The sequence below is a fragment of the Panicum hallii genome, chromosome 9, assembly GCF_002211085.1.
Source record: "Panicum hallii strain FIL2 chromosome 9, PHallii_v3.1, whole genome shotgun sequence".
NCBI classification, from domain to species: Eukaryota; Viridiplantae; Streptophyta; class Magnoliopsida; order Poales; family Poaceae; genus Panicum; species Panicum hallii.
In genome coordinates this window covers 67,679,362-67,814,003 of record NC_038050.1, presented here as the reverse complement: position 1 = coordinate 67,814,003, position 134,642 = coordinate 67,679,362, and the positions used below count along the sequence as shown (strand labels likewise).

At 48.7% G+C, this 134,642-nt stretch overlaps 19 protein-coding genes, 1 long non-coding RNA gene and 1 other non-coding gene across 24 annotated transcripts; 11 read left to right on the top strand and 10 right to left on the bottom strand.

The window, feature by feature from the left end:
* Positions 1 to 21,736: 21,736 nt before the first annotated feature.
* On the bottom strand, positions 21,737 to 24,649 carry LOC112874118. The gene is made up of 3 exons (XM_025937293.1): positions 23,350 to 24,649; positions 22,469 to 23,193; positions 21,737 to 22,370 (listed from the first exon to the last, which is right to left on the bottom strand). Exons 1-3 carry the CDS (start codon positions 23,662 to 23,664, stop codon positions 21,941 to 21,943), a joined length of 1,470 nt encoding a protein of 489 aa, XP_025793078.1. The 5' UTR covers positions 23,665 to 24,649; the 3' UTR covers positions 21,737 to 21,940.
* A 223-nt stretch (positions 24,650 to 24,872) lies between these two features.
* Positions 24,873 to 29,154, bottom strand: LOC112874117 (alpha,alpha-trehalose-phosphate synthase [UDP-forming] 6-like). Its single transcript, XM_025937291.1, has 3 exons — positions 26,093 to 29,154; positions 25,543 to 25,816; positions 24,873 to 25,433 (listed from the first exon to the last, which is right to left on the bottom strand). The coding sequence occupies exons 1-3, from the start codon at positions 28,081 to 28,083 to the stop codon at positions 25,101 to 25,103; spliced, it is 2,598 nt and encodes an 865-aa protein (XP_025793076.1). The 5' UTR covers positions 28,084 to 29,154; the 3' UTR covers positions 24,873 to 25,100.
* Positions 29,155 to 36,241: 7,087 nt separating this feature from the next.
* LOC112875790 (heat stress transcription factor A-9-like) lies at positions 36,242 to 40,319 on the top strand. Of its 2 annotated transcripts, none has more exons than XR_003225215.1 (4): positions 36,242 to 36,802; positions 37,884 to 38,821; positions 39,392 to 39,450; positions 40,000 to 40,319. XR_003225215.1 is itself a non-coding variant. In XM_025939762.1 (4 exons), the coding sequence occupies exons 1-3, from the start codon at positions 36,479 to 36,481 to the stop codon at positions 39,412 to 39,414; spliced, it is 1,269 nt and encodes a 422-aa protein (XP_025795547.1). In that variant the 5' UTR covers positions 36,244 to 36,478; the 3' UTR covers positions 39,415 to 39,450; positions 40,000 to 40,319. The 2 variants fall into 2 exon arrangements, 1 of the variants encoding a protein (XP_025795547.1); XM_025939762.1 differs by having other exon boundaries at positions 36,244 to 36,802; positions 37,884 to 38,805.
* Positions 40,320 to 40,543: 224 nt separating this feature from the next.
* TRNAG-CCC lies at positions 40,544 to 40,614 on the top strand. Its single transcript has one exon. It is a non-coding gene; the product is annotated as a tRNA-Gly (tRNA).
* A 2,055-nt stretch (positions 40,615 to 42,669) lies between these two features.
* Positions 42,670 to 43,931, bottom strand: LOC112873073 (mitogen-activated protein kinase kinase 9-like). Its single transcript, XM_025936102.1, has one exon. It carries the CDS (start codon positions 43,929 to 43,931, stop codon positions 42,921 to 42,923), a length of 1,011 nt encoding a protein of 336 aa, XP_025791887.1. The 3' UTR covers positions 42,670 to 42,920.
* A 4,666-nt stretch (positions 43,932 to 48,597) lies between these two features.
* Positions 48,598 to 53,623, bottom strand: LOC112876155 (cyclin-SDS-like). The gene is made up of 7 exons (XM_025940204.1): positions 52,328 to 53,623; positions 52,029 to 52,199; positions 50,870 to 51,036; positions 49,926 to 50,054; positions 49,664 to 49,844; positions 49,413 to 49,457; positions 48,598 to 49,267 (listed from the first exon to the last, which is right to left on the bottom strand). The coding sequence occupies exons 1-7, from the start codon at positions 52,976 to 52,978 to the stop codon at positions 49,232 to 49,234; spliced, it is 1,380 nt and encodes a 459-aa protein (XP_025795989.1). The 5' UTR covers positions 52,979 to 53,623; the 3' UTR covers positions 48,598 to 49,231.
* A 199-nt stretch (positions 53,624 to 53,822) lies between these two features.
* LOC112875800 (pentatricopeptide repeat-containing protein At5g47360) lies at positions 53,823 to 55,828 on the bottom strand. Its single transcript, XM_025939775.1, has one exon. The coding sequence runs from the start codon at positions 55,772 to 55,774 to the stop codon at positions 54,353 to 54,355; it is 1,422 nt and encodes a 473-aa protein (XP_025795560.1). The 5' UTR covers positions 55,775 to 55,828; the 3' UTR covers positions 53,823 to 54,352.
* A 3,538-nt stretch (positions 55,829 to 59,366) lies between these two features.
* LOC112875573 (peroxisomal nicotinamide adenine dinucleotide carrier-like) lies at positions 59,367 to 65,413 on the bottom strand. Of its 2 annotated transcripts, none has more exons than XM_025939455.1 (12): positions 65,070 to 65,409; positions 64,878 to 64,967; positions 64,684 to 64,776; positions 64,527 to 64,601; positions 64,283 to 64,413; positions 63,937 to 63,991; positions 62,765 to 62,920; positions 62,256 to 62,324; positions 62,055 to 62,162; positions 60,985 to 61,053; positions 60,774 to 60,828; positions 59,367 to 59,829 (listed from the first exon to the last, which is right to left on the bottom strand). In XM_025939455.1, exons 2-12 carry the CDS (start codon positions 64,956 to 64,958, stop codon positions 59,633 to 59,635), a joined length of 1,089 nt encoding a protein of 362 aa, XP_025795240.1. In that variant the 5' UTR covers positions 64,959 to 64,967; positions 65,070 to 65,409; the 3' UTR covers positions 59,367 to 59,632. The 2 variants fall into 2 exon arrangements, with proteins under 2 accessions (XP_025795240.1, XP_025795241.1); XM_025939456.1 differs by having other exon boundaries at positions 59,628 to 59,829; positions 60,774 to 60,823; positions 65,070 to 65,413.
* Positions 65,414 to 66,349: 936 nt separating this feature from the next.
* LOC112874847 (nuclear pore complex protein NUP133) lies at positions 66,350 to 74,122 on the top strand. Its single transcript, XM_025938406.1, has 8 exons — positions 66,350 to 66,669; positions 66,863 to 66,987; positions 67,085 to 68,860; positions 69,133 to 69,848; positions 70,523 to 70,681; positions 71,750 to 72,068; positions 72,547 to 72,614; positions 73,267 to 74,122. The coding sequence occupies exons 1-8, from the start codon at positions 66,491 to 66,493 to the stop codon at positions 73,804 to 73,806; spliced, it is 3,882 nt and encodes a 1,293-aa protein (XP_025794191.1). The 5' UTR covers positions 66,350 to 66,490; the 3' UTR covers positions 73,807 to 74,122.
* A 361-nt stretch (positions 74,123 to 74,483) lies between these two features.
* Positions 74,484 to 80,909, top strand: LOC112876340 (conserved oligomeric Golgi complex subunit 6). The gene is made up of 11 exons (XM_025940429.1): positions 74,484 to 74,854; positions 74,937 to 74,989; positions 75,467 to 75,614; positions 75,766 to 75,873; positions 76,272 to 76,339; positions 76,859 to 76,982; positions 77,060 to 77,206; positions 77,336 to 77,596; positions 77,675 to 77,959; positions 79,262 to 79,405; positions 80,091 to 80,909. Exons 1-11 carry the CDS (start codon positions 74,639 to 74,641, stop codon positions 80,595 to 80,597), a joined length of 2,061 nt encoding a protein of 686 aa, XP_025796214.1. The 5' UTR covers positions 74,484 to 74,638; the 3' UTR covers positions 80,598 to 80,909.
* A 1,646-nt stretch (positions 80,910 to 82,555) lies between these two features.
* Positions 82,556 to 87,546, top strand: LOC112876529 (wall-associated receptor kinase-like 14). The gene is made up of 3 exons (XM_025940658.1): positions 82,556 to 83,548; positions 84,271 to 84,351; positions 86,084 to 87,546. Exons 1-3 carry the CDS (start codon positions 82,780 to 82,782, stop codon positions 87,370 to 87,372), a joined length of 2,139 nt encoding a protein of 712 aa, XP_025796443.1. The 5' UTR covers positions 82,556 to 82,779; the 3' UTR covers positions 87,373 to 87,546.
* Positions 87,547 to 89,523: 1,977 nt separating this feature from the next.
* Positions 89,524 to 91,328, top strand: LOC112876533 (allene oxide synthase 2-like). The gene has a single exon (XM_025940663.1). The coding sequence runs from the start codon at positions 89,677 to 89,679 to the stop codon at positions 91,123 to 91,125; it is 1,449 nt and encodes a 482-aa protein (XP_025796448.1). The 5' UTR covers positions 89,524 to 89,676; the 3' UTR covers positions 91,126 to 91,328.
* Positions 91,329 to 95,386: 4,058 nt separating this feature from the next.
* Positions 95,387 to 96,744, bottom strand: LOC112876541 (non-symbiotic hemoglobin). The gene is made up of 4 exons (XM_025940670.1): positions 96,373 to 96,744; positions 96,149 to 96,263; positions 95,922 to 96,038; positions 95,387 to 95,761 (listed from the first exon to the last, which is right to left on the bottom strand). Exons 1-4 carry the CDS (start codon positions 96,492 to 96,494, stop codon positions 95,621 to 95,623), a joined length of 495 nt encoding a protein of 164 aa, XP_025796455.1. The 5' UTR covers positions 96,495 to 96,744; the 3' UTR covers positions 95,387 to 95,620.
* Positions 96,745 to 96,942: 198 nt separating this feature from the next.
* Positions 96,943 to 101,131, bottom strand: LOC112876530. Of its 2 annotated transcripts, none has more exons than XM_025940660.1 (12): positions 100,974 to 101,131; positions 100,760 to 100,889; positions 100,500 to 100,572; positions 100,266 to 100,349; positions 99,821 to 99,937; positions 99,230 to 99,646; positions 98,691 to 99,097; positions 98,488 to 98,587; positions 98,346 to 98,402; positions 98,173 to 98,259; positions 97,966 to 98,094; positions 96,943 to 97,839 (listed from the first exon to the last, which is right to left on the bottom strand). In XM_025940660.1, the coding sequence occupies exons 2-12, from the start codon at positions 100,780 to 100,782 to the stop codon at positions 97,429 to 97,431; spliced, it is 1,905 nt and encodes a 634-aa protein (XP_025796445.1). In that variant the 5' UTR covers positions 100,783 to 100,889; positions 100,974 to 101,131; the 3' UTR covers positions 96,943 to 97,428. The 2 variants fall into 2 exon arrangements, with proteins under 2 accessions (XP_025796445.1, XP_025796444.1); XM_025940659.1 differs by having other exon boundaries at positions 100,970 to 101,129.
* On the top strand, positions 101,097 to 101,738 carry LOC112876543. Its single transcript, XR_003225335.1, has 2 exons — positions 101,097 to 101,222; positions 101,470 to 101,738. It is a non-coding gene; the product is annotated as an uncharacterized LOC112876543 (long non-coding RNA).
* Positions 101,739 to 104,245: 2,507 nt separating this feature from the next.
* LOC112876531 (probable E3 ubiquitin-protein ligase ARI2) lies at positions 104,246 to 108,968 on the bottom strand. The gene is made up of 7 exons (XM_025940661.1): positions 108,497 to 108,968; positions 108,357 to 108,389; positions 107,972 to 108,248; positions 106,808 to 107,288; positions 105,170 to 105,718; positions 104,926 to 105,098; positions 104,246 to 104,744 (listed from the first exon to the last, which is right to left on the bottom strand). Exons 1-7 carry the CDS (start codon positions 108,668 to 108,670, stop codon positions 104,593 to 104,595), a joined length of 1,839 nt encoding a protein of 612 aa, XP_025796446.1. The 5' UTR covers positions 108,671 to 108,968; the 3' UTR covers positions 104,246 to 104,592.
* Positions 108,969 to 112,959: 3,991 nt separating this feature from the next.
* Positions 112,960 to 113,603, top strand: LOC112876542. Its single transcript, XM_025940671.1, has 2 exons — positions 112,960 to 113,107; positions 113,201 to 113,603. The coding sequence occupies exons 1-2, from the start codon at positions 113,038 to 113,040 to the stop codon at positions 113,587 to 113,589; spliced, it is 459 nt and encodes a 152-aa protein (XP_025796456.1). The 5' UTR covers positions 112,960 to 113,037; the 3' UTR covers positions 113,590 to 113,603.
* Positions 113,604 to 115,270: 1,667 nt separating this feature from the next.
* On the top strand, positions 115,271 to 117,320 carry LOC112876532 (serine/threonine receptor-like kinase NFP). The gene is made up of 2 exons (XM_025940662.1): positions 115,271 to 115,577; positions 115,923 to 117,320. Exons 1-2 carry the CDS (start codon positions 115,271 to 115,273, stop codon positions 117,170 to 117,172), a joined length of 1,557 nt encoding a protein of 518 aa, XP_025796447.1. The 3' UTR covers positions 117,173 to 117,320.
* A 1,648-nt stretch (positions 117,321 to 118,968) lies between these two features.
* Positions 118,969 to 120,114, top strand: LOC112876540 (pathogenesis-related protein 5-like). The gene is made up of 2 exons (XM_025940669.1): positions 118,969 to 119,101; positions 119,179 to 120,114. The coding sequence occupies exons 1-2, from the start codon at positions 119,062 to 119,064 to the stop codon at positions 119,937 to 119,939; spliced, it is 801 nt and encodes a 266-aa protein (XP_025796454.1). The 5' UTR covers positions 118,969 to 119,061; the 3' UTR covers positions 119,940 to 120,114.
* A 348-nt stretch (positions 120,115 to 120,462) lies between these two features.
* LOC112876539 (calcium uniporter protein 2, mitochondrial-like) lies at positions 120,463 to 121,955 on the bottom strand. Its single transcript, XM_025940668.1, has 2 exons — positions 121,320 to 121,955; positions 120,463 to 121,217 (listed from the first exon to the last, which is right to left on the bottom strand). The coding sequence occupies exons 1-2, from the start codon at positions 121,863 to 121,865 to the stop codon at positions 120,717 to 120,719; spliced, it is 1,047 nt and encodes a 348-aa protein (XP_025796453.1). The 5' UTR covers positions 121,866 to 121,955; the 3' UTR covers positions 120,463 to 120,716.
* Positions 121,956 to 127,800: 5,845 nt separating this feature from the next.
* On the top strand, positions 127,801 to 131,001 carry LOC112876538 (heptahelical transmembrane protein ADIPOR3). Its single transcript, XM_025940666.1, has 3 exons — positions 127,801 to 128,419; positions 129,247 to 129,571; positions 130,110 to 131,001. Exons 1-3 carry the CDS (start codon positions 128,175 to 128,177, stop codon positions 130,761 to 130,763), a joined length of 1,224 nt encoding a protein of 407 aa, XP_025796451.1. The 5' UTR covers positions 127,801 to 128,174; the 3' UTR covers positions 130,764 to 131,001.
* The last annotated feature ends 3,641 nt before the right edge of the window (positions 131,002 to 134,642 follow it).

Here is a 134,642-nt window from a genome sequence, read left to right as displayed (position 1 = left end):
GGGACGGAGGACGGAGGAAGAAGATGGGCCGGGGCACAGCTGCGATTGGATGATTGGATGAGTTTCAATCGCAGCTGCGAGGAATAGACGCCCTTGGCGGCGCTGTCGACTTTGACTGCACACGGTGGTTGGTGGCGCCTCAGCCTGCAACCTCGTGGAGGGGGTGAGGGGCCTCGGGGCCCTCCTAGTCTTTTTTTTCTTTTCAAAAGGAGCGGCCCTGCCGTCCTGGTGTGGGAACGGGTGGGAGGGAGAATAAGATTTCAAGGATAGTTTGGTCTTTCTTTTAATTCTCTTTCTCCTTTCATTATAAAATAAATATTATAATATATGTAGTGTCTAATAAAAATAAATATTATAATATATGTAGTGTCTTGTAACAAAAATATAAATTTGAAGAGTGTCCATTAGCAAAGATAGAATTGAGTAATATCCATCAGCAAATATCAACATTAAAGAGTGTCCAGTGGTAAAATCACCCATCGAGCAAACGCTCTTCTCTGTGAATTATATGGTCCACTGGTGCAGGATGATGCTCATGCTAGCTCCGGTGATCGACTCGTGCCGTGCGGTCCTAAAAGACTTGTGTGACGAGCCTTCCTACGAAGACTTGCAGATGGCGATGGTGAGGGGCTTCAACAACGTTGGCTGGCGATCGCGGTCCTCAAAGATATTTGTGACAAGCCCCTTTCAATCTTCAGCTCCGGTGGATGACAAGTAATTGAACGAAAAAGACGGTCGTAAAAGTTACTACCAGTTTTAAGATGTAGATTGTTTTTTTCGTATATTCATATTATTTGCTATACATCTAAATATAATAAATTTTTAGATATATAGTAAAATCTATAAATCTAGAAAAACTAAAATAATCTATATTTTGAAATGGATGAAATAGTTGTGTAATTTTATTTCTTAGAAGTCGTTTTAGGACCATTTGTCCTATTTATACTTAAATAACTCAAAGAGGAAAAACTAGAATCACCCATAACTTCGGACCGCCATTGGATAGGCTTTACAGTGACCTTGTCTAATCCAATGCCAAAATCTGATGCCCATTGCTTGAGAACAAACGCCCAGGGCTCTAGCATGCTGAAAATGTGAAGTCTTGGTGCAGTTGTTCCAGTCTGAATTTTATTCGACCAAAAGCTGCCACTTTGCTAGTCCGATGCCAAGATGTGTTCTTGACTGTTGCAAAGTAAAAGTGAAAGAGAAAATGAAATGAGTGAAAAGTATAGTTTGCATTAAGGGGACTATTGTTTATATACAAGCCCAAAGGGCATGGGCGGAAGGGACATGCCCTTTCGGGATGGCCTCTTCATAATTACTAACTGCCTAGTGATGTAATTAATCATTAACTTATAGAGATTGATCACTAATTCTAATTCTTCATAACACTCTCTCTTAATCAATTTGCTCTTGTGATCTTGGAAACAATAGAATAACTCCTCAAAAAATTCCGTGGGAAAATAAGAAGATGTATAGATATGTCATAGGAAAGACTCCTTTAAAATTCTTTTGGGAAAATAGGAGAAAAATGTTGATACGATATATATGATTGCTTGATAGCATATTATCTCATTAAAAATCTATGTATGAGAAAATCTTGATAGGAAAAACTCATTAGGAAAATAGTATAATTTTATAATAAGAAGATTATAAACATGTTATATCAAGAGTTTACTCCCCTTGATATTTGCAAATCTTCGAGTCGTCTCATACCAATTCCGAAAATATATTTCTAGAATAATACTGTCTGTAAGGACTTTGTGAATAAATCTGCAAGATTATCACATGACTTAATTTGCAAGATTTCTATCTCTCCATTTTTCGGTAGCTCACGAGGATAGAATAATTTAGGATAACCTGCATTCATTTGTATGATGCAAGCAGAATTATCTTCATAGATAACTGTTGGTTTCATGATTGAACTAATATCACATGACTGTTATATGTGATTAATCATTCTGCGAAGCAATACACATTCACATGAACCTTCATATAATGCAATTATTTCAGAATGATTAGTGAATGTGGCTACTATTTGTTTGGATGATTTCCACGATATAATCGTTCCAACACGTAAAAATACAAAGCCTGTCTAAGATATGGTATTATGGGGATCAGATAGATAGACATCATATGTATATCCAATTATAGCTTTATCTTGATCAAACTGGTAGAATAAACCAAGATCTTGTGTACCTTGGAGATATCTAAAGATATTCTTAATTCGTGTTCAATGATATTTTTTGGAGCTGCTTAATTCGTGTCCAATGATGTTTTATTGGAGCTACGCTATGTCTAGCTAGTAAGTTTTTACTGCAAATGCAATATCAGGCCTGGTGCAATTTGCGATATACATTAGCGCTCCAATGGCACTAAGATATGGAACTTCTGGTCCCAATAATTCTTCATCTTCATCCTTAGGTCTGAATTGATTCTTATTCATATCAAGAGATCGAACGACTATGGGTGTCTTTGATGGATATGATTTATCTATGTTAAATTTTTGAAGAATTTTCTGCATATATATAGACTGATGTACTAATATCACTCATTGATGGGAGATGTTCAAGCTGAAAGCCTAAGCAAAATTTGGTTTTACCCAAATCTTTCATTTTAAATTCCGTCTTTAGATGGTTGCGTGCTTTATCTATATCTCGTGTATTTCCAATGATATTGAGATCATCCACGTACATGTATATCATACAAAATCTATTTAAAGATTTCTTGATGAATATGCATGGGCAATCATCATTATTGGAAAAATCTTTCTACAGAAGGAATTCCTTTAGTCGGTTGTACCATATTATTCTTGCCGATTACTTCAAACCGTATAATGACTTTTGAAGCTTTACACAATACATGTTGCAAGAACGATTCTTGTTCGGAATATCAAGCCCTTCAGGAACTTTTGTATAAATATCCGAATCTAGTGAACCATAAAGATATGCTATCACTGTATCCATAAAATGCATGGATAGACCTTTCTGAGCTGCCACTGCCAATGATATTAAGAATCGGAATGTTACACCACTTATTACTACACTTATAACTGGGGAATATGTTTCATCGAAATCGATGCGGGTCTCTGCATGAATCCTTATGCTACAAGCCTCGCTTTATATCTCACCACCTTATTATTTTCATTCCTTTTACGGACGAAAACACATTTTGATCCCACAGAAAAAATATTACCAGGAGCAGGTGTAACCGACGAGAATACCTCTCATTTTTTGAGCGAGTGCAATTCTGCCTTGATTGCTTCCTTCCATTTGATCCAGTCCGAATGCTTGATGCACTCCGAGCGCTTGATGCACTCTGCCATGATCTTAGGTTCTGGATCAAGTTGAAAGTCATTTGCAATCTTAGAGGAGAAATTAATATCGCCAATTGTAGTTTTTCTATTGGATGATTCTTCGGAATCAATATAATTAGTGAAAATTTTATTTATCCTTTGTGACTCTTCTATATTTCCCAAAGTATTAGAGTCAAAATTTTCTGATATCCTAACACTTATATTTGTGTGCACATTTGTGCTAGGTATATGGTGTATCTGTTGAACATCCATATTGTTTGGATTTTCAGTATCCAATTGGTGTCTATCAACATGATGTTGAATTGCATTTACCGTTTTGGAAGTATCCTTCTTATTTCCGCGGATGCTGTTTTGGAATTTTATTCTTTGTTACCATACTTCTCCCCCTCTTATTTTGATTTGGGAGATTTGGAGTAGGAATCTCTACTCTTTTTGGCACATTAACAACAGGATTGTGTGATTTTGTGACACCTTTATGGTTAGTAAATGCTTCTGGCAGATTATTTGCAATGTTTTGCAAATTGATGATCTTTTGAACTTTATGTCCAGATTCCATAGTACGTGGATCATAGGAGTGAATATCTAAGGCATTTCAATTTATTTTCTGGTGAAGCGTCCCCCCATCAGGGAAGACTTAAAAGTGTTGATTTATCAGTCCCAGGAGGCTGATAACACTTTTATTACATCAGATGGTACATCACCGTACAACTCTACGCGGTAATGGGCAGTGAAGCGCCACTATCGCGAGGATCACAACCAGAACCCACACAACTACACTAGCTACGAAAAGAGAATCATCAGAGTCTTGCGCCATGCGGAATCCAACGGTGGCCTCAACCACAGGCAAGACTGGGTGCAGGACGAAACCCTACTCGTTGTCTTCGGGAACGTAGTCTGGGTCTTCCACTGTAAAAGTAAGAATGGGGTGAGTACAGACGTACTCAGCAAGTCCAATCACACCCACGGAGGGGCATAACAGAAGTCAATGCATAGGACAATCCAAGGATAAGGTTATGGTTCATTTGCGGAAAACTCTGTTGTATGCAGGGGTTGTTTTAAAAGCATTTTTAAAACGAGTTTTCTTGTACCAAGGAGCACACAGTGTTGATCCACACAGGATCCAAGTTTTTAAACTGCTACCGGACTCCCCGTCCGCCGTAGCACACGGCACATCTGCCGGACACTTTCCAAACAACCCACACCAGCCCATCCATTCCCAGAGAGAAACACTAGTTATGTGACCACACCGTAACTTGCCCAATACCGTGGGCACGGCTATTCGAATAGATTTTAACTCTGCAGAGGTGTGCAACTTTACCCACAGGTGGGGTACCACAGCACGAACACCTTAGTGCCGGTGCAGATCCCAACAGAGCCATTACCCACCTTAGCTAGACCTGACTAGCCACCACGGGATCCATCAAGGGGTCATTCGACCTATCTCCGAGGTTTAACCGGGGCATAAGTCACACAGAGCTTATCCCTTCTCCTTGATCACCCGTTGCTCTCAGCTCTCCTGATGACTCTCAGGCTAACTAGTGGGATTTATGCTAAGCCGTTGCCCATACAACGGTCAAGTGGTTCGCACGACAAAAAGCTAGGTGAGATGTCACATCAACTCGGTCCTTAGGGGTGACAAGATGGATATCTCCCTTCCTCGCTCAACCACACAGGTACGAGCACACCAACGGCAATTCACACAGAAATGCCATCCATCCCGTCTAACTCACTTTTCAAAACCACATTTTATCCCTTCCCACACACACGTACTTTCTTTATAAATCAGGCGATCAAAGTATGGCTATTTCAAACAAGGGTGGCTATCCTACCAGGTTTCCAGCATGCAAAACCATGCAATTTTATAAAACAGGCCATTGGGTTGTGTTTATAAAAACTAGGACAAAATATGCATCAAAGGGCGGAATTGAACTTGCCATCGTCAAACCCTTGCGGGAGGTCCTGATCGAAGCACTGTCCCTCGGGTTCGGGGTCGCAGTACGGGTCCTCGGTTGCTTGGTTGCAGTCGGGAACTTCTTCGTTCACTCCGTGTCCTACGACGCAAACAAACAGACATACAATCAAGCGTAAGAACTAAAAGTTTTTATCATTGGGCTTGAATCGGAAATAATTTAGTTACGGAGTTAGGGGTGATATCTTTGGGTGGTTTCTTAATGGCATGGCTAAAACTATACTAGAAAGGGCGTGGTAAAGTTTCGGGTCGATCGGAGGTCGTTTCGCACATAAAATGACGAGCCAAAGATGGTTTCAGTGGTTAAACGGGGGTTCGAGGGCTTGTTCGTAAATATCCGGAAAGAGTGTGGACCTATTTGTAAATCTTAGAAATACCCTAAGCATGCTAAAAGGTGTCAAATATGTTTAGGTTTATGTTCCGAAGGGTTTGATTTGAATTAACGGAAAGGGTAGGGCTATTTTTGCAAAAAGGGATAGATAAAGGGGTTTCTTTGGAGAGAAATAGAGAAGGGGAGGGGCTTTGGGTAAAACCGCCCCTTTCTTCCTCCTCTTGCCAGTAGAGAACAGAGGAGGGGGGGTACGGCGCCGGCCAATCCTCGGCGGCCGAGGCCCGGGCGGCTCGGGGTGGAGGGGGAAAAGAGGGAGGGGGGCGCAGGGAACCAGTTCCCGGCCTCACCTCGGGCCGGGGCAGCGCGTGGAAGCGGGGCAGCGGAGGCCGGCGATGGTGGCCGCGGGGGCTCGGCGGGGTGGTGCTGGGCGTGGAGGAGCGAGGGGCTGGGTGGTGGTGCAGGTCGTGGGGGGGGGGGGTGAGCCGCGCGGGGAGGCCAATTTATAGAGGGGAAAGGCAATGGGGCGGCGGAACCGTGCGGCGGCCGGTCACCGGCTCGGCGGGCGGCGCGGTACGCCTTAATGGTGGCCGTGTCGTGTCATGTGTGTCGCCGAGCGGCGGTGCGGCGAGGTCGAGGCGACGTGACGCGGGCACGTGGGGCGGCGCGCGCGCGGCGGGGCGGGGCAGCGACGGGCGGCGCGGCACGCGCGGCACAGAGCGCGCGGGGGCGTGGCGTGGCGCAGCGGGCGACGCGGCGTTGCGGGGCCGGGCGTGCGCGAGCGGCGGCCGACACGGCGCGGCGCGCGGCCACGCGGTGCGCGTGCGCGCGCGTCGCGGCGCGGCCGAGGCAGGGGCTCGCGTGCGGCGCGGCGGGGCTCGCGTGCGGCCAGGGCGAGCGTGCAGGAGTGTTCGTGCGCGTGTGCGCGGCACGGGCGCGGTTGGCCAGGAGCAAGCGCGCGCGCGTGCGGAGGCCGAGCAGGGGGCGGCGCGGGCTGAGCAGTGCTCGGGCAGGGGAGAGGAGAAGGGGAAGAAGGGGGAAGGGAAAAGAAGAAAGGAATGAAGAAAGAAAAGGAAGAGAGGGAAAAGGGGAAGAAAAGAAAAGAAATAGAGGGAGAGAAAAGGAGAAAGAGAAAGGAGAGAGAGAGAGAGAAAAAGGGAGGGCCGCGTCGGCGCCGGTCGCGGCGGCGACCGCGGCCGGTCGGCCACGCGCGCGGGATTCGCGCGCTGCGCGAGTTAGGACTTGCGCCGGCGCTGATTGCGGAAAGCGGTCGCGCGCGGGCGTTGTGCGGCACAGGGCGGGGGACGTAACGCGCACGTGTGGCAGAGGGGGTCAGGGTATTACGGTGAGTCCGCTCTTAGTTGGAACACCCTATCGCGTAGTTTAGACTCGAGATTTTCAGGGCGTTACAAACCTACCCCACTTAAGTGAATCTCGTCCTCGAGATTCGGCTGGCTTCTAAACAGATGGGGGAATTCTTTCTTTAGGGCCTGCTCGCGCTCCCAGGTTGCTTCCTCTACTCCGTGTCGGCTCCATTGAACCCTGCATATCCGTACTTCGGAATTTCTTGTCCTCTTAGTGACAGTGTCTAGAATCTTGACCGGCACTTCTTGGTATCGCAAATCCGGCTGCAGGTCTATTGTTTCCGCCGGCACGTGTTCTCCCTCGGGTACCCTCAAACATTTTCGTAATTGCGAAACATGGAACACTGGGTGTATATCTGACATTTCTTCCGGTAATTCCAGTTGGTATGCCACGGCTCCTATTCTCTTCAGAACTCGATACGGTCCAATGTACCGAGGGGCCAATTTTCCCTGTACCTAAAATCTCCGCGTTCCTCGGATAGGCGAGACCTTGAGATAAACAAAATCCCCTGGGTCAAATCTTATTTCTCGCCTTTTCTTGTCTGCGTAGCTCTTTTGTCGCGACTGGGCTGCTTTCAATTTCTCGCGGATTTCCGCTACTTTTTCTTCTGCTTCTTTTATGAGTGCGGGTCCTACTAAGGCACGTTCTCCAACTTCTAACCACGTTAGGGGAGTCTTGCACTTTCTTCCATAGAGGGCCTCGAATGACGACATGCCCAAGCTGGCTTGGTAGCTATTGTTGTACGAGAACTCTGCATAAGGTAGGCTCTGCTCCCAATCATTCCCATAGGTCAGGACACATGCTCTCAGCATATCTTCCATGACTTGGTTTACCCTTTCGGTTTGACCATCCGTCTGTGGGTGGTATGCGGAGCTAAAATCCAACTTAGTGCCCATGGCTTTATGTAGGCTTTTCCAAAACCTAGAGGTGAATTGGGTTCCTCTGTCTGAGACAATTCTGCTAGGCACTCCATGTAACTTTACTATGTTTTCCTCATAAAGTTTTGCCAGCTTTTCTCCACCGTAAGTGGTTCGTACGGGTATAAAGTGAGCCGACTTAGTGAGTCGATCCACTATTACCCATATGGAATCGTGTCCCTTCTGTGTTCTGGGTAGGCCTACTACGAAGTCCATTCCTATTTCATCCCATTTCCAGACCGGGATAGGCAAGGGTTGCAATAATCCTGCCGGCTTTTGATGTTCGGCCTTGATCCTTTGGCAGGTATCACAATGTGCCACAAATCGTGCAATATCCGCTTTCATTCCATTCCACCAATATTTTTGCCTTATGTCCATATACATTTTGGTGGATCCTGGGTGGATGGAGTAGGCCGAGTTATGGGCTTCGTCCATGATCAATTGCCGGAAATCTCCATTCTAGGGTACACAAATTCTATCCTCGTACCATAATGTCCCCTTATCGTCTACTCGGAAGCCCGGCGCTTTGTTTTCTCTAGTTTGCTTACGGACCTTCATTAACTCCTGATCCGAGCTTTGGGCTTCTCTAATCTTATCCTCTAATGTCGATTGGACGTTTAGCACCTGGCTGGAACCTCGAGGAACGATGTGCACATTTAATCGTGCTATTTCCTCGCATAGGTGGTCATCCTTGGGTCCATAGGTTTTTCGGCTTAAGGCATCGGCTACTACGTTTGCTTTCCCGGGGTGATAATGAATTTCCAAGTCATAGTCCTTGACCAACTCCAACCATCTTCTTTGCCTTAAGTTTAAATCCGACTGGGTGAAGATATATTTCAGACTCTTGTGGTCGGTATAAACCTCACACTTATTTTCAATCAGGTAATGTCTCCAGATCTTAAGGGCATGCACTACGGCTGCCAATTCCAAGTCATGGGTCGGATAGTTCTGCTCATGAGTCCTGAGTTGGCGGGAAGCATATGCAACGACTTTCCCGTCCTGCATCAGAACACACCCTAATCCTTGTCGGGATGCGTCACAATAAATGACAAAATTCCGATGAATGTCCGGTAGGGTCAGCACTGGAGCGGTTGTCAGCCTTTGTTTCAACTCTTGAAAACTTCTTTCACAACTTTCTGTCCAGGCGAACTTCTTCTCCTTCTTAAGAAGTTCCGTCATGGGTCGGGCTATCTTGGAGAATCCCTCAATAAATCTCCGATAGTACCCAGCTAATCCCAGAAAGCTTCTGATTTCACTAACGTTAGTCGGTCGCTGCCAGTTGGAGACTGCTTCGACCTTTTCTGGGTCCACTGCTACACCTTCCGCGGTTAAAATGTGACCAAGGAAAGCTACTCTCTTCAGCCAAAATTCACACTTGCTGAACTTGGCATATAACCTATGTGCCCTCAGCTTTTCCAATACTACCCGCAGATGTTGCTCATGTTCCTGAATACTCTTGGAGTAGATAAGTATGTCGTCGATAAAGACTACGACAAACTTATCCAGCTCGTCCATAAATACTTTGTTCATGAGGTTCATAAAATAGGCAGGGGCATTGGTTAGTCCAAAGGACATTACGGTGAACTCAAACTGCCCATAGCGGGTGACAAAAGCTGTCTTAGGGATATCACTTTCCCTAATCTTGAGTTGAAAATACCCTGACCTTAGATCGATCTTGGAAAAGTACTTGGCTCCTTTTAGCTGATCGAAGAGGTCATCAATCCTGGGGAGGGGGTACTTATTCTTAATGGTAACTTCATTCAGTGCCCGGTAGTCTACACACATACTCATACTCCCATCTTTCTTTTTGACAAACAGAACCGGGGCTCCCCATGGCGACGAGCTTGGTCTAATAAAGCCAATTCGTTGCAGTTCTTCTAGTTGCTTCTTTAATTCTGTCAATTCCGAGGCTGCCATCCTATAGGGTCTCTTGGCTATGGGGGAGGTTCCAGGAATAAGGTCGATGATGAATTCTATATCCCTGCCTGGTGGCATACCGGGAAGTTCTTCGGGAAAAACATCTGGGTATTCGTTTACTACCGGGACTCTTTCTAAAGGCTTGGCTTCCATGCTAAACATCATTGGGTCAAACTTACTATCCCGGGTATGGCAGATCACTTGTATTCCTTCGGGGTTTGTTAGGTGCACCACTTTATCAGTGCAGCCTATGAGACCATTGTGTCGGCTTAACCAATCCATCCCAAGAATTACGTCTATTCCCCCAGACTTAAGTACTACCAAATCTGCTAGAAATTCTACCCCACTTAAATTGATCCTTACCCGTGGACAACCTATTTGACAATTTATGTCGCCTCCAGGCGTCCGGGTTAATAGGGGTGTAGCTAGTAGTATTGTAGGTATTTTGTGTTTTTCCACGAAGCTTGAGGATATGAACGAGTGCGATGCCCTAGAATCAAATAGTACTGTTGCCAGAGCTGAGTTGACTAGGTACTCACCGAGCACTACGCCCTGAGCTTCTTGAGCCTCCTGCGCATCGATGTGATTGACGCGGGCTCGTCCAAACGACTGCTGGGGCTGCTTCGTCTGCTGACTGTTGTCATTGTTGCGGACGGGCACACGGTTGGCACCAGTCAGGGCTGGTCTGGGTCCATTTACTGTGTTGGAGAAGGCTGACGTGGCCGGCTTATTCTTGGCATAAGGGCAGTTGGCAATGTAATGCCCTATCTCGCGGCAGTTGAAACAGGCCCTAACATTGTTGTTGTCAGGGGCGGCCTGGCTTGCATTGCTCTGCGGGGCCCTCGTGGTATTCTGACTCCTAGGCGGGGCCTGTGATCCTGTCACTTGGGACTGAGTCCTATACTGCATTGGGGCCTGAGATCTTGGTGCAGTGTAGTTGGTGTTCCTCGGCTTTTGGAAGCGGTCCTGTTGGCGGGCCTTACTTTCCAGGAATTTGCGTTTATTATCCTTTCTATCTTCAGCTTTGGCCCTTTCTGTGAGGATAGCCTTGTTCATCAGGGTGTTGAAGTCCGGATAGATCTGGGGAGTAAGCAAGGTCCGGAGTTCTGGGCTTAACCCCTTCTTGAACATGTCTTGCTTCTTATCGTCGTCATTCACTTCTTCCGGCGCGTACCGGGCCAATTCTATGAACCGGTGGGTATACTCTTCCACCGACATGCTTCCTTGCTGTAGTGCGCGGAATTCATCCGCCTTGCGCTTCATAGTGGCCGAAGGGATGTGGTAGCGGCGGAACTCCCTTACAAATTCTCCCCAGGTGATGGTAGAGGCATCTTCGGCTGCGGCACAATAGTTTTTCCACCAGGATAACGCTGTTCCGGTGAGCTGGTGGGCTGCCAGAAGGACTTTATCCCGGTCCTGGCATTCAAATGGTTCGAGCTTGCTCTGAATTACTCGCAACCAGTCGTCAGCATCCAACGGGTTGCATGATCCGGCGAAGGTAGGTGGCTTGGTCCTTAGAAAGGCCGTCAGCTTGTCGTTCATATTCTGTCCTCGCGGCTGCCGGTTAATGAGGGCATTCGCCAGTGTCTCCAGTATGAGGGTCTGGTTATGGATGATCTGCGCTAGGTCTCCGAGGGGTGGGGGTGGTGGTAGTTGTTCTCCTTCTTGACTTCCCCCTCGGTTCTGGCTTACTTCTTGCTCTCCTTGGGGAAGATCTTGTTCAACGGGCTGTGCTCCGACACTAGCGGCTACGGGGTTCCGGCCACGGGAGGCCCTCGCGACGTTCCGGGGGGTCACCTGTTGATTGGGTAAATCGGGGTTACGTTTATGTGATGTTTAAGTTGTTTAATTCGTATATATATATATATGGCAGAATCTACCTCCTGCCGGTACTCATATAGATAATCAGCACACAACATCAAGTACAAACAACGTTATTACTACAAGGGGGGTACAGCTTGGGGTGAGGCTAGGTCTCGTACTACTCGTCCGGGATCACGTACAACTTAACAAAAGCGGCTGGGGACACATCACTAGGGTGGCGTCGGTCGTTTTACTCGCGGGGCAGGCCTTCTTCTCGGGCGGGAGGTGTGAGTGATCCCTGCTCACCATCCTCTGGGTTCCTATCCGTCAAGGGTCGCGCTGCAGCATCCGCTTCGATAGCGGCAGCGGAACTTTCAGGGTTTCCGGGTGGGGCTTGTGTGTTTCCAAAAAGGGGTCCCCATCCTATGATAGGCGTCCCGAGTAAAACATGATCCTCCCCAATTGCCGGGACTGGTGTCCCACTTCGGGTCCAATCTTGCATGCGCCGGTCTCGGGCTTGCCTGAGGCTTTCTTGGGCGACTGCCTCGTTACTGACCGCGGCCGCGGCTCTTGCCTCGGCGTGGGCGGCTCGGATCTGCTGTAATCTCACTGCGAGCTCCACTTGCTCGGCTCGATGGGTCTGCTCCCTCAGAAGGTTGGCTTGCTCATCAAAGAGTTGGTCCAGGGCGGCTAGGTAAGTAGCCACTTGGTACAGGGGTCCTTCTTCGTGGCGACGTCGTTCCAGGTTTCTCATGCGTGCTTCCCAGACTGGGGTCCTGATGGCCGGCGGGAAGAACTTCGCTGGTGTGGGGGCGAGGTGTTCATCAAAAATCCGGCACAAATAACGGAGTGCTTTTCTGATGGCCAGGGGGTAGGTATCTTGGTGTCTAAATCCTATGGCGGTCGCTCGCCAAGGCTGGATGTCGGGGTAGCGGTTGCTCCTGGCGATGACCAGGATCACCCTGCAGCGGAGGGTACCATGGTGCTCGTACTCTCGGCTGTAGTACCTTGGACGTTCTGCAACGCCAAGGTTCTCCAGGGTGTTGATTAAGAGGCTGGGAAATCCAGGTGCAGCTTGGCAATCGCCCTGGGTCCATCCTTCCTCAGCCATCTGAAACAGAAACAGGGTAAACAACCTGGTACAGGTGTAAAAGGGAGTAGATGATATTTATTATTACAACAAGGGTGGTACAGCTTTCATGGGTACGTGGACATTAGGGTAGGGTTCTAGCTCGGGGTGCTAATCCTATCATGGGGATTCTTCCTCGGCCCTGATAGAGCGCTTCTTTATTGGAAGGAACCGATCCATCTCATTTTCGGTCTGAGTACCCTTATCCCAATGGGTTTCCATGGGTTCTTCTTCTTCTTCCTCTATCCACCCACCTATTCCATTGCGGTTCTCGTATTCTTGTATCTGGACTTGGAGGGCGGCCACTGAATACTCGGCGTTCGCAGCTCTTGTTCGTTGCTCCTCCAGCTCCTGGGTTATCTTTTCAATCCCATGGATTAGCTGCTTCAGTTGTGCCGCCTGCTCACGGTAGAGTGCATCCAAGCCAGTAAGGTAGATGGACAGGTGGGAGACCGTATCTTCTAGGTCTTCTTCTTCTCGTCCAAGTCCCCTCATTCGGGCAATCCAAGTGCGCCCTCGTCCCTCAGTGGGTGGGAAAAACCCCATAGGAGTCCGCTGAAGGTGGTGCTTGTAGAGCACACGCAGTCGTCGCAGGGCTTTACGAGCGGCCTTTCGATAGGTGTCGGGGAAGCGGAAGCCAGTGGTGGAGATGAACCAAGGGTCCACATCAGGGTAGCGGGTGCTTTTCTCCACAAAAACCATTGTGTCGCACCGAAGGGTGCCTCCGGCGATGTACTCACGGTAGGCATACTCCGGTGGTTCCATAACCCCGACGCGTTCCAGGCTGAGCAATAGCAACTTGGGGAGGCCGGGCTCTGCGTGGCAGATTCCGCTAACCCATCCATTGCCAGCCATCTGGAACAAGGCAAAGACCAGGGGTGAGTGTTTGCAGAAAATTCCTAAATCGGGACAAATTCTAGGACCTGAAAAGGGGTTTCGCTCCTAGGGTCGCGTCCTACGGCCAGTCTACGGCTCTGATACCACCTGAAGCGTCCCCCCATCAGGGAAGACTTAAAAGTGTTGATTTATCAGTCCCATGAGGCTGATAACACTTTTATTACATCAGATGGTACATCACCGTACAACTCTACGCGGTAATGGGCAGTGAAGCGCCACTATCGCGAGGATCACAACCAGAACCCACACAACTACACTAGCTACGAAAAGAGAATCATCAGAGTCTTGCGCCATGCGGAATCCAACGGTGGCCTCAACCACAGGCAAGACTGGGTGCAGGACGAAACCCTACTCGTTGTCTTCGGGAACGTAGTCTGGGTCTTCCACTGTAAAAGTAAGAATGGGGTGAGTACAGACGTACTCAGCAAGTCCAATCACACCCACGGAGGGGTATAACAGAAGTCAATGCACAGGACAATCCAAGGATAAGGTTATGGTTCATTTGCGGAAAACTCTGTTGTATGCAGGGGTTGTTTTAAAAGCATTTTTAAAACGAGTTTTCTTGTACCAAGGAGCACACGGTGTTGATCCACACAGGATCCAAGTTTTTAAACTGCTACCGGACTCCCCGTCCGCCGTAGCACACGGCACATCTGCCGGACACTTTCCAAACAACCCACACCAGCCCATCCATTCCCAGAGAGAAACACTAGTTATGTGACCACACCGTAACTTGCCCAATACCGTGGGCACGGCTATTCGAATAGATTTTAACTCTGCAGAGGTGTGCAACTTTACCCACAGGTGGGGTACCACAGCACGAACACCTTAGTGCCGGTGCAGATCCCAACAAAGCCATTACCCACCTTAGCTAGACCTGACTAGCCACCACGGGATCCATCAAGGGGTCATTCGACCTATCTCCGAGGTTTAACCGGGGCATAAGTCACACAGAGCTTATCCCTTCTCCTTGATCACCCGTTGCTCTCAGCTCTCCTGATGACTCTCAGGCTAACTAGTGGGATTTATGCTAAGCCGTTGCCCATACAACGGTCAAGTGGTTCGCACGACAAAAAGCTAGGTGAGATGTCACATCAACTCGGTCCTTAGGGGTGACAAGATGGATATCTCCCTTCCTCGCTCAACCACACAGGTACGAGCACACCAACGGCAATTCACACAGAAATGCCATCCATCCCGTCTAACTCACTTTTCAAAACCACATTTTATCCCTTCCCACACACACGTACTTTCTTTATAAATCAGGCGATCAAAGTATGGCTATTTCAAACAAGGGTGGCTATCCTACCAGGTTTCCAGCACGCAAAACCATGCAATTTTATAAAACAGGCCATTGGGTTGTGTTTATAAAAACTAGGACAAAATATGCATCAAAGGGCGGAATTGAACTTGCCATCGTCAAACCCTTGCGGGAGGTCCTGATCGAAGCACTGTCCCTCGGGTTCGGGGTCGCAGTACGGGTCCTCGGTTGCTTGGTTGCAGTCGGGAACTTCTTCGTTCACTCCGTGTCCTACGACGCAAACAAACAGACATACAATCAAGCGTAAGAACTAAAAGTTTTTATCATTGGGCTTGAATCGGAAATAATTTAGTTACGGAGTTAGGGGTGATATCTTTGGGTGGTTTCTTAATGGCATGGCTAAAACTACACTAGAAAGGGCGTGGTAAAGTTTCGGGTCGATCGGAGGTCGTTTCGCACATAAAATGATGAGCCAAAGATGGTTTCAGTGGTTAAACGGGGGTTCGAGGGCTTGTTCGTAAATATCCGGAAAGAGTGTGGACCTATTTGTAAATCCTAGAAATACCCTAAGCATGCTAAAAGGTGTCGAATATGTTTAGGTTTATGTTCCGAAGGGTTTGATTTGAATTAACGGAAAGGGTAGGGCTATTTTTGCAAAAAGGGATAGATAAAGGGGTTTCTTTGGAGAGAAATAGAGAAGGGGAGGGGCTTTGGGTAAAACCGCCCCTTTCTTCCTCCTCTTGCCAGTAGAGAACAGAGGAGGGGGGGTACGGCGCCGGCCAATCCTCGGCGGCCGAGGCCCGGGCGGCTCGGGGTGGAGGGGGAAAAGAGGGAGGGGGGCGCAGGGAACCAGTTCCCGGCCTCACCTCGGGCCGGGGCAGCGCGTGGAAGCGGGGCGGCGGAGGCCGGCGATGGTGGCCGCGGGGGCTCGGCGGGGTGGTGCTGGGCGTGGAGGAGCGAGGGGCTAGGTGGTGGTGCAGGTTGTGGGGGGGGTGAGCCGCGCGGGGAGGCCAATTTATAGAGGGGAAAGGCAATGGGGCGGCGGAACCGTGCGGCGGCCGGTCACCGGCTCGGCGGGCGGCGCGGTACGCCTTAATGGCGGCCGTGTCGTGTCATGTGTGTCGCCGAGCGGCGGTGCGGCGAGGTCGAGGCGACGTGACGCGGGCACGTGGGGCGGCGCGCGCGCGGCGGGGCGGGGCAGCGACGGGCGGCGCGGCACGGGCGGCACAGAGCGCGCGGGGGCATGGCGTGGCGCAGCGGGCGACGCGGCGTTGCGGGGCCGGGCGTGCGCGAGCGGCGGCCGACACGGCGCGGCGCGCGGCCACGCGGTGCGCGTGCGCGCGCGTCGCGGCGCGGCCGAGGCAGGGGCTCGCGTGCGGCGCGGCGGGGCTCGCGTGCGGCCAGGGCGAGCGTGCAGGAGTGTTCGTGCGCGTGTGCGCGGCACGGGCGCGGTTGGCCAGGAGCAAGCGCGCGCGCGTGCGGAGGCCGAGCAGGGGGCGGCGCGGGCTGAGCAGTGCTCGGGCAGGGGAGAGGAGAAGGGGAAGAAGGGAGAAGGGAAAAGAAGAAAGGAATGAAGAAAGAAAAGGAAGAGAGGGAAAAGGGGAAGAAAAGAAAAGAAATAGAGGGAGAGAAAAGGAGAAAGAGAAAGGAGAGAGAGAGAGAAAAAAAGAGGGGCGCGTCGGCGCCGGTCGCGGCGGCGACCGCGGCCGGTCGGCCACGCGCGCGCGGGATTCGCGCGCTGTGCGAGTTAGGACTTGCGCCGGCGCTGATTGCGGAAAGCGGTCGCGCGCGGGCGTTGTGCGGCACAGGGCGGGGGACGTAACGCGCACGTGTGGCAGAGGGGGTCAGGGTATTACGGTGAGTCCGCTCTTAGTTGGAACACCCTATCGCGTAGTTTAGACTCGAGATTTTCAGGGCGTTACATCTGGCATTCTTTATGGTACATATTATCTCCCCCTAATACCGGGAAAATTGTCCTCATCTAAAATGCAATCAGCGTGACGGGTAGTGAATAAGTCCCCTGTAAGAGGCTCGAGGTATTTTATGATTGACGGTGATTTATATCCCATATATATCCCTAATTTTCTATGGGGTCACTACAGTGGTGAAATCGGTATGTATACAGCGCAACCGAATTTTTGCCGATGGGAAATACTTAGTTGATTCCCACGTACTAACTACAGCGGGGAAGGATATGCAGTATATCTTATTTGAATCAAGTCTGTGGCGTGTAAGACTGCATAACCCCAACAAGATGTTGGTAATTGCAATTCTGTAGTAATGATCTTGCGATTAATTTTACTCTGTTGATAAGAGATTCGGCTAATCCATTTTGTGTATGTACATACATACAGAATGTTCCACATTAATGCCTAGAGCCATGCAATAATCATTGAAGGCTTTCGAGGAAAACTCGGCGGCATTATCTATCCTGATGGATTTTATTGGATTTTCCGGATAATATGCTCTTAATTTGATAATTTGAGCAATGAACGTTGCGAAAGCATGATTTCTTGGGGATAATAAACACGCATGGGATCATCTTGTTGATGCATCAATAAGTACCATGAAGTATCTAAATGGTCCAGTTAATAGATGAATGGGACTATAAATATCGCCTTGAATGCGTTTAAGAAATGTTAGTGGTTCAGCCTTTATTTTAAGATAAGGGGGTCTTAAGATTAACTTCCCCGTGCCACATGCGGTGCATATGAAATCTGAATGTTTGAAAAATTTTAAAGTATTCATGTGATGAACAAGTTAATTGCTGGTAATTTTTCACATCATCCCAATTCCAGGATGACCTAGGCGATCATGCCAATCTTGAAGACATCAAGATTTTGAAAAATTATCTTACATGGAACATGTTGTACGGATTTGATGTATGTGAAATACAATCCAGTTGATAGTGAAGGAATTTTCTCAAGCAGTTGCTTGGCATATCCGTCAATTTTGGTGATGACTAGATATTCATCTTTGTTGTCATTATGAGTTTCGATATGAAAATCATTACGACGGATATCTTTAGAACTCAATAGAATACGAGTTGAATCGCTCGATTACTAATTGAGTACCCATAGCGAGAATTATTATGGCTCGACCTAAACCAACAATCACGGCATCGCGTCCTGCGATAGTCATGATATTTCGTTTGCTCTTAGTGAGAGTTTGGAAATATTTTATTTCCCTAAGTATAGTGTCGGTAGTAGCACTATCCACTAAACAAAATTCTTCCTCCATTTGGATTGTCCCCGTAGGATAATCTATAATGATTGAGTTAAAATATATTAAGATTAAATTAAGAGATTATATAATACATACTTTATTTATTAAGTATCATATGTCTTACAATACTTTGTGATAAAAAAATATTTATATTACAACATAATATTTACATGAATAAGGTTAGATAATCAAGTTTTGGGGATGATGGAGACCAGTTGTTGTCTCCAAATGTATCGTTGGATTGGAATTCCACAAGCATATCGTCAATACTGAATAAGTCATCTATCTGCGGAGGGATCTTTTCATCATTATTTTCCATAGGAGTGTCCTTGGAGTAACTGGCGTCAGTAGGTTGAGTAGTGAAGTGCGCTTCATACTTGTCCCATTGAACTTGTTTGCCAACAGAGTTCTGGTAGAGTTCAACCAAATGTTTGGTAGTGTGGGACTTCTTAGTGATGTGGTTGTGACAATCACACCTTCGACAAACTTGAGAGTTTTTATGGTGAAAATTTTTCTTTAAAGTGACTTTGCCTTTGTAAGAATTCTTGTTTTTTTGATAATGATGCTTGATTTTGTTGTTCCATTTTTTCTTGAAGTTCTTTTTGAATTTCTTGCCACCAAACTTTTTTTGAGTGTTCCGACTATTGTAGTGAACTTCAGGCAGAGGTGATACGCCCATGGGACGCATTTGATGATTCTTTGTTAAGAGTTCATCATATTTTTCTGCCTGAAGTAGATCATATATCAAGTCAGAATATTTGGCACAGTTATGGTGGCGCTATTGCTGTTGCAATAAACTATTTGCAGGAAGAAATATAGACAACATCTTTTCAATCTTTTCTGCATCATTAACCGGTTGATCATAAAAATAAAGCTTCGAACAAATCTTGTGAACGACAGAGTTATATTATTTGAGTGCAACCCAAAATGTTATAGGATTCTCTTCCATCATATATTCATTCTTGAGATCTGGGTGAAGATGGTGTCTTAAAAAGTATAATGTGGTATATTTGGCTTCATCTGAAATATGGGCTCGTGGATTTGGCTCTTCAATTGTATTAGTGAAGCCTTTTGGTGTTAGCATAATTTTTACATCCATAGCCCAAGTCAGATAGTTGTTACCATCTGCTGCAAGTTCAGCGAAATTTTTGTTGACTAAATGAGCCATTTTCCTACATGAGAGGTCATGTATAGGATTAGTTTATTGTGGTAAATTGAATTATATATGTGTGTAAATATATGCAAAATAATGAAGATGAATCTTGCAACATAATTTAAGGTATATTAAATTGAATAGTGTAACTATTGTATTTTTATTCCCGCGAGAATTAATGACTTGATAGTCATATTTTTTAAAAAAAGTTTCATTGTATAGAATATTTTGGATATACACTTTGTAGGTAATCATCATAAGATGTAGACCTCTCAGTAATGGGCAAGTTACTTGTGCCTAAAGGCATGATCTTAGAGCAAATAAATTCATAAAGAATTTATTGCAGCCGATATCAAGATCTCCATCACCTTGTGTTTCTTTTCCAAACATTCAAATTTATAAACCTTAATTTTGATTTTGCATATTACTACATGATGTAGAATATAAATCAAGTACCATATTTGTAAAAATACAAATAAATAAATGGCACATGAAAAAGATTATTCTTGAATAACATAACCAATGTGAGATCTGCGGATCACATAATGTACAATTACTACGATAATCATAGCATCCATATTACACTGGTGCTAACTTCCAAACCTGATGGTCTAGATAGTTATTTACAATATTTATGCAAATCCAGAATAGTTTGAGGACTAAAACAAAACAATCTAGGACCTCAACTATAAATATGCAGAACTTGATAGTTTAAGCATGTAAATAGATAGAATTATGTGGGTCTTATTGCAAGATTGCAATGGGGTTGGGGGCCCTGTGCCGCCGGCTCTTGTGGTCCAGCTCGGCCTGCTGGCAACCTGGCTTGGCCTGCAGGCGAGACGGCCTGCCGGCGGTGGCACGGCTCAGCCTTGGCTCACATTGGCGGGTCCAGCCTGTAGGCCGTAGTGGCCCAACTCAGCCCAGGCTGGCCTAGCAGCCCTGCCCGTATAAAAAGGGGAAGTGGGAGCGATTAGGGTTGCCGCCGCCGCCCCACGCCTAAAGCCGCCGCCGCCTTCAGGCCTTGGTGCCGCCGATGACGACATGTTGGCGTTGGGGATGACCCCGATGCCGAAGGATGTACATCCCGGTTGGCGAAGGTGGAAGATTAGAGGGTGACGAGGAGGCTCCTCGGGTGGAGTGGGCGTCGGAAGACGCGGTGCCGCTGGTGGCGTCGCCGTTCTGGTACGCTCGGAGGAGCCATTGGTGGTGCTGCTCGAGGCCGCTGCGGCGAGCGGCGAGGGGCCAGGCCCATGGCCTTGGTTCAGTGATGGAGCAGGGGCCTCTCGTCGATGGCGAGGGCTCAGATGGCGGGGCTTCCAGCACCTCTGTCCATTGGCGAAGCGTCATCCTCGACCACCGTAGAAACGGCAGCCATGGTGGTGACGGCATCCTGCAGGACGCCGGCCATGGATGGCGAAGAAACGGCCTCCTCTGTTACCGGAGTGAAAACGACGACGACCAATGTAGGCAGCGAGTGGAAGAACTAGGAAACCATCCTCCAGTGAGTGATAATATATTATAGAGTAAAAGTGAAAAACAGAATGAATAGAGTGAAAAGTGTAGTTTTTAGTGAGGGGGATCATTGTTTATATATAAGTCCAAGGAGCACGGGCCGAAGGGACGTATCCTTGGGGATGGCCTCTTCGTAATTAGTAACTGTAATTAATTATTAACTAATTAATTAATTACAGAAATTGATGACTAATTCTAATTTGTTCTGACCACTCACTTCACTCTCACCTCTCCGAGCTGATGTTTGCATGCGGCATGTATATGGATTCAGGTTGCTTTTAACATTTTATTTTTGCTGGCAGCTTGAACTCGTACGCCTGGAGGTGAATCTTCCTGCTATTAGTAGTAGGTTGTATTTTTCTCTTCTTTATCTTCCTTTCTATATTGATCTATATCCATTCACTGCAGAGGCATTATCTTATGCCAACGCGTGTTCCTCGAGGAAGGCGCCATCAGTGCTAGTAGATGTTGACACAAACTTGCAGTGACGTATGCTGATATAATTAATGATGAACTGGAACTTCTGACTATTTAATAGAATTCGTTGGACTGGAGCACTTGAAAAGATATATTATCATGTTGTAACGAAAATAATTGTAATGGAAATAAGGAGCATGGCATTCCGTAGTCTTTTGTCGTCACGAGTCTGTTTTGTGTTCTCTTCTATTTGTTGTTAATTTGTTCAGCATATTTTTGTGGACTTTTAACAATGCAATAATGGATGGTTGGGTGCAAGACTTATGGAGAGCCCGGAATAAAAAAGATTTTCCTTGATATCGAAAGTTATTTTGTATTCTGTCTACTCTCAATTTCCAGAACAGAATTGTTATTCTAGAGTTGTTTTCACTCTTCTGTCCAGCCAGTCTTTGCCAGTATATTTTAATCAGTATTCAGCAGGTATCAATACATGTCCCAGCCATGTTTCATCATTGAACAGATACTCGGATACCAAACCTCAACCAATTGCGTTAGATTCAGACGTTGCTGCAGATGAAATACCCTTTTTACATTCTTTACAAGTTACAAGTATACATGTATGATGTTGTGGAGTAGAACACCTCCCCTGTATCTATCTACAATATTGTATGTCTCCCACGAAGATACTCCCTGAAACCTGAAGCTGAAGTGATTCGACGTGGAGGCATGCATTACTCTGCAGGATTTACTACTCTGCTCCCGTGTAGTAGTAGCGCCTGGTTCAAGCCGTCTGCCGGAGTAGCGTTTGCAACTACACTTGCTTCACAGTCCCAGTCCTTGTCCTCCTCTGCCGCCTGCAGAGCGGCGACCTGCGCGCGCTGCCTGTCCGCGGGATAAGTCCAGTACAGCGCGGAGTACGTGAGGCAGCAGACGGCGATCGGCACGGCGACCTCCGCGAGCACTGCCTTGCCCAGCGCGGCGGCGTTCTCCCTGTCGACGTCCACGCTCGTGCCGGACGCGGCCGGCTGGTACCCGAAGACGCGCTCCGCCAGGATGCCCACGAGCGGCGGCGCGAACGACGCGAACACCGACTCGAGGCACCTGTCGATCGCGTACACCGTCGTCCTCGCCGTCTCCGGCACGATCTCCGCGAAAATTGGACTGCAAGCAAAGAGAAGGACGGCGGGCGGGGGTGAGCGAGTTGCCAGATGGAGCAACGGCAACTTTTCGCAGGGTCCACGGTGGTGTCATCAGCTCACTAGTTTGTGGTGACGGGGCACCAGGGCATGGCGAAGCCCAAGACGAAGAACGCGGCGGCGTACGCAGCCCCCGCCGCGGGGTCGTCGGGGAGCGCGAGCAGCAGGACGGCCGCGAGCGGGACGGTCGACGCGGTGCACACCTGTGCCAGCGCGATTCTCCCCGTGTTGGGGAACCGCCGCGCCAGCGGGTCCCCGACGAATCCCGCGAACAGCGCGCCGAGCGCGTTGGCGAGGCTGTTCAGGGTAGTGATCGCACTGGTCTGCCAGTGCGTGAACCCCACGAGCTCCAGCCACATGGCGGCGAAGCTGAGCGCCGACCACGGGACGGTCCCGGCCACGCCCTGCGCCACGATGATCTGGAACGTCGGCACCCGCACCACGTCCTTGGCTTCTCCGACGAGTCGGGACAGCGTGGCCGCGGCGGTCGCCTTCGTCCTGCTGGGGCGGGGGTCCGCGCCGAGGAGCCATGTCAGGGAGGCGAGCGAGGCGCTGACGAGGGCGAGGGCGTAGAACGCCAGCCGCCAGCCTGGGACGCCGAAGAAGCTCGTGGCCGCGAGCAGCACGCCGAGGGAGTTCCCCGTGACATGGCCCATGCTCTGTGCCATCACCATCCACCCGAACGCCGAGCCACGCGTGGCGTCGTCGCTGTAGTCGGCCACGAGGGAGTAGATCGCCGGCACCACGAGCGCCAGCCCAACGCCATTGAAGCCCCTGGCCAACGCCATCTGCAACAGAGCTCTTCATTACAGCCTTCAGGTAGGTAACGCCGCGCCCTAGCCTCTAGCAGGAACAGCAGAACCCAACGGGGAAAAAATGTTTCGGAGGCCCACTTGTCAGTGGGTGGGGGAACGGCGCAAAAATAACACGTGGCGGCCACTGACCTGGAGAAATGTGCCCGAGGCGCCGACGAGCAGCGTGGCCACGGCCCATAGGAATGCGCCCGCGGCGACGACGCGCGCGCGGTCGTGGCGCGCCGCGGCGCACGTCGCGAGCGGGTAGCACACGGCCTGCACGAGCGCGCGGCACAGCGTGAGGGATCCCAGCGCGGTGGGCGAGGCCCCCAGCGCCGCGCCCACCTCCCTGTACACCGCCGGCAGCAGCGCCTCGTCCGCGCGCTCCAGCAGCGCCGCCACGGTCACCAGCGCCAGCGTCCACTGCCGCCGCCGGCGCCGGCGCTGCGCCGCGCTGATCCCCATTTCCTCCGCAAACACTCTGCGTGCCGACGTGCGCAACGATTTGAAAGGGAAGGCAATTGAGGGTTTAGTTTATAGCACTAGATGGCACCGTTTTTCTTCGTTGCTCGTACGTGCAAGCATTGACCTCAAGATTTCTTGCGATTAACAATGCTTGCAAGGAAGCGATTGGCGAATATATAATGTATTCGCGCCTGATAGCTACGCCGGCTAGACTCAAGTTTCACGACTGAAAGCTTCGGGTTTGACTGTCAGTGGAGTCCTGGAGAGGTTGCGACATAACCTTGTAGGCAATCTAGGGACCATGTCCAAGATTGAACTTCTCTGAGTGATAGCCAATGCCCGGTGCTGAAGATTGCTGAAATGTTAGTGAAACCTTTGTTATTTCGCCCCCAAAAGATAGGGATTGGATCTGTTAATGAGATAATCAGCTGCTGAGCTCTTACCAGTACTGCTTGTTTGTTTCTAGGTTCACCGAACTCCGGACGTGAGGCCAACTTGTCGCGTCTACTCCCTCCGTTCCAAATTATTGATCATTTATCTAGATACATATTAATTATTATGCACCTATAAATACCAAAACGATCTATAATTTAGAATGGAGGGAGTAGCAATTAGCAACTTCAGATTCATATATCTTTTCATGCACCGACCAAAATCCTAATCTGTTTGTTTCAGGATAGATGTAATTACAAGAGTACATGTGAAGTAAATTTGTCAGATGTGCTCTTCAGAGAAATGGAACCAAACATCTGTATGCCCCTTAATTTCTACCCTTTTAGGTAGCAAAATTGGTGCCATTTACAGAAAGAAGTATTTATGGTTGTCGCATTTAACCATATTTTCTCCTTTTTTGAGATGGAGGTGGATTTGACAATATTTTCTCCTTCCAGAGAAATTGGGATTGGATTTGTTTATCAGGTAGCCAGGTGCTGAGGCGCGTCTTTGTATATTCTCGCGTCACAGCGCTCCAAGATCTGGCTTCAACTTGTATCTTCTTTTAGTTATTATACCGAACTTTGGTAACACTATTGCTTAGACCGGCTCAATCCTAAGTAACTGACATCACATGACATGAGTAGAAACTACTTAAGGACTGACAGGCAATCAGGTGGCTATTTATACCAAGATGTCATACAGACAGACGAGCAAAGTTATGATCTTCAGAGGAATGGAACTTCAGATCCGCCTACTGGTTTACACTGATCTGGTTATCTGGCAGCACCACAAGCAGGCCTTCAAGGCATCCATAGAAACAAGTACTAGGATCATCCGGCAAGTAACTACATCATCACAGTGCATTATCCTGAAAACCATACCTCATTTACACATCTAACTACTCGGCGAAAGCTCCAGCCTCCAAGTGGGCCAACGCAAATTGTACGCCCTGCACCTGCAATCCCAACTGCTGCAGGGCGCTAATCGCTACTACTAATCTGCTACTCCCACACGTCCGGAGAAGAGTCGTCGTCTTCATCCCGGTGGTTGGCCAGGGCCAGCTCCTCGGAGACGTAGGAGAGCCCCTGCATCAGCCTCACCACCTCCGCCGCGTCGTCGAGGTAGTACTTGGCCTTGCTGGGCTTGCGGCCGACGGTGCACGCGAACACCTCCGCCTTGGACGCCAGTGAGTCCCCGCAGGCCGCCGTGGCGATCAGCTGGAACATGTCCTCGTCGGACTTGTCGTCGCCGATGCACAGCACGAAGTCCGGGCACTGGCCCCGCTCCTGCATCGACGCCAGCATGCGCCGCGCCACCAGGCCCTTGCTCACGCCCTGCGAGAAGGAAATGATTTCCCCTTGTGAGTTTAATCTCGCATGCCTCGATTATTTATTTGCGCCAAGAACATGTCGATGAGATGAAGAACGAGGGTGAAGGCGTCACCTGCGGTTTCACTTCGACAGAGTGAGAGGTGGTCTTCACTGACACGGGCTCGTTCGCGAGCACGCTCTCGAGGTGGTCGACGAGCTCCTTGGCCTGGCACGAGCCGAAGTCAGGGTCCGCGTCCTCGTAGTTCCAGACGAGGATCGTCTCCCTGTCCTCGATGGTTGAACCGTCCGTCGTCTCCCTGTAGAGGCACATCACCGGCTCTGCGATCTGCTTCCAGCTGCAATCGGCAGCAGCGATGCAGGTCTGCCACTCCGCGTCCCTCTTAGACCTTTATTCAGTAAATTAAAGTTTCCGAGAGTAAGAGATCATTGAACTGGACAGTTCCTAGAATCTCAGCAACAAATAGACCAGGTAGCCAAATTCGTTGCATCCTATGTTCTATTCCAATGCTACTATGTGTTTGTGTCCAACTAAGCAGCATTCTGAAACATTTCTTCACAATACTGACGCAACGTTCAGCTCGGTATAGTGAACTAGAACATAGTCTATGATGTCTATGGAGAAGGTGAAAGAATGATCTTCACGAACAGGAAGCAGCACATACCTCAGGAAATAGCCATGCTCTGCCGCTATGCCAAGGTTCTCACAAGGGAACCACTCGTGGAGAGTGCGCCGGTCATAGCCACTGCAAAGGTACACCTCATTGTTCTTGTCCCGGCACAAGCTGTTCAGTATCCTCACCGACTCCGCGGACGGGCTCTTGTTAATCGCCTGTGGCATCAGCGTGCCATCGTAGTCCAGCAGAATCGCGCGCGTCTTCGCCCTCCGGTACGCCATAAGGATGCTCTCCAAGGAAAGCTTCTTGAAGCTCAGGTCGAGCGAGACCACTCTGAACCGCAGGCCGAAGCCAATGCCCCAGCACCGCCGCTTGTCGTGATCCTTGCAGGTCCTCTCGAGGTCCTGCAGGAAGCTGTTGGCCCAGTACCCCACGTCGTGGGTGCTCACGTAGCGGAAGTGCTTGTCGTGGCGCAACCTCTTCTCGCTCTCAGGCAGCACAAGGGCGCTCTCCATGGCGTCGGCCACGGCCTCGATGTTCCACGGGTTCACCCTGACCGCGCCACTCAGGGACGGTGAGCACCCGATGAACTCGGACACCACCAGCATACTCTTCTTCTCCTCTGGCTTCCCCTGCCGCAGCATCCTGTCCAGCGTCTCGTTGCCTTGCCGGGAGACGATGTACTCATAGGGGATCAAGTTCATGCCGTCCCGGACCGCGGTCACCAGGCACACCTCGGCAATGACATAGTACGCCACGCGCTCGTAGAACTGCAACGGCTCATCGATCAGAACAACGGGCTCATACCCGGGTTCACCATACACCTCGTTGATGCGCCGCATCATGCCGTACGTCTCGGCCTGCACCTCCGCGACGTCCTTGCCCCGCCCTCGGGCCGGGTTGGCGACCTGCACCAGCACCAGCTTCCCCCGCCACTCGGGGTGTTGCCGCAGCAGCTCCTCCATGGCGAGCAACTTAAGGCTGATCCCCTTGAAGATGTCCATGTCGTCGACACCCAGCATGACCACCCTGCCCTTCCCCATGTACTTCTCCATCAGCTCAGCCACCTTGGCCTCGGTCTCCGGCAACCCGAGCACCGTCTTGAGCTGCTCCATGTGCACCCCCACCGGCAGGATCTTGATGCTCACCGTCCGGCCGTAGTACTCCAGGCAAATGTGCCCCCTCTTGGACTCGTACGAGAGGCCGAGCATGCGGCCGCAGCAGGAGAGGAAGTGGCGCGCGTAGTCGAAGGTGTGGAAGCCGATGAGGTCGGAGTTGAGCAGGGCGCGCAGCAGCTCCTCGCGCACGGGCAGCGTCTTGTAGATCTCCGACGAGGGGAACGGCGAGTGCAGGAAGAAGCCGAGCTTGATACGGTTGAAGCGCTTGCGGAGGAAGGTGGGGAGCACCATGAGGTGGTAGTCGTGCACCCACACGAAGTCGTCGTCCGGGTTGATCACCTCAAGCACCTTGTCCGCGAAGATCTTGTTGGCGGAGACGTAGGCCTGCCACAGCGAGCGGTCGAAGCGGCCGCCGAGGTCGGGGGACAGCGGCAGCATGTAGTGGAAGAGCGGCCACAGGTGCTGCTTGCAGAAGCCGTGGTAGTAGCGCTCGGCGATGTCGGGCGGCAGGAAGGCCGGCACGCAGTTGTGGGTGTCGAGGAGCGCCTGCGCCACGGCGTCCTGGTCGGCCTGCGGGATGTCGTCGCGGAGGCAGCCGATGTAGATGAACTCCATCGAGGGGGGCGACGTGTGGTGGAGGTGGCGGAGGAGGGAGTCCTCGTCCCAGTCAAAGGTCCAGGGCTCCTCCGGCGACGCCGGGCGGTGGGACCGGATGGGGAGCTGGTTGGCCACCACGATGGTGCGCGGGCGCGGCGCGGGGGACGGTGTGGACGGCGACGCCGGGGAGTCGTCGATGAGCCCCGAGTTGGTGACCACGCGCGGGAGCCGCCGCCGGAGAGCGCCGAGCGCGGCCGGCGCCGGCGCCTGGTCCGCCGCGCCGGTGGCCAGGTCGAGGAGGTTGGAGTAGGAGCGGGACACCATGGCCGGCCGCCTGGTTCTTGCAAGGATCCGAGCGGTTGCCTGGATCAAATGTTTGGGCTTCTTGCTACAAGAAGCACCGTCCTTGAAGCCCAATCCAAGATTGGTGCCGGATCGACGCAAGGAAACTAGCAAAGAGCAGAGCTTTGGCACGCTGTTCCTTGCAGGATAGCAACAAGCTTGCAGAGCTTGCGGGAGAAGTGGCGCACACGGGATTCAACAAGCAGACACCTGTATCACTATGCTCACCCTACGACTACGAGTGATGGGAGCGAGGGCAGCCACAGATTCAATTGGGATTCAATTGGGAAGAGAGAGGGGGGGAATTGTGTGCTTTCAATACAAGGGAGAACCTTTTCTCCTGCTGCAAACTGACGTTGTTGTTCTCGCCTGGGTGCAGCAGTGGTGGAAAAAGGTCGGCTCAGAGACTGGCTGGCTATTTGCAGTAAAAATCCGACCGCTTTGAAGCGAGAAATGGGGGGTTTTCAGCAAGCAAGCAACTCAACTAGAGTAAAGGAAGCTGATAAATATCAGACGGGGAAAGTGCAGGAAAAAGTTCAGAGAAAGAGAAACCCGGAAGAATCTCCAAGCCGCAACCAGCAGGCTCGCTCCTCAACCCCTACGCGATCAAGAGCTGCTCATCTTGCATGAGGAGGAAGTGGAGGGGAGGGGAACAGAGCTTTATAGCAGCAGTTCCTACACAAGATCTTCCGAGCTCACCTCATGGAGATCCATGCCCTCGGATTAATCAATCAGAAAGACGACGGGGACAAACGAGTCGCATAGGACGCCATGACGGGGCGGTGCGGAGTGACAGGGACTGCAATGATCTCCCTGCCCTTGTGGGAGACGGATCGAAGACGAGCGAGAGGAAAGTACAAGAAACGGGAGCGGAAAAGAATGAGTTTCTTCGGGGATCGGCAGGAGGTTGTTTGGTTTTGGTGGCCTTGCGCTTGGATCTTCGGGCGGATCCCAGGGAGAAGAGCACAGGCGCCTCACAGGTGTACGGCCGCTGGAAGTAAATTGAGGAGGAAATTCACCGGGCGAGTCGGGCGGACAGGGTTCGGTGTGCGTTCCCGTCGTGTGATTATTGGTTTTATATCAGGCGACAGCGAAAGAGCCTGACGGTGTACACGATTGGACAGGTGAAATGAATAAGAAAGCCTGTTTAGTTCGGCAGGCGTAAAAGAAAATTTTTTTTTGCAAAACAATCTTACCAATTTGAAGTACTAAATAAAGTCTATTTATAAAATTTTTTGCATGGATGTGTTGTAAATCGCGAGACGAATCTAATGATGCTAATCAATCCATAATTAAGCAATAATTAGCGGGTGGTTAATGTAGCATCACTGTTGCAAATCGTGGATTAAGTAGTCTCATTAGATTCGTCTCGCGATTTACAGCCCATCCATGCAAAAAATTTTGTAAATAGACTTCATTTAGTACTTCAAATTAGTAAGATTCCTTTAAAAATTTTGCGTTTACGGCTTTTTTGCGTTTACGGGGTGGAAACTAAACAGAGCCTGAGTTTGTGTCTGTCTGAATGAATTTCGTGCTCTTGATTGCAGTGGAGTTTCTCATCCAGAGCTCCAGACCAACCGCTCTCTACGGCCCTACCTACAGCGTTCGCACTTCAGACTTGCCGACGCACGGATGTTTTTTTTTTACTGGAATAGCTTCATTCCTTTAAACCGTGGACACAGCACAATCGCTTACCACCAGAACCTCAACGCCTATCGGCGGAGAGTCCCAGTACGGGTTAGTACGGATAAAGATAGTTCATGCTTGGCAAAGCTCTAGTTCAATTTTTATTAGGCTATCTCCAACCGTCATTCTCTGTATCCTTTTCTATATCCTTCATTTATAGAATTCTCTACAAAATTCTCTCCTCTATATCTCATTTCTCTCCAACAACGTTCTCTAAATCTCGTTCTCTATACATTAAACCCTATATTAGAAAAGTATTTTGTTCCAAATTTTTATACGTACGTATTTATCATACCTCAAATGCTATGGACATATTTTATTTTTATTTAATTCAGTGTTTAAAACGTAAAGAAAAAATAGAGAAGAGGAGAGAGAATCTCTATATATAGAGGAAACCTGTAGCGTTCTCTATTTTAGAGGACCATTTAAAGAACGCTGCTGGAGCAATAGAGAACGAAATCTTATCTATATATAGGGTACAGAACGGTTTAGAGGCCACCGTTGGGCCTTAGACTACCAATTTGCCGTGTGAGAATTTTTTTTCTTTGTTCTAATAAGGAGCAAGGGCAAGGATGTGCCAAAGCTATGGTTCGAATGCATTTTAGACTGCTCGTAATGGATGCCTCTGTTTCGTCTGTAGGCAGGCCTGTGTTCTAGCGCGAGCATCTCTGCGTATTTTGTGAGACAAAAATACTTTATGTGCGTGCTGCCTAGTTTTGGTCCTTTATCTCTCTTTTTTCATAGGTTTTGGTCCTTTGTCTAGCTTGGCACGTTTGCAGAAAGTCACTGGTCCTCCCAAAACCATACCTCTCAGTTCTCACCAAGCAAGAAGCACTAGCTCGGATCATGGGCAAACATCTCTTTTGGCATCCTAACCACATCTCAATCTTATTTCAAGTCAAAAAAAGAAGATGCCCCTCGCATTTGGTTGGAGGCAAGAACCAGGGCGAAGCTCGCGAATGTTTAATCCGAGTGGACTTTTCCCCCTCCGCAGATGCGCGATGACCATTCTACCCCTCAGCTTTTTACCAAGGCAGCAGACGACGCGAGGTGCCCGCGGGTACAGTAAAATCGCGTGTGGGCAACCGGCAACGGGCGGGGCAACGGCGAGCCAGCCGAGCCGGGGAACCCGCGTGGCGAGAACGGAGTTCCCGACAGCGACCCAGGCTGTCCGCCGGCGACGTGGCGCGGCGCGGTACGTCGGAGGCGGCAGCGGCCGGGGGCAGCGGGCTAATGGGGGCCTGACAAGTGGATGTCAGCTTGTGACCCCGTGTCTCTTCCTGAGATGCGCGATGGGTCAGTGTGAAATTCAGTGGGAGGCAGCGGAGGGAATCTGACTGGGCTCCCACTTTCTGCCACAGATGCTGGTTGCCGGATCTATGCCGTGGGCAGATGGAGATGGAGATGGAAAATCATCAGAATATGTTTTATTGTTTTACCTAGTGTAAGAGTAAATAAATAAAGGCCTGATCTGATACAGAATCCCTCACTGCTACAGCTGCTAGAGTAGCAAAGCAACACCACCGAGCAGAGGATTGCAACGCAGGATGACGACATCATGTCGTGCGGCGAGCGGGGTCAACCGGGTAACAGACCGAAGAGATCAGATTAGGTTTCAGCTCGGGGTACGAATAACTTTGCTGCCGGTGCCTTTCTCGGGCTCAGTACCCCTACTGTCGCTCCATGTGGGGGGCTACCGCTACGGCACCGTCGCTTGTGCGCTCTCGTACCCGTGCCGCTCCGGCCACGGGCCACCGCTGTTTCTGCCCCCTCTCTCCGCACCCATCCGCTGGAGACCGATCTATCCTCTGGGGTTCATGCACCGGCGACGGCGCCTGGCGAGGCGACGCCGGCCAAGTCTGCGCGCCTCCTGACGCCAAATGGAGGAAGCTTTGCCCCCGTCCACCGTTTGAACTCTGGTGATGCGGCCTGCGGGCGGATGAGGCAGAGGACCACCAGCGGGCAGCGGCCGTGCCACACTGCCACCGGGCGCTGGCGGCAGCGCGATCAGGGGAGGGCGGCGCCCCAGCGGCGGTCCCGCCGGTCCTGGATCCAACGCTCAGGGAATCAGGATAAGATGTGCCTACCCTGTCTTGGCGTCCGGCTGCCGGTGCTCCGGTTAAGGATCGCTGCACCTGCATGATACTAGTACATGGTTTGGGGCATCGTTTCCGTTTCTAGATCGGATAGATTGCTTTCGGGACCCGGACCAGCCATGAACGCAATTAAACCCTGTTGCTACGTTTCTCTCCCACACAAGCTCAATGCACTGCACGCGTGGCGTCACATCAGCGGCTGCGACGGCATTGTCGTGTTAAAGCAATGGACAGGGCGACGGAGGCCAGTGCCTCGCCATCCATCGTTCACCAGCGGCTCCGTTTGGGTCCATCAGACTGTAGTCTGCAGCGAAGGCAAGTAATCCAGCAGATGAAGGGCACCCAAGCACAGTCAGTGCCTTGATCCAAGTAATAAATTAGTAAAGATATTTTCCCCCCGGGGCACAGGGGCGCGTGACGTGTGGGCGACCAATGATTTGGTTTCAGAGGGCCGGGCCTCGCTGTCAACGCCGGCGTCAGTCAGATCAGTTGGTACACCTGATCACGACGCCCCCAATTCTTTATCCTGTTGCAGCCGGCTCCCGCCGTAAAACCTGACGGCATCATCGATCAGCCTCACGAACTACACCGTGAATGTGAAGACGCCATGAGTTGCTGCTGCTGTGTGAGTGAGTGACTTGGCTTCAAGTCTCGATCCTGCTTGATTTTGGAGCCTGATTAGATGATCCATCCGTGGAGGTCGTCTCGGGCCGGTCATTAGTCGTTGTCCGCGAGCATTTCAGGACGATTAGGACTCGCGCAGATGCGTCTGGATAAGATCAACAGCATCTTGTACTGCTGCTTTTGTGATGACTTTTGATATTTTTCCAGCCGGAGCATCCTTAAATGATGTGCCGATCGTTGCTTATAGTGTCAGTTTCAGGGCCAAGCAAGAAGCAGCCGTGCAATCTGGTCCCTTTTCTTGATGGGCGCTTGTCGGGCACAACGCCGTGGGCTTTTGATCTCCACTGTTGGATGGATCTGGCAGGCACAGTTATCGCCGTACACTAATGCCTCCGGGCTAATCCGCTGCCTGATGCGTTTAACCGCCGCATTAACGGTAAACATCAGCAACCAAACAGCTAAGCGCGTGACAACGATACGGCAGTGCACTTGTTTTTTCCTCGCAATGTTTTGCGGTGGCGTTTCCAATGTCGTCGTATCCTGAGTTGGAGAGTGTATCGGAGAACTCATTTCTGAATTCGGATCGAGCTCTGGTGGCTTCATGCTGAAGCAATAACCCGTCCAAGGGAGGGTTGTTAATGTGGGCGAGATTCAATGAATCTGTGACGGTGATGGCAATGCTCCACCGATTGAAAAGGAAAACGATTAAGAAACTAAGCACCACGGGGCAGTCTTTGGCCACTGGGCTTTGCTTTTAGTAATAGCACGATTTGGATAAGCAGCAAGGGGAAGTTGGAGCTCCTCGATGCTGATCTGCTTTTGTTTATTGTCGCTGGTGATAGTGGACAGGTAAACCACTGTTGTCATTATTGGGAATCCGGGCATCACTGTGCTACATGGCCCCACAGCAGAAACATTGTGATGGCATCCTTCACTTTTGGAACTTTGACGCAGAGCTCACTCTGCCCATGAGCACATGAGAGGCCATGACGATGCAATCAATCTGCCATATGAGCCTAAATCTTAAGTTTCTCTTAAGTCTTGAACCATCTTAAGTTTTTCTCTTAAAAAGATAGAAATTACGGAAAGGGAGAACTCCATTTACGTATTCAACGTGTCAAATTACATTCCACAGTTAAAAAAAACTCCAATACTCAGTGGAGCCGTCGTTACGGAAGGAAAGCATTTGACAGGCTAGTGAATTCTGGTCCAGGTGCTGGAGAAAAACAGAAGATTTCTGGCCTCGCCGGCTACACCTGGAGTTTGATGGCGATATGCATAGGTGAGCACGTACGTTTCCAAGGAGTTCGCTACATAATTTAAGTAGCAAGCAACAAGTATTGACAACATCACTTGGATTGTACGGCGTCTGGTTTGACTAGTAGATGTTTTTCTGTGGGCAAGTTTTGACTGAAATGTTTTCTTAGGTTGCATGTGCGCGCGCGCGCGCACACACACTCTCCTACCTACAAAGCACTAGGTTCCAAATTTTCAGTATTTTACAAAGGCAAACCGGCGATCAAAAATCCTGCTTGCAACAGTAGGTTTTGGTCGATTAAAGCCCGTAGATTTTTACAAGTATAGTAGCCTCCTGCCCTGATCATGCAATACAGTATATGTGATGCGAGATGACGAGGCAAAAGTGCCAGCCCGTAGGTCAAAAGGCGGGCAACTAACCCGACTGGAATTTTGCAACCACGGAGAACGAGGATCGCTGAAAGTGGCACGAGCTCCTTTCGGTGTCGTCCGTCAGACCAATAGTCTAGGGGTTTCAGACACGGCGGCCAGTGGCCACTGCCTACAGAAATACCACGCCTTTCGGTAGTCGCTCGCTCGTGCGGTTCTCGTCGACGCCGCAGCACGCTTTTGCCACCGAGCAAATCATTCGTTCGGAGCATAGTGGGGTTCAGCTCGGGCCTCCCCTTTTCCTCGCCTTCGATTGCCGCGAGGGACGACGCCATGAGCAGAGCCGAGCTCGTCAACGTTGTTTAAGACCGGATCGCGAGAAGTCGAGAGCACACCGGCCGCGACGCCGTCGTCGCATCTCAGATTCCGGGCGATTACCAGGCGGCGCCGTGCGCCGTACGCTTTTTTTTTTAGTGTACGCGTCAGCTACCTGGCGCGCTGGATCTGGTTCGTTAGTTAGGCCACCGTCTTGATTAAACCCTAGAAATGCATTAGACTTCCAGGCTCCAGCACCGGGCTATCGGTGCGGGGTCGTGGACGATGACGATGAGTGGTGATGCGGGTTTTGGGAGATGCCCGTGGCCCCATATGCAGGGACACGGAGCCGTGGCCTGGCCGGCGCGGTCAGCTCGCACTACCGCGGCGGAACGGCGCATTCGCGTTGCATCTTCCAGGTCGACATCCAACCAGCCAGTTGTCTGCAAGCATCCACGGCGCACGTCCAAAAAGTGTCACCAGAAACTTCACCAGATTCCTCCAGATGATGGCTGCCGCAGCTCTCGTGGAATTTCAGGAGCTGCGTGTTCGTGAGGGGAAAAAAGTTTGTTTGCAGCGTGGTCGTCGGGCCGTTGGGATCTGCAGTAGAACCGGCACCCCGCTTCATCATGGGTATCCGATAAGGACAAGCGCCCAGGCCACCACGCATAGTTTATGAGCCTGATTGCAACTTGCAAGATGCTCCAATCCCAACAGCGGGGTAGCACGATGGTGAAAATTCCATGTGCTCGCATGTGGCCCCAAGGGCGAAAGCAGCGATAAGAAATTGTTGGGAGTACTGCTGTGTGTACTGTACTACTGTACAAGCACACCAACATTGGGGGATTTGGGGTCGAGCAGATAACGAAGATCCAAGACTCCACACGGGCTTGTGGGCAGCGAATGAAGTTCGGCCCGTACATAACTACAGAGAAAGCAGGTCTATGGGTTCATTTTAGCTTCCACTGGGCCCAATTAGAGCGCACACATCGGCGAAAAATTTTCTACCGGCCTGGGTCGCTGCGATCAGCTCGGTGGGTAGTAGGCCGGCCTAGTTTAGCAGTGTCGTGTATACGTTCGGCCTAGTTGAGTCCAGGTTGAAGAGGGCAGCTCGCTCGTGAGAACGCGAGGAGGTTGCACGGATTCTGCACTGACCCACCGGTCGGTAGGACACTGGAGACTCGAGCTCGGCGACGAAGAACGGGAAGAAAGCGCGTCGCTCCTCGACACGGTCGTGTCGAGCCAACTTCAACCTTGCGATGACGTCGTCAACGACGACATATACCGCCTTGTCTCCGTTGAGGTACTGCTGGATTCAGTGGAATTTGTCTCCTGGGACCACACGTCAGAGACGTGACGGCTGCGGCGGTTCTGCTTCGGCGCTTCCTACCAAGCAGCTTCCTGCTCGGCCGGTCGGCCCACGGCTTCTCAACTTGCCTCCTGGGACCCCCCCTACCACTGATCAAATCCTTCAGCTTTGCTCAACGTGTCATTGCCCAAGAGTCAAGTAAAGAATTCCGAACGACATCCCACGCGCGACACAGGCACTGACGGTCCTGTCCCACACGAGACACGGCCCCACCAAATACGGGAAAGTACGCGGCACTGCTACCACGGTGCGACACCGCCGTTCGCCATCACAGTCACCGACATATATGACCCACCAGATTTCGGACCCACAAGTCAGTAGGTTGGCCAGGAAAAACGTACCGTAAAGTATTGCCCGGCCACGCGCCTTTCGTGATCCAACCAAATAAATATCCCCTTCCACATTTTCCTTTCTTATCGCAGAAGGCGAAGGCGAACGAAACCCCCCCTTCCCTTCCCCTCCCCTCCCCTCCCGTTCCCGTACAGTTCATCAAAGAAATCTGAAAACCAACCAACCGACCCAACCAAAATACCCTCGCCGCCTCGCCCCTGTCCCGTCCCTTCTTGTCGCGCGGTCGCCTCAATCTCGAAGCCTCCAACGCCGCCGCTCATTCCCGAAGCCTCCAGCCAAAAATCCTAGGGTTCTCGCATCGTCCGTCGCCATGGGCTCGAAGAAGCGGTCGCCCCAGCGTCCCGCCTCCCCAGCCGGCGGCGAGGTCGCCGGCGATGTCGGCGCCCCACTGGCGGGTAAGGCCCCACCGGCGGCGGCCCCGGTGGGGGTGGTGCCGAAGCCTCCGGACGTGGCGCCGTTCCTGACCAAGGTCTACGACATGGTCTCCGACCCGGCGACCGACGCGGTCATCTCCTGGGCGGCTGGCGGCGGCAGCTTCGTGATCTGGGACTCGCACGCCTTTGAGCGGGACCTGCTGCCGCGGCACTTCAAGCACAACCACTTCACCAGCTTCATACGCCAGCTCAACACCTATGTAAGTTTCCCTAATCTTTGTTTCCAATTTACATGTGTGGCCATGTTTGTTGCAGGTGCGCGAAATCGATGCTGTTTTCTGCTGACTAGTGCGATTGGTGGTTGACACTAGGTTCTACAATATTGTGCTTATTGCGGGTAGCTAGTTCTTCGGTTTCAAATCTGCAATTGCTTGTTTGGAGTAGCTTCTGACCACAAATATGCACAATCTCCTTGGGTTGCTAGTAGCTTCAGCTATCTTCATGTCATTTTGGTATATTCTGTTGCTTTGCTCAGTTTGGTTCTTCTTGTATTGAGATTATATGACTTATTCTGGTTATCCCATTTTGGAGATGGTTCTGGCTGGACTTCCCGAACGAAACTGAACTGTTGAAATGGGTTGGGGGTGATATGCTGATACTCAAATATATATTTGCCTTTCATCTCATTTGCTCAATAAGAGCATCAGCGCATAAAACACACGGCATTGGGGGTTATTTTCTCTCCTTTACCATTGTAAATCTGTGCACCTGACCAAGTGAATATAATTGGCTTCTAGAGCTATGTTGATCTTGTTCCCTTTATTAGCAGGGAAAGAATGTTTTCTGACATTTGGTAATTTTTCATAATTATATTCGATTGAATCACCTCTGGTACTTCACAACCATAGAAAGGATGCTGTCTTACTACTTACCTGTATCCTAGCCTGATGCTTTACTCGATGATGCCCTTGCTAATATTTTGCTGAATCATACTGTATGCTTGCACTGAAATGGTCTTAGTATACCATTTTTTTCTATGATTGTTGTAAATTTTTTATCCAGCTCCATGTTGCTTGATGCACTGATTTGTGCAAGTCTAGTGTTTCTCTTGTGATACTGTGTTTGCTTCTTCTGTCTCCACATATTTACATAAACTTGCTCATGAAGATTGCACCATATATTGTAAATAGAAATAGAAGCATTACTATATTATATTATGTTTAAAAACCCTCTGCACAAAATTAGCTATTATTTTGTCTTGATGTTCTCTGTGTTGTGTGTTCATGTTGAATATTAAGTTTTTAATCAGGTGGATTTAATAATGTTCTATTTCATAACCAGGGATTTCATAAAGTTGATCCTGATAGATGGGAATGGGCCAATGAAGGTTTTGTTAAGGACCAAAAACATCTTCTGAAGACCATCAAGAGAAAGAAGAAATCTGCTCAGGATGCGACTAGTGATCTGCAGCCGGCACCTGTCAAAACTGCACCTGGCACTGAAAATATCGAAATTGGAAAATATGGAGGTCTTGAAAAGGAGGTTGAAACCCTTAAGAGGGACAAAGCCCTTCTAATGCAGCAGCTAGTAGATCTCAGGCAGTACCAGCAATCATCTAGCCTTGAAGTGCAGAATTTAATTCAACGCCTACATGTGATGGAACAAAACCAGCAGCAGATGATGGCACTTTTGGCAATAGTTGTCCAGAATCCAAATTTCCTCAATCAGCTGGTGCAGCAACAGCGCAGGAGTAATTGGTGGAATGATGATGGGAGCAGGAAAAGGAGATTCCGTGCTCTGGAACAAGGTCATGTGGCTGATCAGGAGACTTCTGTTGCTGGCGCACAAATTATTCAGTACCATCCTCCCATTCCTGAAACCTCCAATCAAGTAATAAGAGTAAATGGAGCTTTTTCTCCAACTACTGCGCAGCCAGTTTCAAGCCCTGAAACTGCCATGCCCATGGATGTAGAAACAACTTCTAACAGTGTGGATCCTCTGGCTTCAACTGGGGACCTTTTGCCTAACACCTCTGCTCTATCTGGCTGGGATGATATGTTTCTTGGTTGCGAAATAGAAGACATACTTCCATCAGAGCAGGACTTTCAGATGGGAGAACAACAGAACTCTCAAGTGGAGCCTCCGTTGACTGTTGAAGATTACACTGAGTATCCTGTTTTTCATACTTCACAATTAGAGCAGGAGCAGCAGCTGCAGGACTGTCAGATGGAAGCACAACAGGGCCACAAAAATCTTCAATATGGTATCCACTAATTGCCGTAAGCTTGTCTCATGCTTACCTTTTGTTCTACAAGACATGCATATGTTATTTCTTTTATTTAACCGTGGAACTGCTATGCCCAAGTGCCCATGTTTGGACTTTGGAGGCTAAGGCCGAACTATGCATTTGATGTGCACAAGTACATGCCTGTCTATTAAAAGTTGTGCTGGGTTTTGCGAAAACGGAACACCTTCCGCGTCACATTTCTGTTTTTTGTTTGCTGCTTGCTAGAATGTTCATGCTGACCCTTTCTTTATCTTGGAAGAAACAATGCGCAACAAGCAGAGCAATTACTTCTATTTGACTAAATCTGCCGCAGGGTCATTTTTTTAGAAGTTAATAGTTGCAGGAGAACAGAAAAAAAAGAATTGTGCAATATTCAATTTTCTCCATGCAAACTATCTGGCGAGTCTTTGAATTACACGAAATTGTTTCCATTTTAATCGATGCCATGCAAATTCTGATTTGAAAGCTATTCATTTGTTGTATTTGTTATAATCCTATTTTGTTTATTCTTTTCTTGGTCTGTTCTATCCAGTTCTAACAAATTTAGACACTCTTGTTTCAGCTGACATCATAACCGAAGCATGAGTGATAGTCAAGGAGCCCATCATTCAGTGACATTAGGTGGGTAGAGATGCTTTACCATAAGAACTCTTCTACACTTCGTTCTGTTTATGAACTTTACTATGAGTTTGCAGAATCAAACATAATACAGCATCACTGGCACTATACAATAGGGCTTTCTTTCAGAATCTGAAGTCAGTACTCGCTGATTTTCTTCCTATATCATAATTATAGCTGCTATGTGACTCTCCTCTAATCTCTCAGCCTTTATCCTCTGTGGCATCAAATGCATGTTGATATGGGTATCTTCACTTTTGTATATCCAATGCTATATGCAGAATCTTCTCATTTAGCTTTTGCAGGAACGTATGCCTTTCTTTGATGCTGACTAAATAAGCTTAATTAATTTCTAAAACACAATGAAAGTGATTGAGCATTTCTTGTAACTACATAGAAACCCTAGAAACTATGAAAACTGCCCAGAAAACAGTTTATTTTCTTTCTCCTATTTCTTTCCTGAAATGTATTTGCCTTCTTGTTGAACTCAGTGGTTTCTCTGGCATTGTTGTAATGCTGTTCCTGTTACTGATATGGTTTCAATTTCTGCAGATTTGTGATGGACGGAGTCTTCGAACCCAGTGTGTTCCACCAGGTGGCTACCATTGACAACCTGAAGACGTTTGAAGTGCTCAGGATTCAGTATACTAAGTAATAATACACTAAAAAAAGACAGTAACACATGTTGACTATAGAATTTTTATTTTCCTTGTCCGCGCGTTCAAGGTTATAGGACAGGGATTTTGTTTTTGCCCCAACTTTCTTTGTCCTAGCTACATGTATAACGCAAGGTAGCATCCATCATCTGTTGTATATACTGTTGTATTGGATTTATACATGAAGAGCAATTTTGTATACGTTATTTTAGTATACGACGAGTCTTCATAGGTCCTTACTCCTGTCCCAGTCCTGTTGTATACGGGGAGCATTACAGGCTTGCAGCCGCTGTTCAGGTCTTAAGATATCATGTTCGCTGCTCTGCTAAGGTCTCTTTCGGGGAACGCTTAACTGGTAAATTTTAGCTGGAAGGGCTGGGCCCGGGTTTGTGATATGGCCATGCTCCAAAACTTTTGACAAAAACCTATCCATCAATCAAGCGCATCTGGTGTAGTGGTATCATAGTACCCTCCCACGGTACTGACCGGGGTTCGATTCCCCGGATGCGCAGTTCTATATTTTTTTCCCAACAACATATTCTGCGCCAAGCAGCAATCTGTACAGCCGTGCTCGTCCTGACGGGCTGAGCACAGGGGTCTGGTCTGTTTCGACGTCTCTTTCGGGCTTCCGCAGCGACGACGGGCAGGCCTTTCGGCCCAGCACGCCTAGCCGAGCGAGCGAGGTTGAGGCTTGAGAGCCCTCCCAGAGCCTTTGAAATCGAAAGGAGTGCGCAACCGCGCAAGAGATCAGAGCGCCAGCGTGACAGCAACGGGTGAGCTGAGCAGTGACTTCACCCGTTATTGTCGTAATCAAGCCCTACTTATCGTCACTGCCAACGACTCCAGTGGCCCAGCAGTGCCACACCGGTGCTAATCGCGCCTATTTCTTTAAACAACCCCATCACATCTGATGGATTTCGGATTGGATCTACATCTCCTCCAGCCATCCATTGAAACTCGAAAACCAGACGAAGACACGTCATCTCGGGCCACTAGAGAATCTACAGTCCGGAAGAAGTACGGCGAACTGTTAACGGAAAAAAATCTACCACCACCCGGGGTATGTTTTTCCACGCCTGCGATGCTTCGCCCGTCCACGGTGTCGTACCGCATCGGCTGGTGCTACGGCGGAGGAAGAGGAAACATGCAGGTGCCGAGCCGCCCGTGCGACACCGGATCCGCTTCCGCGAAGCACCCAACCACCCCAAAACCTCCGCCGGGCGCCCGCCCCTGCCCGTGGCCTGCCTGCACGGGCAGATCCGCAGATCCTCGCTTCGCGGAACGATACGAGCACGCAGGTATCCGTAACCGCCCACTGCAGCCCGCACCTGAAGCCGTCACGTGGTTTCCTCTCCCGACCCTGGCTCCCCCCAGCTCCCGGGCCGAACCATCTCCGATGATTCCACTTCCACCGGCGGTTCCGGCCCGTCCGGCGGCGCGGGTCAGGGCCGCGACAAACAGCGGCCGGCCTGTCGCGGCGGCCGCCACGAGCTGCTCCGGAGTCCAGACCATAATTGCATAAATATCCAGTATCCACCTTGACAAAACGGCGACCCTGGCTGCCTGCAGTGGCGAATCGTACGTGCCTTCCCGACTGCTGTTCGCTTCGGCCGTGTCAGATCTCGAGGACGACGACGCAGAGCGTGGCCGGTTGGAGACCGGAGACGGGAGGGTCTGGTGTCGGCCCGGGTGTGCGTGTGCGCTTGAGCTTGGAATTTGCTACTGCCTCGAAGGAAAAATGCTGGAGATGATGAGGATTTTTCTTCTAATACATTTGTGGACCCTAGAGCCGATGCCGAACTTTGGTCAGAAGCAAGCAAAGCAAAGGGGTGCGGTGAGGATCCCACCAGGGGATTAAGCTTACAGGGGATGCGTAGGTGCATAACATAGCACCTCCACTTTTGTACATGTTCTAGAATCTAGAGTCATCAAGGGGAGATGATGCATCATCTGCACGCTTCTACCAGATGGAATGAGTACTGACAATGAGACAATTATGTGCCCGCGGCCGACCTACTAATGTTGTGTGATGTCCTTGATCGGTCGGTCGAACGAAGTTGTCAGCACAGCCTCTTTTTGTTTGCTTGCTTGCTTCTTCTGAGAGCAGTACACCCCCTTTTCTGTTCTTCACGTTTTGGTATAGCCATTGCTCGCGAATTTGTGGTGGCCCAGCCATCGCAACAGTTTTGTAGCAGTACTCTGCCACATGACATTATGAAACGTTCCAGAAATGATGGCGCCCAAATGCAACCACCCCAACAGAAAAGTAACGCATAGCGCCACTCATGCGTATGCTAGATGTCAATCATTATTCGTTAAACTGAACTACTCGATACACTTTACAGATGAGAACACAGCTAATCTTTTTCTTTCAACAATATTTGCAAACTAATGACCTAGTTTTCAGGTGCAGTGCCCTTAATTTTCGATTGCTGACACGACTACTACAACAGCCATACTAAACATGCTTAGATTTGTTCATGCTGCCGTAAAATCTCCTAAGCATCTCATCGAACATTCGAACGGATGGATTAACATTTCATCGAGCAACGTCGTTCGAAGAATCTGAATCGCACAAATTTCGGCACATTTTTGCTAGATCCGAACGAATTTGGCCCTTGCGATTTGCGAAATGAACTCAAACAACGAACGAATGATTGGGGTCCAGAAAACCGATCAAAAAATTGCATAAGAAAAGCAAGAAAACGCCACCTATGACAGGTTATTCGTCCACGTGGCGAAGCTCTTATGTACACATCGGCTCGTCCCTAGATCTCCTACTAGTGAATTAATTAACCGGCCCGGCTGGCACTTGAGCTACAGGTCGCCCTGCTCCGCCTCCGCGACCAGCGCGGCGAGCACCTGCTGCGCGCCGGCCGCGTCCCGCTCGGCGACGAATGGGTGCTCCAGCAGCTCGGCCACGGACGCGCGCTGCCCGGCCTTCTTCTCCAGGCACCGCGCCACGAAGTCCCGGAACTCCTCCGACGCCGCGGCCGGCGGCTCCGGCGCCTCGCCGAAGCATATGGCGCACATGAGCGCGGCCCAGTCCGGGCGCTGGCCCTCGGGCAGGAGCGGGAAGTGGCCCAGGTACAGCTCCAGGATGGCTACCCCGAGGCTCCACACGTCGGCGGCGTAGGGATCGTAGTCGCCCGAGTACGCCTCCGGGTCGAACCGCTCCGGCGACATGTACGCCGCCGTGCCGACGTAGGACGCGCAGGGGTCGAGCCGCCGGCGCAGCACCTTGCCCGCGCCGAAGTCGGCGATCTTGACCTCGCCGCCGGCGCCCACGAGCAGGTTCGACGGCTTCAGGTCGCGGTGCACGACGCGGAGCGCGTGCAGCGCGGCGAGCCCGAGGAGCGCCTGCCGCGCGACGGCGGCGATGGGGTGCTCCGCCATCGGGCGGCCCAGCCGGCGGAGCAGGCCCGCGAGGGAGCCCCCGGGCATGAGCTCCAGCGCCAGCGCCGCGGGCGCCTCCCCCGCGGCGGCCGCCGACGCCGACGGGATCACCGCGTGGAGGCGCACGACGTGGGGCGCGTCCGCGGCGAGCTTGAGTATCTCGGCCTCGCGCGTCGCGGAGGGGTCCCCGTCCGCGAAGAGCTTGAGCGCGAACGGCTGCGCGGAGCGGCGGTGGCGCACCTTGTAGACGGTGCCGCCGTTGCCGTGCCCGAGGACGGAGATCCTCTCGTAGTCCGAGAGGCGGGCCTCGGAGGCGGAGGTGGACGGCGCAGTGGCGGCGGCGGGCTGCGGCTGCGGTGGCAGGCGCAGAGCGAAGTGGTCGAGCGGGAGGGTGAGGTGCGGCAGCTGGCGGCGCTGGCGGACGAGAGCCATGGGTTTGTTGCTTGGAAGGGGCGAGGACTGAGGAGTAGGAGCTCCCGAGAGAGATGGGTGAGGTGAAGAGGGGAGGCAAGCACGAGACGAGAGGGAGGCTGTATATATGGAGCAGGAGTGGAAGACGGGCGGGTGAGAGTGGAATGCGGTTGGAGCACCGGCGGGTGAGTTGTTTCGGTTGCATCTCCACCTCTCCTGCATGTGTGCCCATCATCTGCCGCGCCGTGCTGTGCGTCCCCTGCCCGCAATCTGCGTCATGTCACTTGCGCGCCAACCGTGCTATGCATGCTTAGTCATTTCTCCTACCCCACTTGAATATCTCATTTCGAAAATTCATAAAAAGCAGCATTTCGTAAGACATAGATTTCCCAGAACACTACTAGATGTTAGTAGAGTATAATAGAGTTGTTTTTTTTCAAATAAATTTGTAAGGGACATCCTTCCTTTTTGCAGAGCGAAGCAATTTACATGCCCCACCTCATGTAAAATGAATCCAGTACATTATTGAGACCAAATGGTTTCGAACGTGTTTTGTTTCTATTTCTTGAAAAAGATACATCACTGTAATTATCAAAGAAAATTGAGGCGCCGTGGCCTGGCTACCTGGTCCTTTCAAGGTAAATTAGCATAACCTAAGACAATTTAGAGTTCTGGACCAGGGAGGTCACATGTTCAGAAACGTTCGGAAGCAAATTTCCAGCTCGACCGATGTTTCTACTGAGGACGACAACATTTTCTCACGAAAATGCACACCTCCGGGTTTACAAAATCTATGCTCCAGCGGAGCAATTTAGGTACTTGTAGCACCGCACTGCATTCCCGGTTCGGTGTTTTGTCCTTGAGCTGAATTTGGAATTTCGCTCCCAAGTCGCGAAGCACGTGCCATATTGTCACGTCCCAGGAACTAACGACCTTGTTCCGTAATCATCACGCGAGCCAGGATTAGGCCGCTCCCGCGCCGGCCAGCCGCCGACGCCCTCCGTTTCTTTCCATCTTCCAGGCTCCGTCCCGTCCCGCCCGGTCCGGTCCATTCCAGGCGGCCGTCACGAGCCGGCCGGATCAGCGCTGCGCTGCCGTCTCCGCAGGTGAGCGTGGCGCCGAGGCGCCGGCGGTGAGCGCACCCGGGTAGCTCCGCCCATTAAAAAACAGGACGGGATCGCGGGGGAGGAAGAAAACGTGGGGAGGGAGGTGGAGCGAAGGCGTGCGGTGAAACTGGCAACGGTGGCAGGAAGACGGGAAGAACTTTCTAACGCCACGTTGGGTTGGGGAGCTTGGGATGGGGGGCGCGCTGGGGTCGCCGTCGGGGCCCGCGCGGGGGCGCCTAGTGGTGGCTCCGCGACGGCGACGGCGACGCGCGGGCGGGGCGGGTGAGTCACCGAGCGCGAGCGCGAGCGCGGCTTCGTCTGGATCTGGCGCGGCACGCACGCTTCCTCCCATTGGTGTCGCGTGGCGCTGTGCCGTCGCTCCCACCCAAACAGCGAAGCGTTCCGTGTCTTGTTTTTTTTGGCCCTCCTCCGGCTGCTTTGCTGCCACAGGGGCGCTGGGCAAGTGGGCTGTTTGTCCTGTACTTGAACCGGCAAGTTGCGAGCTGGAAATGGACGCGCCGATAGATTTTTGTTCGTCTGAGATCCGAATCGGAGGATGCAGGAATGCAGGTAAGACGAGCAGGGTTGTTACTTGTTAGTGGCAGTGAGGGTGATTTTTGGATTAGAATTCCCTTTCGTGCAGGGAAAATTCTGTAATTCAGTACATGGAAAGGCTCCTCGCTCTGTCATCTAGCACTTGCGATAAACCTTTCTGAACCCTTATTTTGGTCTCCCGGGTAGCTGAACTTTCATCAAATTGCAAAACGGGATTTAGCTCAGCATGCGTCGCGGAGACAGCGATGCCTGATCGATTTCAGAACTTTCTATCCTTTATGCAGCAGAGGCCTTCAAGGATCAGCTTTTCTATCAGACCTAAACGGCCAGGTGAGTCTTTCCCAAAGATCTTGTACCTACAACTTTCTCCCTAAGCGTGTGTTCGTTTCCTACCCTCTAAATTTTAGACCCATCACATCAAACAGAATCTTGTCATTTAGAAGTATTAAATAAAGTCTAATTACAAAACTTTTTACACAGATGGATGCTAATTCGCGAGACAAATTTAATGAGCCTAATTAATCCATAATTTGCCACAATGATGCTACAGTAGTCATCCGCTAATCATGGACTAATATACCTCATTAGATTCGTCTCGTGAATTAGCCCTAGGGTTCTGCAATTAGTTTTGTAATTAAATTTTATTTAATACTTCTAAATGACAAGATTCTCTTTGATGTGACCCCTCTAAACTTTAGACCCCAGGAAACGAACACACCCTAAGTAATATAGAAAAAATGCTAATTTATAGTAGTTTATTCCCGCCTGGATTCTGAAGCATCATCCAGCGCGACCCTGCAAAGCAATCTTCTCCGTATATACGTTTCTTTTCTAAAAAAAACTGTCACTATCAGCTCCCCCTTCTTCCATCGCCAGCGGCAACCATAAACAAAAAAACCCATGACGCACGCCTCGTTCGTGATAAGATACACGTCCCCGTCCGTCCCGGTTTTATTTTGCGCGCGACCTGTCACGTCACTTGTCCCCGTCTCGCTCGGCGTTTTGCGCAGGAATTTTTAAAAAACTGACACCCTGCCAAGCGACCGGACCGGAAAACCCGAGCCGGAGGCCAGGTACCACTAGCACACTACTACACGTGACGGAATGGAACCGGCCCGCACGGGGACAGGCGAGGCGGGCGGAGCGCGGATCCTTCCCGCCCCCGCTCTTCTCAGCTTCTTCCGCAACCGCCAGTTCCTGCCGCCTTCCGCTCGGCCGGCGGCGGCCTCCCCCTCCGGCTTCCTCGTGCGGCGCCCACCTGCGCGCTACCTAGCCAGCCTAGCCGGCTGGTGCTTCAATTCGGTGCACACAGGTGCCAGTGGTCACTGCTGTGTTGGTTCGGTAGGTGCACGTCAGATGGCACTAGCAACACCAAAAATGTTTGCATCGTGCCGTCTGAGTTAATGCGCGGTGCATAGCAAACCTTTTTGCAATGCGAAAATTTCACTTGCATGTTTCGAACATGGTGCTAGCAGCTAGCATGTGCTGACCATTGGTACTAGCTTTCTCAGCTCAGGCAAACAAATTGGGGTGTTGGCCGATGTAACGTCATTAACATTGTGACATTAGATTTGGTGAATATTATTAATTTTGGAGGTTACTTGAACTAGCAGCCGCCGAGGCCTGTAAAGGGGATCCCAATCCAACCATATAAAATGGGTGTTTTTGGTTGTTTATGGGGTTAGGTATACGATTACCAAATTCACGAACTAATAATTAAACAACGTACGAAATGGAGTCTGAATTTGTCAGATTGCGGCGTTTGTACTCGAAGAATCTCGCCCGTTTCGCTGGACGCGGTCCGCCGCCAAGACATGGAGGACGAGGAAGTCCTGTGCGCACGAAGCTCTCTACGAATCTAGCTACATTCTTCTGTTATCTGCGGTTCCTTGTTTAATCATAACCATTTTTAAGTCCTCCCTAATCATCTTTAAAAAATAGTAGCTCGTATACCTGTAAGTCCTTAACCCATTTGTGCCCCGTTTGCCTTTCTCGCCGCTCCAAAACAGAACAATCGATTTCTTGCGGTTACACGCAGCACTAATTATTCGTACTACCTCATGAGAACTCAGATGTCATGCAATGATGTGAACAGTGACACGCCGCCACTAGTATTTATGGGAGCAACTTTATCGCTGCTACGGGTGACAGGGAAATTGAGGCGATCGTGGCAAGAGAGAGCGATTTCCCTTTTTCCTTTGGATCATATATCAAAAAAATTAAATTGCAAGCGCTCCATCTACAGATGATGCTGCCACAGCGGTGGTTGGCTAGCTTAATTACGTGTCATATTCGTCGTGTTGCTACTGAAAAGATCAGAGGCTGCCGACTACACTGTTGCGGTTTTAACTTTGGATGTAGACGGCCAGCTGGTTATCAAGCACTAGTGGAATGCGGAATGCCCAATGCTTGCACACGGGAGCTCAGGCTGAGCAGTGCGCTGCTACAGTGTGTGTGTGCAGTGCACACACATCTAGTGCAGTGAAGTGCCGTAGAAGTCGTGGCAGAGCCACTCATCCATCCGCTATCTGCTTTCACCACTTTTTCCCCCAACGTGGCGACAACCAACCCTAACTTACTCGGCACGAGAAGGCAGACTGCTTCAGTGCTTCCCCCAAACCGCAAGTGGGGCGAGAGGGGAGATGCACGCTAACGCCTCTGGTCCTTTTTGAGTTTGAGCACCCCAGCTATCCGGGGTATATGCATGAACGCACAGCTGATGGAATGGAATGATGGCAGAAAATGGCACGCCTCCGGCCCTCCCTTTCGTTTTCCTCATTTAAGGCGTGCAGGTGCAAGATAGGAGCTCCCTCGACCCCTACCAGGCTTACCCTATACCTAGCCTTAAAAGGTAGAGCCGCAGCTGGGTCCCCCGTCAGCAGCCCCCACACGTGAAAGTGAAACCGATCGCTTCCTTCCAAAGCCGGACTGATTCGTGATAGGTCAGCGACCCGGAGCCGGAAAGCTTGCCGCTGCTGCTAGTACCACTCGATGAATTGAGGAAAGATGGTTAGATAAGAGCCGGACTGATTCGGGATACGGTGTGGATCCGAGTGTGCAGGCTTGTGTTGCTATCCGAACGTGCAGCAGCTGCAGTTAGCTGAAACTTTATGAGTTGAAATCTCCAGTCTGCCAGACAAGCTGACAGATCTGAGGACAGGCGTTTTGTTCACCCCAGAAACCGGATACGGGAGCATCTTCCAGGATCACAAGATCACGCCCCGATCCGCACGCAGGCAACAAGTTTTCAGTCTTACATCAGGTATCAACAAGACCCTTTTCTAAAGCAAAAATTATCAACAAGACACTGTTTAGAAAATTGCATCAGCCGGTGAGTACAACAGAGCAGCCTTACTTGTCCATAAAACAGCGAAGAAATGATGTAAAGATATACAGCGCAATACGGCAGTTCAGTAGTCCCTAAAGGCCGACAGCTAAATACCTCCTAGCCAGAGTCTCGTAATCACAGGCTACCTTATGCTGCCTTGCCTTTTATCTTATCTACCATACAGGGCAAACTAATGGCATGTACAGAATGATCTGTCAATGCTAAGATTCACGTATGGCCTAGACATTCCCATACCTGATCGGTTGTACTGTGTTATATGTAACTGGGAGTCAGCAAACATGTGGATCAATGTCATCATTTTGGAGTTATGGTTATAGCGAAGCGTAGTTGATCAGCCAATCTAGGCTCTGCATGAAAGAACATTGAACAGGTAGTGAAAATTAGGTGTCGTAGCGTGACAAAAGTCGATATTTGCCTATAGCTGCAAACTGTAATGAACATGGTTCATGAAGCCCGGTATTTTTTATATATAAAAAAAGAGGAGAAATGCACCATTAGGCATTCAGGCAGATCGTCATCCTGCGTCCTCATGTGAGTCTGCATAAATGTAAAGAGCTACTCGTTAGGCATTTCCAGTCTAGCTAGAATCAGAACATGTAAATTTGGAGTCGGTATGTGTTTAGAAGCTAACTGAAGAGAGGTTCTGAAAGTTACAGTTCATCCTTGACTTATGTTACTGAGTTCTAAACAATTACAAGTGTACCAGCAATTTATAGCTAGAAATGGAGGAATTGGGTGTTCACCTCCATGACTAAATGGCATGAGGACTCATTGTCTGTGGCAAGGCAAGCAAGGGCTACCATAGCGGCTGCCACAGTTGAGGGCCAGAAGGAGAGCTGCTTATGGTTCAGAAGTGAGAGCAAGGACAGGTATTTTGCCAGCTCTGCTACCCTGTCATCTGCTTTTGCAGCCTTCAGATAGAACCTGCAAATTTCGAACAGAATGGTGTTAGCCTCTCCTTTTTGTTCAGCTGATATAGACAAGAAAGCAGGAAATTCGTGGTACCAGAGGAAATGGTCAGTCGTTGTGACAAAACACTTAAAGTTGAGGACCTCCTGAACCAACCACTCCATGGCAACAACATCACTCCGGCTGTAAATATTCATACCAACTTTAAATGTCTTCTGAAGGACGCTGAAAATAATCAAGCAACCACATTACTGTTGCACATCAATCTTAACAGATAAATAATCGAAAACAGGTTATGATCAGGAGACAAACTCATAGGATACATTTCAGGGCAATTTCAGCTAAAGAGATGCCTGAGCGTTGTCTTACAAATGCAAAATGCAGGAATGCAAGCCATATATCAAAAGATATTATCAAATAAACTAAAAAATGCCAACTAGTATGCTCAATTCTTTTACTATCAGGAAACTAAGGAACTTCTGAAATGCTCACCTTGTGAACATTTCTAAATGCAAGCTACAGAGTGCTAGTATCAAAATGGACAAATAAAAGATGAAAGTGACATGAAAACCATTGTCACACGCTAATATGATTCAGATTCATAACATGATTAAACAGTGAAATAGTTTAACTGAATCGAACCCAAGCCATATTTCTGCGAGGTAGTGATGCAACTGGTAAAAGAGACACAGTTATGACCTTGCAGCATTTATTCGAAATCTGAGGGAATGTCCAGCACCAATGCATGGTTAAAGGAGGAGCTAATTTGGAGTGCTAAGTCAATTAATTATGCACCAGTTGCTTCTGAATGTTAATGGTGTAGTTAATTATGCATCAGTTGCTGCTGAATGTCAATGATGTATATATCAAACTAGGCAATCTGACAATACAGGATCACCAACTTTGGTCAGTAGTTATTATACCGAAATAGAGCATGGAAGGGAGTTAGCTGTCTACTTAGGATTCACCAAATATGCAGAATAGCATAGCTTAAAACCAGACATAAAAATTAAAATATGTAATACAAGGGAGAACATTACCAATTGTACGGCTGGTTCTCTTCTATGCGGGTGGCCAGGGTGATGCAGGCAATACCCAGCAACTGCAGATTTCTCAGACCCTTCATGTATCCTTGTGTCAAGAAGCGGTCCATCAGTCCAATGCCCATGAACACGGTCACTGGCTGCAACTTCATGAGATGCGAATGCTGCCATTACAAGGGAAAGAGTCATTCTTCACAACTGAACTTCAATTTTGGAACAAACTAAGAAATGAAGGAGCATGAAATGTTCATGTCATGTTTTTGAGTAGTGACACAGTAGTAGAGTGCATGGAAAACATCTGTAATGATTAATTTCAAGAAACCTTCAGATGGGAAATGGTGATGGCAATGTTTTCAGGAGTTCTCCGAATCTCAAACAAATACCAAATGCATAAAAAATGTTCAAATTTGTGGGGACGCATATGCAATAAAGGGCATATTCAGAGTTACAGATAGACAATTGCATTTAGAGAGCGTAGGTTCAGCTATCCTAATTGCTACAATATGTAATCCCAGACATGGAAGCAATATGCCAATGAAATGGCGTTCCAGATGCCAAATGGGAACTGCAGAGAATTTTTTTGTGCAACTCAACCAGTTGTTTCTCTCTTCCTCTTCAAACAGCCCATGTTAGACATAGCTGATCTCTGGGACCAGGACGATTTGGTTGCAAAAATGAGTGATCAACTGCGTCAGTACAATCATGACTACTCACTGATAAAAAGCTACAAGGACACCACTGAACCCTGATATCTCAATAGTGTCGCCATTTTCAAATCCACTCATCAACTAGTGCTAAACTAACAAACTTTTAGATAGTAGATAATTTCGCCAGCACAAAATACGAAAGGGAACCAGATGTGCTGCCTCAGCACAATAATCATTAATTAAAAAAACGTTCACACCAGAGAACAGCTCCTTACGCAATTATGCAGTTACGGTGCTTGCTGAACACTGGAAACAAATTCTAGACCATTGAGTCTGACAACAAACCAATTAACCAACAGAGGATCTAGAGTCGTATGCCACCAATACAATGCAGTCATAAGCCTGTATAGCTCCTACCAGTGCAACAAATCTGGTCACATCCGATGCTTAACCTGAGGTGTACTGTTGATCGCACCGTACGCGCACAGCAGAGTGTAGTATACACTGACCTCGATGATCCAGTTCACCATGACGACACGTTGCTCCACGACCAGAAGGCCGTCGCTGCCGGGCATGGAGCCGTACACCTCAGTGTAGTCGCGCGCAACCGCCTCGCGCCGCTCGCGCCGCCGGAACCGCTCGTAGCTCTCCTCATCGTCCAAGTCCTCAAACCGCCTCCCCTGACACAAGCATTCCCATCACAATTCACAACAATTACCAACTTAACAGATCGATTACAGCACTGAACAATGCAGTCAAATCCAATTCCCAACAAATTTTGACAGAAATCGCGTGGAAACCCGCTCACCGTCAGGAGATCGAGAGCGGCATTGTTGACGGCGCGCGCTTCGGGGTGCACACAGGGGACGAACTGCTTGGCGAAGTCGAGGAAGAGGGAGAAGGTCGCGGAGGGCGCGGCGTCGCCGCCGTCGTCTTCGGTCAAGGGGAAGCTGATCAGGGGGCTGAGGGAGTACTCGGCGCAGCGGCAAGGTCCGCTGAGCACCTCCTCATCCTCCTCGGGCTCCGACGGGGTCAGCTCCTCGAACGCCGAGGAGTACTCTGTCGCCTCGGCGGTGTCGGCGAGCTGCTCCGGGCAGGCGAGGTCGGACTCGAGCACGGAGTCCAGGCACGACGACTCGGAGGCCTCGACCTCGGCGGGGCACGCCCTCGCGCCGCCGATCACCTCCGAGCACTCCGAGCCGGCCGGCCGCGCCTCGTCCGCATCCTGGTGCCGAGGCCTCTTCTCCGGGCGCTGGTACTCGGCGAGGGAGGTGGAGGAGGCGGAGATCACCTCGCTGTAGAAGCAGGAGGACGCCGAGGTGGACGACTCGGTGGGCCACTTCCCCGCCGCCGCCGCAGTCGCGGCCTGATCGAGGAGCAGCGGAGCCGCCCCTCTCCGCCGGCGGAAGGGGTTGGAGCGGGGCCTCGTGGGCACCGGCACGAGCAGGGTGAGAGGCATTGTGTGATCCGTGTGTGCGCGTGCCCCCGGGGTTGTGCGTGTGTTGTGCTACTTGCTACGGCTAGATGTTGCCGTGTTTGCCTTGATTATATAGCTCCGACCTGCCGCTGCCTGTGTGGAGACCACTGAGACTTGGGGAAGGGGAAGGGGAGATCAACGATGAACGCCCAGCCCGAAAAGCAATTCGAATTTAAATCCTGAACGGTGATGGACGGGTGTGCTTCACTGGTCCCACCTGCAGCCAGAGTAGATTGACAGCGTGCCGGCGACTTGCGATTGCCAGAACAACGGCCGTGTCAGCCTCCGTTGGGAATGTCCGGGGCTGTTGCAGACTGAGCAAACGCCAGTTGTCTCGGACTGTCACTGTCATGCCGTGATTTACTTTGCTGCGATGTGTGATCTGCTGCTTGATTCGGGGTGGCAAGAGGTACGCGACTTTTCTCTCAGCTGCTGTCGAAGTTCTCCTGAACTCCATTTTCAGAGTTCAATGGCTCACTGCGGTCCCAGCAGCAAATCCCAGCAACTAGTCAGATTTCGGTTGCAAATCAGAATGGTCCCTGATTCCTGAACTTGAAGAATGCTAGTGTCTGCAGTCTGCATTAGGGTTATGTGAAAACAATCTCACTCGACCGCTGCCTCCAGCGCCCACCCACCTGCAAATGCAATGTCAGATTTGACCGCGGTTTTGTTTGCTTGTCCTTCTTAGTTGGATTTCTTTCACACCGACAAGAGCAGAATGTCAGATTTGACGGACACCAAAATTTTCAACTAAATGTTCCTAAAAAGCAATGTGGGCAAACCTTGTTTGCAGGTGCAGGTTGAATACAAACAAATTGGAAGAAAATGAGAAAGTAAATTCTCTTTTCAGTTCCTTCAGATGAGGGGACAACAAAAACTGAGAGTAACTCGAAAACGTTACAGCATGTCAGAGTAGGTGCTTATGGGCACGTATCATGTAAAATGACTTCAGCACCGTTGTACATAACTTCCTAGGATTACAGCACATGAAACATATCTAAAATGTTCGACTGACAGGCACGGCACTTGTCCAAGCATGTCATCAGCCTGGGAGACAAGGTGATGTACCTGAGAAGTGATCAAAATGGTAGTTTACATGACGCCAAGTGTCTTCTGGATCTGCATCATGTTCTTCAGCAAATTTATACAAAAGAAGCAAGTAGTTCAGTGGCACTTCGGTTGAATTCTGTTCCATGCTTTATTCAACAACAGTAAACTTTTGACTGCACTAAGCCATTTGGCTAAATCAGTTCTCAGGCAAATTCCCAACAAAGCGGTGAAGCACTATTCTTGGCACACCCCATGACTAACCACGACGTGCTTCATGCACGAGGGTTGTGCAGAATCGCGCATTGCTTAAAATGACAACCCTCCAGGGCACTGTTTCAATCCTAATAAATGAGATGCTAGCTCCTCATCACCATATTGCTTCAGTAACTCCACTAAACGTTCAGCACAAGATGCTTCTATGTGGATCTCTCTCTCGACAACCTTCCTCCCCAATGCTGATGCCTCATGGAGATGCCCTTCCTCACACAGACCAAGCAACAGAGTTCCATACACATTGGAGTCACACAGCACACCGTTCTCCTCCATCATTCCCAACCAGTGGTAAGCATCCAACGACCTCTTCCTTACACAGAGCTCCCTCACCATCGAACTGCCAGCAAGCGGGGACAACTGCACCCCTTTCTTCATCATCCTCTGCGCCAATCCTTCAGCTTCAGCTGTCATGCCAACCCTCCACAAGCAAATAAGTAGAACATTGTAGCACTGCTCACTCGACATGCCCCGATCACCAACCACACGCTCGACCACATTATATGTATCGGCCACCCTCTGCTCCGTGCAGACACCTTCGAGGAGTGTCTGCACAAAAACCCGGTTTGGCGTCACCCCTCTACCTGCCATCCTATCCAGCACGCCAAGCGCCTCTGCCACCCTCCCCTTCCCAAAGAGGCATTTCACCAAACATGTATAGGTCACCACGTTGGGTGCACAATTTGCACCCAACCCACTGCCCTCCATCTCCTCGATCAACCTCACCGCACCATCCAAGTTCCCGAAATTGTACATACCATCGAGCATCGCGGTGTAAACCACAGCATTGGGCACGCACCCGAACTCCGGCATTTTGTCGATCAGCCGGTGGGCGCTCTCGAAATTCCCAGCGGACGCCAGCTTATGCACCGCGGTCACGATCACGGGCACGGTCGGAGAGGCGCCGGACCCGGACATGATCTCAAGCACGGCGGAGACATCAGCGGCAGAGCCCGCCGCGCGGAGGGCGTGGTGGAAGCAGGCGGCGTCGGGGACGAGGCCGAAGGACCGCATGTGGCGCAGGACGGCGAGGGAGGCGGGGAAGAGACCGGCGTGAGTCGAGAGGTTGAGTAGGAGGGCGTAGTGTTGGAGTGGAAGGGGCTGTGGGGAGGAGGAGAGGAGGAGCGGTACAGATGAGGAGAGGTCGGGGAGAGAGGTGGCGAGTGAGGAGAGAGCATGCGGGGAGGGTTGAGGCGTGGAGGCGGTCAGGCGCCATAGGAGGAAGCGAAGGGAGAGAAGCGGGGAGGGGAGCCGCGAGAGGAGGCGGGGCAGTGTGCGGAGAGGGAAGGCGTCGGAGGGGGACGGGAAGGCGCTGGAGAGCGCGTGCGGGAGCGGAGTGGAGGACGGCGGCGGCGGGTTGAGGACGTCAAGCAGTGCAGCGAGTTTGGGGTGCTCCCGGTGGGGCGGGCGGGTGGAGAGGCGGCGGCGGAGGAGGAGCGGCGACGCGCATGGTGGCATTTGGCGGTGGTTTCGGACGGAGATGGCGGAGAATGGGGGAGCGCCTCATCCGCGTCTGTGTAGGCTGGCTGCCTAGATCGAGAAGAGGCCCAAAGGGAAATACATCATCCATCATCGACGTCGGAGGTCCCACCACACAGCCACACTCCCACTACAGCCCATGCGCGCGTGAATCAGACCCACGTAGGACCATTGGTCGGGTGATATCAGCCCAGCAGTGTGGCGGGTTTCCAAAAAAAAAAAACAGTGGGGGAGGTCTCATATTGTTTCTTTCTTTCTTATTACCATTTTCCCTTTATAATATTTGTTCATTATTTTTACGGGATCCCGTACCTTCCAACATTGAAAGGTCTAATTCATTTTCTAAATTTTTAGATTTTAGACGTTGGTTGTACTGCGCAGGTCACAAAAGCTTCCATAGCGGATCTAGAATTTTAATTTAGGGTACGCCGAGCACACTCCAAGATACAATTCAATAGGAAACTATAGGATTTACCGACAATTTTTCTATACACAATACAAAACAACTAAAAATATTATCATATATTTAGAAGGTCTCGCAATATTTTAAAATTGCTCAATTAAGTCTGAAACAAGCATAAATTACAATATGAATAGTTTGAACATATTAAGTCTAAAATATGTATAAAAGAACCTTACACATCTTGGATTTGCGCCATGGAGTCAGTTAGTCAGGCTCAGGCTCTGTATAATCGACATGTGCACGTGCAACTGTGCATCCATCCATCATAATTCACAAATCGATCATATGATAATAATTAATATCTCGACCACACACGATCCTTAGCTAGCTAGCTGGTGAGGACCACCCTCTTCCCCCCCTCCTCCTCCCCTCATCCCCCGCACCCAACCATGCTTCCCCACCTCCTCTGTCGTCCCTTCTAGCTCGAGTGCCACTAGATCCGCCACCACTGTCACTGTTTCGCCTCCCTCTCCCCGCCACCGGCCCTACCCAACTAGCCTCTTCCACCACCTGACCGCCAGCGCCATCACCACCGGTCTAACTGCCCTCAACTCACCGCCGCCGTCGACCATGAAATCTCCCAAACCTAGAAATCCCAAAACCTTAACCGGAACCCCTCCTTCACCTCCGCCCGTCCACCGCTATTAGCTGCTGCTCCACCCACCTCCCACCGGAGTTAGAAGAGGTCGCCGTAGGAGGTGCAGCGCCGCCCATCGTTGGAGCCTCCATGTTTTTTTACTTCTTCCTTCCTTTCCTTTGTTACCCCCCCCCCCCCCCCCAAACACACACACACATCTTTCCTTTTCTAGCAGCAATGTTTCTTACATGTGCAGAAATTCCCAAATTTAGGGCTTAAATGGAGAGGCCTCTCAGTTACAGCACTTCGTTTTCTTTTCCTTCCACCCGATGATGCAGGCAACCAATCTTCCATTTTGTTTGCCCCCTTTGCTCGACACACAAGCACCTTGAGGTGCTTGACTCAACAAACCAAATTCCTGAAACGGTCATCATAGCTAGGTACTACACGCCTTCTTTTAGGAATCAATCATCAGATGTTTGTTTAGCCCACATTTTACTCGAACTTAATCCGGTAGTGTGTGTGTGTGGGGGGGGGGGGGGGGTCAGTGGTGGTGTCTGTTGTGTGTGTGTGTGTGTGTGTTGTGTTGTGTGTGTGGTTTTGTCAAACACCCGGTTTTTGCTGACGTCTACCATGCACGACCGTCACCCCTGCGATGCGAGCACTGCGAACACGAGACGGGAGCACCAACGCCTGCTCGAGATCTATCGGCACTCGCGGGCACAACTGCAGTGTGGCACGCTCCACCTTACAGCTTTGTGTGCCTGTTACGTGTGTGGTAAAAGTGTAACGGCTCCGGGATTCCGTCCACAAAATACGGTGCGGCCCGGGGGAGAGGTGCGTGTTCTGCCTCGACTGCTACGAGGTGACATGCCCGCATTGCAGCCACGACAAGCCCGGCCGTCGCCTCCTCAAGGTCCGGCGCTATGTCTACCGCTCCGCCGTCCTCGTCAGCGACATGCAGACCCTGGGCGTTGACGTGTCAAATGTAAAGGTATACATATGAATGTTATCCAAATTCATTTTAAACTTTTTCCATCACGACTTATTTATAAATTAGCTGGTCAACACAGCACATCTAGACACCATACCTAGCTAGCTAGCGACACCACATACTACGTGTGCGTATCATAGGATCGTGGAATAAGGACGACATGATGATCAAGTTTAAAGATGTTTAGCTCTTATTATTGGATTACTCGATGTATGGGGTTTTCCAATTTACTTTCGTGCTTGCAGCATTACACCATTAATGCACGAAAGGTGCTGCATCTGAGGCCCATGAAGAGGTCCAAGCTCTTTAGGCCTCCAGCGGGGACACCTCGCTGCAAGACTTGCCAGTGCTTTCTCCAAGGTGACAAGAGAAAAGGCTACGACTAATGCTCATTTGTTTGCCAGGTTCGCTAGCTCCTCTTGCCTATGACTGTATGCCATCGTCGACATCGTCATATATAGACTTATTAGACTTTTTTTTTCAAGCTATGACTCCAGATGTTTTAAGCATGCTGCTTGTCACATCGTAGCTCACATTAAAGGAATCATAAGCAGATGATGTTTAGTTTTCACCTTCTCGTTTGAAAAACAAGCAAGGTGTGTTCAAGGATTCTAAAATGTCATTCCTTACCAGGGGGAGCAAGATGTGTCGCCTGATGATTTCTCGGGATCCGAAGCTGAGGATCGCCTGAAGAGCCTTCAAAACAACACGATGGAATCACCACCAGTGGCTGAGGATGAACACGAGCCGGGACCCATCGTCGACAACCCCCCGGAGCCATCTGAAGTACCACCGGTGGCTGAGCATATGGAAACGAGCCGGGACCCATCGTCAACAATCCCCCGGAGCCATCTTACGCACCGCCGGCGGCAAACCCGGGGCGCGCGGAGAGCAGCTCGTTTCGTAGGCGGCTGTGCAAGCAGGTGGTGTCGAATAGGGCACCATTCATGAGCTCAAGCCGACCTAGCGGTGATGGCTAGGTTTGATATCATCCAAATCCAGATTGGCTTTGCTCGCTTTGATTTGCTGTCGTTCTCTTTGAAACTTGTAGTGTGTGTGGAACATGTATGTGTCTGTTTAAGGTGAACCAATGTTGCTGTGATTTCCGTGTTGTGGTACCGGGTTGGCACAGTTAAAGACTGTTATTTGATTATGGTTTATTACATAACTTCTTTTTCTATACTCGTGTCTGATGGATGCATTTGAACAATCTATGACTGCTTTAGTCAGTTTGATTTATGCATGTGACGTTAGCTGCTCAATGTTCTTTCTTCCTCTTAAATTACAGGGTTGCAAAAAATGAAATAAAAGATCTATTTGCACTGGTTTTATTTTTTTTCCTAGTACTGTACTGGTTCACTCAGTTGGCAGGTGAAATACACACAGAGCATTCAACATTAGACCATTCAAATATCAAAAACACAGGCTCTAAAACATATAGCTTGCGCTGCCAGCTAGTAAACCCCAAAATATAAATTCCAGATGATGTTATCCTTGATTGACATATATAAGCAGCTATGCAAGGGGAATAACAAAGAACAAAGAAACTAATCGACTGACTTCGATTTCCATACATACCACTATGAGTGTGAACCAACTCGCAGTTGGAGTCTTGGACTACAGCTTTATCAAGGCAAAAAGAGGTCAACAACAAGGGATGAAGGGGATATCATTTCTAAAAGGCTTAGGGGGTTTTCTAGTAAAGAATTTTAGATTGATTTTGGACAGGATACGTGTAATGGTATCCTATATATATATATTACAAGTTGAGACAAAGAAAAAAATATTGGTCATGGAATACACCTATCTTTTCTTTGATGTAGTAAGAAGCATAGTCCTACTCCTGGCAACTAAAAGCACTGCTAACTTAACCAACTCCTCTTTTACCATAAAGAGAACTGAGGCGGCAAAGACACTTTGCACAACCTTTGTACCCATTCCTTTATAAAACCCATGAAATCCTTCGTAACGGACCATCTTTATTATCGCATCTATTGTACCTGGTGATCGAACATAGTCAGTGTAATGTTAACAACAACATGATTATATATACATGACATAAGATAAGTACGATATCACATATATTATCAAAGCGCAATAGTTCAGAAAATATCAACTATATAGTTCTCAAATAAAGCATATAAACAGTTTGTTCTAGACGAAACTGTAACACCCCATCCTCCAAAGCCGCATAGCCCAGCCCTTCCGAGGGTCGAGCCCGCATACGCATAGCATCCTGCTTACACTTTCATCCTAGCTTCGTGTAAAAGGGTCAACCTGAAGATGCTATGGCTGGAGGACAAAGGCTTATAAGTTGGTTCCACCTTTGCTCAACTAGCAAGGTGGTCACATACACCCCCTCTCAAAGGACCCGACGTCCTCGTCGATCCAACTCTATGGCCATACGTCCAGTGTTGGCGCCATATGCCATGCCGTGTGTCCCATCTGGACCCACACGCGCCATGCGTCATATGCTCGCACACTGACCCGTATCCAGGAACGTCCCCTCTTAGCGCACGATCGCACGTCCAGTGCCGGCGCCATATGCCATGCCGTGTGTCCCACCCAGGACTACACGCGCCATGCGCTATATGCCCGCACACTGATCCGTACGCACAACCGCGAGGATCGACTCTGATACCATTTGTCACACCCATCCTCCAAAGCCGCACAGCCCTGCCCTTCCAAGGGGCGAGCCCGCATACACATAGCACCCTGCTTACACTTTCGTTCTCGCTTCGTGTAAAAGGGTCAACCCGAAGGTGCCATGGCTGGAGGATAAAGGTTTATAAGTTGGCTCCACCCTTGCTCAACTAGCAAAGTGGTAAACATGTGCATGCAGCACTTATGAGCCACTACTGGGCCACATCCAAATTAGGCCGGGTGTCACAGAAACTATATCAACAACTTGCAATTAGTTTGGTTGAGCAGTGGAGAAAGATACCTGTGTATATGGACATCACATTCCTGCCAATTTCTTGTTTTGCTTGCAACCTAGACTGCAGTAATTAAGATATAATGAGCAAACAAGAAGCCTCCATCCCCAAGTACCAGTCCGTTCAAGTGAAAAGCTTCGTTACATAATGTGTAATCCCATGTAATTGGAATTCAGGCAATGGTCAAAATTATTAGCTGAGTCTCCAAAAGAAATGTACCTTCACAACTAGCAATGGATAAGTGACAACAGTAGCTCCCAGTTTTGCTATTGCACCCAACAAGAATACCTGCTCAAGGAGGAACTGCTGAGAAAGACAGCGTAAAATATGTATGAAAATTACCATGAGCTTGCGCATTCATACTGTTATGTTTAATCTGGAGTACTAACAAAGGACATGTAAGATCTAGATAGCGCAACAGGGTAGAGAAGTCATGAAGTTGAATTCTTCTTTCTTGAGTTCGTAGAAGTGCACAATATAAAGATATGACATTTGCTGCTGGTCCTCTTACAAATACGTAGTTATTAATGACAAAGGGTACATCCACACTTATTAGTTTAACTTGACAATCATATCCATTTCCAGTCAAAAACTAAATGGAACGAAATCAAAGACGACAACAGAAATTGCTGCGAACCTGTATTGCTTGTTGCAAGTAATTGTGTCTGATAAAAAAAAGAATTTAAGGCCATAATTAAGATCTGCGCTACTCAGTAAATGCATCACGCTCACCAGTCACCATCAATGCAGCAATTTAATCTCAATGGTTTCTGTTAGCTGGCCACTGGCGCCACATCTGAACACATACCGTATTTACATAGCAATCCTATGGTACTAACCCAGGCATTTCACGTAAAAGCAGAATCTTCCACAAATGAATCATGTGGATCATTATTCAGAAGATACAGCAGAGATGTTCTGGATAACAAACTAATTGTACCATGTATACAAATTTGCCCATAATTACGCCTAATTCTCTTGTTTAAATATTCATATTTTTTTAAAAAACCCACCAATATAGCATATCATATGCAATGACTGTGTTACAATCCCATTAAAAAGCGCTACACAGTTGCAGACAATTGGTCTGATTCTGACCTCTGAAGGTAATAACGGCCCTTTTATGTGAAAATATGTAGTGTAACATTATACCATCATCCAAAAATAAGTTTCTAGGAGTGGGGTAAGCAATTAAGGCGACCAGAGAGTCCAAACAATCACAGTTTCACAAGGCAGGCTCCTGCATCATTTCATAAGACAAGAACATGACCTGAATCTGGAATTTATACCTCCATAGCAGTGAGGTTCCTTTTAGGTAGCTGCTTTCCAGAACCCTTTGATTGGAGACACTTTGCCAATGTTTCATATATCATAAACTGAATCGATGGGTTACATACCTGAAATTTGACATGTTTCAGTAGCTGTGGACTTGCATATGTAACCAATAAACTTTGTGTGTGATATTTCAAAAAACAAAAACAAAAACCAACCATGATTAACGTTGGAACAAGTCCTTTCCAAAATCCTCTTATGCCAGACTCATGATAAACCTCCTGGATCTGTCTAAGATCGATAGAAAATAGTAAATAAATGTCTCGTAACTTTATTTGTATGTAAAAGCAAATTAGAAGAAGGCAGGACTTCAGACTCCAGTTACAGTAACTCCTCAATCTATTCAGATGCAAACTTGATGAAATCTATAATATTGTAGGGTACTGAACTAATGTTACCAATAGGAAAATAAACTCTTTTATTCTCTATATCCTAATTAATAGGCCAACCTATTTAAAATTCCTGAACTCAAAAATTGAGCCATTTGAAGTTTATGGAAAACAACTGACACACTGGCATGTTGCATACTTTTAGATTCTTCTTTTTTAAAAAGATCTATACCATTCACCAACTGCCCTCTTCATGTCTCTACTGAATAGTTTCAATACCAAAATTCAACACAAAGGCTTAGAATGAAAGATTGGCAACTTGAGGAATGAGAACTAACCGCTTGAAGTGTACCGTATGGATGAGGTTTTTCAGACTCCAGTTTAACCAACCTATCCTTCAGAATCGAAACCTCCAATGAATGGGCCCTAGATATTTCTTTCAGTAAAAGGTCCTTCTTAGACTCCAAGATCTTCCTTTCTGCTTGTGTATGTGTCTGAAAGAAGGCCAATGTTAATTACTGGTTTGATGCACCTTTTATTCTCAGTAGTATAGAAGCATATTCCAGTTTAGTTTAGCCATTGAATTTTCTGCGTAGTCTTGGTAAAAGCAAGCCACATGGAATTCAACTATATAAACAAGCAACATTTGTTTGTCACATAACTACCTTTGCATCTTACTGCAAGAATCTGGATGTTGTGTCATGGCAAATGTACCAGTTATAGTTCATAGGCAAATAAAAAAAAAACTAAGTATGGAAATACTTTTGGGAGGTATAAACAAAAGGAACAACCATCTAGGTCATAACTCATAAGAGCTTTCCTGCCCCCCAAAAATAATTTTGACCAGGGCAAAGCTATGAGGAAGTGGAGGTGACACATGTATAGTTTTGAAGGGACACCATTAGCTTGAGCTGTTTAACATGGTCAAAATAAGCCATTTACTGCTAGCCAATTTCTCTAGAGTGGTGCCAATGCACCATCATGGATGAACGTGACATCACCCCTTATTGTGACTCAGTGAGGATCTTATTCAGTGCAGTAGTTGGAGGTTAGGAGCTTTATAATTAAATGAGATTGTAGCATATTTTTGGCAATAAATGTCCTGCATAAATACTATGCATATATTCCCATAGCTGCTCATGGAGAAGACCATTTCGGTCCCTAATTTTCATCACCCATACAAATTCCTATTATGGAATTAATTGGAGGTAATGGAATATTAGCTCTTTGCCTGATTGCTCATACAACTTCATCATCTCTAAATAGCATATAGGCTCATCACGAAGGATATGGGGGCAACATAATGTACACTTACACAACACTGTGTCAGTATAACAGAGTAGGATGTAACCATCGCACTAATGTAAGCATTCCCTGACAATATCAATGCTGGTAATCTTAAGATAGTAGAACTCACTAAACCTGTTCATACTCTTACTTAGTGAACTTTACCGGTTCTGTGTTCTTCTTGAAGAAAAAGAGGAATTGTAAGTAACCTAGTTAAGTTTACCTGCATACGTGTCACAAGAACCCATATTGGATTGGTAAGAAGAACATTGATTGACCTGAAACAAAGGAAAGCGACCATGAGAATACCAAAAGATCATTAACTCAGAAAATTAGAAGTAAATAGTACAAACTATGGAAACTATACTTTTTGGTACCTATTTCACAAAATCACACAAACTATGCACATTGGTCATAAAGTACACATATTAACCCCAAACTCCATTAGTTTGGACGTCCAGTGACATTACAGGTCCACACATAAGAAGATTGACCAGCTCATTGATCTGTTTTAATTTGTTCCAACATTTCAATAAAACAAGTGATTGCAGTGGGAGTAGACGGCTTACCCAGCAACAGCAGCAATACCAAGCCAAGAGAGCATCCCAACAGTACCATCCCCGAGGCCCTTCTTACCACGAGCAACTGCTATATTTTCAACTTTGTTCTTCAAAATCTGGTAGAAGTAGTAATAGATTCCCTGAAGCCACAATTGGAATTTAGCTCGAGTTCATAAATAGTACTAATCAATAGATATTGTTGGGAGAAAATGTTCTGCGCAACCCACTTAGAATAGAAGAAGTGGGATTTAACCTGCGATGCGGCGGTGCCGATTAGAGAGGGCTTGAGGCCGCTGTACAACCCACCCCACCCTTCCGTTTGGATCAGCTGTTACTTGACTCCACACTTGGTCATTAGTGGGCATTAGCAGCTACTGCGACAAGTAGACGACAAGCCCGCTATGAATCACCTGGAGCAATTGGAAGAGGGCCGAGGTGTCGGTGGCGCCGCTCCCGGGCTTCCTCTTCTTCGCCGACCTCTCTGTCTGCTGCCGGGTGTTCACCTGATCGAATCATCATCGAGCCGCAGAAGTATTTACCGAATCGGAATGGGACAATAGGATTAACTAGAGCGACTGGGCGCAGGAAGAGAATAGGATGGTACTGTTTGGAGAGGGTAGGTGATGATCTGCGCGATGATGCCACCGCCGGCGCCGGCCAGCCCGTTCACCACCGCGCTCGACATGCTCCCCACCTGGCAATCAGACACGATTAGCAAGCAGCGGCGTATGACGGCTTGCTCTGCACACCGTACCACGAGCTAACCGAGTGCGCGCTACGCTATCGAGCCACTCACCTTGGCAGTTGCTCGGGCCTGTCCGGTGGAGCCGCTCGGGGCAGGCCAGCGGGCGGAGGCGCGCGCCGCGCCGCCGCGGCTGCGAGATAGGTAGAGACGGCGCCGAGGCCGGGGGACGACCGGTGCGCGTCGTGCGGAGGCGGCCCTCAGCGCGCCAGTGCTGGAGGGACGAGCGAGTTGGGGGAGGGGATCAGGGGAGGCGTCGAATTGAGAGCCGCCGAGCAGGGAGGGAGGCGGGTTCGCGGGTAGCTAGTGCGGTGGCGCTGGTGGAGGAAGGCTGGAACTGGAAGGGTGTGTTCCGCGATTTTTCACGTTTCCCTTTCCTTTGCTGCTTCCTGCTTGGTCTATCCGCTCGCGGGTCGACTTTCGAATCCCGCTCGAGTTTTCTCACAGGTAGCCATGGTCGACCGGTTGTTGACTTGTTTCCATTGGAACTCGTTTGGATGGTAGGAAACTGGCTTGGAAGGGGGATATAACTTTATCAGACTTCTTGCTTTTTAAATTATAGTTATTTTTTAATATATAATTTTTCTATATATCTAGGCATAGTATATATCTAGAAACAGAAAAATTAACACGATCTATAATTTAAAATAGATAAAATACTATAAATTCATGTTTGGATCAAGGGAAAGGAAAAATTTGAAGTTTAAGGAATATAATATGAGGAACTCATAAGTAAAATATATGTATTTTCTCTATATATTTATTAAAGAGCCCTTAGTAAAATAATATATAATAGTATGAAAATGTGATATTTCATATTTGGAACAAAGTCGATGAGAGTTCAACCTCTTGGATGAAGCTATGAACTTTTGTCGTTACTTCTGTGTTCATTGTGCATAGAAAATTAGAAACGTTGTTGCAAGTTTACAAATATTATTTACATTTTTGCTAAAGCTTGTCTTAATAAATACTCAAAGTTGCTAAGGTTGCAAGCATATTTCGGGACCCAAGAGAAAAGGAAGTGCTTTCTTCTACATCCTCGTTAGTAGGATTTTAGGATTAATAAAGACTTTAAATAAGAAACAAGAGGTTAAGATTATTTATTAGATTATATAGTTAGAAGTTCCCTCAACTCAAGAGGTATGGAACTCAATCATACATGTACCATCTTCAAGCACAATCTCACTTCTCACGAAACTAGAAAAGTAATTTACAGTCAGATTTGCTCCTGACTTCAAACGTTCAAACCGTTCTCCCGGTTTTTGATCATTTCGGAAAAACCTGCCTGTTTTTGTGTCCCACTCTAACTAAGCAAAGCAGGGGGCAAAGCGCAAAAAGAGAGAAAACACACTCGCAGAGCAAAAACTCTAGTAAAACCCTAGCCCACCGGAGAGAGCGCCGAGACCGAGAGGCCGGCTGGTCGGAGAAGGGGAGGCCGTGAGGGTGCTCTCTGCCCAACCGCCGCGCCGCCGAAGATGTTCTCGCCGGCGATCAGGAAGCCCCACCTCCTCCACCGCAGGGACAGGGAGGAGGCATCCCCTTCACCTCCACCTGCTGCTCCCGCCCACTCCCCATCGCCTCGCGGATTCGCCATCTCCGACCGCCCTGCTACCGGCACCCCGGCCCCATGGACCTCCTCCTCTCTCCTCGCTAGGTACCCCTTTCTTTGCAGCTGCTTTGCTTTCACCAAACTCATCGCATTTTTTCGAATGTCCGTGTCTAATTGAGGGCGCGAAAAGCAAGTGCGGCGCGGGCATCTATGATTTCGTCATTTAGATTTCCAGCAGCCTCGCACGTTTAGGTCAGGCAACTGAGCTCTGTTTGCTCTACTTTCTGCAAATTTCCAGGATTTCAACATCGAAGCGAACTGACAGGGTTGGTGACTCGGACCAGATCCAACCGGTGCACGTAGCAGAGTTTCCCCAAGTCGTTCGGAATGCCCAAGCCAGCCTTCTACAGAAAAATTTCTCTGGTAACTATTTCAACTCAATGCACGTTTGCTATTTCCCCTGATAATAGTTTGCTTGTACCTTACTGAACCATATATAACTGTTGTGCATCTCTTGTAGGCAAGAGCATGTTTGCTGGTGGCATTGATAAAGAAACATCCCTTGCGTGGATGATATGCGGAAATGAGCTTTTTTTCTGGAACTACTCAGCTTCTGTTGCTAAAGACTGTCTAGTACTTGATGTTCCATCTTCTCTTATTGGATACAAAGACGTGAAATCCCTCTCCGGTATTCAGTGGGCAGTTTGTATAATGAGATGGCATAGTAGCGGTGCATCAACAAGAAACAGTGGAGAGATATTGTATAGAAAAAGTTCTACTGGTGTTATCCTCTGCAACAAAAGAACACAAGCAGTTGCTTATTGGCCTGACATCTATGCTGAATTTAATAAGAGTCTAATTCTTAGCTCACCGGGTTATGGTGAGGTGTCTGCAAGTGATGGTGCATCTGATCGTTTCAGGTTTAATTCAATTATTGCAGCTGCAGTTCCAGGAGGCACTCATGAGTGTATTGCAATAGCTTCTGAGCCTACCGGTGCTTTGTGGTTGTTCCAGTGTTCACCAGAAGGAATTCGTCGAAAAAAAGTCCACGGAGATACATTAGGAGATGGTGGTGCCGATCATTCTCAGAAAAGTAATGGTGGAAGGTCATTGGCTTGGCTACCAAATTATGTCTCATCTGAGGGTTCTGATCGGAAGTTCTTTTTGTTGACAAACAATGAGGTGCAATGTTGGAGTATCTCGCTCTTGCATGACATTGATATAAAAAAATTAGGGTCTCAGGAAATTGTTGGTACTGATGGGGATGTGAGCATAAAGAAAGATATAGCTGGGCAGAAAAATGTATGGCTTTTGGACATGCAGATAGATGAGCGTGGGAAGGAATTTAGCATTCTTGTTGCTACATTTTGCAAAGATAGGGTTAGTGGGTCAAACTACACTCAGTATTCACTTCTAACGATGCTGTACAAACCTAACCAGAAGTTCTCATCTGAAGATAATGCTGTTAAAGTTGAAAGATTTTTGGAGAAAAAAGCTCCTTCTCAGGTGATTATTCCTAAGGCTAGAGTAGAGGATGAAGAATTCTTGTTCTCAATGAGGCTAAAAACTGGTGGTAAGCCTTCTGGTTCTGTAATCATCCTGTCAGGTGATGGAACAGCAACAGTGGCCATATATTGGAGAGGTTCCACCCGACTTTATCAGTTTGATCTGCCCTGGGATGCTGGAAAGGTCCTAGATGCTTCCGTTATCCCATCAGCTGATGACAGAGATGAAGGTGCTTGGGTTGTTCTAACAGAAAAGGCAGGAGTCTGGGCGATTCCTGAAAAGGCTGTATTAGTTGGTGGGGTCGAACCACCAGAGCGCAGCTTGTCACGAAAAGGTAGTTGTAATGAAGCAGTTGCTGAGGAGAAAAGAAGAACTCAAGTCCTCAGTGCCGGTGTTGTTCCCAGGAGAGTTAGTTCTGAGGCATGGAGTGCTGGTGAGAGGCAAAGGCCCACATTAACTGGCATAGCTCAGCAGGCTGTGGTTGATGAAGAGTCGGAAATACTACTGAATCGGCTATTTCATGATTTCATAATCTCTGGTGCAGTTAATGAGGCACTTCAAAAGCTTAGAGCCGCAGGAGCATTTGACAAAGAGGGTGAGATGAACATATTTGTTCGGATGAGCAAATCCATTGTAAACACACTAGCTAAACACTGGACAACAACCAGAGAAGCTGAATTTCTTGCCTCAACAATTGTTTCATCCCTTGTTGAGAAGCAGCAAAAACATGAAAAATTCCTCCAGTTTCTTGTCTTGTCAAAGTGTCATGAAGAACTCGCTTCAAAGCAAAGTATGGATTCACTCTTACCATCATTTTTGTTTGATATCTTCTCAATTAATTCGTTACAGGAGCTTCATATAAGCTGATTATTAGTCAATTCCATATGATACCACACTAATGAGTAGCCTTTTGCTTTACATGAACGTAATAACGATAACATTATGTAGGACTACTGTGACAATGCAACAAGAAATATCAATTCTGTTTTTTGAATTTAATCATTGCTGATTTATTTTATTATACTTCTATTGGACTAAACAAGCAATTTATTCATTCTGTAGGAGCTGCAATGCTAATCATCATGGAGCATGGTGAAAAACTTTCTGGAATGATTCAGCTTAGGGAATTACATAATACTCTTATCCAGCAACGCTCAAGTACTCATTTATCACCTCAGTTAAAAACCCAAATCACTGGTGCCCTATGGAACCTTATTCAGTTGGTTGGTGAGAAAGCTCGAAGAAACACAGTTCTCTTAATGGACCGCGATAATGCAGAAGTGTTCTACAGTAGAGTTTCTGAGATAGAGGATCTATTTTATTGCTTATCTCATCAGCTTCAATACATCATTAGTAGAGAAGAACACCCTTCTGTTCAGATGCAACGTGCACTTGAATTAGCAAATGCTTGCATCACCTTAGTTCATGCAGCATTGCACTACAGGAAGGAGCACAAGGAGTGGTATCCTTCTCCTGAAGGACTGATAACATGGAACAGCCACCCTGTCGTACGGTCTGGAATCTGGAGTTTGGCAACATTTGTTATGGAGCTTTTGGGAGAATCAGGAGCTGCAGACATGTCAATGAAATTTAATCTATGGTCTCAGCTGGAGGGACTCACAGATATTCTACTGGAGGCATATATAGGTCTTTTAACTGCCAAGTTTGAACGTGGGGATGAACATGGCGCGCTAGTCCAAGAATATTGTGAGCGAAGAGATGAACTTCTCGGATCCCTCTACAACGTTGCTAAACAAATAGTGGAGGACAAATACCAGGTTTGGTTTAGCTAAGCATAACTGATTTCCTAATAATCATCTTTGCTGTGATAATGTTTAGATTTTTGCAATTTGGTGTTGCCCCTTTATCTGCCTGTTCTGTCATTTCATTTTTTTGCCTGATTAGTATTTGTCTGTCGTTCACTTGGATAATATTGTACTTGTTTAATATGAGCATAGCTTATCTAAGCGACGAGCACTGCTGTAAAGGATTAGACCGCAAAAGTTATAGCTAAATTTAGTATTCAGGTGACCATGCTTTCATACTGAATCCATGCTTTCCAATTTCATTTGATGATTTTAGGCTTGACTAGTTCTGATTATTTTCCACAATACTCATTCTGTGATTCTGTCTATTATTCATTATCTGGCCTTTGACTCATAATAACCTCTGATGACACGAGTATGATACAGTGATTTGCCAAGAGTGTAACTGGGTAAGTCTTAAGTGTTTAGCTTGTTATAATGGGCAAAAAGAAAGTATTTTCTACTGGAATGATAAAGAAGTGTGGCAAAGGTCTATTTTGATGATTGTCAATTTTTCTTACATGTTGGTGTATAGGGCTTGATGCCTTCCCCTTTGGTACTTGTAGAATTTCTGGTTTTTAAGGCAGTAGTTGTAGAATTTCTTGAGCTTCATACGGATCAACTAATATCTTTTCCTTATATATCAGGAGTCAAGAGATGGTACAGACAATCTGGATCTGAAAGAATCTATATTTAGAGATGTTAGTTCTCCAATTTTGGCAACAGCAAAACGGCATGAAGGTTACCAAACACTGTGGCAGATCTGCTCTGACCTCAATGATTCAGTTCTCCTCCGTAGCCTAATGGTATAATATCACAACCATGTCTGAAATTTATTCCAGGCACCTTTTTCTGCTGCAGGGCATAAACATGTTGCACTTTAGCTCAATGGTTTAGCATCAAAAGAATAGGTCATTCCCTTTCTAGCTTCTACTATACTAAGAAATGTTCTAGGACATGTTACTATTACTAACTGGAGGCTTCTTTTGAAGCCACCACATGAAGCCACCTAGGATCCTATGTGGACACTCTAAAAAATTAGAGAAATTCTAGAAATTTTCACAAAAATCAGAAACATCTAGCCATCAATCCGACAAATCTAATCATAGTAGCCATTGGATCTGTTATCTTTTCCATTAAATTACCCACCTCTGCCATTATGAAAATAGGCTAAAGTAACCCCCTAAACATGTATCTAAATTACCTACCTCTGCCATTATAAAATATAATCTAAAATAACCCCCTAAACATGTATCTAAATTACCCACCTCTGCCACTCTAAAAAATAATCTAAAGTAACCCCCTAATCTTCATGTAAATTATCCACCTATGCCAAATGCAAATAACCCCCTAAATTTGCATATAAGTCCAATTATGTCATTATTAAAAGTTAAAGTAACCCATAAATCTGAATCTAAATTATATAATTATAATAAAATATTAAAGTGCACCAATATAAAATTCTAAATTACTATTTCTATCATTATTAATATAATATTTATGTTATTTTTTATATAAAAATACTACTCATGATATGTGTCACCATGTATTCATGTATGAGGAAAGAGATAAGAATACTAATTTTTCATGTTATTCATATAGTTCAAACAAAGGGTTCAATTAAATACATATTAAACACATATGGAGGTGTGATGCAAAGTAAAAAAATGTTACTAAATAAACCTATTGCAACCAGATAATGATAAATATGTATATTTTAGAGTATTGTGTTAGAATATTTAATAGATGAAAGAGAGTATGAGATAGATAATTATAATTATTAGCTATAAGTCTTACTTTTATATTAGTTCTAACTAGTCCGTGCGGGAGCACGGGTTTATAGGCTAGTGGTTCTAATGTTCATCTTGTTGCAGCATGACAGTGTAGGGCCTCATGGGGGATTCAGTTTCTTTGTTTTTAAAGAGCTAGTCAACAGAAGACAATACTCTAAGCTGTTAAGGCTGGGTGAAGAATTCCAGGAAGAGCTAGCTAGTTTTCTGAAAGACCGGAGTGATCTTCTGTGGCTTCATGAGATATGCTTAAATCAGTTCTCATCTGCTTCTGAGACTCTTCATACCTATGCGCTGCATGGTAGTCCTGATGAAGATGCTAGTGTCACAACCAGCAGAAAGCCACTGTCCTTTGCTGAAAGAAGACGTCTTCTTTATCTCTCTAAAATTGCTGCAACAGCAGGTAGCTGTTTATTCCTACTTTCATGTTATACTCTGCGCTGAAACAATATTCAGGAACATGTCATATTCTCTGCATAAATTTATGGCATTATGGAAAAATATACTTATATTGTCTTCTGGATGATGGAAAATGCTAGCTTATCTATTGCAAAGTTTGCGTGAGGAATTCCATGCAGATGTTTTTTTTTTGAAAGACATTCCATGCAGAAGTTAGTGGTTATCAAAGTTAATTCACATGCTTCCATGCTTCCTGTGACATCTTACTCAAAATCTCATATAGTTTTCAAGAAAATCAGCCTGATTCTACTGAAGTTCCTGCAGAATAAGAGATGCTTGGTTACTGATGTCTAGTAGAGAACTTTAGAGTTTAGAGGACTGAACATAAGCTTGCATCATTATTTGCACTAAATGCAGACGATCTAGTTTTTTTTCTCTTCTATTGATAAGGCATTCCTGATATATTTTTCATCAACAAATAGGTAAGGATATTGACTATGAAGCGAAGGTTGCACGGATAGAAGCAGACTTGCGGATTCTAAAACTTCAGGTGAATTTTCCTATGCATAACAATTTTTTTTAACAATTCTGTTCTAGTCCCATCACTGTAAAAATGTCATCCTCTTGCTTCCTGGGAGCCCAGAATCAACTCAGCAATAGGTCGACATCCGTGCGGCCTCATGATCTAAATGCATGACACCATGGATATATCTTAACGTATTAGTTTGAGTATTCAAACTACATTTTTAGTTTGAGTGATAGTAGCTCTATTTTATGTAGTGTGAGTAATCAAATCCAAGCTGTACAAGATGGAAACCCTGCAGGCTCACATTTAGGGTATACATCAGGTTTCCAAATCCTGACGAAAATCCTTTAATCCTACTGGGTACCAACAGCATTATAGCTTCCAGTGAGACTGTTACTTTTGAGCAATTTTTGGTTGTTTTAGACCCTGGAGGCCATTAGATTGATTGAGAGTTGTTGGATGTTTGAAAGAAAAATTGAGGACTGTATGAAAAGTGAATGGGATTATACTGGGAGCAAGCATGTAACCTTTTTGGGTTATGAACCCCTGAGGCCCTAACCTGGCATGGGCAATTCTTAAAATCTGGGTTTGAAACCATAGTATCATTGTCTTTTGTGAATTAATTAGGGTGATCATAGCAGACCAGAATAATTGAACCCCTCTCTTTCCCGTGCAGGAAGAAATTGTTCAGCATGATCCAGAATATGCTCAAGTCAAATATACAACGACATTGCTTGATCCATCAGAACTGATTGACATGTGCCTGAAGAGAGACCAAGAGCTCTCCCTTAAAGCTTTTGAAGTATTTGCTTCGACAAGCTCATCGTTCCGAAGCTCCAACAGAGGCCTTCTTGAGGCATGCTGGATGAATGCAACCAACCAGGATGATTGGGTGAAGCTTTCGGAGGCATCCATGTCGGAAGGTTGGAGCGACGAAGTCATACAAGAATCTCTTCAAGGAACTGTCCTCTTCAAAGCTTCCAGGCTGTGTTATAGCCCGGATTCTGTGGTGTATGATGGCACTTTTGAAGATGTTCTGCCTGTGAAGAAAGAGGATGTACATCCGAGGGGTTTGGAGAGCAAATGCTTGTCAGTGGAGGAAGTACTGATGCAGCACAAGGATTTTCCTGATGCTGGTAAGTTGATGATGACTGCAGTGATTATGGGCAAGGAGCTATCATATACAGCTGCAGAACCTGTGGAGATGGACTCATGAATGATATTGTCAGATCTGTGCTATAGACTTCCAAGTTTCATCATTGGAAAAAATCTTGACTTGGCGACATCGGATATGTGGTTTTGGTTGTATCTGCTCTGCGCAGTTGCAGAAACATGATTCCAGATATTCAAAGATCATCAGTTCACGCCATTTTTTAGCATGAGCTGTGACTTGTAAACAGGCTGCCTTTTCCTTTTAGTTTTCTGGAGAGGAACATCTGTGCTGCTGCGTTTATCATCCCTTATACACGCCATCATGAATAGTTGTTCTTGTTTGGTGGATTAAGGGCTTAAGTGCCAAATATTGTTATCAACTTCGACTAGCCAAAAAGTTGTCCAATGTGCTTTGATGGGGGCTATCAGCTTAAATCTAAAAAAGAAAAGATCTGTCTGTCACTCAGAGTGTTTGTGCCCTTCGCCCTCATGTTCATTGGGTGAAAAAAAAACAACGTAGAGAAAGGAAGAAACACGATTGTGTAGTTTCTTATACTCCGTCCAGTCATGAAAACATTAAGTTAATGTTTTTATAACCGGAGTGAATAGAAAAATTAAAGATAATTTCTGACAGTGGTTGATGGGCTTATTGGGCTCTTATTCTTTTCTGACAGTCTATTCTTGAAAGGAATAGCCTTATTGGGTTTGTCATGGGCTTAATAAGTTAGCCCAACGATCCACCCAGCTCACACGGCCACACGGCAGAAGGCTTGTCTCCCTCGCGTCCGGCTACCGCCGACCTTTCTCTCACCACTCCTCTCAGATCCCGAACGACCCTTCTTAGGCGGAGGAAGGCGGGGGGTCACGATCGCGAGCCTGTGACTGCGGCGGACGGGATGGCGGCGGCGCTGGCTCCGGGGGTGTCCCGGAAGCTGAAGAAGGTGCTGGAGACGCGGACGGACAGCCCGGATCTGCTGGCCTCGCTGGGCGCGCTCTCCACCTTCTACGTGCAGAACACCCCGCAGGCGCGGCGCAACCTCAAGTCCTCCATTGAGCAGCGCTCGCTCTCCATCAACCGCCACTTCCTCGACGCCTCGCTCCCCGCCCAGAAGGTGAGGTGTTGTACGCCCGCCCTCCGTACGCATCCGCCGTGCCCTGTTTTGTGATCGCTCTGCTCTACTGTTTTGCATGTAGGCGCTCGATCGCGTCGAGGGGGAGGTGCACGCGCTGAACGACTCCTGGAAGAAGTGAGTTGCTTTGTCCATTGCTCCCCCGTGTGTTTCTCTGCTCTGCATGCCCGGAAATGCATCCGGGAATCCTAGCATTAGCTTGTGTCCCGATGTACTTAAATCAGTTTGAGCAAAATGCTATGTAAACCACTATATATAGGAACGGCTGATTGTTACAAGTTCACAGCATAAGCTGGATTTTGAATTAAGTATTGGTGATGCAATTAGGGGAGCTACTTAGGTCTGCACTATAGTTGCAATGGGCTTCTATCCTGAAATGTTATACTTGCTCAATCTCTACTAGCAATTCTGTTTCTCGATTAACATTTTTTTTTGCTTGTCTGGATACATTTTATCTATAGATTAAAAAAAATGCTTAAACTGTCATGACATGGATTCTTATGCTACCCAAGTTTGATTCCTTAATTGTCCTTTTCATCTCAAGGTGTGCTTCTTTTGTCTGCTATTCCTTTATATTCTTTTTAATTATGTTAGGATTGAGGAAGCATTGAGCAGTTGCAGTGCAAGTACTGGGGATATCATTAGTACAACAGAGAGGATGCAACAGGAACTTGAAGTTATTACTCAGCGGCAAGAAATTGTGTCATGTTTCCTGCGGGATTACCAACTATCAAATGAAGAGGTACCATTTCCTATCCTATTCGAACAAAAGTAATTGAATTAAAGATATTTTGCTGCTAGATTTGATGCCTCAGCCATTGTCTTAAGGTGGATATCATGATTATATTTGTTCACAATGTTTGATGTGTTGCTCTTTTGCTAATGATTAATAGATAATTGCACTCCGTGAGGAAGAGATCGATGAGAAATTCTTCAAAGCATTGCTGCATGTTCAAGAAATACACTCGAACTGCAAAGTCCTGTTGCGAACACACCACCAGGTACCATCTCTTTGTCCTCAAAGTTTTGTAGATCTGAGTCCTTGATTTCTCAGAAACCGTAATCAACTTATGACATCTGATGTACAAGTTGTACAGTATCACATTCTCTTCTGAGCCCTTCAATCACAGTACAAGAGTGCATCCTTAACTGTCTATAATAAAGATTGTCATGTTCATGAAACCCAAAAGACAAAATGCTAGCACTACACATTTTTTAAGGAAAAAAACACATAACAGGACATCTCAATTGTGAGGTTTAATTGTAGCCAAATATGGAGTGTACTCAACAGTGCTTTGACATTTCTTTCCATAGTTAGTTAGACTTCCACTAGGTAGTTTCCTTATCAAACAACATTGAATAATCTTATAAAATGTTCAAATTTTGGATATTTATTCAGCGTGCTGGTTTGGAGCTTATGGATATGATGTCTGTGTACCAAGAGGGTGCTTATGAAAGATTATGCAGGTAGTTTCTTATATTGTTACTTTTTTTAATTCCTCTTATTCTTAATTCTTCATGATACTGCTTTGGACTCCACATGCTTTTAGTGCTAAGTTTATTAATCCTTCCCTTTCACAGTGTTGGTCCAAGCTCAACATGCTCATGGACTAAAGAAGCTCTAGATCTTAGAAATGACTGCACATGGCTTTATTGAATATCATGCTATGAAAATTTAATCTGTTTCACAGCAGTAAAGTAGTGGTTGGAAATATTGCAGTTACTGTACTCTTGATTTTTTCAGTGAACACAAATTGTGAATCACCGGTTACTATGAAATTAGACAAATATTGTGACACAAATGAGTACAGTGCTTGAAAATGCTCATTTGCAATGTTACTATGTTAGTGATTTGTGCTGTAATTTGACCTTTTCAGGATAAGTAAGATTGCAATATGCTCATTATTATATCATCAGATGGTATGAACATGCTGGCATACAATGATAGTATGATACAAGTTATTTCTTTTTCATTCTTTTGATCAGGTGGGTTCAAGCTGAGTGTAAAAAGTTAGGTGATACTGACAATCCTGAAGTAAGTGACCTTTTGAAAAAGGCTGTTCGCTGCCTGAAGGAAAGACCTGTTCTATTCAAGTATTGTGCAGAGGAGGTAATTATGTACCTTTTACATAGAAAAGTTACCACTTACTCAAATGATATCTGATGGTGCGCTATCTTCACTTACAGGTGGCCAACATGAGACACCATGCCTTATTCAGGCGGTTTATAAGTGCTCTTACTAGAGGAGGACCTGGAGGGCTCCCAAGACCTATAGAAGTGCATGCCCATGATCCTCTTCGTTATGTAGGCGAAATGCTGGGTTGGCTGCATCAGGTTTTTCACTTGCTCTACCCTTACTACTAGACATACAAACCAACATTAATCATTCTTTTCAAATCATGCACCTCTACTTTTAGATAGCATGTTAGCATTTCCTGAGTGTTCATTCTTTAATTTGTGAAGGCCCTGGCATCAGAAAGAGAGCTTATAGTCGTCTTGCTTGATCCTGATGCAATGACTGACAGTGGTCCAACTTCTCGACGTCAGTCTGTAAGAGATGGTGATTCCTCCAGAGGAGAGCATGATGTAACTTTTGTGCTTGATAGAATATTTGAAGGGGCATGTCGGCCATTTAAAGTTCGAGTTGAGCAAGTTTTGCAGTCACAACCAAGCCTGATAGTTTCTTTCAAACTTAGCAATACCTTGGAATTCTATGGCTACACGGTGAGTCTGAAATGCTACCTTTTGGAGTTTAGTAAATTAAAAAGTGTTTCTGTTACATATATTTTCCTTCTCATTTAGATAGCAGAACTGCTGGGCGAAGACACTGCACTGTGCAATACAATATGGTCTCTTAGAGATGCAGCGCAGCAGACATTCTTCAATATCCTGAAGAGTCGAGGAGAGAAGTTATTGCGATATCCTCCACTTGTTGCAGTCGACCTCTCCCCCCCACCAGCTGTAAGAGAAGGAATATCTTTGCTGCTTGAGCTCATTGATACCTTCAATAGCATGATGGTTCCTGCCTCTGGAAAAAGACCAAACTTTGACCCAGTTATTTCTGCATTACTGGATCCTATAATTCAGGTGAGCTTTCTGTGTCAACTGTCAGGTGTGCCTTATAAATTGCCACCATAGCATTATGTTGAAACTCAGTTGCCAAAATGCCACCCAAGACATTGCAAAAATAGCATTGGGCTGATGCCATTTTGGCAATGTCACAACTTTTTTTATGGTATTTTGGCAACCACACCGTCAACTAAAATGTATGGAGGCAATTTTGCCGTGTCTTTTAAATTGTCATAGAATTATGTTGAATATAATGTCTTGCTAATATCTAAAAGAGTTCTTATCATATATAAAACATTGTTATTATATTACTAATTTTACCCATGGTATGATTTATAGAATTATTTTAAACAGTAGCCCCTGATAACAACATGTTGCTTCCTGTACTCATTATCCTTGAATTCATGCATTTTTTCACGCTTCAGTTGCTTAATTTATTTCTCCTTCACCTTTTTGCGGTTTACCCTCATGCATCAATGTCACTAATAGTAATGCTGACTAGAAGCAAATGGAAACTTAATGTAATGATCTCGAGCAGTGTACTTCACAATTAAAAAAAAAGAAACAGCCAGAGAAGACTTGGACTTGTGGAGGGTGCTTACTGGCCAGTTAGGAATGTCTTAAGATGCTATTTGATCATGATGATGAGCTAATTGCATAGCTATGCCGACTAGGCTACAAGTACCACCAAGACAGAGGAAGTGATGTTTTGGGGCTGTCTTAAGTCAACCTTTCAAACTTAGATTACAGATTATTTTGTGTGTTTTGAGTTCCAATATTTGAAAATGATATGAGGAGATTTGAATCAGAGTAGATTCATAATAGTATACTTTTGTTTACAAACATGTTACTACAAAAAGTATCGGTCAAAGTTATTTTTTGGGAGACCATGTCGGTGTCCAAAATGTCAGTTATTGTAACTCAAGAGAGTATATATTTTTTTAAAATAGCACTATATGAAGTAGTACTAACCTTGCCTGGAAATATAATAGCGAGAATATTCTCACCTAGCTCCAGCCCACTTGTAGCAATTAGCTGCAACATATATCTAGTCATTTGGTTGCTGAGAAACTAATATCTTGCTTCAGTATAACTAAATGCTCACTGAACTTTTTGGTTACTGTGTTCATACGTATCAAGTAGCCAGTTATTACAGATGATATATGCTGCTTCTACAAAAGTTGTAGCCTTACTGAGAGATAGGCTTATATTGGAGCAATTTCATGCAGGACTAGCATTTATTGTTTTCACAGAATAATTTGATATTATCTGCAGTATAACTTTCATGTGGTGTTTTTACTGATATTTCTTACTTTTCAGATGTGTGAGCAAGCTGCAGAAGCGCAAAAATCAAAAGGTTCACTTGCTCGGCGTGGTAGAACAAGCTCTGATCCTAGTGGAAATAGCAGAGATTCAATATCAGTTGATGCTATTCTGTCTAAGAACTTATCTACATCGGTTCTGGTTAGTGGCATACTTGTAATATTTACCATGTATAGGATGAAGAGATCATATTAGAAAATATGTAGCCACTGAACAGAGCATATTGTATATCTTGTCTATAGCATGGCTTAAACTAACAGAATATGGACATGCAACCCTTAAGTGTTTCTTCTAATGCAATACTGAAAGCAGCATCCTTTCTTTTTCCCATATTTCATTTCTAATTCTTCCACAACTGCTTATCACATGGTCTGATGAAACATAGATATTGTGCAAGAAGCCTTAAAAAGTTCCTTCTTGTTGCAATACTACTATTCTGATATTTCCTACTTTAATTCTAATTCTTCTTCCAATGTTATTAGATATTGGGGAAACTGTTATGATTGTTCAACCGCTAAGTTGTAAATATTTCTTCCATTCCTACACTAGCTCTATGAGGAAACTGCACATCTTGCGAATCTCATGATTGGTTTTGCAGTTTAGATGTTAATTTCTACCTCTTCTGTTAAATCTAATTAAAGAAGGGATGAAACTGGTATTTCTTATGTCGCACTAAAAAAACCTTTATTATAACCTGATGGATTGTTCACTTTTGGTTTCACGATAAAATTGGATATTTGCTTTTCACCCAAGAAACTTAAATCTTATTTTATACTTCACCACTTGGGCATTTCCCCTTCGCTTATTCATTCCATGTAAAATGCAGAGTGCTGAATCTTCATCCAAAGTCTACCTCATCAACTGCTTATCAGCTATTCAGGAACCATTGATGGGCCAGGAGGTTGCTACAAGCTATGTAAACAACCTGCGTTCTCTGATTGAAGCGCACATTCGTGCCCTTGTAGATAAAGAAGTTGATGGCATTCTTAGGAAATGTGGACTGTCGAATAAGATGCCATACATAAAGGACTACGGCAACAATGATGATGCAAGGCCTCTGGCTGATGTTGTCGAGACATCTCCGCAAATGCTTCTGGAATGCTTGAAGGCATTCTATGGCATTGTGACTGGAACAGAAGGTTCCTTGCCTGAATTCGAGCAACTGCAGGTTCCAAGGTTACGTTCAGATGCCTGCTATGGTTTGGCAAGAGTTCTAGCAGAAACATATGAGCTCATTTATAAGGCAGTGATGGATCCGATGAACAACTATCCTGACCCAAGATCATTGGTTAAGCACTCTCCTGAGCAGATAAGAACTATATTGGAAATATGAGTTGTATGCTCATGCCTTTCGATACAATGTTAATTTGAGGGGAACCATGTGAAGGAAGCAATGCGATGCAAGTCTCCAACTACAAGCTGGGAGTTCAATTGATTGACAAGATATTGAACTGATGACTATTGTACTGAAATCTTGTACCATAGCGTCTCTTGTATTCCTTTTTGCATTATAAAACCACATGGATCATTATTTTCTGCGGTGCTGTAATTTTGATGTATGGGTTGACCCGTTTGATGTACGACTTGACCGATTAATGATACCAGTGGTATACCAGAAGCAGCTGAGCAAGCATCTTATACTTCAGTCTGGCAGTCCCTTTTTTTTTGGTCTCCAGCAAACATTAGTCATCGTGCATCTTTGTTGATTATTTTTAGTAATCACACATTTGCATAGATGCTGTTTTTGGTTTCCATGCAACTGATTCTGTGTAGGCTTGTTTCTACGCAAATTTGGTTGAACCAGCTGGAATTGTTGACTAAGCCGAGGAATGTACACTGAAGTTTGGCAGGGTATGAAGATATTGCTGGCGCTCAAGAATTCAAGATCTAAGGCTGTCAGGGGAACTATTTTATCACTTATCTGGGACATGTTCACGGTTTGGTTGAAATAGGCACACCTCATCGGAATGAGCGTCCATCTTATGTCCTTACTCCTTAATTTCCACATTGCACATGGATATATGCTCTCAGGTTGTGCTACGGAGTTTTTGTCAAACTTCTATGCATGAAATCGCTGTGAGCAAGATTTTGTTTTTAGATTAAAGAGTCGTTTGGATCCTCTTATTTTGGAGGAATTAAAATCTACTTAATAAATTAGATTATTTAGCTTAGAATTTGACATACCACCATTTTTTAAAGTTTAGATATAAACCTTCCTAACTTCCTAAATTTATAAGATTGAAGATGAAAATTGATTTTATACATAAGTATCTTCCTTGTATGGCCGCGAATAATATACAAATTTATTCCGTATATAATTATATTAATTTAATATATTTATATTTAAATTATGATTATTAGAATGGAATTTAATTTTAAGGTTCCAAACAGGACCTAACCATAAAGTTCCGGCCTCCATCGTTCGTAGGTGAATGTCTATGGCCATCTCTGAGCAAGATTAGTTTAGCAGATTGCCTCAGCTTCCATGCTGAACTCATAACAGCAGCAGCAATGAGCTTGAACATCTTTGAAAGGATTCGTAGTCTTCATACAGGGGCTTGGTTGTTGCCCCATCGTTTTATCGGAGTAGCAGCATTAGCTTCATCTAAATCTGGTAACGTTGGTCTGCTTGGTAATCTAACCACTGCTACTACCCAACTCACCTCGTAATCTAAGATGCCGCAAGGACTTTTGAACCTCCGCGGTCGGCGCATTAGTTTTTTTTCCCCATATATTGTACTTGAAAGATTTTCCAATTGCTGCCGGTTCTTCTCTCCCATTCGGTCTGGTCTGACCGTGGCTGTCGTCTCGGCATGGATGAGGTCGGCTCCGCGTTCCGTGCGCTGGCGGGCGGACTGGCAAGTGGTGGTGGCCTGGTGGGCAACATGTGTGGGGAGAGGGTGGGATGGAACTGGAGCGGACGCGGTCTGGGTCGCCGGTCCACGGCCACCCCCACCACCACGGGCGCAGCCGTGCGGGCAGGCAGCGTGATGTGAGACGGCCCGAGCCGTGAGCGCTACGGGAGGGGGGCCATCTCTTACGGGGCCGTGTGGGAACGGGCGCCATCGAGCCGGCAGATGACGACGCCTCCGCACTCCTCCGACGTGACACGGCCCCGGAAGAAGACGCCGAGAAGACGAAGCGATCGTAGATGCAGATGGAGCAGAGGTGTACATGCGGTGGGGCCCAGCGATGTGCTGCGTGTGCAGTACACCATGGGGCAGGAGCAGCGGTAGCGGTAGGAGTAGGTTGGTCGCTGGTCCGAATGGCCCCGGCTTTAATGCGGAATTCTGCGGCAAGGAGCCCAAAAACAAAGACAGCAGCAGCCAGCCGCGGCGGCAAGCAAAGCGCACTTGTCCTGTCCAAGCGCGCCTCAGCCAAACCAAACCCATCGCCGCCTCTTGTCCAAGCTTCTTCGCCGCGGCCGCAGCATCCTGTCCTGTTGGGCTAAGGAGCGATGAGGCGCGTCGCTCGGTGCCCAGCCAAGTACTAGCCGAGTCTCCGTTGGAACGCCGATGAGGCGGGGCACGCCGGCGGCGGCGGCGGCTACACCGCTGCTTCTCCTGCTGTGGCTCCTGCCGCTGCATGCGGCGGCGGCGGCGGCTGCGGGCAGCGGTAGCTGCGCGCGGAGCTGCGGGGGCTTGACGGTGCGGTACCCGTTCAGCTTCTCCCCCGGCTGCGGGATATGGCTCGAGTGCGACCAGGCGAACGGCACCGCGTGGCTCCGGGCGGCGCACGAGCTGGGCCTGCGAGTGAGCAACGTCACGGCGCGCGCCCTCGTCCTCACCCTGCTCCCGGACTGCTCCCGCCGGCTCAACGCCTCCGTCGAGGCGCTCTTCTCGGACAACTACGCGCCCGGCCCCCAGAACACGCTCCTCGTGAGCTCGTGCAACCGCGACGACCGCACCATGAACTGCGGCGTCCCGCCCGCGACCTACCTCAACGCCTCGTCCCACTGCTTCCACGGCGCTAATAAAGCCGAGAACTTCAGCTGCGTCTCGCCCATAGGCAACCGTTTCTTAAACGAAACCAAGATACGGGCGCTCGGCTCGGAATGCACCGGGCTGGTGTCGGCCGCGAGCTACTGGGACGCGCCGGCGCCGGTGCTGGCGGTCCAGCTGGGCGTGATGGAACTGGAGTGGTGGATGCGCGGGCCGTGCAGCTGCGCGCCCAATGCCAACTGCACCCCCCTCACCACGCCGGCCGCCGGGCAGGGGTTCCGGTGCGAGTGCCAGGAGGGGTTCGAGGGCGACGGCTTCGCCGGCGGAACCGGCTGCCGGAGAGGTCAGTGCGCCGCGCGCTACTCAATTAATTGCTGTTTAATTATTAGTTCCCCGGTTTCGTGCGTCGTCGGTTGAATTGGTCAGTCAAATCATGCGAGCTAGCGATTTTGTTAGAATGGTTGACTCCGCGCGATGCCGCATCCAGCTCGCGGCACCAGAATGGCTTGGACCATTGGATCCGACGTATAATTATCGTTGTCTCAGCAAACCACGTGCACTTTTTTTAGATGAACCACAGGCAGGCACGGTTAATCAAACCACGAAAAGTGTTTTTTTTTTTGAGTTATCAAACCACGAGAGGTTCTGCCTCCCAACTTTTCTAGGAAAAATCTGGCTGATGAACATCTCTGCCTCCGTTCTTGTTGGTATATTTCTGAAAGGGCCTACTGTCAATGAACACTCATGCTGTTTCAATAACGTACTTCAAAATTGGCTGCTAAAAATGATTATCACTGGTGGATTAGTAGATTTTGTGATTAGTCATTGAAGAAAGAAACAAATTGGCTTGGAAAGCGCACACCTGCAAGGGATTTGGGGACTCTATGTGTGTGTGTGTCAGGGGGAAAACCGATGGTACATGGCACCGGGTTAGATGGTTATAATGCATACACAACCCGCGTGGCATGAATCCAGCCCATTGCTTCTGGCATTGCTGCCATGTACCCCCTTGTTTTTTGTTTCCGGTGGCTACTTCGATCTCACACTTTGATTCAATGGTTTCAGTTTCAGCTGCCAAGTGTAATCCTTCAAGAAACCTAGCAGAAGGCTGTGGCAAGACGATCCAAATCGCCCTTCTTGTGGCAGGTAATATAAGTTGCTCGTAACAACTAGCTGAATAGCTCATGATTCGAAATAATATATCTGGTATACCTAAGCTTGTCTAAATGTGGTCGAATTGATATTTAGCATATTGCAATGGTAGTTGCACGACACCATATCCACATATCAGAACTTCTTTCTTGTCTTAGAGAAAATGTCTTTTCGCCTAGCTTCAGTCCCACACCAGGTCCCGTAGATTATTTTAGCGGAGGTGGTGGGATACAAAGAGCCTTTTTGCATGCCCCCTGACCTAATAACACTGTAATAATTCCTGAGCTCAAGTCAATGCATATTAGTAGCAAACTTCACTGAAAAGTCCCAAGACTTTAGATCTCATGATATGTGGAGGTGGAGGCTCATGTAATTAAACAGCACATCCAACATTGAGAAAATTAGCATCTTTCAGATACGTAGAATTATTTGACTGAATACACCGACAAATTTAGCTTGAATATTTAGACAGAATCCTTTCAAAAACTATAGAAGAGAACGCAAATAATGTCAAGCCCATGACACATTCAGCCAGACGGCCTGTTGAGTACCAAAAAGGTCATGGGCCTCAGATTCATTTATATGCCCCAACGTCAAACTACACTGCAGTACCTAATCGGGCCTATTATCTGTTTTGCTTTTGCAAAAGGCCCAAATTATCTGGATAGTGTAGTGCAAATAAAAGGAAAAAGTCCTTTTTACATCTCTAAACTTTCGATAATAAAACCATCCGTCTGGACTCCTTAGACTCGCGATACCGGATATATGACCTCCCTAACTGATTTCTCTCATTGGTTTTGCTCCTTTTCTTTTATGTTTATTTTGACTGAATCTTTGAAAATCATAGTAAATAAAAAAACTCATAAAATGAAAATTCCAATTTTGTTGGACTCCACATGAGTAGATATATACAATGAATACATATATATGATATGATATAATTTAGCAAAAAATTATTGTGCTTTTAGATATATAATTTTCTGTAATTAATTCATAGCTACAGTTTTCACGGTCCAATTATGGTGAAATTTTTAAGGTGGGTAATCATTATATGCTTCAGTTGTAGTAAAAATTTTATGCTCATTTGATCATTTTTCCTTGAGCAACTAAATTCCAAGCTATATTAGAGATTCTTTAGTTGCTCAAGCATGCATGATCCAATGAGCATGAATTTTTTACTAAAGATCAAGAATATAATCCTTAGCACACCATAAAAATTTCACCATAATTGGACCATGAAAACTGTAGTTATGAATTAATTACAGAAAAGTATATATCTAAAAGTACAGCAAAATATTTTTACTAAATTATATTATATCATATGTTCACCGCATAGATCAACTCATGTGGAGTCAAAAAAATTAAATTTTCTATTCTATGATTTTTTTGTGATTTACTATAACTTTTTAAAAATTCAGCCAAAACAAACATAAAAGAAAAATACCAAAACCACTGAGAGAAACCAGCCAGGGAGGTGGTATCACGAGTTTAAGGAGTTCAGACAGGCAGTTTTATTGTCTATGGAGGAAATGCAGATTCAACCTAAAGTTTAGAAAGGTAAAAATAATTTTTTCCGGATTCAGCAGGGCCATCAATGGCCTCTTTCTGCTAACCCGAAACCAGCCCAGGTTGAGCTGGGCCTCATTTTCCGAGCTCGAGCTTTCAGCATTCTCACAAGTTACAGCATCACACATTCACACTCGAGTGTAAAATGAATTTTTTGCAGGAATCGTGTTTGGTGCCCTTGTAACGGGCGTGACCTGCGTGGTGTACCAGCTGCTGAAGCGCCGGTCGGCGTCCATCCGGACGAAGCGCAGCACGAAGCGGCTCCTGTCGGAGGCCTCCTGCGCGGTGCCCTTCTACTCGTACCGCGAGATCGAGCGCGCCACCGACGGCTTCTCCGACGCCAAGCGCCTGGGCACGGGCGCCTACGGCACCGTGTACGCCGGGCGGCTCAGCGACAGCCGCCTTGTTGCCGTGAAGCGGATCCGGCAGCGCGACAACGCCGGCCTCGACTGCGTCATGAACGAGGTGAAGCTGGTGTCGTGCGTGTGCCACCGCAACCTCGTCCGCCTCCTCGGCTGCTGCATCGAGCAGGGGCAGCAGATCCTGGTGTACGAGTTCATGCCCAACGGCACGCTGGCGCAGCACCTGCAGCGGGAGCGCGGCCCCGCGGCGATGCCGTGGACGGTGCGCCTCCGCATCGCCGCCGAGACAGCCAAGGCCATCGCGTACCTGCACTCGGAGGTGAACCCGCCCATCTACCACCGCGACGTCAAGTCCAGCAACATCCTGCTCGACTACGAGTACAACTCCAAGGTCGCCGACTTCGGGCTGTCGCGGCTGGGCAAGGCGCCGCTGGGGGACTCCTCCCACATCTCCACGGCGCCGCAGGGCACGCCGGGGTACGTCGACCCGCAGTACCACCAGAACTTCCACCTCTCCGACCGGAGCGACGTGTACAGCTTCGGCGTCGTGCTCGTGGAGATCATCACCGCCATGAAGGCCGTCGACCTGACCCGGGCGCCCAGTGAGGTGAACCTGGCGCAGCTCGCCGTGGACCGGATCGGCAGGGGCCGCGTGGACGACATCGTGGACCCGTACCTGGACCCGCACCGGGACGCGTGGACGCTCTCCTCCATCCACAAGGTGGCCGAGCTGGCGTTCCGGTGCCTGGCGTTCCACAGCGAGATGAGGCCGTCCATGGCCGAGGTCGCCGACGAGCTGGACCAGACACAGCGCAGCGGGTGGGCGCCGTCGGCGGACGACGCCGCGTGCATGTCCACGTCGTCGTCGATCTGCTCGTCGGGGGCGTCGACGCGCGGCACGGACAGGTCGTGGGGCGCCGGCAGGAGCCGGACGGACAGGGAGAGGGCCGCGGCGAACGCCCTGGCCGCGCAAGAGGCTGCCAAGGGCGGCGCGGCGGAGTCTCCCGTGTCCGTGCAGGAGAGGTGGTTCAGCGACCGGAGCTCCCCTTCCTCCAACAGCTTGCTGGGCAGTCGCCCCCTGCACTGAACTGAGCCACGACATTGCTCGATCTCCTCCTGTATACTCAACACGTATCAGCTAGCTAGTTAAGTTGTACAAAACATTGTGCATGATTAGTTGGGCAAGAACAATGAAATCGAGTCGGAGACAATTAGTTCGGTTGCAACTTCCAACAATGAGATCGAATCAGAGATACTGCAATGTGATGGATGGCAACCGGCATGCATGCTTGTGGGCACCTCCCTGACTGCTTGTGTTACTCTTCAGGCCAGTATCGCTTCGGAATTCTGCTAGAACGCTGTAGTGTAAATGTGTAATAATCGTACTGCATCTAGGAGTTGCACATAGGTTTTGTTAGAAATTAGCATTAACCACATGATTAACACGTGGACTGGTCAGTTAATCCCGTCATTAGCGGTTGCTAATGACGGGATGCGTCCTTAACAGAGGCATGTTCGGAAGGGGCGTGACCCTGCGCGTTGGTTCGTTTGAGCCCATATAAATATGTAATCACTGTTCATTGATGATTAACAAGAGAATCATTTACATCCAGTTTTAGATTAACTCAAAGAGGGTTATTGCTCTGTGCTCATGTATCGTGCATGTGGGGATGACAAACCGTTGGAGATCGTTTCAGTGTGACGACGTCTCTAGCAACGTTTAGTCGCCTTGTTAGTAATAATAAAAATCCAATTTTCCTGTAGCCACAAAAAAGAAGTCCAATTTTCCACGTTGTTTTGCGCACTACTTTTCCGTTGCCGTCTCGCAATCGAGAAGGGGTCCATTTCTCTGCTGAATAAATAAAAAAAGCGTGCCAGCTAGACGTACGTACATAGCATGCGAGTTGATCTTTTTTTTTTGAAACGTGCGAGTTGATCTTTCCCCCAAAAGAAAAATCGCAGCAACAGTAGACTCCACAAAAATGTGTCCGTATAGATCATGCATGTATACGCTTACGAAGTTACGATACGAGCAAATCAAATCAAAAATTATTTTCACAGGAAATCACGCCTTCCCGATCATTAGCGCTAGCTGCCATATCCCGTTGCTCGGCGCATCACGCTACGCATCCCTACCGTATATGTTTTATACTGATGCATAGAAAAAAAATATAAGTTTACATCACCATCCCCACCAGTCCAGTCACGTGTCGCCACATGCATTCAGCCGACCAGTAGCGCATTCTGTATCAAACGTTGCAGCCATATCGTACCCTCTACTGAAGTCTGAAACACATGCAGGGTGAACCAGAAATGCCTCATCAGCTGCAGCTTCAGTTCCGTCTCCCAGCTATCGCCCCGTCGCCCATCAACACACTGGCGATCCGATGCAGCCCGTGCCCGTGGACACAAGCTTGGATGCCGTGCTTAGATCCTGTGCCAACACTTAGCACATAGCGGTGACCAAACATCTACGTCAACGAGAACACCTGCAATCAGCAACAGCCAGTGTGCATAAGGCCGCGATTGACGCCTCTGAACTTTCTTGCAAGTGTCCGGAGAAAAACCATGTACCCGCTGCTTCAGGAACGAATTGTCTTTCCTTGAATAGTACTAGTGTAGGAAAAAAAACATCGTAGACCCGAATGAAAATGCGAGGATGGCGCGTCGTCTACTACTTTTTATCTGCGCATGCAGATCGAGGCCGGCTGAGAAAGTCAAATAAATGGCAGGCCGCTTCTCTGTTGCGGATCGTTTTAGGTTACGGTGCGGGATTAGATTCCCCGATTTTTTAGCTCTAGAAGATCGACCACGACCTTTCCTTAATACCTCGCCATAACTTGCAGCCGTCAACTTGAGATTTTTCTCGGTTGAATTCGCGTCCCCCGCCCCCGTATTCCGGGTGCCCCGCGCGTTCCCCGCCAGCCCTCGCGGCCGGTCACCGCACCGCGCGAGCAGAGCCAACGAAGCGAGCGCGCTGGAAGCACGCGCCGGCGAGGGGCGCAGGCAGCGTTCCGGACCTCGTGCCAGCCGGCGATCGCGATCCGCCCCCCGTCGAGATCCTCGCCGGCCGCTGTCGGAACAGTCGCCGGATCTGGCCATGCATCTGCGATCCACGCACGGCATGCGGAACACGTACGTACCCGCGCAAGCGCACGTGGTGCTAGTTGCCGTGCCTTCCCTCCCGCACGCCGGCCGGGGCTATTTGTACCCCCCGCTCCTTGCGCTACCCAAGACGCAAACCACATCCTCTCCATTCTCCTCCCTCCTCAAAACCTTGCGAAGAGAGTACGTGGCAAGCAAGGGGAGGAAATTGTGCTGAAGCTAGCGGCCGCGAGCACCGATCGATCGATTAGAAGTGAGCATCCGGGCAGCCAGAGAGTTTCCGGCCATGGCGAGCTCCGATCAGGGTTCGTCCGGCGCCCCGAAGCCCGTGCCGGGCAGCTACGGGCTGCCGGTGATCGGCGCCGTGCGGGACCGCCTGGACTTCTACTACTTCCAGGGCCAGGACAAGTACTTCGAGTCCCGCGTCGAGCGCTACGGCTCCACCGTCGTGCGCATGAACGTGCCGCCGGGCCCGTTCATGGCCAAGGACCCGCGCGTGGTCGCCGTCCTCGACGCCAAGAGCTTCCCCGTGCTCTTCGACATGGACAAGGTCGAGAAGAAGAACCTCTTCACGGGCACCTACATGCCCTCAACCTCGCTCACCGGCGGCTACCGCGTGTGCTCGTACCTGGACCCGTCCGAGCCCACCCACACCAAGGTCAAGCAGATGCTCTTCAACCTCCTGCTCTCCCGCAAGGACGAGGTCATCCCGACCTTCCGCTCCAACTTCTCGTCGCTCCTCGCCACCGTCGAGTCGGAGCTCGCCAAGGCCGGCAAGGCCGAGTTCAACAAGCTCAACGACGTCACGTCGTTCGACTTCATCGGCGAGGCCTACTTCGGCGTGCGCCCCTCGTCGACCGACCTCGGCAGCGGCGGGCCGACCAAGGCCGCTAAGTGGCTCATCTGGCAGCTCCACCCCCTCGTCACGATCGGCCTCCCCATGATCCTCGAGGAGCCGCTCCTTCACACCTTCCACCTCCCGCCCTTCCTGGTCAAGGGCGACTACAAGGCGCTGTACAAGTACTACTCGACCGCCGGGAAGCAGGCGCTCGACATGGCCGAGGGCCTGGGCCTGTCGCGGGAGGAGGCCTGCCACAACCTGCTGTTCGCCACGACGTTCAACAGCTACGGCGGCCTGAAGGTGCTCTTCCCGGGGCTCCTGGCGAACATCGCCAACGGCGGCGAGAAGCTCCACGAGCGTCTGGTGGCGGAGATCCGCGGCGCCGTGGCCGAGGCCGGCGGCAAGGTGACACTGGCGGCGGTGGAGAAGATGGAGCTGACAAAGTCGGTGGTGTGGGAGTCGCTGCGCCTGGACCCGCCCGTCAAGTTCCAGTACGGGCACGCCAAGAAGGACCTGGAGATCGCGAGCCACGACGGCGTGTTCGCGGTGAAGAAGGGCGAGATGCTGTTCGGCTACCAGCCGTGCGCCACCAAGGACGCCCGCGTGTTCGGCTCCACGGCGGGGCAGTTCGTGCCCGACCGGTTCGTCGGCGACGAGGGCAGCAAGCTGCTGCAGTACGTGTACTGGTCCAATGGCCGCGAGACCGAGAGCCCCAGCGTCGACAACAAGCAGTGCCCCGGCAAGAACTTCGTGGTGCTCGTCGGCAGGCTCTTCGTCGTCGAGCTGTTCCTCCGCTACGACACCTTCACCGCCACCGTCGGCACGGAGCTGCTCGGCACCAGCGTCGTCTTCACCGGCGTGACCAAGGCTACCTCCGGCCCTGGCAGCGAGTAGATCGGTCTCGGCGGTAAAATCAAACCTGCACCCGCACGAACTTTGTCGCGATTGGATATGATTGGATTGGGTTGCAGACTGCACCAGGTACGGGGCCCCCCTTGTAATAAGATTTCTTCCTCTTCACGTGTGATCGGACCTGTTGATTTGACGATTTGTAATGCAATGATGGCATGTTGCATGAATGCCTCGATGTTACCTTTCTCACGGATCTACGCCACACGCAGGCGTGCATTCACATTGTAGGATGTCACCACGTGCGCACTGCACTCCGCGCGAACCGATCGGCGACGGAATCTCTTAGCTGCCTTGCATACTATTCAAGCCCGCTGACGACACCTTGCACATGCGTACTAGCTTAAATCCGAGCTACGACTTCACGACGGTCTAGAGATCCTTTACAGTTTCTGCACAAACAATGTGGCTACCGGCTTTCTGTTCTGTCCAACCTACGTTCTAAATTGTAGTGATAAATACGAGACTTGAATGTGCTAAGTTAAATATGTACTCCTCCGTTCTAAATTGTACTTCGTTTTGCCAAATCTAGATATATAATTTTTACTATATATTTAGATATAGTGTGTATCTAGATGCATATCAAAATCTATATATATCTAGATTTGCCAAAATAATCTACAATTTGAATCGGAGGGGGTATAACAGTTGCCATGACATTCATCTAATGGTGTTGTGATGACAACAGGAACGTACGTGAAAAATTAACAATGCACTACTAGAGCAAAGCTAAACGTGGGTAGATGATCGACGACGACGCGATTACAGATCCAGGGCCCCGACGCGATTACAGATCCAGGGCCCCGTTTAGATCACTTCAAAGTTCCAAATTTTTACACTCTCTCTCCATCACATCAATTTTGAGACACATGCATGGAGCAGTAAATGTATGTAAAAAAAAATAACTAATTGCACAGTTTAATTGTACATCACGAGACGAATCTTTTAAGCCTAGTTAGACCATGATTAGATAAAATTTGTCAAATACAAACGAAAACGCTACAGTAGCAAAAAGTTCCAAATATTATAAAAAGTTGCGATCTAAACGGGCCCAGGTTGGCGTTGGACAACACATTGCAAATTTAAAGATGCAGTAGAAGCTAACCCCGAGAGAGAATTACCCGGACGGCTCTGCTTCCCTACTATTTATGGGAGCTATGGGTAGTGCACCTAATATTTGCGCTTCTCAACTCTAAAACACAAGCTAACCCACGTGCCTTTTCTACCTTTTTGTCCCGAGCCTGCGGGGTCAAACTTTCTGATAGCGATTTGACGGCAACTTTCATGTCAGTACGGCAATCTGACGTCTCAGTACAACGACTCATGCATTCTTAAGATAAGGTTAAAAGGTTACTAATAGTGCAAAAAGGGTTCGGTTCACGCAAGAAGAACATAGCAGATGCACCGCACATGGTCGTATCATTATACCTAGTGTGTGCGCCTAACTTTTTCCCCGGTTAACTTCAAGCGTGCACCACGCGATCATTTTTTATTTTGATTCCCGGCACGTCACGTTCATCACCACGAAACCCGATGGATTCTATATATCGTGGCAGTACCATCTAGAGTAGATAATATTGTGAGCTTGTGCCCTAGGCTGCCTAGAGCTCCAGAAAACCTGGAAATAATCGGGAAAATTGCTGGCCTGCAGGTCCAGGACACAATAATGCAGGTCATTTGGCTGTGTTCGTTTTCTAATATCTAAAGTTTAGAGATGTCACATAAAAAAGAATCTTATCATTTAGAAATATTAAATAAAATCTAATTACATAACTAATTGCAGAACCCTAGGGCTAATTCACGAGACGAATCTAATGAGGTATATTAGGCCATGATTAGCCGATAATTACTATAGTATCACTGTGGCAAATTATAGATTAATTAGACTCATTAAATTTGTCTCGCGAATTAGCACCTATCTGTGTAAAAGATTTTATAAACAGATTTTATTTAACACTTCTAAATAGTAAAAAAAATTGATGTGATAAATTTAAATTTTAGAGAGGAGGAAACGAACGCAGCCAAACGAGAGACCGTTGGACGCATGCATCATGTGGGCCGATGGGCGTGATGGGTGATGGCTCCCCGCCCGTTTACTTGCGATGGCGGGCGACCCACGTGGTCGCGGCCCCGGGCGAGGGGCCCGGCAGGCTAGGTGCCCGCCGCCGCTCGATCCCGCGCGGTGACCGTGACCGGTGGGTGGGTGCGGCGAAGGGCGGCCGCGGATTGATTGGTGGTGTTGTGCTTGTGCTGGAACGTGCGTGGAACGGCTGCTGAGCGACTGCGTGCTGCGACGCGGCTACAGCCCCAGCCGGCGTGCGTACGGGAGTGGTAACGGATTATACTTCTAATAATTTCTTTATAATATAATAATCTAACTTGTCATTTATATATTTTTAGTTTAAAATTATACAAGACTAGAGTTTGGATCTTTCAGAACCTGACACTTAGATTATCTAGACTAAAATCTAGCTCTTTACCATCCCTATGCATGCTCGGCCGCATCACAGCTAAGAGCAACTCCAGCAGCAACTCCTAAATTAGATCCTCCAAATATTAAATAGAGGTTGGCTCTATTTCCAGGGGGCTTCAAATTTACTTCAACTCTAACAATAGTCCTCAATTCTAACAAAAACTTCCTACGGACCTCTAAGAATGGAAGGTGGATGAGAGAATTTGGAGACTCTTTAAAATAGAGGGAAAGAGAATCTCGTACTTAATCTTCTAAATTTGACATAAAGAGTTATTCAGAGGGTTTGCTGAATTTGCTCTAACCACGCGCATAAAAGCAAAATAAATAATGAGTTTCACGCCGAACCAAATCTTTCGCCGTCGCCGCCGAGCTACCCCTACCAAACATATCGTCTGCAAATTTTGCTCCTTGACAATACACACACATGCGGCGATGCAGCAACCACGGGGGCGTCCGCTCGGTCACGCGTATAGCGACACACGAACAGGTCTCGCTTGGTCACTTTTCACTGTCCGGACTCCGGGACTGGATCGGCGCATCACTGGCCCGTCCGGTAGCAGCCAAGATCTTCCCGATCGGGCCCGTACCGCACTGATTGGGGTGGAGTTTGGCCTGCTCGCCCGGAGTTTGATCCGCGCCAGCACCGCGTCGCGTGTGGAACGTACGCGTTGGGATGCACGATTCGCCTACGCCAGCTCATAAGTCATATCATCGTTGTAGTTTTTTCTTAATGGAATCATACAGACGCGCGAAACATGCGTAACACTGTTGGTGTGCTTGGTGTCATCTCTCCCTATCCATATACAGGCGTGGCAGCGCGTCAGCGTGTCGGTATATGCTATTTTTAACTCTCTTTTTTGGAGTGACTATATATCACGCGAGTGATTTTTTTTTTATTTCAGTTTCAGCCGATTTTTTAAACCAACCTAATCATGCCACGTATAGCAGTGTTGAGAGGGGAAATCGAGTGACCAGAAAAAAAAACAGTTGAGTAAAAACCCAATCCATGATCAAACAAAAAGTTACCGCCACATCCTAGACAGTACCTGATGGGCCCGTTGAAACCCGATTGTGTTCAGAGTCGACTGATGGGCTGGGCTGCATGCAACAATACAGGAAAAAACAATTACAAATATATCCACAGACAAAACTGCAGTAGGAGAAAGTAAGTAGACATGAGATAACTCAACAGTCACAAAAAAAATATGAGCCATCCGTTCAAAAAATCGAGCGATGACAAAAAAAAAAAATTCGAGTACTGATCCATTCTTCTCGTCGTGCCCCCCATTTTGGAGAGAATAGGCGGCCCGAACGCCCAGCCTACTCGCGGGTTCCAGATGGCCTGCCCAAAAGAGCGCAAAGAGCCCACGCATGCATTTGTCGCTTCTTCCGTCGCTTTTCGTCGTCTCCCTCTCTCACTCAGCCCAACCGGAGGAAGAGCGGCCCATGAGCCCACATGGCAGCATTCTTTCTCTTTTGCTCCTTCACCCCGTCGTTGCTATCAACTGAGTGTGTTTTTTTTTCTTTGCGAACAACTATGAATTGGGTGATTGACTTCGGTAATGGTATAGATTTCAATCTTAGAATTCATGCCAAAGTACGTATTACTATTTTAAACCTTTTCGTTTCATCATATATTAATTTATCAATTTTAGAAGCTTTATTTAAAATTATGATACCTAATCCAATTGTCGGGAAAATGCCCAATACCTTTTGTAAACCTACGTAGCACGTGTACAGTTTTTAAACATATAATGTAAGAAGCTGCAAACACACGTTAAACGCGTAACCGGCTACAGGTTACATCTTTATTCAGTGCTCATCCCAATATATAAGAAAAGACAATAATATACATGCTCTCACAGATTAGTACATCACTCCTCTCTCCATCATCGAGAGATTTGGAAAATGCACAACACGAAGTCAAAACGGCAAAAAAAAAAAGAAGCGATGAAGAATTCAGAATGGTGCATCTTAGGGGGAACTCGGAGGCCGAGTAGCAGCGCATCAAGCGGCTGGCTTCATCTCCTGCTTGATGGCCGCCACCAGCTGGTTGTAAGCCTCGCTCCAGGCGTTCTTCATCTCCAGGCTCCACATGTCGGCGGGGAGCGCCTCCTTTATCGTCTCCAGCAGCGCGAACCTCGTCACCTGCATCGTCGTTGTCCACACGCGCACGGTCAAGACTAATAAATCAAGCATGCTTGGTTTCTATATACTAGAAGACTAGCTAGATTGCTTTCGATCGCTGTCATCCCCAGGGCAGAAATTAAGGTTCGGTCGGTTGGGGTGGTTGGGTTGGGCGACTTGCCTCGAAGTGTCCGTCGGCGACGCCGTACTTGAAGTGCGTGGCGCCCAGCCGCTTGAGCGTCGTCTCCCTGACGGTGACCTTCCCGGCCTTCCGTAGCTGCGCCGCCGCCTCGCAGGTCTGCGCCATTGACAGCGACACGCATTCCTTGTCAGTCCTTTTTAAAAATTTGTTTCCACAGCCACGCATCGATCGGGTTCATTACTAGCGTGAGATCGAGAAGAACGCACCATGACGAAGACGGACATGGCGTGGGTCTTGAGCTTGGGGTTCTTCTCCAGCGGCACGTCGGAGTCGCGCAGGAACGAGAACATCTGCTTCGCCGACGGCGCGATCTCGAAGATCCTGCGGGAGCAACGGCCGGTTCGGTGCCGGAACTATCAGGCAAATGCAATGCGGATGCGACGCGCGAGCAGGGGGAGAAGGTGATCGATCGATCGACGCCACGACGTACTTGAGGAAGAAGCGGAGGCCGAGGTTGGCCGAGTCCTTCTTCATGAGGGCCCACGACTTGAGCACCAGCGCCTCCTGCTCCTCGCCGAAGATGGCCGCGCCGTTCCCCTCCGCGAGCGCCATGCCTCTTCCTGCTTGTTTGTCGATTCGGCCTGCTATCTTGGACTTGGTGGCGTAAAAGATATCTGTGCGCGTGCGTAACCGAGCACTGGACAGTGGTGGATCGACGAATGTACGTGTGTGATTCGGGCCGAGCTGGGGCGCAGGTTTATATAGGTCCGCCGGCCCAGGCCTGGGGCGACCCTTGGGGCACCTGACGAGCCAAGACGCGAGGACCGGGCACCGCCACCAGCAGCGGCCATGTTGCCTTGCTCCTCTGGAAGTGGCACGCGATTACGCCTACAGCACGGCGGGATGGGGTTGGGATTCAAGCCTTCAAGCCCCAAAACCGTGTGCCGCAGCGACAAAGCGAGGGTGGGTTGGGGGTGCAATTGTGCAAAGCGTCAATAACGTGGGCGGGTGGGCGAGGGGAAAACAGCGGCGGGGTTTGGGAATCCAAGTCAAAGCCTCGTTCCCTCCCTCCTTTCTTGTCCACCAAGAAGCAAGGAGCGGCGGCGTTCGTTTCGTGCTCGCCAAAAGGGCCCGGCCGGCCAGGCCAACGACGGGACGTCCCGCAAACGCCGGGCCAACAAAGTGTCCGGCCTTTGTTGGGCCGCTTTCCGGTCGGTCAGGCCAGGGCGGGCCAGATGTGAACTGGTCCTGTTCTTGGTTGGAACGTGGAGCTGTCTACTGTTGCTACATGATCGGATTGATTTCTGTGAAACCCTCTGTAAAATCTCTCCGGAAAATTCCTGCGTGAGGTGGGGAATTCAGTTGCCACTATTCACTATTGACAGCAGATCGAGCACGTACCAAATCAGATGCGTTTTCTGTCCATCTCTCTGTACATCCATCCATCCACACCCCGCGCCCCGGTCCCGCACGGAACTCTCTCACATCTCGTTACACCTTGGGCCCGGCCCGGCCACGGGGCCCACGGTGATCTGACGGGCCAAGATCACGGATCCGCACGCTGCGCGCCGACCGGGCCGCCTTTCTCGAGCTGCCGCCCGCACGCGGGGGACCCGCCGCCGACCAGCTCCTTGGCCAGCAGGTACCTGAACGCCAGGTTGTGGGGCTTCCACTCCACGCCGGGGAAGCCGCCGCCTCCTCCGCCTCCCCGCCCGCGCGCCCGCCCGGCGTGCTGGCTCCGGCGCGCGGCGTCCCGGAGGCCCTCGGGCAGGTGGCACTCGACCGCGGCCACCACCTCCTGCGGGCCCAGCCCGGCGTCCCGCGCGTACAGCTCCAGGGCTTTGGGGAGGATGATCTTGTGCTGCCCGCGCCCGCGGACGCCCACGTTGGCGCGGATGTACTCCTCCTTCGCCGCCTCCAGCTGCTGGAACAAGCTCTTGGGGCTGTACAACCGCACCTGATCCATGGAAGGGGACAGTTGGAAGGAGATGAATCAATGTTCCGGGGCTGGCAGGTGATGTCCGTGCGCCGTTGGGAGTTGGGGCGCGTCTGGGTGTGGTGTGTTTGATGCTGCAGTACGTACCACTGGGTCCGAGTAGCTGCCGGAGGACAGGGTGAAGTGCACCAGCGGCTCCGGCCGGTCCACGGCGAAGCCTTGCAGCTCGTCCTTGTCCCTGGACTTCCATTTCGGGTAGAGCAGCAGCCTAAGCCACTGCAGGATTCATTCAGTGTACCAATGTTAGGCTAAGGCCTGATGGGGAGGTGAAATCATGCAGGAGGCAGAACAAACCTGTCCAGAGGAGTGTGATCGGCAACACAAGATCTGGTACTCTATCAGCTCCGCGTTCACTCTTTGGCCACTAATGTTGTAAGATACCTGTGCCGCAAAACAAGGTCATCAGAATGAGATACAGGCATGCCATTGTATATCTGAATATGGCGATTTGAGGGTTCTCTTTCCACCTTGGTAAGCAGCATTCTCTTGCTGTTACTCTGTGGAATCCCGTATTCGATATGGGCCTGAAAACAACAAATATTTAGATTGAACTTCATCCGTTGAAAAAGTAGAGTAAGATGTCGAGGTACTGGGCATGAAACTAGTTACATGCATCATCATAGCATTATGCACATTGATCCAGAAAGCAAGCTTCTCTTCATTTTTCATCCCACTGAGATCAGCAGTTTCTAGAAGCTGTACAAGTGACCTACAAAGTGGCGTCATTAACTAGTCAGCAAATAGTTGTGTGGATCAATTTATTGACTATCAACTATAAAAGGTACTAGAAAAATCACTGGAAAAATACTTACATATATTTGCGTATCATATCTTTAACATCAGCAGACCTCTGATCACCCTTGCAAAGAGCAGAAACCTCAACCACAGAATCATATTGTAGACCCAACTCCCTTGATTCACCATTGCCTAATGCGTTCTCCTGCCATGCCTCAATGAAGCTCTCTTTTCTGCACCTGGGGCTCCATATATCTGCAGTATATTTCGAAGATAATCCGCTTGCTGATGAAAAGGATGAGCACGGTGAGGGGAAGAAGGCATGTTGCACTGTGGGTACGTCTCTCAGCCGTATGTATATGGCAGCAATGCATTTGATCATGTCCTCGGATATCTTGTTAGGCGTCTGAGGAACATGATCTGCAACCCTGGTCCCCAATATATCTGCCAAACTCACTATACCAGAATCCATGCACTTCCCTTCCTGATCATTGAAGATAATCATGTTAGAATTTCATAGATCAAAATTACTACTATACGACATTTCCAAGATAGATCGCAGCAAACTAATTAAAATAATTGGAACAAAAGAGAGGTTTCAGACATCATTTTGTACCTCAACAAAAGATAGAGGTAAGGTATGGCATGGTTTCAGAGCTCTAGCAAGATTGTTCGCTGAAGGAGATACCCTAACGGAACGGTGCAGAAGCGAGGAATGGCTGCGTCCAATATTGGTCTTTTCATGGCTAGTTTCACTCGTAGAAGTTGTAGGTGTTGACTTGCGTGCCAGGACCATTCGACTGGACTGCACTAGTGGGTGCTTCCTTGGGGTTGAGAAGTCTAGCTCTGAAGCTTCTGATAGTATACCTGATAAAGACCTTACTGGTTGCCTGTCATTTTCCATGTCACAAGAAGAATTCGCAGGGCAAAGTTGTTGTTCAAAGGCCTTTCGGTAGAGGGTCAGGAGATGTTGCTCCAAGCATATGACTTCTAGCTCTAGTACTGCTATCTCCTTTATTAGCTCCTCCGTAGGCTGTGATATCATGGAAGAAAGAAAACTTCTGTGTGACTTACTGAAAACTCAGTCTTCAGATAAACTTGCACAGTATGCAATTCGAAAATCAATCATTGCATGAGATGTAAAATATTAGCTCTTATTTTCTTTTTCTCTCATTCCAGACTCACTACATTGGAAAAGGAGTTTCACCTTTGGAATGCAGCTCTCATTTGATGAAAGAATAGAACAAGGTTTGTAACCCAGTGCTTTCTCAAGAGCCCGGCGCATGACAAATTGATCATTTAGTCGCTCCTCAAGGACTTGAACCTGCAGAAGTAGCATCATAATTATCAAAACCAAAACGAAATACCATAATAAACATATTGCGAGAATAAATTGTGCTATCCACGGAGTTCCATAGTATCTATAGCAATTTTAATTTTGACATTCTTATCCTTGCCAGCTTCAGACAGATAAGTTAATCCATACTACAAATGGCATTTATGGGGAAGAAAATTAGCATTGCCGAAAACGAGGAGCAACTCTGGAACTGGTTGAAAGAGATCTAAAATGAGCAATAATCTATGGCTAAGGTCCTAAGGAAGGAACATTTTAAGACAAACTGAAGGGGGAAAAGAGCAGATATCTGATTTACCTCTCGTTTCAATGAGCATGGAAGCTCAGTAGGACAGGACGGCATCTTACTGGTGCTGTTCTGATCCTTCAGTTCCCCGGCATCCTTCCATACAGCAGAAATGGTAAGAAGGCAAGCAGAACAGAAATCTTATAATTTCTAGTCAGAATAGTTGCAATCCATGGCACATAACACACGGAAAGTGAAGAACCAAGAGCTAATCTGACATTTTTTTCTCAACAACCGCAAGCTTACCTGCTGTTCCTGAGCAAGGCACCTCGGGGAAGAAGAATCCACGCTATCCATTCTGAGCACTCTGATAGAATCACTGCCAATGCAAATTCCCCAGGAGCATTAGCCAAGAACCGCTTCTAAACAAAAGAATATTTAGTATCTTTCTTGGCCGGGACTAATTTCGGCAACTTGATGACACCAACAAATACTCCAAACAGAGTTTTATGAGCAAAGCTTAAATACGCAGTTCGTCAACTGCATAATGCAAACAGGGTGCGCACCTCTTGGAGCGGCCGTTTGACATTGCTGGTCAGGAAGAGGGCTACGAGGCTACAGCTCCTCCGCCGGCCGCTGCCACAGAGCTGAAGAAGGCCTCCCCCATTGTGACATGCTCAAGCAAGCCGCTGGAATCTGTCCCGCATTGCAGGTTAGTGAACCGAAAAGAGGAGATGGTACCGGTAGAGACTATAAAGGGGAGACCCAGCATCTACCTGCCTCACAGGTGGTGAATCGTCCACGGCAAGCGGAAGCTGGAGTTGTTGCCGAGGAGTTGATCACCTACTAAAGCCTTGACCTGCTGATGCCTTTGCCTTTTGTTTCTCCGCTGAAAGTTCCTTCTCCTTCCCAGGCCCCCTCCCCCTGCTTCCTGTGAGGTGAGAGGACAGCTGAGAGGAGCGCGAGGACTGAGGGGTGATGAACTTGAGGCACTCCCCTCCACTCCACCACGCCCCCACTACACTGCAGGTACAGTGGTGGTGGTACTGTTCCTGAGGCTATATCAGAACAGCACTCCAGATCGGTCCTGTGTCCGGCTATTCCGATGCTTTTATTTATTGTGGCAAGTCCCTTGTATATGTTTATGTCTGTCTCATTTACTTACCAACTTCTTTTCTATTTTATGCTTAGGTAGAGAGGCCAGAGCTCGGAGAAGAGCCTCACTCTATTCTATTCTATCCAGATCTGTCTCATTTACGTTTGTTTATGCACGCAGGGTAATTTTACTGCGTCCAAGGCTGCTGACCTTTTCACCTCTGTCACTTCATAATCGTCCTATCAGAAAATCGATTAGTAAATAATAACAGAATCTTCTGCCACATTGGGCATCTGCTGTTTAGCGAGGAAGTTTTCTTCTTCTTTTCGCTCCTTTTTTTCATTGAAAGATGAGTGCCACCAAGTGGTTAAGACATGAGGGGTTTTTAAGCCATCTCCTGAATAAGATGTTACTATTTCTGACGGTAGAAACTAGAAAGGTTGATCCAAGAGCATTGTTGTACGCGAGTTTTTGCTCGGCAATGATGAGATGAGCAGGTCACATGCAGATAAAAAGGACTGCAAGCAACGGAGCAGGACTGTGGCATGCATGGGTTTTGTTTGACCTGTGACCGACCCTGCTCCGGTAATTGATGGATCTCGTCCTATATGGCTAATACGTCTACACGACCACACGCCGCAGAGCCACAGGCGTGACCGAGTTCGTGCCCGGGGGGCACCTAGTGGCATGGAAAGCCAAGGGCGCGGCCAAGAAAACGGGCAGGCCGCAGGCCACAGACACTGCGGCGGCATGCGGGTGGCGGGGCGCCACTCCGGCCGGGGCGGCCAGGGCCGAGGCGGCGAGCCGGCGAGCTTGTCATCTCGCCGCCTAGAAAGAGGCGCTCCTTTGCCTCGACGCACACTGCTCGACTGCCAACCCTGCGACCTCCAGCCTCTGCTGCGCCTCCAAAAGAAATTTTTTGGCGGGTCATGTGACATCGTGTATGTACCACAGCGCCAGTGCACACAGGCACTCACAAGGTCGTCACAGGCACCGTCATGATGCCGCAACAGCCAGCAGATCCTCATGTCTGGAGTCTGGATCAGGACCAACCCAACCCTACGTAGCTAGCTAACATTTCCTGCTCCTCGCTCGCTCAAATGGCTCGGCAAATCATTGGCTGTCAAGTGAGCAGTTACTACTACAAGCAGGATCGATCTCCATCACCAGACGCTGCACAAAAGAAATCCTACGCGAGGCTACCGCACACATGGCTCGATCGCGTTGTTTTTGGGCAAGTAGTACGGTGAGGATACATGCCAAGCGCTACGCCGAAGGGTATATCGGTCGGATTGGTAGGTGCTCAATGCCATCTGCAGTGTTCCCCCGGGCGTCACGTAGCCGCTTGTCACGGAATCTCGGGCGCTTTGCTTTGGGGGTGCCCTAAATCCCAGCGCGGCTAGCTCTTAGCTGTGGGCTTGGCGCCGGCCACTAGCCAACGCCTGCGCCACCACCACTGTTGAAGAAGCAGGGAGGGATGCAGCTGCAGGGGGCACCCGGCAGCGTCCCTGTCTCACATGCGCGCTGCGGGTACAGCGCACGCGCATCACAGCACCATCTGATCGGCCTCTTTTGGTCTGCACAACCCATCACGCCCTCGCGATGATCAGAGAGCAAATAATTGCTGCCCAAAAAGATAAAAATCTTTTTTGGAAAAACTAAAAGATAAATAATCTCGAACAAGTTTTGGGCCCTCTTTTTCTTGGACGTGTATTGTAACGTGGGTAGGGCAATCAGCTGGATTCTGTAAACTGGAGTAGCCACTTGTTGCTGCATCTCCGGCTGTCCGAGATGAGGCAGCCGACCGAAGGCCTCACGAAGCACGTTGCCGCTTCGCGTGTTCGTCTCCCCGCCTGGGCTGCAATGATTTTCGCCGTGACCGGGGTCCGGAGGCAAGGCAAACCACCAGCGCTAGGCTCCAAATGATGCTGCCAATGACGGGCCAGGGAAGCCGTGCCAGCCGTAACGACAAGGGGAACCTTGGGGTAACCCTACTTATCCGCGTAATGAAATCTCAGTGGGGAGGGGATTAAAGAAACGCCCCGGCGACAGACATGCTCGAGGTTTCATGTGCTCGTGGACCCCCTCCACCGCTGACGCGTCCGGCAACTGGCCGTAAAAACAATCGCTGGAAGGAGTAGGTGAAGTGAGATACCGGCGGTAAGAAGCCACGAAGCCAGAGGTGCGCGCGGTGGTGATGCGCTCATGCCACATTGGAAACCAGCATCCCGGAGGCATTTGATTATGGAAGCCGTCTCTGGCCGAGATCCAGAAAGATTCTTCTCATCGGTTCTCCAAGCTGTCAGAGGCTAAACAAGCTTACCAGCTGCCTCACTCCGGCCGTGGCAAACTGGGGTGTCCTGTTAGGGAAGTCAGAGGGCTGCAGAGCTCGAGTGAATTTCTCTTCTGCTAGTACAGTGGTACATGGCAAGCTAGTAGTAGTAGCTAGACACTTTACAAATTGAGGGACAAATGTTTCCTAGTGAAGAGGACAATATAGAGTGTTCTTCCATGCATTAGATTCTCAAGTGTGTGCATGGTACAGGAGCCACCCGATTCCGATGAATCGTCATCCGCGTGTCTCTTTGCATGGGTTTCTAGAAAGCTTTTTGCTAGATGCTACGATTCAGCGCACGGTCCAAGGCTTTGACTTGACAATATGTTACCTAGCCGTGCAACGACGACGGCCCAGGAGTGTATGAAGAAACAAAAAGAGTCATCTTGCAGAGCCATCCCGTCGTCACAGTTCATTATACAAATCTGGCATGCGCAAGCCCAGAAAACAGAGATTTTCAGAGTTAGAATTCAAAACTGGCCTAGAAACTAGCAGGTCTTGGGGCAAAGATGTTTGGCTATTACCACAAAGAGGGCACATTTAGCATGACGAATCTGTAGCAATTTTAAGACAGTCTACATCGCCTCTATGATCACCCATTAACAGGAAATAAGCACCACATTCGGGTCAAAAACCACTTCATTCACCATGCTGCATACATTGTATTTGGAATTAGCAACACAAGCACGGTAAAGTTCTGTTCCAAAATACCCTCATCTTGGCTGAGGGGGTAGAACTAGCTTTATCAGAACTATCAACATTGGCTTCCAATCCTGTCATGATATGCATGATATCATGTAAAAGCTACTCTATTTCTTGGGAACCTAGCACCGGCGTAAAATTTGCAATCGAAGTACTCTATGGTGGTAAGGCAGCAAAAAACAGTATTTTTCCTTTATGTAGCTGAAGAAGCTCAGGTCAGCTGTACAGTTCCAAGGAACGTCCTTCATACATCAGGTACTTTAGTTTCAGATCTTGTCCGCCACTTCAGCTGGCACATTGAGATCAAAAAGTGCACCACCACCATTAGCATCTGGCCTATCTCGCTTGGGAGGGCGCGCCCTATTATCAGAACTCGAGCCATGCAACTCAGGACCCCGCTTTCCTAGGATAGTCGATGCTGCACAGCAAATTGAAATACACATCAGCAGCTAAAAATAAATAAATGGTAAGTTCCACTGCTCTAGGTATGGTGATGCCTTTAAGATTTAAAAAAAAAAGGTATGGTGATGCCTCTCATATGATCCTAAGCTGAATTAAGGAAATGCCATATGAAATATCATATTCATTATTATGCATACCATGTTGGCTCCTGTGTTCATCCTGGCTACGTTTTGTTGATTGCGAACTTTGTTCAGCTGAATCCCAGCTAATGTCAAGCTCTGATGCCCTATCAAGACCCTTGGATTTGTATGGAGCAATGTTGTGAGGTGTGCGCAGAGGATATAACAAATCATTCTCAATGCACTGATACCTGCAAAACAGTAAAATTAGTACAATAATTTATATATGGACTGCCAAAACTTTGTTGACAAGAGTTCATACATTTGCTTGCAGAGCCTATCTACCACATTGGAAAGATTGATGACATGCTTCATTGTATCGATAACCTCATCATCAGTAAAATTTTGAAAATCCTTCTCAAGAAAACCAGACAGTCTTTCAACATTAAATTCTAGTTGTTGCTGCTGATCCTCAAATAAGTTTTGCTTCAGTTCTCTTTCCCCAGGAGTCATCTCATCCTTGAAAATCTCATCACCAAACATGTAGAATGCAAATGGATAAGAATAAGAAAGAACACGCCTAGATCTGAATAGCCTGTTTAACCCATTTATCACCCAGGAGTAATCTTTTATCTTGGACTCCTTATTTTCAGAAATGGATATCTTCCCCTGGATGTCATTCTTTAGCTTTGCTTCCTGCTTAAGAGAGTCGGTGTGAGCCTTGTACCTGTTGTGGTAGTGCATATATCTATAGAGGTCTCTCCTTGCTTGCTCTGTCTTCTTAGTTTGATCATCAGTGAACCGGCCACAACTGTGGCCACTAATACTTGACCATGTATGATCTCTACCAGTAGCACCGCCACATAACCAACTACATTCAAAAGTATCACATAAAAAAATAAGTAACACAACACCTAAAACCTTAATCAATAAAGGAAAAGAGAATAAGATCTCAAAAGAGAAACAAAAACAGAAAGCAACGTCAATCTGGGCATACAAATTTTAGGACAACATAATGGGTAACCAAGATTGACAGTCAACATAATTTTCCTACCAATCTGTCACATGCTCATGAAGAGCCCATCTAGACTCTTGGCAAATGATATAGTTTGTAATGCTCCATGCAAGCGTATGCCATATGATCTACTTCTTATAAGGACAGTGCTACTAGCCAACTACTTCATCAAAGTCTCTAGTGGATCTGATTATATAGAAAATTTTATTGCATTCACTAAGGAATTTGCAATCATGTCTTGTGCTCACATCCTATAGAGTATTTAGCATACACAGTTAAGAGCAGTAACATATATGCTTTTTCTCAAAGCTGTGCCATAACTACGGATCTTTCTTCTTACAGAAGAAAAAGAGCATGTAAAAGAGCGATCGATGGTAGGGTACCACAATATTTATGTACCAATATTGACACAGGAATCATCTCATAGGCAAGCTCCCAATCAGCCCTAATGAATCAGGAACTAACTAATCAAAGAACTAATGCTATCTGCATTCTAAGCATTTGATTATATGTTTGTGGTTTAAATCTTGAGACAAACACCATAGTATGTTCTCTTGGCAATAGTTAAACTATGAAAATATTCCATAAATGGCAACCCAATAGTTTGTGCATGAATAACCTACAGGATTTTGATACAAGAAGATAGATTCACCAGATTCTTTCACATAACAACTTGCAACTAGATGTGAAATGGAGACACCAACAGAAGTATACATCAGCTATACTAAATTATAATGAAACATAAAGACACCCAAATGGAGCTACTTACTCATTGATTGGAAATCAGAAAGAAAAGGACACTAAGAAACAAGAATATAGTGTTATATTGCCAAAACAACAATCAAGTGGACGACTTCATTGCAAATAATGCCCTCCTCCACTCAAACCAAGTCTAACAAATGGGAATTGGAAGATGCAATGCTGAAGAAGAATAAGGAATCTCACCAGAATGCTTGTCCACAAATACATGCAACCAGGTTGCAGCCACCATTCTTTTCCACAGGTTTGTGACACTTGGGACAAGGTTTAGTATTTACTGTTATCCAATTCACTGTTTCTGATTCATCACGGCATTTCTTGATCCAGAGCTCCCACATCATGCAGGAACACGGTGAGTGTGCTTGTAAGGAACAATTAAAACAAAACTGGCATCCACATGTGCATTCCACCTCACAATATATATCACCTTTGACACGTATAGCATTACCACAATGTGGTATGCTTGGGCACCACTTTACCGTATCATTATCCTCAATATATGATTCCAGCAAAAATCTTTCAAAGCGTTCTGCAAGGTCTGGTCTCCTTGCAATGACTAGTTTCCGGATTACTGCCTCATCACAAATAGTATTGCACTTTGGAGCCATGCACCTGACACGCCGGCTCTGGCCCTCATTTATTTTCACAATGAAATATTCAGTCCAACCTAGGTGAAGGACACGAAATGTGTGGTAAATAGCTAAACAGGAAGAAACTATGTGCAGCAAAGCTAATTCATAGAATGTTATTCCCCTTTTGTTCCTTATGCATGTGGTGGTGGTCAGGGAGCGGTAGCGCATCAGAAATTTTCATTGATATAAAGCTAAAACTGCGGTAATAGAATTCAAAGCCCACTCTAAATAGCGAGTTCAGATAAAGTCCATGATGAGCATAGTATGAATTGACCCATCATTCTCGAAAAAGTGCACAAAAGTATGCAATTATTTAAAGCAACAATAACATGATGAAAATACATATAAATGACAAGTAATACCTCCTAGTCTCCTAGGTCAGTTTTGTGCATGATGTTCAAATACAGATGCCCCAAAATGATAGAAGTGAGCTAAAGGAAGAAACAATGTTGAACCATTTTGTTGCTACTATGAGGTTCAAAAGCTGTTAGCCAACAAAGCAGCTTCTCATACCATGATACCAAACATATCTTGCAACTCCTAATAGATGAGAGCCAGACCGTTAATTAGCATAGTTATCAAGAGGTGTCATTCGTCCAATTTCTATGCTCGCAAAAATGCATTACACAATTTCTCTATCAGAATCTAATAACTGGAACACGTGCAAAAGTTGAAAATGCTGGAATCATCTGGGTCACCCTAAACGGACATTACTCACAATCGTTGCAGTAGTTGTGGCCGCAGTCCATCTTGGAGGCAGCCAAGGGGGGCACATCCTCGTAACAAACATCGCAGGTCACCTCCGTCGAGGAGGATGGGCCGGCATTATTGGCGTACTGGAGAGGAATACCAGCCTCTGAGAAGAGCCTGTCCCTGCCCTTTTGATCTAGAAGCTCGAAAATCCTCTCGACGTCCCAGCGGTAGTGGATGAGGAGCGTCCGGGCGTGATGCTCCCTCAACCCTAGCAGCTCTATCACCTTCCTAAGATCCTCTCTCTACAAACCCACAAACGCCCAAATCACAAAACGAAATTGAAGGAAAAAAATCAGCACCGGAAATAGCTTATAGTGTGGAAACAGAACGGGAACAGCTCCCGCAGTCACCTGTGCCAACAAGAGGGATTCCTTAGTGATCACCTGCAACGAGCACGAAGCGAGGAAGGAATCCGTAAGGAAAAGGAAGCAATCGGGGTAGTCCAGCGACGGAGAAAGACGGGAGGGCGAAATCAGAGCAGGAAGCTTACGGATGAGGAGGACCAATGGCAGTCCTCGAGGTGCTCGTCCTCGAGGACCTGGAGGACGGACTCTTCTAGGGCGTCGTCCTCCTGATCGCTAAGGTAGCAGTCGTCGTCGTCTTCCTCCTGCTCCAATTCCGAGGAGGACACCGGCGGCGAGGCCTCCTCGGCACCGCGACCCATCTGGCGACACCGATCGGATCAGCCCCGAATCGAAACGGCCGGCGATTGGAGCCCCTCGCGCGGAATAGTGGGGAGCAGATTGGCGGACAGGGTCGGGTGCAAGAGGCGGCGCGGGCGGGGACGGTGGGGGTTAGAGAAATCGCGGCACGGGCGGCGCGCGAATGGAGGAGAGGGATGGGGGCGGCGAAGCTTAGACGGGAAGTCCAGGGGGCAGGCGGCGGCGCAGGCGTTGCGGGTGTGGCCGGAATTGGGGAAGGCTGGGCTGGTGTATTGCGGCGTGCCGGTACAAGTGAGGAAATGAAAGGGGGGTAAATGTAAAAGTGGCACGATAGGCGATAGCATACGATTGCATTTCTTATTCGACTGGGTGAAGGTTCGGACTCTCTTTATTTGTAGGTGATAGGATTTCGATTCGAGACCAATAGATTTCCTACTTCAACTCAAAAGGCATGAGGTTAATAGCTTTGCAAATTTTTTTGCGAGGAAAGCTTTACAATTTATAAAGTTGAGAATTAGTTATGCGTCATAGCCAGCTTAAAAATGGCCTAACCTATGAGTCTTACGTGCATTTTATTATTTGAGCAAACATAGAACCAACTTTTATCCTTCGGTTATAGCAATTTCTCGTTAACTTTTTCACACGAAAACAAGGATGAAACTGCAAGTACGACATTCGTATGCGAGCTCGCCACGCGTGAGCAAATGTGGAACCAACTTTTATCCTTCAGTTATAGCAATTTCTCGTTACTTTTTTCACACGAAAACAAGGACGAAACTGTAAGTATGACATTTATATGCGAGCTCGCCGTACGAGGGATTCTTTATAACCGTCGTATGTAGAGGGAAAACCCAGTGTTAACATGATTGTATCGTTTGAAAATAACACGTACGCCACGCAGAGAATTTGGATGGAAAAAATTAAATTTTTCATGCAAATTATTGCATTAGGTTCTCAAAACACTGGATGACGTCTAGCTTTTTAAAGGTAAGTCTTAGGATTAGGGGGGAAAACTGACCCTCACGGGCTGCATATGCCCCTTTTATTCGCTGGGCCTCCATGAGTTGTCCGATTTGGGATCACTATCCGCAGCTGACGGCAAGCGAAGATGTAGTGCCGTGGGCTGCATGCACCCTTGCTTACTGGGGCTCCATGGGCTGTCCGCTTTGAGTTCACTACGCAATTGGCAAGCAGAAAAGATGCACAAATAGTAAGGGTAACGCGCGCTGCTGCTGCGATTCATCCTGTCGCAGAAGCGGTTCGCTGGCGGCCCGCTCGCTTCTTTGTTTTCTCACCGGCCCAAATTATCGGCCATATTCCTTCTCTTACTTTTGTTTCTTCTCGCATCTTCTTCCTGCTTCATTTCTAGCTCAATTTCAGGCCAATCAAAGCTATCGTTTCCTCGCGTCCATCCAATTTTCCTGCTTCATTTTCACCGGCCCAATGATGTGGTGGATGGGATGCATCTAAAGCCAACCATACTATTCTCTGAAGTTCACAATCTTATTTTCCTATGCTGAATTTTTGTGAAGCTTTATGGTCTCTTCCACCAATTTACAACTTTTGTTCCACAAATTCAATAAAATTTTCCATGATCAAATATTTTTTGTTCCATGCAAAACGAGAATTTTTGTTCCAAGTGATTTCCATGTATGTTTCATCAGTTCAGAACTTTTGTTCCGCAAGTTCAATAAATTTATTTTCCTAATCAAATCTTTTTAGTTCATGTCGAGTTGAGAATATTTGTTCCAACAGCTCCGAAAATTTGTTCTTTTTTATCAGAACTTCTGTTCTTGTTCCATTTGTTGATTTCAGACTTTTTGATCTATCATCTATGCTATTTATTTCTACATTTGTTCCACCAGTTTAAAATATTTGTTCCACATGTTTAGGTCTCTTGTTCTATGAGTTAATCCCATTTGTTTCCAGTGGATTGATATCTTGTTCCATGAGTTAATCACATTTATCTCATGAAATTTCATATACTATGCAGTCAGTCCTTTTCTTTTGCATCTGTGCCAGATAACTTGAATCTTAATGTTTGTTATCATATTTGAATTCTTGTAAAGAATTTGGACTTCTGCAGTCACGTTCACAAGAATGCTTGATTTCAAATTTATGCCAAAATAAAGTAGCCGAATCTTTGTTAGGATGGAAACCATCACGAAGAATATAGAAATAAATGTCAATGGAAAAAAGATCTGGGATTGAAGAAACGTGCGCATGCGCACATCCCTTTGCGCCTTCGCCAAGAAAGCAAGCTGGGCCTTGGATGTCGGCCCAAGAAAGCGCTGCCGCGCCCCCCGCCCAATCGCAGACGCGCGCGTTATCCCGAGCAGCCCCCGAAAAGATGGCTGTCCGGCCGTTAGTTTTTCGGGATTGCCAATTAGCCCGGAGACCTGCTTCATCGTCACACAAAACAAAAGCAGTGCATGGAATCAACTATCAAGCTTAAACAGAAGCGCTTGATTCCCCTGCACGCCTATGATATCAAGATGATGCGCTCTATCTGTTGGTTACGGACTTGTCTATCATCACGGCACCTAGATATCTCGACTAAACGTACTTACTCCATCCTAAATTATTAATCGTTTTAGTTTTTCTATATATAAGTTTTACTATACATCTAAATATAATATTGTCGGAGGAATTCTCCAGCCGGGTGGCGGAAAGCACCCGCCTAATCCTGGTTAAGGATGGGTTTGGAGGGGACTTAGGAGCGCTCGATCGGTGGACAGATGAACACAGGTAGGACACGAAGATTTAGAGTGGTTCGGACCGCCGGAGCGTAATACCCTACGTCCACTTTGGTGTTGTATTGGCTGCGTGAGCCTGAATGGAAAGGAGCATAAGCTTGTGTGTGTGCAACCTGGGAGCTGTCTTCTAACGAGTACACTCTCCCTTTTATAGTTCAAGGGGAGTGCTTACACTGTGCGGGACCCCGACAGGTGGGCCCGGCCAACAGGGGCCGTTCTACGAGAGATAAGGAGGTCTTCTCCTCGAGCTCCTCTCCGTAGTCCTCTTATCGAGAAGTTGATGTGCGTATCCACAGCCAGGATATGGCCGTGTACAGCCTTGTCTTGTACAGTGTCCGGTGGCAGCGTTGCCCAACAGTGAAGCCGTGCTGTCACTGTTGGGATGGAACCTCCCGTCAGGCGGTGAAGCAGTGCTGACCCGTCGCGCATGCATTGTTACAGCGCACGCCGTGGCTCGCCTATTACAGGCCATCATCACGCGCGCAGCGCCGTGACGGGACAGCACACAGCCCGCACACTGTGCACGGTGATACGACGCGCCGCCTTCAGATCAGACGGGCTTACCGTGGTGTCAGCTTACCTGCCCCGTGTGTCAGTGGCAGGCCGCACCTTTTGACTTTGGCGCGCCCGACTCAGCTACCGCATTAAATGCTGGTAGGTGGGGAGGCGACCCGCAAGGGGCCTCGGGCCGCAGGCACGCGGCGGGGCCAGCCCCGCTCCTCCCGCTGGGCAACACCCTGCGGCACCGGACCCCTTCCCGGGCGAAGGGGGGCCCGGGGCCCCCGAGGCAGGTCGGAGTGGGCTGGCCTGTGATGGTCCGGTCATCACACGTGGCGGCCCCGGACCTCCCAGGGGAGGCCGGGTCCGCAGGGGCTACCCGAGAGCTCTCCCGCTCACCTGGGTGTGCAGAGACCCCGGACCTCATGGAGCTCGGGGGAGGGTCCGGAGACCGCGGCCCCAGCTGTCAGGCCCGGAGGCCGTATGCCACGTGACCCAGAGGCAAGGGGGAGCATGGATTATGAGAAGCCTAAGGCCTGGACATTCTAGCGGGAGGTACCCCTATCTGTATGTACCGACAAATATATATTTAAATATAAATAAAAATTATATATTAAAAAGCTAAAATGATTAATAATTTAGAACGGAGTAACGGTTATTAGCTGCAGTAACTTGCATGGTCGTGGCAGCTTGCACAAGCCAGGAATACAGCGCAGATTTGCTGCACCAGCTGCTCAATGTGCAGCTGTACCTTGCAGTTGGAGCAAGGCCAGATTTATCACGCAGCTGGTAGACTTTGCAGCACCAACCTGACGATACTACAGAGCAGTTGAATTGAAACCCTGAAACGGCAACCTGGGCAGGAAATTCCACTACGTTCGCAGTGCTATTTGGAGCAGGCAGTTTCATTCTTTTGTTTGCTAGCACAGTTGGTTGTTCAGTGGCGCGCGTGGTAATTTGGCCAAGGATCCACGGGTGCTTTCGCGAGACGACTAGTATATATACAGCGCAACGAGTCACGTAGGAACCTGCAATCTGAAACTGAAAGGAGAAGTAGCAAGCCATCCGTCAGGGTAGCGTTGAGCTCTGGTCGAGAGAGAGAGGAGAGGGAGACCATGGGGCGCTTCCAGAGCGTTGCTGCTGTGGTGGTCGTCAGCCTTCTCCTCCTGTTCCTAGCCACTGATGGTCAGTTCATGCGTTCGTCGTCGTTCTCGCATGCCTCGATGGTTTTCCTTATTTAATTTGCGACTGAAAAACAATGCATGCTGCCTTCCCCAGCTGCAGGTTTGGGCGGCTCGTCTCCCTCCCCGGCGAGGCAGCTGCAGAAGCGTCAGCCACCGGATCTGCCCCACTTCTGCGAAGGCGACGTGGAGTTCATTCAGGACGACGAGGGTCCTGTGCCTGGAGATCAGTTCGGCCTCCGGACCTTCCGCGTGGAGATCATCAACAAGTCGGCCCCCGGCCGCGTGCTGTCCAACGTCCGCGTCTCCTGCGCCGGGTTCCACGGCATCGGCCTGATCGTCTTGCCCCCCGGCGACTTCAGGCGCATCAGCGAGAGAGAATGCCTCGTGAACGACGGGGGCCAGGTGACCCCGGCCCAGTCCGTCGTGTTCCTGTACGAAAGCCACTCCCGGTACCCATTCGAGGTCACCTCGGCCGCCTGCTAAGCCCTCCCCCATCAGCGTACTACTACGTGCGGTGCTGGGCTCTCTGATCGTCCCCAGCGTACGTGTAGCATCGATCTCTCAGTGAGTGTTAAGTAAGGTTCCAGTGCTTGAATAAAAAAGATGAATGTGCCGTGCATGGATTACCAACAGCTACGAATTGAAGTGTTCTCTGCGCCCTACTTGACTTGAGTGCTGCAAATCTCTTTACTGTGGATGCATATATCCATCTCAGATCTGTTTTCGCATGAACAATAGTGGAGTCATGACAATTGTTTTGTTTTGTTTTGCATCAAGAAGTTATACTTCTTATTAATCTAAGTTGAAGAAATGCTACTTGACGTTGCCTCTAGTACTATGAAAGACGTAACGCATTGAACTTGCTTGGAATCTGAACCCAAATCTCTGTCTGAACCACATTCATTTGTTGATTTGCATTTTCCTGCAAAACCAAACTAAACATGCAAAAAGAAAGGAGTTGGCTTGCACAAAACGCAAGAGCATGATGCACATATGCCACACTTGTTGCCTCAAATAAAATCAAGGACAAACACCGCAGTGAACTGTGCAGAGCCACCCACAAAACAATTGTGCCCTAATTCAAATATGTTATGTTGCGGATAAGACATTTATTCTTGACATGGCGCAGTTTCTGGTACGAAAAAACATGATGGGAAAGGAAAAGGAAAAATCTAGAAAAGTAGAGAAAAAACGAGAGAGAATGAAAATGCAAAGGGAAGGAGGACTGGGTGGAGTCTGCGGAATGAGTGTGGTCACGGATGATTATAACGCTGTTGTTGGTAGACCCATGTGGAACAAATGGACACCTGCGAGCTGGGAGCACCGAATTGGATTTCCGGGCCTCACCTCGGCAGGTGCATAACGGCCCATGACGCGGTTTCAACTCATACATGTGGGTCATGTGGCCCCTGACACTGCTGCTGTTAATCGATCTTCAAGAAAGATTAACTGAATAAGCATCTTCTTATCGACCAGATGGATGCTACGTTATTAATTTCAGAATCACGTATCAGAATCAATAGTGACTGGAATCACCAGTTTCATCTGTGTTTTGTGCTTTGGAAAAGGGCCCATGCATCTTTTCAGACTTGTTTTTTTATCAACTCTACACCTGATATGCAAACATCTCCATCTGCGAATGACCGGTATTCCCTGCAAATAGAAACCTTCCGTAGCCATTGGGTGCATCGACACCTCGTTTCTTAGCAGCATCTTACGATGCTGGTTAACGGCGCCGTAGTATAACCCCTTCATCTTTCCCTTGACAACGATGCCGTAGCATCATCTGACAGCAACCCTCTCTGCTGCAATCAGACAGCGCCCGACCCGTTCCGTTGTCCCGGCCACAAGCAATCGCCATGAAAGTGACCTTCGCCGATGGTTGTCCCATTCTTCATCCCGGCTCTACGAATTGAACAGGCGGCCACTTCAGATCAAACCATGCGTGCTATAAACTAGTCGAGTCTAGTGCAGGCTGAGATCAACGAATGGCATCTGCATCGCGAAGCCAGGCTTCAAGAACCGAATCAAAGCGCCAGAGCCGCGACAAAAGACCACTGATGTTGACCTCAACTGCAATCGCTTCACTGCTTCACAATCGCAACTCCATTTCGCAGCCGAGCTGACACGGGCACACGCGCGCACCCGTGACGCCGAGAGCCAAATGGAACCCCGCCATTTCGGCCGCCCCCTGCTGCCTCTCCTCCTCGCCGTCCTCCTCGGCCTTCGGCGCTCCGGCGCGCAGGACGACGGCAACTACACCGTCCCCGCGCGCTTCGCCTGCAGTGTCCCGGCGCCGTGCGAAACCTACGTCGTGTACCGGACGCAGGCCCCGGGCTACCTGGACCTCGGCAGCATCTCGGACCTCTTCGACACGAGCCGGGCGCGGATCGCCAGCACCAACAACCTGACCTCCGAGGACGCCGCGCTCCTGCCGGGCCAGCCGCTGCTCGTGCCCGTCAGCTGCGGCTGCACGGGCGGCTGGTCCTTCGCGAACGTCACGTACCCCATCCGGCAAGGCGACATCTTCTACAACCTCGCCGGCTTCTCCTACGAGAACCTCACCGAGCACCACCTCATCCACCAACTGAACCCCGAGTTGGAACCCACTAATCTGAAGATCGGTCAGGAGATCACGGTGCCGCTCCTCTGCCGGTGCCCGACTCCGGCGGAGCGGAGCCGTGGGGTGCAGAGCCTCATCACCTACGTGTGGCAACAAGGGGACAGCATGTCCCAGGTGAGCAAGCTGATGAACGCCACCGCGGACGACATCGCCGAGGCGAACAACGTCACCAGCAGCTTCACCTCCGTCATGGGGCCGGCGATGCTGATCCCAGTTCGGCAGCCGCCGCAGCTTCCGCCGCTGCGCTACGCTGCTAGTGCAGGCGATGGCAAGTCCAGGTCGCGCCGTCGGGGTATCATCATAGGCCTCGGCATCTCAGGGTCTCTCGTGGCGCTCGCCGCCGTGTGCGTGGCGATCCTGGCGCACCGGAGGTACCGCAAGAAGGCGTCGGTGCGCCTGGGTTCACGGTTCGTAAGCCCCAAGCTTTCGTGGGACAAGAACCAGTACGGTCTTGAGAGAAGCAATTCCTTCGCCCACATGATCAAAGGAGGGGACAACAAGCTGCTCACCGGCGTGTCGCAGTTCATCGACAAGCCGATCATCTTCGTGGAAGAGGAGATCATGAAGGCGACGACGAACTTGGACGAGCGTTGCAGGATCGGGAGCTCGTACTACCGGGCGAAGCTCGACGGGGAGGTGTTCGCGGTGAAGCCGGCGAAAGGCGACTTGTCGGCGGAGCTGAGGATGATGCAGATGGTCAACCACGCCAACCTGATCAAGCTGGCCGGCGTATCCATCGGCGCTGATGGGGACTACGCCTTCCTGGTGTACGAGCTCGCCGAGAAGGGCTCACTCGACAAGTGGCTGTACCAGAAGCCGCCGTCCGCGCTGCCGTCGTCGTCGTGCACCGTGGCGGCGACTCTCTCGTGGGTCCAGAGGTTGAGCATTGCGCTGGACGTCGCCAACGGCCTGCTCTACCTGCACGAGCACACGCAACCGAGCATGGTGCACGGCGACATCCGCGCGCGGAACATTCTCCTGACGGCGGATCTCAGGGCCAAGATATCGGGCTTCTCCCTGGCCAAGCCAGCCACGACCGACGCCGCCGCGACGAGCTCCGACGTGTTCGCCTTCGGGTTGCTGCTCCTGGAGCTCCTCTCCGGCCGGAGGGCGATGGAGGCGCGCATCGGCTCGGAGATTGGCATGCTGTGGCGGGAGATCCGCGCCGTGCTGGAGGCCGGCGACAAGCGGGAGGCGAAGCTGATGAAGTGGATGGACCCCGCCCTGGGAAGCGAGTACCAGGTCGACGCGGCTCTCAGCGTGGCCGGCATGGCGAGGGCGTGCACCGAGGAGGACGCGGCGCGGCGGCCGAAGATGGCCGAGGTCGTGTTCAGCCTCTCCGTTCTGGCGCAGCCGTTGTCCGTGGCCGACGCGTTCGAGAAGCTGTGGCAGCCCAGCTCGGAGGACAACATCCGGATCGCCGGCTCGGTGGCAGCCCGATAGGATCAGAACAGAGCTTAGTTTCCTTGACTTCAACCTGCACCGTAACTAGTTTCCTGCTACTTCTCTCTTTTATTTAAATGTGTATGGATTGTACGATATTTTGCTTCAGCTGTACTGTACACTACTAATGTTTTGCATCATGCATAGTTTAGCCACTTGTGCTCAATCTCTCTGTTCTTGGAGTACATAATTTGTTCAGGATCCCGGGTTACAGTTCTCACAGGTATATTATACTTGCATACTGCAAATTTGAAACACAGGTGTGAACTACTTCTGTCTGTTGGAAATAAATTTCAGTTAAGATATTTATGATCTTCACTGTTAAGGAAACGTTTAAACCATCTAAACGTGATTAAAGAAACATAATGATAAAATCTTAATGGGTTGTGATCAGCAGGCCCATTAGGCCTGTTTCCAGAGGCTGGCCCCAGCCCCACAGTGCCTATAAACATAACTTCGTGGTTAGCACCTTAATGACCAATCATCTCAATCTAAAACCCTAGACACCGCTAGTCTGATCGCTAAAGGCACTGGAGGAGTTTGGAAGGCCAAGCACTCCCGTTGGCGCCCGGAGGACGCCGATTCACTGCTGCATCTCCTGCACCGACAAGAACACCTACTTTCTCTACGGATCAGGCGTAAATGGCTGCTGCTACTGCTAACGCTAGTATAATGATTACCATTTATTCCGTATTAGATTGATTTGTCATTAACTAGGTTATGTTAAGATTTTAGGTAACGTGGCACTAATATTAAGTTTTTGGCAATTCTAACATTGTCATCTTCAGTTTGGAAAGTTCATAAAGAACAACGGAAGCAACTACCATTTGTCACGATTATTCAGAGAACCAATTACGCATTTTAAGTAGCAAGTGAAGGATTTAAGAGGAGTACTAGCAGAGTGAAAGTACGGCACTCTCTAACTGAGGAGTGAGGAGCGAGGACTCCACAATTCGACATCTGACCATTGAACTACTGAGTCTGAGAAGCCACTTAACATGAAGATTTGTCAGGGAGTCAGGGAATCAAAGCACCGGCGTACCTTATTTAGGAGCAGATTTTGATGGTAATCAACCGGTGCAGCGCCGGAGCTATCGCGGCCGGTTGGCTCGGTCCATCAAGTGCGGCCGCCCGAGGTGTCTCATCGATGCGCGACGGGCAGCCATCCGACTCCGTCCGCCAAGCCCCCCTGTCCACGACGACTTGGTCGTAGGGATCTGAATGTGAATGTGGGAGTGGGGGACCTTGTATTTCTGGGGCGCCGCCGTCGCGTCGTTGCGTGCGCGAAACGGGGATGGGTAGATGGGCCGACGAGACAGGCTACTGGCGATGTTGGGCTGACGTTCTTCCGAGACTGATTTGTTCAGCCCAATAGGATCGTCATAAGCCCATCTCTCTTATCTTTCCCGGGCCTTTCATCAACGAGGTTTTTTTTTTCTCCCACCGGGCAAGCGAGTTCGAGAGAGAGCCGAGAGGAGCGGCTTCCACTCTGCTGCGGTCTGCGGATACTTCGGCTGAACAAAAGCGCCACTACCCGCCCACAGCTGAAACTGCGCACCGATTTTATCTCCGCCACGGCACCTACATTTACGCGTGCATGAGGTGCCCACGACCGCGGCGCTTGCGCGCTGGCCGTGCCTTCCTCCCGATTCCCAACGAACTCCGATGTTTCCTCCGGGGCTCCCACCTAATCGCCATCCATCTCCCTCGCGTCGCGTTACTCAGATCAAACACAGCTGCACGCCACGCCTATATAAAATCAGACAAGCGCAGTACCTGAAGATTTACTGCCTGCACATCCTTCTTCCAGCTCCAGCTAGTTCCCACAGACATTGACACTGCTGGTTCTTCTCCTCATCAACTCCTAGCTCTCCGATCAAAACGCCTCCATGGGAGCCATCCGAATCGCAAGCCTTCTGCTCCTTGCTGGTACATTTGCCAAACTCATGTGCTGTATTCATACTGAAGAAATGCTGTATCATTCAACATTCATTTACATTTTACAGGGGTCATTTGGTCACACGCGACGCATGGTGCCGAGGCAGCCGGCACGACGGTGTTCACGCTGCGCAACAACTGCTCCCACACGATCTGGCCCGCCACGTTGTCCGGGAACAGCGCTGCGGCCGTCGGGGGCGGGGGCTTTGAGCTCGCGCCCAACGCCACCGCCTCGTTCCCGGCACCCGCGGGATGGTCGGGTCGCCTCTGGGCGCGCACGGGCTGCGTCGCGGCGCCGTCCTCCTCCGGGCTCTCGTGCGCCACGGGCGACTGCAGCGGCGCGGCGAGCTGCACCCTCGGCGGGTCGCCGCCCGTCACGCTGGCCGAGTTCACCCTGGGCGGCGCCGACGGGAAGGACTTCTACGACGTGAGCCTGGTGGACGGGTACAACGTGGGCATCGGCGTGGCCGCCACGGGCGCGAGGGTGAACTACGCGAGCTGCGGGTACGCCGGGTGCGTCGGGGACGTGAACGCGCTGTGCCCGCCCGAGCTGCAGATGTCCGGTCCGGCGAAGGCCGCGGGAGGGGACGGCGCGGCGCCGCCGCCGACGGTGGCGTGCCGGAGCGCGTGCGAGGCGTTCGGGACGGCCGAGTACTGCTGCACGGGCGCGCACGGGGGGCCCAGCACCTGCGGGCCCACCAAGTACTCGAGGCTCTTCAAGGCGGCGTGCCCCGCGGCCTACAGCTACGCGTACGACGACCCCACCAGCACCTTCACCTGCGGCACCGGCGCGCAGTACCTCGTCACCTTCTGCCCGGGGCACCAGTAGTGCTTGCGGTCGTGTATCAGTGTATGCGCTACGGTGCATACTGCAGTTGCAGCAAATGCCCGCCGATCATTTTGCTTGTTTATCCTAAAAAATTAGTATGCTTGTAATTTGGTAGAACTTGCACATCATAGAAATTAGAAAGTGGGCTTTGGCGAATTGCTTGATTTTTTTTCTCTGAAACACAGCACAAACATTCTCTCACTTTTATGAATAAGTATAAATACACGAGCGTACTTGTACCTTTATACAATATCTCTTAAGAGAGTATCTCTTAAGAGAATAGATTTATAGATCTTTAGATTGACGAAATCACCGCATACGTGTACATGATGTCAACACGTTTCACACCTTCCATTGCGCGTGCACGAGAGATTTTTGGCGGACCTGTTGGGACTTGGGACGGAAGGGGAAAGGCGGAACTGGCGTGCTGTGCGTTCTGACTCGTGACAACCCATCAAGGGTTGGATTGGACGATTGGAGTGTCGACTTCCCCAAATAAGTAAACCTGAGTGTGTCACGTTAGTTACAAATGTTCTCTCGAACAACAACTTGAAATCGGTGGGGTTGCCGTAAAGAAAAACAGATGCTCAATCCAAGTCTCAACTGACAATATTATCTCCTACCAAAACAATCCATCCTACAAACACCTTTTCCCTCCTGAATCGATACAGAAAATTTGATTCACGATCAGAGACGGTGACCCGACCATGGACGCGTGCCGTGTCTGGCAGACCGGCACGAACCAAGCGAACTCGTCCGGGCAGTCAGGCTGACGTGCTATTGCACGTGGCTCACGTGCCTGAGCACGTCTCGGGGGTCGCCGCTCTGCGCCGGCGCGGGGCCGAGCCCCAGCTCCTGCCTGAGCGCGTGGTAGCGCCCGGCGTCGAAGCCCCGCGCCCGCATGAGGCGGCGCTGCCTGGACGCGAAGCGGCTCCGGAAGAAGCCCTCGAAGGACGGCTCCGTGGCCGTGCGCATGAAGAAGGCGTAGCCGGACATGAAGTAGAGCGACGTGACGTAGAAGCACACCGGCTCCATCACGTCCCACGACAGCTCCCAGAAGGTGAGCCGCATGAACCCCAGCGTCTGCGCCGCCACCAGGCTCAGCCCGCACCACAGCTCGCGCCGCACCTGCGCCGCCGCGGCCGCGTCGATCGCCGCCTTCTGGGACTCCATCGCCTCCAGCTCCTCCCGCCGGCGCGCCTCACTCTCGTCGCTGGCGCGCGGCGCCAGCTGCTGCTTCGCCGCAGGGAGGATGACGCTGCCGATCGCCTTCGCCACCTGAACAACGACACGTGCAGAGAGACGCGTAAGCGTAAGGCGGGTGCTCTGCTCTCTGACTCTGTCTCTCCGTTGTTACGTTTCTTGGGCGCCAGGACGTACCATGTCGGGGCGGAGGAAGACGGCGTCTCCGAGGACGATGACGACGCCGGAGTCGTCGAGCGCGCGGGCGAGCCTGCGGCCGCCCTCGACGCCGCCGGCAATGTCGACGCAGAGCGCGGCGAATTCCGACCCGGACACCACGCTCTGGGCGTGGGACCTCAGCGTCGCCCTCGCCGCCTCCATCTCCGCCGCCCTGGCCACCTTCCTCGCCTGCTCCACCGTCACGCCCGCCTCCTCGGGCGGCCGCGTCACCGTGCTCACGACAGGCGGTACAAGCCCGTCGAGCCGGAGCCGGCGGAAGAGCTGGTCGCCCACGGGGAGGGCGGGGAAGCAGTGCGCCGGGAGCGGGACGGTCGCGGTGGAGTACCCGATCTTCGTCGGCCTGGGGCGCAGGAATGCGAGCGTCGGGCAGTCGTCCACGGCCGGCAGCGGCCGCCGTGCAGGGGGCGCGGGGCCGGCCGCCGGAGGCTTGGGAATGGCTACGCCGCTGGCGGCCGCGTTCTTGCCTGCCCATAGGCGCCGTGCAATGGTTCTGTGGAACGCCATCTGTGTTTGCCTCTCTATCGAGTTTTGAATGGTCTCGCTGTTACGTGACAGAAATGGCGCGACGTGTCTGGTCGATGGAGCGAGGTGGGATGGGCCGGGGTGGTATTTATACTGGGGAGTGGTTAGCTGCGAAGCACGAACGCGGCAAAAAGGTTGGGTGAACATTGGCCACAAGTCTCGCGCAGCTAATTAAACTAAGGTAGAACGGTCTCGCAAAAAAAAAATGATTAAACGTGGCGAGTACATATACTCCTGTATGTTGTTGTCCTATACGTTTTACGTATTCGTACAAAGTATATGCTTTAAATTTAAAATGCTAGTGCTTTTGCACTTGTGCTCCAACTTTGATCTCTAATTGCATGTTTGCCCTCCTTTTTTTTCAACTTTACGCCATCGCCCCTGCTTTCACCAAGCCAACACATAGTTGTTTCTAGTTTCATCACCTTTTGCCATCGAACTAGGCAAAGTCAGGGTCATATTGAATTCGCAAAAGCATAGGCAACTACATAAATTTGGAAATAGGGGGCCGACGTGGAGTTGAGGATCAAAGTGAGGGTGTGTACACAATTATCCCTAAAAAGTATTATGCAGGTCACAGTGCAAAACCAAAGGGCACGAATAGATATGGAAGAGAAGAAAAAAGTATAATTGAACAAAACAAAACTATGACCATCCAACATAACTATAAAACTAGGCATAAAGTTGTAGCTTTATGCAGGAATAATAGTTATAATTTTATGAGATAAAATAAGAAATTTTGTTCTTCTTCTAAGAAATCGCTAGACATAAATGGTGAAGTCACAACTGAACTTCACTCACCGCCTTCCAAAAAAAAAGTTTCTAAACTTCACTCACTGTAATTATTCACATCTTTGTGTCAAAAATCACTTTGTACGTAACGGTGCAAAACCGGTTTTAATGCCAACTTTTTGCTTCTCATTTAAGTAAGTATAATCCATAACGCGCCGAAGTCAGAACTGCTGGGAAACAACTCAAGCCAGAGCTTCCTGTAGGTTTGGCTGTCCGCCGAGAACTTGCGCGACATGCAAAGGTCAGAGGCGTGTGTGCCGAAGACCAGGCCCCTTGCACACCTACCAGGGATAAGCACGGACGGCGCGTCGCCGCGTCGCATGGTTATCCTGATTCTGAATCACGCGCGTACAGGGCCACGGCGCTCCGGACCGATCGTCTCGTCGAGTCATCGCACAGCAAGAACGTTTTATTATTGCTCACAAGTCAAACAAGCAGTTCGTTCGATGGAAACGGGAGTGGTAGTGGGCGCAGAAACGGGGCAGGCGTGCCGATATTTTTCTAATGATCCCCATCTTATCATTGCAGGGAGTGAGTTCGCAAGCAAGCAACGGAGCAAAAAGAAATCGCCCGACCGGCCCGGCCGAATCGCTTCGGATCAGATGGAGCGAGCACGGCAGGGATGCGGCGCGTGTCTGGAATTCCGGATGGCCGAGGAGCAACCCGTGCAGAGATGATGATGACGAGCCTGGGCGGCAAACTTGGCAAGCGCGATTGGTTTCTGGTCGCCCTTGGTGCTTGATTTGGATGAGCAGGCAGGAGTATCTTCCCAGCACGCTTTAGCAAACTTTAATCGATTAGAGTCTCGTGCCTATATAGAACACGAGACTATGTTGGCTTTTTTTTTTGAGCCGGACAGTTTTGTGTATATATCTAGGCACCTAAATTGGAACTGGAAAGGTCTCAAGAGAACGGATGACGCGCGTGCGAACGTCACTAACTGAGCGAGACTCCACTCTGCGAAAAGATTAGAACAAAGCCAGCCCACCGTGACTAACTAACAATCATGAACTCAGTTCATGCTAAAAACATGCCTAGCTAACTTAGGAGTATTCGCTACATTATCTTCTATTAATTTTTTTAAGAATTCGAATAAAATTATCGAGCCATGATCCTTGTTTCTTTTATTTTCTGCGAACTCGTGATCCTTGTTCCTTGACATTAGATGCTAAATAAACCACAGCAAGAGCATCACAAAACGTGGAAACCGGGTCTAGGAAATAATTGTGGCCGTTAGCAAGGCAACACGAGTGTCACATGAGCGCCCCAACGGTCGGCGACACTTTCATGAGGGGCCCGGGAGGATTTCCCTTCGAATTTGTAATGATTTCGTAAATGCGAACACTAAGCAAAAATTAAAAAGTTTTAAGAAGTGCAACTCCTGCAGGGAGAGATCTAGTACTACACTACTAGTGCCTCTTATTAGTACTCAAACGAGAAATTTCAGTTGTTACGCTATGCCGTTTGCGACATTCTCTGCACTCAGATCGTAGAGTTTGGTCAGCAGTCTCACGCATTTGGTATATCATTTATCCATCAAGCAGAAACTTGACAAATGTAAAGCTGAGAGAACTGTGGCAGTAAGCGTCAGAGAATGCAGCTTGCAGTACTAGGAAACCATTTCCTCCGGTGGAAGCATTGGCAGCCAGCACTGCGTCCGGGGCAAAGTTCGGCAGCCCAATGAAATTACGCAATGCTGATGATCTACGGATTCTTTCCCTATCCGGAGGTGACTTCGCCTCCACAGCCCTTGGAAGTTGGAAGATGTCCCCCACCTCTGACGATACTGATCTCATCCCACTGAGTACCGACAGCCTTCATTATTCTGGCGGCGACATCGTTAATCGTTTGCCCCGTCGTCACAACTTGTGCGGGTTGGAGTTAGATTACAGCTCCGGTGATGCATGCATATCCTCTCAAAGCAGCCTCTCACTGTCCTTAAGATTAGCATTCTGCATTCCGAATTTCCGATAGTCAGCACAGGCAGGCAAGCAGCTCGCCGATCCCTGAATCCATATCCACCGTACCCCAACTTCTCGGCGATCTCGCCGGCAGGAGCACCGAATTCTCCGGGAATCGCTCGCCGGAGACAGCCGTGGTCACGCCGCAACTCCGCCGGGAGATTGTTCCAGCGGCATTTTCCTAGGACGAAGCGACGACCGCGGTGGTGGACGCCACGAAGAAAAGAGGCATGGAGGGGGGCGGTGGACCCCGAGCGGGGACGGCTACTTGGCTAGTGGGATCTCCGATTCCGGGCACTGGGGCACGGCGATGCTGCGGACATATGCGACGGGGCACTTGCTCCGTGCTGCTAGCTTTTGGATCCTTTTCCTCTACCGCCGCGGCCCTTGAGGATCGACGAGGACGCCACCACTGCGGATACGGTGCTGATGCGTGTTCTGACAGTTGAAGTCACACTGGGGCGCGTGTTGCTTTCGGATCCTCCTCTCGATCAAGCAGTCGAGTCACCAGGTGGAACCTTAATCTCAGCCAAGTTCGGGCCTGGCAACGTGGAGGGAATTCGTCCCTGCTTTCAGCTGTGTTCTAGCAGTAGCGTGCTCGAGGTAGATGGAAATGGCACGTCGATAGTTCCAGAACGTAACATGAGAAGTAGAGGTCAGCTTTGTGTTATACACTTATGCTTGCTATCTGAGCTAGTGAGCTATGTATTTTCAATGCAGGAAAGTAATGAAGGAAATATGGGCAAACTCCCTTATTGGGGAAAAAAATCTGAGCTAGTGAGCTCAGCTAATGCCCCTCTAAACTGGTGGTCATATTTCGTCTAATACTCGGGTGTTTGGTGGAGTTTTAGAAGGTACCATAAAAATATCCTTAGCTATGAATGGAATTCACCGATCATGCACATAGTCACACTAGGTTTTGAACCCTTTTAGGTAAAGTCATGCACTAGCAGTTCCACCACCCACAAGGTTTTTTCACACATATTTTCAATGACGTGCGTCTCTCTTTCATTTAGGCGACGCCTCGACACCGTTGTAAGGTCGCGCTCCTTTTTCTCACCATGATACACGTGCCCTAACTGTTCTTGCAGAGCATGTTGTGTGGCTCATTGCAAGTCCTTAAGCCAAGGCGAGCTAGCAGATCATACCGATGAGTTGAAGATAGGGCAACCATGACATGCTGCGTTGGCAAGCTGAATCAACAACCAATAACTCGGGCAACTCTCAGGACTGATGGAGCTTCATTTCAGAGAGTCAAGCCGTTTGCTTTGCCACTTTTCTGGAATGCTTGGACAGATTTCGTCGGTTGGTTAGTGAAAAGCTGACTGAAAGAATTGAAGCTTAGTTTACTGTGATAATGGAATTATGTTTTTTTCTTCCCGTGATTTCTTTCCATTGTGCTAGATCAGTCAGACTGAAAGATACGGGACTCTCACAATACAAAGTTTATTGTTAGCAGTATGGCGGTTTGTCAACTTAAAGCGGCTCTTCATTGGTTCGAGGGCTAAGTAATCTTACATTACGACGAGGGTCAGATGAAACGGAGTATCGATGCGAGTAAACAACACGACAGGAGTTAACTAGCCCAGCTCTATGCAGAAACCATGATTGCGGAATTTTGGCACTAGCAGCCGTGACTGCTTTACGCAGAAAGCCTACTCATCAGTATTCAAAAGAGAAAAATATTAGTTTATTTCGTAAAGCAATTGTTTGTTGTAAGGCTACTAGACTTGCACATAGGTCAGAATTCTACAAGCATTGTTGTCCCATCGTCGCACACTGCTCTGCGTGGATAATCACCGAAGAAAGCTCAATGAATCCAAGAGGAGCCATGTTCTTGGAAGAATAGGAATCTCAAGTGAATGCGCGATGCATCAACCGCAACCGGAATACACCAGATTCCACTTGTCAAGAGACTAGGATAATTGGCTTCGTAGAGTCTCAAGGCATCATCACATATATGCCATATGGATCATATACGTAGCTCCGTTATGTCCTAGCAGTATGGAAATGGAACATAGGTGACAGACACACCACCATATCTGAATTTTCAGAGTTTGTGGATCTGGAGGAATACAACTTGCACTCTGTGGATAATCACCGAAGAAAGGTGAATGAATCGAAGAGGAGCGATGTTCTTGGGAGAATGGGAACAACCTCAAGTGAATGCGGGACGCATCACCTGCCACCGGAATCGGAATCCACTAGATTCCACACTCTCGAGAAGACTTGTAGCGCAGCTTCTCCGAGGATTCATCACCTGTACTCTGTAGCAAGCAGCCGGCTGCGACGAATATGTCGGATACGTAGCACTGATTTTGTCCTAGCAGCATGGAAATGGAGCATAGGCGACAGGCAGGCCATATCTCGAATTTTCAGGGTTTGTGGATCTGGAGGAATGCAAGGTGTGGCATGCACGGCATCCAGTTCGTTCTGGATGCTTCATTCGCCCGCTTGAATCCGGATACTTGTGAGAAAGAAGGGCACCAAACGTGCAGAGCGAGCCGAAAGGAGGAGCAAACGCTGTTGGTGGCTGCTCTACATCCACATCGACAAGAATACTGCTAGTATTTGTTATCGTTCTTGCTCCTTCCTTGTCAAGCAGCACTAGCAGGAGATGCTTTCGCTTGCCAGATTCTGGACCTGCTGATGTCAATCTTTTGCACTCCGTTGCTCATGGTCCTTGCTCCTGCAACCGGCTGCCGAGCATCCAGATGCTGCCTGCTGCAAGGCTGCAAGCCTGTAACTGGCTGGCTATCGAGCCGGACACTGCGGATACTGGAAATTGGGCCGGGCTTATACTATGCGAGAAGACCATGAAGACATCATTAGTTGTTCCACAAGCCAGCCCATTTTCAGCTTCTATTTGGGCCAAAAAACTTTATAGCCCAACAATCGCCCAGATCTACTTCTGGCCGCATCGCCATCGTGTCAGTTCGTTTTTATTTCCGGTGTACCCGCGGCGAAGTCAAGTCGCGACACGACACCACGTCTTTTGCGCTGCGGCCGCTTGGGGATTCCCGCACGCTTCCGTCTTTTCCCAAAACGCGCGGCACGCCAGATCCGTCAGACTTGCCCTGCCCACCCGCCGTTCGTTGGTTGTTGCGTACCACCTCGGATTCACAGCAGCCGAGCGGCACACGCGTGGGAGCGGGACGACACGCCTCGACGCCGACGGGCGGAGACACCGAGCCAGACCAGACGGCACGGCACGAGAACCACCACCGGCGGCGCGGCAACCACACCCACCGAGCCCCCCGAAATCGCCCAGGCCCGCACCGCACGCCCGCCGCGCCGCCAAAAGCGATCCCGCCCCGCGGCCTCTCCTAAATCCGGCTGGGGCGAGAGGAACGAGTCGTAAACCCCCGAGGCGCGGCCCCCTCGCCGAGACCCACGGGCCGACGCAACCCAAGGAAGAAAGGAACGAAGCGAGCGGCACCACCGGCCAGCGTCCTCGCCCACACCCCCCGGCGAATATTCGGACGAGGAAGCCGCACAACCCGGTCAGGCTCCCCGTCTCCCTTGCCCGCGGCGATCGATGGCGGCGGAGGAGGCGGAGAGGCTAGCGGCGGCGGCGGCGTGGGGGGAGGAGGAGGAAGGGGAGGGGAAGCGGGGGGCGGGGGCGAAGAGGAGGAAGCGCTACGGGCTCGTGGAGTACCGGGCGCTGCCGGGATACCTGCGGGACAACGAGTACATCCACCGGCACTACCGCTGCGAGTGGCCGCTCCCGCAGGTGCTGCTCTCCGCCTTCTCCATCCACAACGAGACCCTCAACGTCTGGACGTACGTAACCCCTCCCTCCCTCTGCCATCCCCCTCCCCCCCCCCCCCCCCCCCCCCCCCCCCCTCTCGGTTCTCTTGTTGTTTGTCCAATTGATGCTAGCTAGCTCGGGAGGGGAAGAACGGGGGGTTACAGATTGCAATGCGCCGAATTGCTCGGTAGATTTGATTTCTGGGCGGTTAATATCTGCTTGTAATTAATGCTCGCTTATGTTCTTGATCAATAAGGATTGGCGAAATACCTCGCCGTGTTTCGTATTCCTAGTTTTGATTATCTGTTTCTATGTTCATATTTGACAATTGTGATGGCTTATAAGAGCGTAGAATTCGTCGAGTCTGCCAGTATGGAAAGTATGGGTAGCGTCCTTGCCCTGTTCTCCGGGAAAAGGACATTTTCTTAAAACAAATCGCATGGAAAAGGACTGGACCGCCAACTAATTAAAGAAGCCATCTTCCGGTGGGGTATGCGTTATTTGAGACTAGTTAGTGCCTTTCTGGAGGAATGGAGGGTCGCCCCTTTTATTATTAGGGTTCCTAACAAGAGCTAGGAAGTAGGAACTGGATGGAAATTGACCAAATTTATCACTGCACTGTACTAGTATCTGTTTGACTTTGATGGGTAAGTGCGGCAGAGTTGGAGTTGTATGTTTCTGAAAAACTATGAATGGCAACTACAGTGAGATGCTATTTTGTGTAATACATGGTGTACTGAGTTTTCCCCCTATGCTTTGCCTCGTTTTGCACAAATCCTGTGCACATGGACTTGCATATTCATGATCTTCTATGTGTGTTTTACTTACTAAATACTCCAATCTAATATGTACATTTCAGGCATTTGATTGGATTTTTCATCTTCCTAGCTCTGACCATATACACGGCAACTCAAGTTCCAAATGTAGTAGATATCCAGAGCCTACAGCATTTGCCAGATGTGCTGAGAAATGCTGATATTCATAAGATCCAGGCGGAGCTTCTGTCATGCCTTCCATCATTACCTCACCTTTCTGATTTACAAAAGCTGAAGGATGAGCTGAAGAGCTCATGGAATTCAATGGAGGTTCTTCCATCTCTGTCTCGTTGGCATCTCTTGGAGTTACTCTCAAATTGCTTGCCCCAAAGATTTAGCCATACCAATGAAACAAGTTTGTCAGTTCTTGTAAGTAATCTTTTAACTTAGTTTCCTTTTTCACTTTGCTACTAGAGTACTACTTGTACTTTACTGCGGCATTCAGCGTAGTTAATCTAAGTTGAGGCTGATCAATGTTTCACTTATAGACAATCATCAGTGAAAAAATAGTGAAATTAGTTATTATTAGCAGGTAACTGGAAAAGAAGTATCATCCAGGAAGTTGTCTATCTTACTGGTTGCTTTTCGAAAAAAAGAAAAAGAAAAAGGAAATTGCATATCTATTAGATTGAGAACATTAATTAGTCCAGTCACTACTCACCCCCAAATTTACTGAAGTTTATGTACTAATTATAATTATCTATTAGATTGAGAACATTAATTAGCATGTTCATATTCAGAGAACAAATTATGATTTGAGTCTAACCATTTTGGTCTTATTTTATTTCAATTTTTTTCAATTTCATTGGAATCCTCTAGCAATGGATATTAATTCAGTTCCCTCATATCTGACCTGTGGGTTGAGAACTTGAAACATAACAAACGTTCTTGTTTTCCTTTTGTGCAGCAAAGCATGAAGGAGGAAATAGCAAACATGATTGCACCACAGCTGATTAGACCAATTGCACGATGGCCATTCTACGCCTTCTTGGGAGGAGCCATGTTTTGCCTTCTTGCCAGCAGCACTTGCCACCTTCTCTCCTGCCACTCTCGCCGCCTAGCATACATCATGCTTAGACTTGATTATGCAGGCATTGCTGCTCTTATTGCAACATCCTTCTACCCTCCAGTGTACTATTCATTCATGTGTTACCCCTTCTTTTGCAACCTGTACCTGAGCTTCATAACCATCCTAGGGGTGGCAACTATTGCGTTCTCTCTACTCCCAGTCTTCCAGAACCCAGAGTTCAGAACCATCAGAGCGTGCCTCTTCTTCGGCATGGGAGCATCAGGTGTGATCCCTGTTCTTCACAAGCTGGTCCTTTTCTGGCATCAACCAGAGGCATTGCACACGACCGCATATGAAGTTCTGATGGGGCTCTTCTATGGGCTGGGAGCACTGGTGTACGCAACCCGGGTCCCTGAGCGATGGATGCCTGGGAAGTTTGACATTGCTGGGCACAGCCACCAGCTCTTCCACGTCTTGGTTGTCGCTGGAGCATACACACACTACCACGCAGGGCTCTTGTATCTCAAGTGGAGAGACCTGCAAGGCTGCTGAAAGTTGGTGCGTCGTCTAGGCTGTGGATAGATAGTAGGTTCCAGGAATTTGGACTGAAGATCGTGGTCCGTTGTAAATTGTAACAGTAAACATGAATAAGTGCTACAATGTATCGGATCCTAGTCAGTAATCCATTGAGGATTCCTATTTTTGCTACTACCTAGCTGTTGCTGGTCGTGTGACCAATGTGACATCAGTCCCTGTCATTCTGGGAAGATTACAGAGTGAGGATTCTCCTTGTGTCTGTAATTCATCTTTACATCGGTGTTGTTGGTCGCCTGTCAGGCAGCAGTTCTGGCAAAATTACTCGCAGAACAGGCAGCATATACGAATAATGTTATTAGTACTACTTCCATCCCAAAATACAATTCATTTTAGCTTTTCTAGATACATATATTTTGCTATGCATCTACATATACACTATATCTAGATTTATAGAAAAACTATGTATCTAATAAAATAAAAATAAATTGTAATTTGGAACAGAGAGAGTATCTTAGTAATAACTGCTACAAAGAAAGGACGTTGGTTCCGGATGAAAACAAAACCATGTCACCAGAGTTTGTAGCCATGTTCTTTTCAAAGAGTTTGGAATTTGGAGCCATGTGTGGTGCAGATTAGACATAAAACGCCAGGTTACAACCAAGCATGTTGCTATTATCTCCAGAACAAACCAATGGGAAGCATATGCTACACACAGTTGCAAATCTCAAACTATTTGATCTGGCTAAACAAAATTTTGGGAGTGAAGAAATATTTGCTACCCGTAGGCTTCCAGAAATGGAGATGAAGGGCCTGATTGGTTGGCTACCAAAGTTTGCCATGCTAAAATGTGGCCATGCCAAAAAATTTGGCATTTGTTTGGTTGGAATCCAAAAGTAGCCCACCTTCTAAAATTGCCAACATTTTGGTAAAAAAATTATCATACCCATATTTTAGCATGCCCACGTTTTGATAGCCAACCAATCGTGACCGAAGAACTAAGAAGGCTTCCGCGACCGGGCGCTACCTGGTGGCTGGCGCCGCCGTCGCCTCAGCACTGCCGCCATATAGTCTGCACCTCCTAGAGTGGCAGAACTTCTTCTCCACTCTCTAAATTCTCCTTGTCTCGCTTGGGTTTGAGACTCATGTAATCTCAGCCTGGTATGCCAGGTTATCTCGTGTGTACTATGCCTTTTTGCCTCGAGCAATATTTATAAAGTAGGTGGGGAAATTTCCCCCCGATGTTGTTCGAAAAAAGCACGCCGCCATACCTGCTGCAGCTACGAACCTGAACTTGCTTTTGCTAATGGAGGGAGGAACAAGACAACGATATGGAGAGCGAACTGGAAAATCCGGCCGCAGTGGTAGAGGAGCGGCATCTCCGAGTCCCGCTGAACAACTGCTCGTGAGTCGTGAAGCGTCGGAGGTGCCGTTCACGTCCCGGCTGCGAGCGGGCGGGCGGCGGGAGGACGAGGAGAAGAAGCGAGCACCAGGAGGGAAAATATGTACATTTACAGGGGGTAAAATGCAAATAATCGGATCGCGATAAATTGCCGCAATCCAAACTAGGCGTTAAAATGAAAATAATCGGGTCGCGATTAACGATCACGATCCAAACCAGGGGTTATGGTGAAAATAATCGGATCGCGATTAATAATCATAATCCAATTCAAGGTGTAAATTGCAAAACAATCGGATTGCGGTTATCCAAACTGGGGGCAAAGTGAAAAGGGATGAATGGCGGCGGTGGAACTCCGGCGAGCCCTCGGCGCGGCGGACGCGGGGCTGGGGATGCTCCATAAATTGAGAGCGGCGAGGATGAGCTCCATCACCTCAAGTTCGAAGCCTCGACGAGAGAGCCAGGCGCTGGCGCCCGCGCCGCGCCGGTGTCGCGGCGGCGCGGGCGAAGCAGCGGCACGTGGTTCGGTCTCCGGCGAGCGATGGATTGGGCCCTGGTTTTACGCTCCACGGGCGATGCTAATTGCGCACGGTGACGGATTCCTAGCTGAGACACCATGCGCCATCGCGCTCCCGGTGATCGGCGGCGCAAGCTCAGTCGAAGGAGGGCATCAGAGTGCGCGCAGATTCTTTTTCAATTTGGGGGTGTGTACAAGCTCATCAGATTCGCTGTCATGGCATGCGAGAATTGAAGCTGGTGCTAATCTGATCGAATTGGAATGGTTTCGTTCTGGCACGCGTGGGCTGAAGGAAGTTGGAAGTCTGAACATTGCATGGCTTTGAAAATTATCAGTAGCAATAACAACATCTCCAGCACGCTACTCGTATCTCTCCCTAATATTAAAAAATTATTCTTTTGGTAACGGGAGGTGCTCTACCAAATTACTAATTCCATCATCAATACCAAAGTTTTTGATAATCGCTAAAATACAACTCCCCCTTGCTCAAATGTAAGAGAATTGCTCCTTCCACACTATCCATTGAGTAATTCGCTATAGTACTCACTATAAAAATAAAAAATAGTATTAGCAATGGAGAGAGAAAATATATATAATATAAGAGATAAGTAATATGCTGGAAATACTCTTACGTTGGCACCGGCTTCCACACGATCCAAGCATCGGAGATTGGAGCTCTGGAGGTTCAATTTCAGAAATTGATGCCTGAAGGTGGACGGACGAGATGGAGGCACTGAGGCAGTGCCAGTGTCAGCCAATCCGTTTTGAAACGGCAGCAACCATCTCCATCGTTTGTGTCAGTAATCCTTACTCGATTACTTCCTCCTCGAAAGATTAGCAAGTGGTCGTGAATCATTCCAAAATTGCAAACGCGACATCCTCGGTCATATCCTGCTGACCTTCATGCGCGCGCATCCAAATTCCAACCATTCTCGGAAAATTGGAAAGGCGTGTGATCTGAATGCAGCAACTACAACTAGCAATAGCAAGTGATTACTTCACCCTATAGTTGGCCAAACAGGCTAGGCCTGCCGGCCGGCACTGGCACGGCATTAGAAAGCAGTCCTAGAACAGCCTGGCACGTGGCCCATCGTGCCAGTGCCGTGCTAGTGCTTGGCCTAGTGCCGTGTATGGGCTGTGCACGACACGTTTAATGAGCCAGCCCGAGGGTGGCATGACGATGGCCCGTTGGGGGAGGGCTACATAACGCGGCGCGTCGGCCGCTGCCTCCCCTAACCCTAGCCCTAATTCATTTCTCTCCTCTAGTCCGACTCGCCGCGCCGCTCAGTTTCTCCTCTCTGTGACTCGCCCCTCTCTCCTCCATCCTTTCGTCTTCTTCAGCTCCGGTGGCCTTGAGCCGCCCGGGAGGGGGGGCGCACTGGCACACGGCACGTCCATCTAGACTCCTCATCTCGATTTCGCACAGACGATGTAGCCTCCTCCTCTCCTTGTCATCCACCTCGTCATCTCCGTCGTCGTCGACCTCGCTGTCACCGGACTCCGGCAACTCTGGTGCTCCGGATCTAGCGTAAGACCTCTTTCCTCGAATCCTCACTCTCCGTGTGTGTCAGTGTGTGTGTCTCAGTCTCACACTCTCACTGTCTCTCACTCTTTCTGCAGATGTAGACTAAATCTGTTGAGAAATCAGACGGCTGGATTCGTGCTTCATCAACATCGCCGGTGATCCTGGTGCTCCAGCTGCAAAGGTACGAGTACAACCCTAACCCTAGATCTAGGATCATCTCTTCTCTCTAATGTTTCCCTAATCCATATCTTGTTTGTTTTGCAGCTGTTGAGGAACCAGGTCACTAGCGAGTGACGATGGCTGGCTCTGACGACAGGATGGTTGAGGTGGGTATGAACGAAGAGCAGCGGTTGTGCAGGTTGGCCGGAGATGACGACGAGGACGACATGCGCGAGGATCATGAGGCCATGTTTGGCCGTATTGCTGATGATCCCATCAGCGTCGACGACGCTGAAG

Excerpts from the sequence above, each read along its gene's own strand:
- LOC112874118 (XM_025937293.1), bottom strand. The coding sequence starts at position 23,664 with ATGGGGATCAGCGCGGCGCAGCGCCGGCGCCGGCGGCGGCAGTGGACG. Across the intron at positions 23,194-23,349 it reads CCTCGGGCACATTTCTCCAG|ATGGCGTTGGCCAGGGGCTT; the intron begins GTCAGTGGCCGC and ends GCTCTGTTGCAG. Across the intron at positions 22,371-22,468 it reads TGCCCCGTCACCACAAACTA|TCCAATTTTCGCGGAGATCG; the intron begins GTGAGCTGATGA and ends CTTTGCTTGCAG.
- LOC112874117 (XM_025937291.1), bottom strand. The coding sequence starts at position 28,083 with ATGGTGTCCCGCTCCTACTCCAACCTCCTCGACCTGGCCACCGGCGCG. Across the intron at positions 25,817-26,092 it reads GAGCATGGCTATTTCCTGAG|GTCTAAGAGGGACGCGGAGT; the intron begins GTATGTGCTGCT and ends TACTGAATAAAG. Across the intron at positions 25,434-25,542 it reads CTGTCGAAGTGAAACCGCAG|GGCGTGAGCAAGGGCCTGGT; the intron begins GTGACGCCTTCA and ends TCCTTCTCGCAG.
- LOC112875790 (XM_025939762.1), top strand. The coding sequence starts at position 36,479 with ATGGGCTCGAAGAAGCGGTCGCCCCAGCGTCCCGCCTCCCCAGCCGGC. Across the intron at positions 36,803-37,883 it reads TACGCCAGCTCAACACCTAT|GGATTTCATAAAGTTGATCC; the intron begins GTAAGTTTCCCT and ends TTTCATAACCAG. Across the intron at positions 38,806-39,391 it reads CCACAAAAATCTTCAATATG|CTGACATCATAACCGAAGCA; the intron begins GTATCCACTAAT and ends CTCTTGTTTCAG.
- LOC112873073 (XM_025936102.1), bottom strand. The coding sequence starts at position 43,931 with ATGGCTCTCGTCCGCCAGCGCCGCCAGCTGCCGCACCTCACCCTCCCG.
- LOC112876155 (XM_025940204.1), bottom strand. The coding sequence starts at position 52,978 with ATGCCTCTCACCCTGCTCGTGCCGGTGCCCACGAGGCCCCGCTCCAAC. Across the intron at positions 51,037-52,028 it reads TGGTGAACTGGATCATCGAG|CATTCGCATCTCATGAAGTT; the intron begins GTCAGTGTATAC and ends TTGTAATGGCAG. Across the intron at positions 49,268-49,412 it reads ATCTGCCTGAATGCCTAATG|AGCCTAGATTGGCTGATCAA; the intron begins GTGCATTTCTCC and ends TCTTTCATGCAG.
- LOC112875800 (XM_025939775.1), bottom strand. The coding sequence starts at position 55,774 with ATGCCACCATGCGCGTCGCCGCTCCTCCTCCGCCGCCGCCTCTCCACC.
- LOC112875573 (XM_025939455.1), bottom strand. The coding sequence starts at position 64,958 with ATGTCGAGCGCGGTGGTGAACGGGCTGGCCGGCGCCGGCGGTGGCATC. Across the intron at positions 64,602-64,683 it reads CCCTCTTCCAATTGCTCCAG|CTGATCCAAACGGAAGGGTG; the intron begins GTGATTCATAGC and ends GTCAAGTAACAG. Across the intron at positions 62,921-63,936 it reads TTCTTGTGACACGTATGCAG|ACACATACACAAGCAGAAAG; the intron begins GTAAACTTAACT and ends GCCTTCTTTCAG.
- LOC112874847 (XM_025938406.1), top strand. The coding sequence starts at position 66,491 with ATGTTCTCGCCGGCGATCAGGAAGCCCCACCTCCTCCACCGCAGGGAC. Across the intron at positions 70,682-71,749 it reads TTCTCCTCCGTAGCCTAATG|CATGACAGTGTAGGGCCTCA; the intron begins GTATAATATCAC and ends ATCTTGTTGCAG. Across the intron at positions 72,615-73,266 it reads TGCGGATTCTAAAACTTCAG|GAAGAAATTGTTCAGCATGA; the intron begins GTGAATTTTCCT and ends TTTCCCGTGCAG.
- LOC112876340 (XM_025940429.1), top strand. The coding sequence starts at position 74,639 with ATGGCGGCGGCGCTGGCTCCGGGGGTGTCCCGGAAGCTGAAGAAGGTG. Across the intron at positions 77,597-77,674 it reads TGGAATTCTATGGCTACACG|ATAGCAGAACTGCTGGGCGA; the intron begins GTGAGTCTGAAA and ends CTTCTCATTTAG. Across the intron at positions 79,406-80,090 it reads ACTTATCTACATCGGTTCTG|AGTGCTGAATCTTCATCCAA; the intron begins GTTAGTGGCATA and ends TGTAAAATGCAG.
- LOC112876529 (XM_025940658.1), top strand. The coding sequence starts at position 82,780 with ATGAGGCGGGGCACGCCGGCGGCGGCGGCGGCTACACCGCTGCTTCTC. Across the intron at positions 83,549-84,270 it reads CGGAACCGGCTGCCGGAGAG|TTTCAGCTGCCAAGTGTAAT; the intron begins GTCAGTGCGCCG and ends CAATGGTTTCAG. Across the intron at positions 84,352-86,083 it reads AATCGCCCTTCTTGTGGCAG|GAATCGTGTTTGGTGCCCTT; the intron begins GTAATATAAGTT and ends AATTTTTTGCAG.
- LOC112876533 (XM_025940663.1), top strand. The coding sequence starts at position 89,677 with ATGGCGAGCTCCGATCAGGGTTCGTCCGGCGCCCCGAAGCCCGTGCCG.
- LOC112876541 (XM_025940670.1), bottom strand. The coding sequence starts at position 96,494 with ATGGCGCTCGCGGAGGGGAACGGCGCGGCCATCTTCGGCGAGGAGCAG. Across the intron at positions 96,264-96,372 it reads GGCCTCCGCTTCTTCCTCAA|GATCTTCGAGATCGCGCCGT; the intron begins GTACGTCGTGGC and ends TTGCTCCCGCAG. Across the intron at positions 95,762-95,921 it reads TCGCCGACGGACACTTCGAG|GTGACGAGGTTCGCGCTGCT; the intron begins GCAAGTCGCCCA and ends ACGACGATGCAG.
- LOC112876530 (XM_025940660.1), bottom strand. The coding sequence starts at position 100,782 with ATGTCAAACGGCCGCTCCAAGAG. Across the intron at positions 99,098-99,229 it reads TACCTCTATCTTTTGTTGAG|GAAGGGAAGTGCATGGATTC; the intron begins GTACAAAATGAT and ends TTCAATGATCAG. Across the intron at positions 98,095-98,172 it reads GATCACACTCCTCTGGACAG|TGGCTTAGGCTGCTGCTCTA; the intron begins GTTTGTTCTGCC and ends TGAATCCTGCAG.
- LOC112876531 (XM_025940661.1), bottom strand. The coding sequence starts at position 108,670 with ATGGGTCGCGGTGCCGAGGAGGCCTCGCCGCCGGTGTCCTCCTCGGAA. Across the intron at positions 105,719-106,807 it reads ATTTGTGGACAAGCATTCTG|TTGGTTATGTGGCGGTGCTA; the intron begins GTGAGATTCCTT and ends TTTTGAATGTAG. Across the intron at positions 104,745-104,925 it reads TGAACACAGGAGCCAACATG|CATCGACTATCCTAGGAAAG; the intron begins GTATGCATAATA and ends TTTGCTGTGCAG.
- LOC112876542 (XM_025940671.1), top strand. The coding sequence starts at position 113,038 with ATGGGGCGCTTCCAGAGCGTTGCTGCTGTGGTGGTCGTCAGCCTTCTC. Across the intron at positions 113,108-113,200 it reads CCTGTTCCTAGCCACTGATG|CTGCAGGTTTGGGCGGCTCG; the intron begins GTCAGTTCATGC and ends TGCCTTCCCCAG.
- LOC112876532 (XM_025940662.1), top strand. The coding sequence starts at position 115,271 with ATGGAACCCCGCCATTTCGGCCGCCCCCTGCTGCCTCTCCTCCTCGCC. Across the intron at positions 115,578-115,922 it reads CGTGCCCGTCAGCTGCGGCT|GGCCGGCGATGCTGATCCCA; the intron begins GCACGGGCGGCT and ends CCTCCGTCATGG.
- LOC112876540 (XM_025940669.1), top strand. The coding sequence starts at position 119,062 with ATGGGAGCCATCCGAATCGCAAGCCTTCTGCTCCTTGCTG. Across the intron at positions 119,102-119,178 it reads AAGCCTTCTGCTCCTTGCTG|GGGTCATTTGGTCACACGCG; the intron begins GTACATTTGCCA and ends TACATTTTACAG.
- LOC112876539 (XM_025940668.1), bottom strand. The coding sequence starts at position 121,865 with ATGGCGTTCCACAGAACCATTGCACGGCGCCTATGGGCAGGCAAGAAC. Across the intron at positions 121,218-121,319 it reads TCTTCCTCCGCCCCGACATG|GTGGCGAAGGCGATCGGCAG; the intron begins GTACGTCCTGGC and ends GTCGTTGTTCAG.
- LOC112876538 (XM_025940666.1), top strand. The coding sequence starts at position 128,175 with ATGGCGGCGGAGGAGGCGGAGAGGCTAGCGGCGGCGGCGGCGTGGGGG. Across the intron at positions 128,420-129,246 it reads GAGACCCTCAACGTCTGGAC|GCATTTGATTGGATTTTTCA; the intron begins GTACGTAACCCC and ends TGTACATTTCAG. Across the intron at positions 129,572-130,109 it reads AAACAAGTTTGTCAGTTCTT|CAAAGCATGAAGGAGGAAAT; the intron begins GTAAGTAATCTT and ends CCTTTTGTGCAG.